The 143,184-nt window shown below is 50.0% G+C and overlaps 2 protein-coding genes across 4 annotated transcripts; one reads left to right on the forward strand and one right to left on the reverse strand.

The window, feature by feature from the left end:
* Positions 1 to 17,678: 17,678 nt before the first annotated feature.
* NECAB3 (N-terminal EF-hand calcium binding protein 3) lies at positions 17,679 to 115,847 on the forward strand. 3 transcript variants are annotated; one of them, XM_084646313.1, is made up of 13 exons: positions 17,679 to 18,051; positions 40,562 to 40,586; positions 45,865 to 45,973; positions 71,520 to 71,545; positions 72,067 to 72,164; positions 101,597 to 101,733; positions 103,557 to 103,678; positions 104,632 to 104,711; positions 105,441 to 105,494; positions 106,529 to 106,644; positions 109,878 to 109,955; positions 110,462 to 110,553; positions 113,725 to 115,847. In XM_084646313.1, the coding sequence occupies exons 1-13, from the start codon at positions 17,941 to 17,943 to the stop codon at positions 113,841 to 113,843; spliced, it is 1,167 nt and encodes a 388-aa protein (XP_084502439.1). In that variant the 5' UTR covers positions 17,679 to 17,940; the 3' UTR covers positions 113,844 to 115,847. The 3 variants fall into 3 exon arrangements, with proteins under 3 accessions (XP_084502439.1, XP_084502441.1, XP_084502440.1); XM_084646315.1 differs by having other exon boundaries at positions 113,549 to 113,823; XM_084646314.1 differs by lacking the exon at positions 109,878 to 109,955.
* Positions 89,386 to 90,504, reverse strand: ACTL10 (actin like 10; the record flags this gene model as incomplete). The annotated part of the gene is made up of 1 exon (XM_084645304.1): positions 89,386 to 90,504. One exon carries the CDS (start codon positions 90,502 to 90,504, stop codon positions 89,386 to 89,388), a length of 1,119 nt encoding a protein of 372 aa, XP_084501430.1.
* Positions 115,848 to 143,184: the final 27,337 nt, after the last annotated feature.

A 143,184-nucleotide genomic window follows, 5' to 3' on the forward strand; every position in this document is an offset into this window, starting at 1 on the left:
ATATCATAAGCATATTTCCATAAAGAATATGGAGTGTAACATTACACCTTCACTCTCCATTTCAGTGAGAATTCTGAGCTAAAAGCTAAAAGACGCTATGAATGGGTAGTCTTTGTTATACACTAAATGAGCCAGAGTCTGGTCCCAGTTTCAATGCTGTAAATCCACAATATCTTCACAGAGGTTACGCCAGTTTTAGACGAGCACATCTGAACTTGGGAGCTGAGCCAGTATATCCACAGTCATCTGAAGAGCTCATGGCAGGTCAGCATTTCTGTATCCTCTGCCTAGACACAGGCAGTGCTGTCTGTGTAAACTTTAGCATTTTTATCTGCTGGGATAGGCATAAATATTTCACATTTTGAAAATAAATGTATCTTTAAAAAATAAGTAAAGGAGGTGAAGTGCAGCATCATTTATTCATGGGAATGTCTGTAAGTGGGTGTATCATTTATTCATGTACGCTTCTGTCCTTGTCCCTTTCTCTGGATCTGGAGTGGAGAGAATGCCTGTTCTCTGGTTATAATGCAGCAGTGATAGTTGGCTGTTCTGATACAGATGTACTGGGCACTATTCATATCCCATCAGTCGGCTCCCCTACCTGGTAAGAGCGCTAAGTGTGAGTGAGAATGATCAGTGGTGTTGGTGAGACAAGGTGGGGGAGGTAATATCTTTTATTGGACCAACTTCTGTTGGTGAGCGGTCTTGACCTGAGAGTTTGGTGAGTAGTCTGCTGGGGCACGTGGTAAGGAACTTTGTTAAGTTAGGCTCTAGTAAACGTTTTATCTTTATATTTCTTGTAACCATTTTTAACTTTTATGCCTCATTACTTGCACTCACTTAAAATCTCTCTTTGTAGTTTATAAACTTGTTTTACTATTTTTTCTAATCCAGTGTGTTTAAGAAATAAGCAGGCATATTATTCCCTTAAAGGAAAATGGACTTAATATGTACAAATGTACTGTCCTGGAGAGGGCTTAATGCATGACTGGAAGATGCTCAGTTACTATGGGCAGATAAGAACCTGAATAGAATAGAATACATGCTGGTAAAGCAAATAAACTGGTCAAAGTGAGTTGGTATCTAAAGGTCCACGGAGAAGAGGAATCAGCCTAACTAGTCAGTTGGCTTGGGACTCAGTCACTGTGTTGCTGGGTCTTCTTCACAGCACTGCAGATGTTTCACTTCAGACAATGTGTCTGAGGGACAAACACTCTTGCAAAGAGGATCGCATGCTGTGGGTTTGCTGTGGCATTGCATATACACTTTGTGTGTGCGGGTGGGAGGTGGTCTTCTTAATTTCACTGGGATTCTCCCGAAAGAAAAAGGTTTTTTGTTTGTTTGCTTTTTTAGGGCGAGTGGGTTTGTGGCAAATCACAGCAGCCCTATAATATGGTCATGTACATGGCTGTTCAAAGACTCCAGGGTACAAGAGCAGGGGGTCCAGGCAAGCAGTCCCTCCCTCAGCGCGGCTCTCTATCTGAGTGCAGGCTGACTGCTGCAATGCAATGTGTGGAAAGGGCTGCTGCTCTCTGGCTAGCTGCTGGTGCACAGGTGGCCATCGCCTGAGACCTAATGGGATGTAGCTGTTTTCCAGGAGCTGTCCTGATCGTTGCTGTTTGGGCAAAGTGGGGCCTTGAACCTGCCTGTAGCTCCTGATTGCTTAATCCTCAGGAGACTTTTGTTTCCGTCAGCTGTGCAGCATGTCGCTGAACTCCTGGAATTGTCTTCATAGGGTGTGAATCCCTGTTTCGTTTGCGGTAAACACTCCCCCATCACAGGTTAGAATTATTCTCAAAACCTCACTCAGAGCTGGTCCTGCTTCCCAGCTCTTCAGTCTGCCAGGTGCTGCCTGGCAACAGCAGTGTCCAGGGCTGCGTGCTGCATCCATCAGTACATGATGGGTTACATCTGCCCTGGGTTCCATTAAGCCAAGGCTGATAGTGGGGCAAAGTCCCGCAAGATGTAAGCTTCAGCAGGGCAAGGCACTAGCAACCCCTATGGTACTGGGGTGCCTGGGAGTGACCAGCCCAGCTCCTCAACTTGTGCTGCTCATGGGGCAAGGGTTGTGAATGGCCAGAAAGCCCAGGTGATGTGCTGATTCAGCATCTGCTGGCAGAGCTGCTATGGAGTGCACCCGGCTCCTGTTTGCAGCTCCCCCTCCCCACTGGAATCCCCGCCACATTTTCAGAGAGGTCTCAACCCACGCTTCAATCTTGGCAGCGGCATGTTTGCAGGAGCAGGCAATTGGGATCAACCAGCTGTGATCCCGCACGATAGAGTTTACAGGGACCCACATGATGACGTTTCCTGCCAATGGCTCCAGTCCTGCAACTGAGGCAGGTGGCTAGAGCTGTGCAAAGTTGCACTGAAGTCAATAGGGTTCTGAGTAAGTACCTGGTACAGCCACCTGCCTGTGCCCTCGCAATTGTAGGACTGGAACCTATGTCTGTAATCCAACACGTGCATCCACAAATGAGTAAGGGTCCCAAATTGCAGAGGTTGTTGTTGAAAATGCATCCCTTAGAGTATTAATTTATAGTTCTCAAAATCTATATATGCACATGAAAATGGCCATACTGGGTCAGACCAATGGTCCATCTAGCCCAGTATCCTGTCTTCTGACAGTGGCTGATGCCAGGTGCTTCAGAGAGAATGACCAAAACAGGGCAATTATTGAGTAATCCATCCCCTGTCATCCAATCCCAGCATCCGGCAGTCAGAGGCTTAGGGACACCCAGAGCATAATGTGTCCTTGACCATCTTGGCTATTCTCTATGGACCTATCTAATTCTTTTTTGAGTCCAGTTATAGTCTTGGCCTTCACAACATCCCCTGGCAAGGAGTTCCACAGGTTGACTGTGCGTTGGACATGCAATGAAGGGGCTAAATCCAATGAAACTCTGAAAATGCACTGGAATTCAAGGGACAATGCTCCTTCCATCTGAGGCTACTCCCTCTTATAACAACACTCAGATTCACAGGTAGAAGGTCCTAGAAATGAACAGTAGAGAATGCCATGAGCCAGGGAAGTATGGTCCCCATTTTACAGCTGGGGAAGCAGAGGTACAAGGAGTTTGAGTCACACAGTGAGTCAGTGACACAGCCAGCGACGAAGCCCAGATCACCTGGTCCTTATCTGCTAGCCAGATTTTCCCTGTTTCCTCAGCTTGTGCCAGGTCACAGGCTTTTGCTGTAAACAAACAGCACTTTTGGAGAGCTGCTACAGATGGTGACTGCTCCGGAGTTCATGCTCTGCATCAAAGTTTCATTAATCAAAGCTTGTTTCTTACTCATTTGAAAGAATAATAAAAAAGCAGCCCCCCCAAAACCCCTTTCTCTTGGAAATTCCAGCACAAAACCCACTTAGAAAGGCCTGAATACCCTGCTGTGAGGTCCCTGCTCCAGCTCCCTTCGCTCCCTTGATTCCCAGAGGCTAGGGGGTCTGGTTGCTTATTCAGAAAGGTCAAGTTTTTCTTACCACATTTACCATTCTTTCTTCATTGCACACTCTAGCCCATAGATTGTTTTCAGTGCTCTCAGCTGGGTCATGTGGCTGTTTTGCTACTTGAAAAGCCTGGCTTCAGGAAGGCCCCAGCTCTGCTGGTTTCCTAGTTGCTCTCAGCTGTGTATATTTTTAGCCCTGGAGGTGAGGCCAGGGACAAGGACCCCTTTTGTGACAGAGCACTCTCGCTCTCCATTCAGCTGTGGAGGGGTGGTGGGGACAGCATGTGGGTTGCTTTGGAAGTGAGGTTATGCTCCCAGCTGGCCACATCAATGGGTCTGCAAGAGGCCCATGCCAGGTGGCGTTCAGGTAATCAAACCCCTCCTTTCAGCTGATTAAACTTCAAAACAGCCAAATAAAAATTAGACCCAAGAAAATTTACCTAAGAGCACAGCGCAGGTGGGTGGAGAGGAAGTTCTGGTCCAGTGGCTTAGGTGCTAGGTGGGAGGCTTAGAAGACTTGAATTTTGTTCCCTCTACCAAAGACTTCTCATATGACCAGGGCCAAATCACTTAATCTCGCTGTGCCTTGGTTCCCTATCTGTCCCTGCTAACAAGCATGGGATCTGTATGCAGGTGGCCACCAGTTCACTACACATGCACAACCTCTGCCTTGTATGTGCTCCTAGAAGAATGTACATGCCTGTCAGGCTCCCTGAATTTCTAATGAGGGAATCCTGTATCACTACAGCCTGTCTGTGTCCCCATCTCCTGTAGTGACCTACTGGCCTCCTGCAGGGCTGGCTGGTTATTCCAGAGTCTGCACCCAGACTAATGGGCCAGCTTCCATGGAGCTACACGGACGCATGTGGGCCTGAGCGTCCCCTATTGACACAGATGGAGCAATGCCACACTGGAGCTGCGTGATCCACGCAGCATGTTAGTGATGTTGAGTGCTAGCTGCATATCACTGAGAAACTTGTAGCCGACTGTGAGTCATTGCCAGGCAACCCAGAGATGTCCCTCTGAACTGCCACTGATGGCCTGGGGGACAGTGGGAGTTTCTAGGAACAAACCTTGTCATGCTGAATTAGCACAGTGAGAGTATGCTAGCTGATAGTCCAGCAAATGGCCTGGTAATGAAGGCTGTGATCAGCCACCTGGAGGGAATACTTCCCAGCGAAGTGACGAACTCGTACCTGGCACCCAGCACAAGTGTGCAGAAGTTTGGTGTATGGCAGGGTGGGGGGCTAGGGGGAACCACACACAATGGGGCATCAAACACAATGGCTCAAGCCCTGGCTTCTCCCAGGCAAATGAATCAGCGGGAAAACCTGTCAGCATCACTTAAAGCATCTTGCTGATGTCTGCAGCAGCTGGTCTGGATCCACCCATTCCAGGGTTTTTAAACTGCATAGCAACGCCCCTACTAGTGGGAAGTTCTCTCCAGCTCAGCGACTGATGGAGCAGGAAGTTAAATCCGCAAGGGCCAGATACCGAATCCGATGGTCCCGCAAGTGAATAAGAGGGAGATGCACAGGGAGAGGCTCCCTAAGCTCCGTGAGACACAAGGATGCTCCCGAGGGATGCTGGAGCTCCCCCTGCACTGAGATCAGGGCATGTGGGGATGGACTGCAGCTCTGCAGTGGCAGAGGGGAGTTGGCACCGCAAATCACCAGCCATCCTAGATGCAGCGTCTGGTCCAGTGGAGGTGGAGGATGGTGATGACCCCAGTTCTCTCCTGGGGACACCCAATGCCCCACATGTGAGGATGTGGTGCGGTGGGGAACACAGTGATGCCCCTTTGGGGTGAAGCGGTGTCTTTCTCTCACAGACGCACACAAGGGCTGTATATAGTTTCAGGATGGAGTCTGTGACCCCAGACAGCACTGCAGACAGCCCCTGGCAGCTGTGTGCAGCCCCAGTCTCTACTCCTGGAGAGGAGCGTGATGACGAGGCTGGCTCCTCTTTACCATCTGCTAGAAGTAGCAGCAGCAAGAGCAGGGGCCAGGTATTCTCTATCTTCCCATGCCCAGCGTGGTGCTGACGTCTCCTCCTCTGTCCCTGCAGATGCGGAGTGGCAGGGGGAATAATGGCTCCAGGCTGGGCACAGTAATTCTTGGTTTAACGTGTTAAAATCCATTGGCGAAGGCTGGAATTAGCTCCTGGCTCCTGCAGGAGGAAGGGTGCTGTATGCACGTGAGTGCCTATCACACACTGGGCCATTAGGCTCCAGTTGGCACTTATGAGGCCACTGAAGGAATGCCCTGGCCAGACCTCCTGCGCAGTGCTGAGAAGTATACTTGGGCGGACAGAGTGCGAGCTGATCTCGCTCTAGTCTGAACTCATCTTGATTTTTTCCACAGGCTTAATGCAGGGCTGGTTGCCCCCTGAGATCTTTTGAGACAGGAAATGCGAATCAGTTATCAGCCACAATGTTGTCATGCCTATGGGATCAGTCTGCAGCTGGATGATAGCTGGGTACCCAAACTCAGGCCCAAGGGATGCAAATTCCTAAGCTGCAGTCAACACCAATGATCTCACTGCAGTCACCAAAATACCTTATAATCAGTGGGGGCTGGAAATATCTGAAAGCAGATAGGCAAACTGCACACAGGGAGGTGCTCGCAGAGTTGGTTTACAGCCACAGGCTTGGTCGGAACTGTATTAATTCACAGTGGTTCTTTGAAATGGGAATTTTTCTGGCTGCTGCCAGAGCCAAAGCTTTCAAGAAACACAATTGAAAAGAAAATAAATAAATTTTAAGTCTCTAGCGCTTATGGTTACAAAAATAATCTTGAAAATTCAAAGTGAGTATAAACTGATACAGTGATATGTGCCTGAGTCTGCAGACAGTCTGAAACTCCATTTCCCGCCGTCCTGTGAGTGCGGGGTCGGGCCCGCCCTACAATCACTGGGCGGCAGGAAGTGGAGCAACCCGGCCCCAATCCGCTCCGCTGGTTTGTGCTGGGGGGCGGTTCCCCCCCTGCCCTCCAAGCCTGCTCCTGCCCCCCACAGGCCTTGGGTGCAGTCCCCCACCCCCCGCGGGGGGACTGCGTAGGGCACCACAATGTCTAGGGACGGCCATGATGTTACCCATTGCTTCTGGGGTCAGTGGGAAGGGAAAGGTGCTTGTTTGCATGTGTCTAATCAGGCATAAGCTCCCTCCTTAGCAAGGGCTGCTCAGACTCCACGCCCTTTAGCTCTGCCCTTTGGTCTAGGGCTGGGCATGCAGTGGGCCAGATTCCTTTGAAAGGAGTGTGAGGCGGATGAAAGGAGACAGGATCCAGCCAGTAGTTGGCTCTGTTGGGGTAACATGAGCACAGGCCGAAGAAACAAACCCAAGAGCCCTGACAGGTTCCTTGGGCACCAAGTGAGACCTCAGCCTGATCTGGCTGGCAGTCCTGCACCAGGCACATGCAGCCCTCAGCCAGCAAGTTGGATGCAAACATGAGACCACGCACTCGGGAGTCTAGCTTTGGGCGTGTCACATCTCTGGAGTGAAGGTGGCAATGGCAGAGCCTTTGTTGTCACCATCGTTATATTTCCTATCCACAGTTGCACCGCAGCCCCAATCATCATTCCATGGACTGAACTAAACAGTGATGGCACGAGAGCGGCTCTGCGAACGAATGGAGACTTCAGCCTCGTCCGCTTGGCTAGGCTCCAGCTGTCTCCCCAAGAGAAGAATCTACTCAGGAGAGTCAGTGGTGGTTGTGTTGTATCTCTACTGGGGTCCATGTAGCTACACCAGGGATGCATCTGCTTAGGGTGTATTGTTGGATCATATTAAAGAAGTTCTGTATTAAAATCACAAATGAGTTTGATTCCCCACAGTTTAAATTCCAGGGTATTACTAATGAAGAGGTCTCTTGGTTTTTGGTGCTGTTTCTCTCCCTCTCTGTGTGAAACTTGCAAGCTGCTAATTGCGTTAGTACATTCTAAGACTGAGTCTGTTCTCAAAGCAATTCACAGAGAGAGAGACTCAAAGCAATACTCTGTAACAACAGAAACAGAGACTCCCCGCCCTTTTGTTGTATTAACAATTGTGATTAAAATAGAGATAGAGGATGTATGTGGATGCATGCTTGGTGTGGATAATAACTGAATGATCGGGGAGGTGCCAGCCTAAGAATACAGTGTCTATCGGCTGAAGAAGGCGTCAAGTGGAAATAACCAGAGGACCCCCGGAGGGCAGACTGGAATCCACCCAACAGCCTCAAGAATGGGAGAACCAAAGAACAAGATAACATCTAGCAGCACGGAGCCGTCAGGAATGTGCCATCTGCTGATTGATTCAGCAACAGCATGATGAAGCAATTCCCATAGACTGGCACAGGAAGAAATTCCTATACAAATGGACTCTAGAAAGTGAGAACTTTGGGGTCTGATTCTGCAAACCAACTTCCAGGAGCATCAGATGAGCATTTGACAAGGTCCTGCTCCCTCCTCATGTCCAGGCCACCTGGCCAGTGGCTTGGCATGAGCAACTCTAAGGCTGGTAACTATGATAACAACCTTGTAGAACCTGTGTGCGTGTGTTTGTATGAATGAATGTGTGAATAAATATGAGATTGAATGGAATGTTATAGCTATAACTAACTGCTTACTATGATTCTTTCTGTATCCACAATAAATGTGGTATTTTGCCTTTTTCCCTTTAACAAGATCCTGCTGGTTTTTCTTTTATTGGTATAACAGTATTGTGCCTTTAAAACAAGAAGGAGATGGGGATGGGGAATTCCCCTCTGATCCCAGTGCATGCTGGGCAAAGTGTCATGGGGAGGAAAGATTTCTCTGTTCCCAGGCAGTAGATCTTGAGAGAAGGAGGTGGAAGGAACTGGAAGTCTAGGAGGCTGCAGCACAAGACGGGTATGGAATGGACCATGCTGGAGCTTTCTCCGCATTGCTCTGTGGCCTGGGGAGACCTTCCTAATGGTAAAACTGGAACAGCTGTTGTGAATCCAGCAAACCCCAGCACAGGGACGAGGAACATATTCAAGGTGGGCGTTGTTCCCTGCACATGAACATATTGAAATAGCAACATGCGCCCCCACCTAGGAGCAAGAATGGGAGAGAAACAGCAAGCCAGGCAGTACTCGGGGTCAGAGGTTGGGAAGTCCATCCCGTAAACTCAGAGAGTGCATAAAAGTGGAGAGCCAAAGAGGGAGGAATCAGGACGTGCTGGAGCCAAAGTAATTGTAGGTCAAGATATTTGCTCTCCCAAGAGCTGGTTTCAGACCTCATGCCTCTCCAATGAACATCACCTTGTGTTACAGCTGCACCTCAGCCCACCCCTGGGAAAGTTAAGTAGCTGCGTGGATTGACTCTGGCCATTCTTTCTCTGCTGTGCAGCTGCTTTCTGCTCCTTTCAGCTTAAAGCATTGGTTTTGTTATGACAACAGCAGCAGTAGCCACAACTCAGCCAGCCATGATTACATTTCCCCCCAGGAGCAATCATGCAGGTATGTCGCTGCCAATCTTCCTGATTAAAACCTTGACATTTCAGTTCAACACGCTCCTTGCTCACAGAGTAACGCGCCAGGAGAGCAGCGCTTTGCTCACTCTCTAATGGAATTGTGTACTGTACGTAAGCTGGAGACACCACACAGATAAAACGTTGTGTGAAAATCCAGATGGGGCCTGTCAAGGTTCCTTCCCCACTCTGAACTCTAGGGTACAGACGTGGGGACCTCCATGAAAGACCCCCTAAGCTTATTCTTACCAGTTTAGGTTAAAAACTTCCCCACGGTACAAACTTTGCCTTGACCTTGAACAGTATGCTGCCACCACCAAGCGTTTTAAACAAAGAACAGGGAAAGAGACCACTTGGAGATGGCTTGATAATAATTCTCACCAATTGGTACAGGTGAACACAGACCCAAACCCTTGGATCTTAAGAACAATGAAAAATCAATCAGGTTCTTAAAAGAAGAATTTTAATTAAAGAAAAGGTAAAAGAATCACCTCTGTAAAATGAGGATGGTAAATACTTTACAGGGTAATCAGATTCAAAACATAGAGAATCCCTCTAGGCAAAACCTTAAGTTACAAAAAGACACAAAAACAGGAATACACATTCCCTCCAGCACAGCTTATTTTACAAGCTATTAAACAAAAGAAAATCTCACGCATTTTCTAGCTAGATTACTTACTAACTTTACAGGAGTTGTAAGGCTTGCATTCCTGATCTGTTCCCGGCAAAATCATCGCACAGACAGCCCAAACCCTTTGTTCCCCCCCCCTCCAGATTTGAAAGAATCTTGTCCCCCCATTGGCCATTTTGGGTCAGGTGCCAGCAGGGTTACCGTAGTTTCTTAACCCTTTACAGGTGAAAGGATTTTGCCTCTGGCCAGGAGGGATTTTATAGCACTGTATACAGAAAGGTGGTTACCCTTCCCTTTATATTTATGACAGGGCCGGTGTGGATTATATAAATCTTTGCTGCTCTAATTTGGGGCATGTAACAACAAAGGTGGGGTGGCTTAGGCTAGTATTAGCTTAGACATACTTGGTCATAAACCATTGTCTAGTTTCAATGGCTTTGTACTTGAATTAAACTCTTGGGGCCGATTAAGTCCTTCCAGTGGGCTTTTACCTCTCCAGCTAAACAATTGAAAGCATGCTTGATAATAAAGCATGAAAATCCACTGGTGAGCCTGCCCCTTAACAATACAAGGAGCTCTGAGACAGAGCCTTGAATTCCTGTCTACACTCAGGGTATGTCTACACGGCACTTCAAGGTGAGATTGTAGCATGGGTAGATGCACCCAGGCTAGCATTACTCAATATAACAGTGTAGACGCAGCGGCGTGGGCTTCAGCATGGGCTAGCAACACACGTGGATAGTCAGGGGCCTGGTGTGCGTGTACAGCCCATACTGAAGCCTGTGCCGTCACAGCTACCCCGTTTCTTTCAGTAATGCTAGCGCAGGTAAAGCCAGCATGGGTGTGTCCACCCGAGCTGCACTAACGCCTTCAATTGCAGTGTAGACATACCCTTGGAGAGCAAACTATTGCTAACCGTGGGTTTCAGCCATGGGGTTCTTCTGAATTAGTATTGAAAATGTCATATGTGCTAGCTGGGAGAATGTGTGCACTGTTTGCTTAAATCTATAGCAGGAAACTAGGCGGGTAGAGGGGAGCTGGAGTTTCTAGGCAGAAACTCTGCAGTGATGGGGGGGAGAGACAGAACCCCCTTAGGGATGGCACAGCAGACTGCTTGCTTTACTCTCATAAGGTTTCTTGTTCATTTAGAAGGCCGTGGCGCTCTGATTCATGGGCATTGTTCTATGGCACTACACAACTGCAAACACTAGCCAAAGCTGAGGACCCAGGGCTGGATCTTGGTTCCCTTTCTGGTCCCTGACTCTGTCTAGGCTCCTGAAAGCTGCTAAGAGAATAATACAACCCAAGATGCCATATTAGTTCTGAGCTGTAGTGGAACCCACACATCGGTCACTAGAGTAAACTCAGCTCAGCTGTGTCTGGGTTCACAGACAAGAACAAAGCTGCTGTAGAGATAAATTTCCAGCCATACTTGACCATAGCACCTCCTAACCCACTCCATTTCCTGGCCTCTGGTGCAGGGGGTGTGGCCACGGCGTCCTTTAGCCATCAATCAACAGCTATGACCTCCTGGTCTCCTACATAGCTGATGTTATTTACAGCAGCCCTGAGGTGGCTCTGATTTATGGAGTGGACCAGCCTGGCAGACAAATAGGGTGGCTTACAGGTACATTTGCATTCCCACTCCTCAAATGTGACAAGCCCAGCTTGACTGTAGCTCAGGACCTGGGCGAGTGTAAATAAGACTAGCACCTGATATGCTAGTTAAAATAAAATCCCAAAGGCTCTCAATCTTCATGCATAAACTGACCATCATCCAGGGTCAGGAAGGAATCTCCCTCCATATTACAGTACAGAATTGTGTACAACAGACCAAGTTCACTGTGGACTGAATTCTGAGCTCATTTACACACTGTGCGACCACACAGAATTTGATTATGTCGCAACTGGGAGGAGGCAGCAGGAAGACAGTCTGTGTGCACGTGGCTTGACCACAATCTGGAAATTGTTCTCTTCAGAAGGAGCTGGTTTTATTTTTGAGCCATGGAGTCCTCTCAGGTTATTATCCAGCATGCAGTACAGAAAACAAAGGGTGGTGATTCCAGAGGAAGGAACTCAGCACTGGTATTAAGGGGCTTGTGTGAAAAACATTTGCTCTCCCAGCACGAGAGGGATCCCACTCAGGACTGCCTGTTGGGCAAAGCAGTTGTCTGTCCTCCAGGCCAATGCAAAGAGAGACCGGGGGAAGCTGACAGATTAGGGGAGAGTTCTGCATTATGCTTTTCCTTACCATTTCACCCAGTGTCCCGGAGCATTGAGTTCTGGTTTGTTTGAAACAGGCTGTCTTGTCTCGCTGCAGACGTTCACTCTGAAGAGGGGTTTCAGAGTAACAGCCGTGTTAGTCTGTATTCGCAAAAAGAAAAGGAGGACTCTGAAGAGGGGAAGTCTCTAGCGGGGGCCCAAGCTGGTAGGGACCTGCTGAAGGAGCCCCAGTGAGAAGCAGAGGCACTGAAGCCAGTGGAGTTGTGGGGCTCCCCCTTGAGCACAGTGCAGACACGGGGCGTATTGCTGAGAAGGGCACAGTCCCAGACAGACAGCTTAGCACATGCTGCGCCATTGTGATGTGGAGATAAAGCCTGAAGGGATGAAATGAACAAGCTGTGATTCGAGGGTGATGAGCCCCATTCCCTGGGAAGATATTGGAATTCAGAACCTGGAACAATGGGGCCAACCTGCCTCTGGCCTTTACGTGATGCATCAAGATGACTGTTCAATAGTAACAACAATAATGTCAGATTGAGCCCCCCAGGACCGGGGCCAGCTGGAGCAGGGAGTGGGGCTTGGACTGTGATTGTGAGGTCAGTGGACATGCAGTGATCTCATTGGTCAGCTGTTCAGAGCAGTGGGCTGATCAATGGGGTGTCACCATGCTGATGCTCTCATGTCTCCGTGGTTCTGTTGGGACCAATCCCTGCCCCTCGGGCTCAGCGTTTCAGGCTGCCCCAAGGAGAGGCTCAGACAGCAAGGACGCAGAAACAGTGATGGGGAATGGGGACCCTGGGCAAAGCACAGACCCTCCCACTGGCGAGTGCAGGCAGAGTCTCTGGACCAGACTGATAAGGGGCTATGGAGGTGACTGTCCATTCTGCGGCTCTCCTAGGTTCACTCCCTGTGTGGGGGTGTTATTGGAGATGGGGCTGAGGTGCAGAATTCAGATCTGTGTTGAGATTTCTCACACCCCAAAGGGACGGGATGGGGTTTGGCTCTCGGGTTTTGGTTCAGCTGTTTGTAGAGAGAGAAAAAGAGAGAGCTAAACCTAGACATGTTGATGAAGAAAAGCCCCAGGGGTAGAGGGGAGCTTGTTCCACTCACCCTCCCATTCAGAAGCCATTTTTCCCTTTTCAGTACCTCAGGTGTCTAAGCCCAAACTTTTCCTGTGAAGAATAATAAGATGATTCAGTGGGGAGTTCCTCAATCCACCCCATGACTTTGGCAAACTCCCAGTTGTGGAAAGAGAAGACACAGAGTGGAAATGGAAAGACAAGGCCTGAATCCAGATCAAGTTTGTTGGACTGATGAGCTCAACCTTTTGGCTTGAGGAGAGAGTTCAGCAGAAGTGCAGGAGTGTCCCTGGGCAGGAGCAGTCCTAACAGGGTGTGCAGGTGGGCATGGCAGCTCTGGGATAGCCCACTGGGGATGGCACCACCTGGCCATTGCTATCTCTCCAGTGATGAAGGGGAGACCCAGTCAATGCCTGGAGGAGCTGGACACTCTTGTTATAATTGTGTATTTTGTTTCCACAGATGGAACAGTGCCCCAGCATCCTTAGTCCATGCAGACAGAGAGTGGGAGAAGAAAGAGAGAGAGGTTGGAGCCAAGCCCAACAGAGCCCCAGTGAACAGTGCAGTGAGCGTGGTTTCTTCTTACACAATGTGGATTCGCTCCAATGGGATTTTCCTGCACATGTCTTTTGCCTTATTCACTCTGAGCTGTTTGGGGTGGGGTCATTTTGGAGTTGTGTTGTGTCAGCACACAGCACATTCACAGCACTAACCCCATCCCTGACCTGCACCCTGATTTAGTGTCATACAGACCACAAACTGTTCCCTTCCACTTGCCACGTTCCCTCCTTTCTAGGCCACAGAGAGAACAGGAAGCTGTGTTTCCCTTCAACATACTCATCACACTTGCAGCTCTGCATTAAAACAAAGACTATAATCAATCTCATGCTTCAAGGCTTCCACCAGTCACCCGCAGGGGTCAGGAAGGAAGTTTTTGCTTCCTGATGCATAGTTGGCCAGCTGTATTATGTTTTTTTTCCCCACCTTTCTCTGAAGCAGGGGTGGGCAATAATTTTCGCAGAGGGTACACTCCTTTAATTTTGGTAAGTCATCATGTGCCTCATATTTCTACTATATTAATGGAGGAGGTGTGGGGTCTGGGAGGGAGTTTGGGTGCAGGAGGGAGCTCCGGGCTGGTACAGAGTGTTGGGGTTCAAGAGAGGGTGAGGAGTGTGGGCTCTCAGAGGGAGTTTGGTGCAGGAGGTGTCTCTGGACTGAGGCAGGGGATTGGGGTGCGGGAGGGGGTGTGAGGTGCAGGCTGTGGCTGGAAGGCGCTTACCACAGGCAGCTCCCGGCCAGCAGCGCAGCAGGGCTCAGGCAGGCTGCCTGCATGCCGTGGCCCCACCCTGCTCCCGGAAGCGGCTGGCAGCCTGCTGCTGCTGGCATGTTTCTGCGCGCCCCTTCGGGGCAGGGGGACAGCAGGTCTCCATGTGCTGCCTACGCCCACAAGCACTGCCCCCATTGGCCAGTTTCCGGCCAATGGGAGCTGTGAGGAAGGTGCTGGGGGTGGGGGCAGTGCGCGGAGCCACCTCCCTCTCCCCCCTCCCCCCACCAGGGCTGCGCAGAGACATGCCAGCAGTGGCCAGCCCCTTCCGGGAGCGACTGGGGCTATGGCAGGCAGGCAGCCTGCCTGAGCTCCCCCCTGCACCGCGGGACTTTTAGCAGCCCGGAGATCACGAGGGGGCAGCCAAAGAACCTAGCAGGCCAGACAGGAATGTTAGATGTGCCGGATCAGGCCCACTGGCCGTATTTTGCCCACCCCTGCTCTGAAGCATCAGGCATTGGCCACAGCTGAAGGCAGGACACTGTAGAAGATGACCCAAAGCTCTGAGGTGGTACAGTGAATCCTCTCTTCCCAGATGCTTAGCTGGTGAGTCTTGCTCACATATTCAGGGCCAAACTGATCACCAGATTTGGGGTTGGAAAGGAATTTCCCTCCAGGTCAGATTGGCAGAGATCTTGGGTTTTTTCTCCTTTCTCTGCATCATGGAGCAGGGATCACCATTCTGGGACCATCTGTAGATCCCATCTAATCAGCTGCCTGTCAGTGCAGGGGTCTCAGGCACTGCGGGCACCACTGTCTCTCCTGTTCTCTGCCTGCCGCACACGACAGCTTATCTCCTGAGGTCTGAAACGTGGACAAAATATTTGGCTGTGGTTTGGTCAGATAAAATCTGAGGTATCTTTTGTCTTTAGTTATTTGTAACCAGGGCACGGGGAGGGAGAGTGACCCAGTGAGTCAGTGACAGAGTTGGGCATACAGCGGAGGAGCCCTGACTCTGAGAGACCTTAGGGTTAGAGCATTGTCACCAGCAGGTGCCAGTCTTTGGGATCAAGAGAGGAGAAGGCCCGTGGTGCTGGGAGCAGGCGAGAGAGAGCAGGAGGAGTCAGTGCTGTTCCAGCAGCAGAGAGAGGAGGGGGAGCGAGAGCAGCACCTTGAAAAAGAACGGGCACAAAACTCAAAGGGGGAATTCATGAGGGGGCGATCACAGCTGCAGCCCTGCTGTGAAATGGCTCCCTTGGTGCCCTGAGGAGGGAAGGACAGACACTGGTTACTGGAAATTTGGGCAACTCTGGGTATGTTACCAGTGCAGGAGGAAACGTTGGCCTTTCCTCCTGGCTAGCAACCCTCAGCGGGGAGCACTGGAGGCCTGAGCAAGGGGTCGGGGCAAAGTTTCTACACCGGTTAGAGAAGAGCTGTTACAAAGGTACTGGACATCCACTGAGGCCCATGGCAGATGTGGGTCGGGGCCAGGGATAGGAGGTCTGAGCTAGGGGTGCAGACAGGACTATCGGAGACTCAGTTTTAGAGCAGGAGAGTCATGGTCTCCTCCACAAGCAAAATGGAGGCCCAGGATCTCTCCCGAAGAAGGGGCCAGTCCCAGAAAGATTGCAACAAGGCAGGGTGGGATGCAGGGGGACCCGACAGCTGCCCAACCAGCCTGCTACAGCTGTATTCTTTCTCGGTTTCCTGCCCTGGCCAACTAACTCTTTCATTTTTTGATCCCTAGTGGTACAGCATGACCAGGAGAGACATGCATCGAATTATCCCGCTGCTCCCTGGCTAGAGCATTGCCTTGAGAGGTGGAAGATCCCTCTTCAAATCCTTTCTCACCCTCAGGCTATGGGGGAATAGAGCCTGGGTCTCCCACATCCCCAGTGAGTGTGCTGTCCACTGGGACCTGCCTGCAACTGCTGCTGTTTTGTGTGGAGTGAGGCAGGTGCCAAACTCATTGTCCCAACAAGTGACAGGTACCTGAGCTGTCTGCCTCCGGGGGGCTCCCGGCTGTGGATCACTAGCAGAGATCAGCCCCTCCCTGCAGCCCTGACTTAGGTGCCAAGCTCCAAGAGAGGAGCAGGATTTACGACTCACCCCTGGCATTGGCATCTCCCGTTTGCTAGCTGAGGTGGCCCTCTGGCTTTCATGGGTGGCATTCTAAGGTGCCGGTCCCCATTCATTGTATAGGGAGCCGTGGTGCCTAACTCAGGCTCTGTGGCTCCCAGTGATGTTCCTGTCATTTTCTAGGGGCCTGAAATGTCGGTGTTGCCATGCTCAGCATCGCAATGCCTGAGTGCCTTGTAGATCCAGGTCTCAGATACTATAGTGACGAGCGCCATAGAAAAGCCCATGCAGAAATGAATAACTCTGTCTTCAGAGCAGGGTTTGAACAGCGTGCAGTAAATAAGGCCTCAGGTTACACACTGAACAATGAAGATAGAACAGAATAGTGAGTAGCGGCTCATTCAGGGAACACTTTTCACCCCATGGACTGAGTGTGTAAGAATATAATCTGGGACCATGTAACTAAAGACTGGCTCCTCATGTATACACACACACACACAAGGGGACTTACTTAAGGTGGCACATGAAAATCTTAATTCTGGAATTTCCTACCTTTTGTGTACTTGACTTTGCAACCTTAATAACGTTCTTTTAAAGTAGTTACTTTTTGGGGGGGTGTAATAATTTACACAAGCTAGGTGGAGACTTGTGGGGCTCTGCTCTGTGAGGGGGAGGAGAAGCAGGAATGATGGGGCAAAGTTAAGACTGGGGGGGATTTCCAGGTTTCCTGAGGGTTTGCACTAACTGTTAATTTTCCCATTTGCCAATTGTTTGGCATTTTAACACCGCTCTTTGGAACGCGTTGGTTTATTTGCACCTCACATTTCTCTCAAACTTGGTTGTCTTTGGGAGCTCTACTTAGAGGCTTGGTTTAGCTGCGGAAGGGGGGGGGGGCTGGTGCAGGGGGCTCTCTGGCTGCAGGTTGGGAGCCCTTGCGCTGGGCTGGCTTTTTTCTTTGTTTCATGACGGATTCTTGGAAACAAGTCCAAGCGGTTATTTAGTGCAACACGCAAAGCTGCCAAATCCATGCCCCTTTAGCAAAAGGGCCTAGTGCCCACCTCTTAGGAGGAACTTAGGATCCTTCCAGCAAAGCGCAGAAGCTATAGGAGTTGGTTGCATTTGGCCGTAGACGTTTCAGGCCTTTAACACAAGATTTGGGGTCCTGCTGCACCGCCCCCGTCGCCCGCCCGCCCGCCGCCACTGCGCCGCTCTTGCCCAGCTGCTTGTGCTGCCCTGGTGCCGGTGTTCAGCGTGCAAACGGCTTCTCTCCTTGACCGCAGGGCGGGGGTCCAGGCCTGCCGCCCTGTCCCTTGTTTTCTGTCCCCGCACCCCCGGGGGCGCGGCGTTCAGTGCCCGTGCTAAGGCGGTGACTAGCCGGGGCCTGCTCCGTGGCTAGCCCCTCTGAGGCTGGGGCCATCCCCGCGGCACGCCGGGGAAGGGCGGGCTCCCCACCGAAGGCAGCGGTTCCGCGGAGGGGGCTGGCAGCAGCCCGCGCCCGGGGGCTCCCGGAGAGCGGCGCGCCGCGGAGCGGAGCAGCTGGCTGGCGTGACCCGATCCCCGCTCGCGGCCAATCAGGCGGGCGTGGAGGCGGGCGGGGAAAGTTGCCCGCTGGAGGCTGGCCGCGGCCGGAGCATCTGGGAGCGCCAGGGACTTGCTGAGCCCCAGCCCCAGCGCAGCAGCCCCGGGGCCGGCCGCCGGAGACTCCCGTCGCAGGCTCCAGCCCTCGCGGGACCGGCCGGGGGCGATGCTGGCCTGCGCGGAGATGCTGACTATGTGCCGGCTGCCTGCCGAGCCCACCCCCGGCGCCGGGCGGCCCCCGCAGCCCCGCGGCCAGGGGCTCTCCCTCCTCCTCGATGTAAGTCGGCGCGGGGCGCGTCCCCCCTGTGCGCGGAGCGGGGCGAGCGGGCAAGCAGCGTCACGGTCCCTCCCCGCGGCCCCCAGGTCCGGGGGGCTCAAGCCCAGGCGAGCCGGAGCCGGGAGCCGGCGGCCGGCTGCGGGCACTGGGCTGGGCTGGGAGCTGGCGGGGTCCCAGAGGGCAGGTGGAATGCCCCGCAATGGAGACTTCTGACCGGGGCTGCCCCCGGGCAGGACCCTGCGGGGGAAGATGCTGGTTTAGTTGCTGTGACGTGTGTGTGTGTGTGTGTGTGTGTCTGCCCGCACACACCCACCGTGGTGCGCACCGTCAACGACCTGGGACCAAGGGGCACCTGCAAAATCTGCCTTCAGGGGCACAAGCAGGCAGTGGGGTGGGCAGAACAGGTGTGTGAGTACAAAGGACAGAGAATTGTGTCTTTGCATCCCCACGTTTTGCGTCCATGAGCTAGGTGCCCGGGGTTGAAAATTTGTCCATAATGTGCAGTGCCATCATTTGGACTGGGAAAGAATGGGGAAATCCTTGCTTTCTCCTACGGAACAATGAGCAGTTCCTAGCATTGTTCCCTAACAATACCCACGCCTATTTCATCCCCCAACTTTGCAAAATGCTACTAACTCCTCCATCTGAGGGCAAGCTTTGCGGGGGGGGGTGTTGTTTTTCTTCATTGTCATGCAAGTAGAATAGTACGTGTTTCTTTTTCAATCGGTAGCCTGGGAGGAGGGAAGCAGATTTTGTTTTTTTGGGCTGGTCAATTTTCATGAAGCTTGAGCCCCAAACTGAATTGTGTAATTGTAACTAAACCTACAGCTGCTCCGGAGGTAAAAGTCACCAGAGCGTGGTTTAAAATCTCAGTCGGGAAATCTATGTTAACAAAGGTTTATTGTAGCTGGCAGTTACACACTTAACGTGGGTGATGAAGGGTTTTCGAGTCCAGCTCCAAAGAGGACTGCCAGCTGGGAAACATTTGAAAGTGTCTTTGCTTTTAACGTGCTGTGTTTACTGCAGAGTTGTGGGTATTGTCTGATCATTGTGTGCCCTGCCTCTCCCTCAGAAACTAAGAGTTAAAAGCAGCTTTGAAGTAATGATCTGACTTAAGGCTTCCAGGCAGCCCTCCGATGCTAGGAGCTGGCTAAGAGCAGCTGTTTGGGCTTCCTGCAGCTGTACCTGCAGTGGAGAACTTTCCGTTGATATCTTTCATCTTGACATTCAAAGCAAAGAGCCCATTGTGCGTGATGCTCTGCTCACCTGAGTGCACCGGAGAGACTTTAATGGAAACCCCTGTGGCTAATGGTACAAAAGTGAATTGTATGAAATGTTTATGAAGCCAGATGCTGGAGCTCTCTGGCTCCTTGTGAGAGGTCTCCATACCTTCACACCCAGGCTTTGCCAGTTCAGCCTCCACTGCTCACAAGAGCAAAAGACTTTAGGAACAAACAGCCAATTGGCTATTGTTCCTTTTGGCTCATGGATCTTAGTCCTCAGTCCTTTCTCTTGAATTGTGTATGCTGTGGAACTGCTTCCTACTTAGACAGTAGCTCGGAGCTGTGGAAACCACTGCTCAAGGCATTGTCTCCTCCAGAGGGTCTGACGGGTACCCCCAGAGTCAAATGTGCCCAGCTGACTCTTAGAAATGTGGCCTCCTGTGGCCCTCTGCCTGTGGCTACACGGTCACCCGCTGGGCTTTGTGCAACTGAGTCACCAACAAGAGACATCGCTCTGGAAGATGTAACTGAAGTACCAGCCCCAGTTATGGGTTTGGATTGATTTTTTCATTTTCAGACAAGCAGCATTTCAGCTCCCGGCTCTTTGCCTGGCTGTCAAAGTGCTGGTCACTCCTGTTTCAGGCAGAGGCCACCTCTCTCCTCCTCCCCTTTCCGAGCAAGTGAGGAGCCCTTCCTCGGACTGAAATCAAGCTGGTGGTGGGGTGGCCCAGTAGCTAGGGGGAGGGTTTAATGCTGACAGATGGAAATGAAATTGAAGCTTCGGCCCTTCCCTGAGGCAATTTATAGCCAAGGTAACCACCAGGGACAGAGTCCAACAGGAGGAGCATGACTTGCAGGTCTTTGGAGCACTGCTGGGTCTGGAGCACAGTTAATCAGCATGGCTCAGCCAGAACCAGTGACGTCTGACCAAATAAACTGTTCCTGTTTGCACCAGTAAATAAATCTGCAGGATTTTGCTTTGAAAACTCTAAACTGAGGATAGACAGGGCTGAGGAGGTGTTATTACACTGGGAGCAGGGTCAGTATGTCTGTTGTGACAGGAGCAGCTAAGTTTCTGGCTAAGAGTAGAGCAGACATTTGGGCTGGGATTTGCAATAGACCCTAAGAGAATTGGGTGCCCAAATCCCAGGTCAGCTGAGTGCCCGATTCCCAAGGCTGCTTTGCAAATTCCAGCCTTTGCAGTTGATTTGCAACGTTAGGTGTTTGCAGCTGCGCACATATATTTGCAGGTATCTAACTTCTCGTGTCAGGTGACCACATGTGGGAGGTTGGTGCTCAGGTACCCTTGAGATGGGCACAGTGTACAAGCCTGTATAGAATCACATGAGTTACCATATGTAAATACCTGCATGTAACTGTCCGTGCTGAACTTTGAAAATCTGGCCCTATTTCAGAGAGAAATAAAGTGGCAGAGAGCAGTAGACAGCAGTCCTGACAGTCCCAAGTGTTTAAAAATAATCATGAGTCAGACCTCCAAATATCATATATAAATAATGATAATAAATATTGGGTCATTTTTAGTTTGTATTCTGGTTTCAGATCCTTTAGGGATCATGTTTTCAAGCTTTTCTCTGCAACCATGTGGGCAGGAAACTCACTTTAAAAAGAGCTGAGATTCGCATGTAGTCACATGACTCCAGGAGCTGGGGCTTTAAGGAAAGCACCAAATAGTGTGAGACTCATGATAAAATTGTGAGAATTGTCAAGTGCAACTGTTTAAAAGTGACACCCACTAGTGCTTGTCTAATCTAGATGCTAAAATATTGACATGCTGTCTGTTTTATCCGCTGGAATTACACCCCCTATTCTAAACATGTCATGAACCAGTTGAAATCAATCCTATTTGCTCAGGTACGGGTGTCTGACAGACACCTCAAAGACCAGGTGTGGCCCAGTGACTTATACCATCCATGGCTCTCTTTAATATAGAAGTCCTCTTATGGACGTGGCAGATCCCAGCATGCAGTGCTCAATCTTGATCTCAGTAGCAAGGGTGCTCGTCTCAAGGTGGAGCATTGCATGTTGGGAAGAGTAGTCTCCGAGGGAAGTAATTTAGGTGTGCCTCTGAGACTGAAGTCTGGGTACCCTTTTGCTAGGCCAAGAGCATCTGGGCAGCTTTTAGGGTGAAATCCTCAGTTCCTGTGCAAAGCACAAGTCAACTTGGGTTGCATGGGGGATGTCATCCTCCCTCCACCCACAGGCAGGGTGCCGGATGTGGATTTAAACCCTACTGGGGGTTTGTGGCCAGTGGGTCTGTGCAGGCAGCAGCCCCACTCTCTCTGTGCCCTTCTCCTTTGGTTCCTGTCCCCCCAGCCCCCAGCTCCTGGGAGAAGAACCCCCACTGAACTCCCCATTCTTGCATGGCTGCTCCGCTTCCTGGGCTGCGCTGCCGAATGTGATCATTTCACACCATTTGGCTCGTCAGGAGTCAGAGGGGCCGGGAGCAGCGACTGCTGCCCAGCAACAGGGTGCCAATGGAGAGGCCCAGCCTGAGTACGCCTAGCTGCTCATCTCAAAGCCATCGTCACTGCAGGTTGACTTTGAATGGCAGCTTGCTGTGCCAACCATCAGCTTCGGTGGGGCTATTTGTGTAGTGAGTGGCTATGCACCCTGAGTAAGGGTGGTGGAGTCGGGCCCTACAGAGGGTTGAGATTGGGATGGGAAAATCAGGGCCGAGGCTGCACAGCTGGTAAGTGGCCCCTGACTTTACAGCTGTGAGAACCTGTGTTTGCAGTTTCTGTCCTGGGGACAGTCACAGGGAGGGGCGAGGGGAATGTCTGAGGCATAACTCAGGACCATCCCAAGGCAGTGGTGTGTTTGCAGAAGGAAGCCATAGGAGTTCCCTTCCTCTCTGCTCACTGCTCCCCAGCAGCAAGCACTCAATAGCTGCCCACCTGGGAGTGTATTTTTCAGTTCTTCATCCATTTTGCTGTGGTTTGCATTAGCACTTGCTAAATATTGGCCAGGTTGTGCCTGTGCAGGTGATGGCTTCCCCCTTGTTTCTCCCAGGCAGGGGCTGGCTGCAATTGCAGCCCTTGCACTCCCCTAAACACAGGACTGCAAAGTGTTAACTACACCAGAAAGGACAGGCAGAAGGAGGGGGTCATGGCTGTCCCCTCCCCCATTGCAGTGACTTGGAGAGGAAGGAGGTTCCAGTGCGTAGGGCTCTAGCCACGACCAAGGTTCAATTCCCAGCTCTGCCACAGACTGCCTGTGTGACCTTGAGTAAATCACTTAGTCTCTGTGCCTCAGTTTCCCCTCCATATAATAGGGATAATAGCTCTGCCTTACCTCACGGGGTGTTGTGAGGATAGAACTATTGGGGACCGTGAGGCACTCAGCTACTGCAGTAATGGGGCTTTACCTAGATAGAGTGCACAGAGCGTCCTCTTAAGGAGCAGGAGCTGCACTCCCGCAGCACAGGTGATCCAAGCACCAGTCACCTTGCTTTACAGCTTTCAACCCTCTCTGTGCCTTCCCCTTCACCTCATCTCTAAAGCAGCTGAGAGATGGGTGGGTCACCCCTGGACTCCTGCACTTTCCTTCCCTGCCTGGGCATCAGGGCAGAGCTCTGTCCTGTATGTTTGTTTCAGAACAACCTGTGTGTTCCAGAGAAGGCTGGCGTGATTAGAATCAGAGCGAGAGATCTCAGCCAGTGCTGGGGCAGTAGCTTGGCCCATTGCTTTGCACCTCGCGTACCTCCCTGCCCTATCCGACATCCGGAGTTCTTGCAGTGCGGCATTTGTAGCTGAGCTTCCTATAAGGGAAGATTGTACGGAAACCTGAGGCACTTAACTTAAGCTGGAGCCACATCTCTGACCTGGCTCTGGCTGGAGGAGCTTCCCAAGGAATAAAGGGGGAACTGAACTAAGGGAAGTGATAATGTGACAAGGAACTTCTTGTCTCTAAATCCAGCTCCTATTCAACTGGGGTGAGCATAGTAACTCGCTTTTCATGCCTCCTTAAGAGCTTAGGTGCCATGAGTTTGCAAGACAGTCCAGTTCTCAGCAGACCTGGACATTGAAACAGCAAAGATGCCCAAACTGATGCTAATTGGCAGTTTCATTGGGGAGGCTAAGGATGCATTGTGCAAAAGAAAGACCTCTCTGCCCCTAGCCCTTTCAGCTCACGGTTGTGGGGTGTGAGGCCTGTGGACCTATTCTGTCATAGGATTTCAGTCCGTAGGACTGTCGAGCCAGCGTCAATGACTGCATGAAATGTTCAGCTGGATGGAGCAGGCAGAGCCCCACTTGAAAAGAATGGTGTGGCTGGTGAATGCTGCATGCCAGTAAAAATCCTCTGGGCAGCTGCTTTATTACCAAACCAGTTCATCAGAGCACCATTAGCACAATTAACCCCCGAGGCACGAATCTTGTTACCACCAATCCTAGAAGCATCCAATGGCTGCCCTTGTTCTCATAGCTTCCCTTGGACCTTCTGTTTGGTTTCTCTGCTCATAGGTTAGTCCCAGAGTCAGGTGGGAGGATTTTAACACTTCCACTTTCAGCACTGAGTAACTGGACAGCTTCCAAACAGCTTCACTGAGCTTGGCTGTGAGCAAGAGCCTGCTTCCTTCCATGTCTCCTCCACTGCCAGCCTCACAGATCAATACATGTCTGCATCTGGAATGATAAGCAAGAGCGTGTTACACATGAGAGGTACGTGTTAATACACTGCTAGTCTAGAGCCACCTTTCACGGTGTGTCTCCAACACTTTACAAACATCAGTTAAATGAGTATCACGACCTACCCCTGGGGTAGATTGAGACACACGACGGTGCTGGGTAGCTAAGTGTAACTGTAATTATCCCTGTTTTACAGATGGGGAAAGCAATGCACAGGGATTTTAAGGGGTGTGTTTATAAAGGGTCTCTGCTTGTTTGTTCCCACATGTCTGCATGCAAGCAGATGCATGCTTTAAAAATTCTAACCTGCGTGCACATGCTTTCAGTTGGCTGATCCCTGTAGTGCAGATCCACACACCTGTGCCCTCAGAGGTCTTAGACTAGTGACTGGCAATGCACACAGGAGGTGTCTGCACCTGCCAGGTGTGGCTGCATGCACGTGCATGTGGAGAATGGCCTTTGAACATGGATCCTTAAATGACTTGCCCAAGGACACCCTGATTTGGCCCAAGACAGCCAGGAGTCATTAGCTGTCCCTGGAGTTGGACCCAGAAATCGTAGTCTCCTTCTCTCTGTGTTACAACCCCCACCACTCCAGCTGGTGCTAATTAACACCCTGTTTGCATGCAGTCTCAACAGAGGCGCCAAGGACTGAACGGGTCCATAGAGAAGGAACTGTCCTATCAGCCATAGATTAGTTCCTCCAGGTCAGGACTGAGGCCCACGGAAAGGCAGCCTGTGGAAACCTGATCCACTGTGGACTATACCAGGTTTAAACAGAGGCCATTAGTCTCTAAGGCTTCCCAGCACCTTTGAAATCAATACAGTTCTCACACACACACACACAAAATGAGGAGTCTGCCTCCCACTCACTTGCTCTTAGCCACTGGACATATCGGTCTCCGAGATTACAGAAGATTGAAAATAAAGAGCCCCCCCTTATTATCTCTGGGACTGAAAGGGCGTCACCCTCCATCCGTCCTTGAAGTGACACCCTGAGCTCCATCCTGCGTGGGTGAAAATTCTTATCGTTTCCCTGGACCAGGCGCATTGAGGCCTGGAGGGCAGGCTTAGCCCAGGTGCCGCTGAAGATAGATACACCTGATGTTCCTTCCTGTAGGCCGTGTTGGGGAAGGATGGAGGTGGAGGTCAGAGAAAGCAGAGAGGATTTCGGAAAGGCAGGCGACAGAAGGCTCCGGCTGCTTCGGCCTGCCCGGAGCCTTGGCCAGGGCTGTGTTCATGGCTCTAGCACAGTGGGGCCCTGCGAGGAACTGTTTGCCACTTCAGCAAGCGACTGCAGCCTGCAGTGTATCTGGCAGGCTCCTTTGTTGTGAGCCTGATGGTGCCCGTTAGAGAAGTGAGACCCCAGGACAGAGGGGTGGGCAGACGAGGGGGGGCAGACAGTGGATGGAGGGACGGTGGATGTAGAGTCTGCTGAAGCATCAGAGGCCTGAAAGCCACACCAGGATATTGGATTCCTTAGACAGAGAGAGAGAGAGCACAGGGCTTGTGCAGCGCGCTAGGCTGGCTCCTCTGTGCTTTCCCCTGTAAAGGTACTAGAGGGCAAGGGCGAGAGGAGAAAGGAGCGAGGAGAAGAGAGAGCAGACTTGAAAAGAGGGGTCAAAAACAGGGAGTGGAAGAGGAAGGAAGGCAAGGGATGGAGAGAGTATTTAGAGATGAGACACCCCCTACCACACCAGTCGTTATCCATCACCTGAGACATGCAGGCCGCCCAAAGCACCGAAGTAGCCTTCGCCGCTGACGTTCATCCATTGAATGGCCTTGGCAGACGTGCAGAATGCTAGGCACCAGAGCCTCCTGACAGCTTCCCGCTGCCAGCTTGCCACCCACTGCCCGCTGGCTCCCCCTACCCCCTGCTGTCTCCCCCCCATTCCCCGCTGTCTCCCCCTACCCCCTGCTGTCTCCCCGCTATCCCCCGCTGGCTCCCCCTACCCCCTGCTGGCTCCCCGCTATCCCCCGCTGGCTCCCCCTACCCCCTGCTGTCTCCTCCCCATTCCCCGCTGGCTCCCCCTACCCCCTGCTGGCTCCCCGCTATCCCCCGCTGGCTCCCCCTACCCCCTGCTGTCTCCCCCCCATTCCCCGCTGGCTCCCCCTACCCCCTGCTGTCTCCCCGCTATCCCCCACTGGCTCCCCCTACCCCCTGCTGTCTCCCCCCCATTCCCCGCTGGCTCCCCCTACCCCCTGCTGTCTCCCCGCTATCCCCCGCTGGCTCCCCCTACCCCCTGCTGTCTCCCCCCCATTCCCCGCTGGCTCCCCCTACCCCCTGCTGTCTCCCCGCTATCCCCCGCTGGCTCCCCCTACCACCTACTGTCTCCTCCCCATCCCCCACTGGCTCCCCCTACCCCCTGCTGTCTCCCCCCCATTCCCCGCTGGCTCCCCCTACCCCCTGCTGTCTCCCCGCTATCCCCTGCTGTCTCCCCCTACCCCCTGCTGTCTCCCCCCCATCCCCAGCTGGCTCACCCTACCCCCTGCTGTCTCCCCCCATCCCCCGCTGGCTCACCCACCTCCTCTGGCTCACCCCTTGACAGCTCACCCCACTGCACCCAGCTTAGATTCTTAGTGACATAAATAACAAGGGTCAGACTGGCTGCTCTGCAGGCTGTGTGCTCCTGGGTCCAGAGGCCTGGCATGGCCAGGAGGAAGCAGTCATCCTGGGAGAGCTGCCAGCAGTGCAGAGGGTCAGACTGACAGCAGGATTTATCCAGCCAGCTCAGTAACAGCCAGAGCTCATAGTTAGTGCGACCCCACTGCTGTTCTTTAACAGCACATTCCGGGGGTGCCCAGAGGTCCCACTGGGGAGCGGGGTGTCCTCCCGCCAGGCAGTTGAACAGACGTGTAGGTAGCTATAGCTTCTGCCCTGAGGGGCTTGCAGTGTAAGAAATCCTCTCCCGTTTGCTTGGTTTATTCCAGTCAGAAAGCTGCTGGAGGAAGCTGCTTGATGCCACAGGCGTCTCGGGGAGTGACATGAATCCAGGCGTCCCTGTTTGCTCCCTCCCCTGCCCCCTGCACCTAACTGAAGGGATTTTAAAAATGAGCCAGTTGCGGCCAACACAAAAGGCAACGACAAACCGTCCATGAGCTCAGCTGAGGACATGCTGGCTCGGAGCTGGCAGCGTGGTGGCTTCACGCCCCCAGGAAGCCCAGGTCATCCGTGCGTCCAGCCGGGAGTTTAAAGGCCAGCAATTCTGGGATGGGCGTGGGAGAAGAAAGCAGGCCACTCTTGGCACCGGAGAGGATGCCAGCTGCATGCTGGTAGGGGGAGCTGGCAGTAGGTGGTGCCATGCAATAGCAAGGGAGGCTGGAGAAGGTGCAGGGCTGCCAAGGGACAGGGAAATAAAGAGGGGGTTTACTGTTTAAATTGGATCTAAATGTCCATGTTTGTGGGTGGGTTGTTGGAGCTCATTCCAGTGCGGCATGCTGAGCTCGAGGTGAGGAACGCATGCCAACAGGCAGCAGGCCCGTTTAACCTGACCCTGGCAGGCCTCTCTCTGGGCTGCTAAGGCTGATGTACTCTGGGGTCCTGCGCCAGCCCATAACCCAGAGGCATTGTGCAGGCAGAGTGCACCCATGGCAGAAAGGCTGGAGTCATTCCCAAGTCTCAGAGTAACAGCCGTGTTAGTCTGTATTCGCAAAAAGAAAAGGAGTACTTGTGGCACCTTAGAGACTAACCAATTTATTTATTATTTAAAGCTCATGCTCAAATAAATTGGTTAGTCTCTAAGGTGCCACAAGTCCTCCTTTTCTTATTCCCAAGTCAGCGTGGCTAGGTTTCCATTCTGTCCCCTGGCCCCAGCAGCGTGTCTCACATAAATATGTCCTCACAACCCCCTCCTAAGGGCTGGATTCTGGCCCGTACCCTGGGAAGGGTGGACGAGGGGCTGTGCAGCGGCCGGAGCCCTCCAGAGGATCTGACTGAGCCAGCCAAGCAAGCCCCCTGCCACCATTGCAGAGAGGTTCCTCCTCTAGACCAGCCTCTGCCCTCTGGTGCAGAGAGAGGCAGAGGCAAGTCCTTTATCCTAGCCTCACCATGCCCCCTTTAGGATATGTCTGCTCTGCAGATAGGAGCGTGATTCCCAGCATGGGTAGATGGCATGTAGCCAGGAGGTCCAGGCGGGCTTGTACGCAGGCAGCTACCCCCAGCTACACTATTATTAGTGCACTAGCTTGAGCAGAGATGGCCAGTGTCTACCTGAGCTGGGAACCATGCTCCCAGGTGAGCACAGACATACCCTTAGACAGCTCTAGGATGACTAGGCAGGAGCAGGGACTGCTCTCCCCAGTGGGACTGGCCACACCCTACACTGGGGATTGAGGGAAGGGGAGTTCCTTGCATCCTATCAGATGTCACTTGGAATGGTCTCATTGTCCCCAGGAACATCTAATCCTCTTCTGAACCCTGCCGAGCTGCCCCAGTGCAAGCAGTCCAGGCTGGGCACTCCCCTCACGGGCTGGCTGGAAACCAAGATTTCCAGTTCATGGAACAGAGTGAGTTTTATTCAGAATGGTTTTATTCCACATCAGGATGAAACCGAGACCTTGTGACATTTTTTGCAAACGGAGAGCCCCTCACTGTAGAATAGCCAGTAGCCCAGTGATTAGGGTACCCAGCTGGGCTGTGGGAGACTCAGGATCAAGTCCCTGTTCTGTCTGATTAAGGCACCTAAATATCTTTGAGGATCTGGACCCAGGAGGCCTGCAGACTATCCCACGCACCACCCATCACTTGGGAGGCAGCTGATCAGTCACAGGTGGTGTCGAGCCCACCGCCCTTAAAGAGCCATCCCACCCTGTGACACTGACCTGGATAGACGTGGCTTTCACAGATCCCTGAGGTTTCCAAGACACTCAACAACCTTTACAAACCATGGGCTAGGTTTTCACAAGACCCCCGACCAGACTTGCAGGAGCTCTGCACTCAGAGTTGGAGCCAGATTTCCAAAGGAGTTCAGCCCGCCACTGCTCCACTTTTTGGAAAATCAGGGCACTAATTTGGGATCCTCTGTACGAGCTGAGCTCTTCTGTACAGGGAGGATCCCTGGCCCAGATGTGTGGCTGCACATGGTTGACGGCTCTTTGTCAATAGCCTGAACAGATCAGCCTCACATGCTGCAGGGGAGCAGAGCCGTGCAGGAACGAGCCATGTTTACAGAATCACTGTTCTTGATCATCGCTGCACCCTGAGGTCAGTCTTCAGACAGTCCTGGGATTCCCTTTGTAGATCAGAGAAATCCAAGTCTTCTCAGGAAAGAGGTGAAAGGTGGCACTGTGCTGGAGGCTCAGCTTTTGCTAATAGCCTCCGAAAGACAGAAGAAAGCCTTTCTCTCACAGCCATAGGCTTTGAAGTGTTTGGCATGTTTATGCTGAGACAGCAGAACCTTCCAGCTGGTGTGGTGGCAGAGACGCCCCACTCAAATCGTGCACAGCAATAGCAGATGGGATGTCCATACGGGACGGCCAGGGAGGTTTTTTTCTAATCTTTTCCCTGTTCCTCCTTTTCTGTAATTTTCCCAGATGACCTTTCCCTCAGCATGTTCTGCCCGTTTATCAACAGGGAGATTCATTAAGGCAGCAGCCTGTTTTCCTCACTGCTTTTGAATTCTGGTTTCTTGAATGCCCAGTGTTCTGCACAATGGGTGGGATTTTCCACAGCTCCTTAGTAGCCCCTAGAAGTGACTTTCCTAGGGCACTTTGGAAGATTGCACCCAACGTAAAGATCGTGTCCTAGCCTCATGTGAATCCTTGCCAGAAGTTTTACACCTATGAACTCCCCATAGGGGGAGGGGAGAGGATCTGTGTGCTCGCAACTCTGTTCTCTCCTTTTCTTCAAGTGTGGGGAGTTGGGAACTTCTCTTCCCCCCCGTCCCTCCACCCAAGTATGGACAGCACTGAAGCCTATGACGTACAGAGAGGTTTCAAGGATCATTTTATTTATTTTTGGAAAGCACTTTCTGATCTTTGGATAAAGGAACTGATTGAGTTTGAAGTACAGTGTTTTTATTCCAGTATATTTCCACTTCTGAACATCTCCAGTGCCTGGGAGACTTTTCTGCACTCCAGTGCTTCAGCACTAGGGACTCTGTGTGAAATCTTACCCTGTTGTGACTGCCAGCCCTGGGATCTGAGAATCCAGCCGAGTTCATGCATTGTTGTTAATGATAAAGGTTCTGCATTCAGCGCAATTCTGCTGAAAATGTGAGAGCGTGAATAGAATCCAGCTCGCTGTCCCAGGGCAAGAAGGAAACAGATGGCACTAAAAACCTCCTTTCCTCCCTAATTCATCAGGTCACTTGAGCAAGATGGTGCCAGTTTAGTCACTTTCCTGACCCTTCAGAGAAAATCATTGTAGTGCCTACCTGGTGCTCTCCCAGGCCTACTTTACAACCAGAAGACAAACTAATGAGCCCAGGCCCCATGGGGTGGGTAGAGCTGCGCTCCTCAGCCACTGTACCAAAGTTATGCCAAGGCTGCTGCTTTCCTTGAAATCCTTTCCTTGTTCTCTCCCTGCCCCTCTGTTCATTGTCCATCGGATCTAAACCTGGATTGTTAAGGCTGGCTTATCTTCCACCCACTCCGCCAGAATCGTCCCTGACCTCTCTGTTGTTATGATTAAGTCAGAGATTTTCCTTTCTGTGCTTCTCAGTCTCGCTCTCTGGCTCTTTGTCAGACTCTGGGATGTTGCCTTGCAGAAATGTGAGTTCCTCTTTTAATTCCCTGGAGGGATCCCGTCTGAGAGTCCAGGAGCTGAGGATGTTATCTTGCCCTGTGGCAGCGGAGGAGCTCCCAAGGCACTGAATAAATTCATAGGGAGCTTAACAAAGAAATGGCTGTTGCTTCAGCACTTGCTCTCTCCCCTTCAGCATCTTTAGTCTATTCAATTGACAGCTTCTCAACGCAGGGACCGGGGCTGTGGCTGGCGGTGAAAAGTACCAGAAAGCAGCTCTGGAGGGAGACTCGGCATTACCTGCTTTGAGGGAAGGCAGCAGCAAAAGCATCTAAGGGAGACTATCTCTCAAAATACATGGTCCTATTACAGGATGATGGGCCCCTTTAAGAGGGGGCAGGGGTCCAGTGCACCTGTGACTGATTACCTGCTGCTCACTTAGGCTTAAGGGAAAGCACCTGGGCCGTACAAAGAGGGAAGGAGGAAGAGCAGGCTGGGGCTCTCCCCCAAATGAATAGGGGTCACGTTGTGGATGATTGTGTGCTGTGGGTTAAACACAGGAGAATTAAAGTGTCTGGGGAGAGAGTCAATGAAGCACACAGGGAGGTCTCAAAATGGGGAGCTGCTTTGGGGATTGTAATTTTCAATCACGGGTAGGCGGGGCAAACCCCAGCACACGGATCCCAGGTGCAGGGGACTGGATGAGTTCTGGCTCCCTGTCATGGCCTCGGGGAGCTCTCACTCCCCGCTGTGGGCCCAGGGCCATGGTCGGGGCACAGAGCTTCTCCAGTCTTAGGGCCGCAGGGGCGGGGGAGAGAAAGGAGCAAACGGGTTGTGGGGGCTACAGTGGGGGAGGGGGGGTGCAATGGGGCGGACCGTGGATGGAACAGGTGGGGCCACGGGGGAATGGGAAGAATGGGGTGGGGTTGTGGGTGGGGCCACAGGCAGAAGGGGCGGAACGGGGGCAGAACTGCAGGTGGAAGGAGTTGGGAGGGGTTCCCCACTTGCTCTGGCCCAGGGCCTCACGAACCCTTAATCTGCCTCTGGCTGGGACATAACAGACTGATGATGGGAAACATTGATCCAGAGCCACTATGGTGAGCCATCGGGTTAGTACAGCCATGCGATAGGTCAGGGTGTTGGGGCTCTTCCCCTGACGCGCTGTGTGACCTTTGACATGTCACATGACCTCTTATACCCGTTCTACAGTCGGGCAAACAGCAGCCAAGTCGTGCTTCCCACCGTGTTGTGTGTCATATGTGACATTACTCAGAGTCCAGGAGCTGAGGTCATTACCAGCCCTGCAAACCAAGTGCCGCTCCCATAGCACCAGGTCTTTCACTCGGTCTCAGCTAGGGCCCAGTCCTGCAAGTCTTACTCAGGTGAGCCTCTCTCACCCATACCTGAAGTGAGGGCACCACCTTGCATGAGGAAAGGCAGCAGGATTAGGCCCCTACTGGTGAAAAAGGCTGAGTATTCAAACCAAACAATTATTTTTAAAGGGGAAAAATACACCAGCTTCAGGAATTTAATTTAAAAAAGTAACTTCCTTTAACAACCCCCGTCCCGCCCACAGCACTTAAAATAGAATCTTACAAAATGGAAAAAACGCACTTGCTAACTGCCTAGCCAGGGGCTAATTTGGGCTGCGTGTAGAGGATTGCGATTGCCATTCTCTAGGCCATTTGAAGACATCAAGACAGCACTAATTAGGGTTCCTATTATTAGTGTGCTTTGTTCTCAAGGAATCTAGCTGCGATAGGATGGCAGGTTATCATTTCACCTGTCGGATTTCATCCCTGCAGTGGCTCACAGCAAGGAAGGCCTCATGCTTCACATGGGGGGCTGGGTTTGTTTCTCACACTCTAACAGAATTATCAGCTGTCAGACAGATAACGAGGAGAGACAGCATTTGATTGTTTTTATTGACCAATACATGGGTTGAATGCCTAGCAAGCACAGGCCCCATGTAACATCCCGAGAGGCCTCGGGATGGCTGTCTCCGGAGGTTCTTAAGCTGTTGCTTGATTTTTCTTTTTGGGAAGTGGTAAAGAAGGGGAAACAGGCAAAAGAGGTTCGTCTGCCTGTTGTTGTATCATTCCCCAGGTTAGCACCGATGGATGGATTTAAAGGGAGGGGCTGTATTCGCAGCTGGTGTAGATTGGCATTGCTCCATTGACTTTAATGGAGCTGTGCCATTTTATACCCATGGAGTATATGGAGATTGGAAATAGGCACTTGCCTCTGAGCTCTGAATCCTGCTCAGGGCTCTCTAGGGACTCAGTTACTCACAGATTAGCCCTAAACTCATAGATGGTTTCTGGCGTGATGTGAATTCAAAATCTGCTGTACAAAGGAGGAGACCTGTAGCTCCACCAAAGGCAAACTCCTTCCTTCCTCCCCTAACTCCTGGCAGCTGTTCTGAGCAGGGCAGGATCATTGTAAATACAACAGCAAGACTATGGGAGAGCCTCCCTGCTTCCAAAGTGACTTTTACCCCAATGTTCAGGGTCTGCACAACGAACATGCATCACTTAGATCGCATTTCAAGGCTTCCTAGGCACAGGAGGCACTGGGGTGAGTTCCAGGGTCCGTGGTGGTGGTGATGGGAAACTGGTCTGGTTAGTGGCTGAAAGGTGAAAGAGAACTGATACATATACATATAATAAAATAGGTGCTGAGAACAGGGTTAATAAAAGAGATGGGTCTGAACCAGACAGATCAAGTCTTGCGGTGCTTGGATCCCTGGGGGAGGTTTGACTCGTTGTAGACAGAGCATTTGGATCTGGACTTGACCTTCCCCTAAGTTCAGGTGCAGTTATCTGTCTGGGGACCCTTGTATCTCCCTCGCCACAGGGTCCGAGCGCCCCACAAACATGAATGAGTTTATCATCACGGCACTCCTGTGATAGGGAAGTACATCCTTACTTTACAGAATGGGGAAACTGAGGCACAGAGCGATTAAGTGACGAGCCCAAGAACACAGAGAGGGTCAGTAGCACAACCGGGAATTGAACTAAGTTGTAGACTGGTATCCTAACCACAAGACCAGCCTTCCTGCTTAGAGCTTGTTAGGGCTCAGATCTAGCTCTAGTTAATAAGACTTTGCACATACAGCTCTTGTACACTGGGAGTGTCTCCAGGCACCCTGCAAACCTCACTGTAGCACCCTGGGAGGTGCTGTACATAGGGTTTACCAGTTGTGCTTGACAGACAGAGAAACGGAACCACAGAAAGATGAGGTGACTTGGTCCGGATCTCACAGTGAGTCAGTTGCAGAGCCCAGGAGTCCTAGCACCCAGTCCTCTCATGTAACCAGTAGGCCCCATTCCCCTTCTGGAGGACGAATCAAACCACCTGGAGAAAGGTTTCAATTTTCTATAGCTATTCTGCATCACCTTACAGAATTGAGGAGAGACATCTACCCCTGCTCTGGAATTCTATGGGGTGGTTAATGGAGACCCATGGAGAGGATTTCATTCTCTACTGAGTTCTGTAGGGTTTTAGGGCCATTTCACAGGCTTCTAGAGAAATGTCTATAGAAAGGCTTCTCTATTTGATGCCTGTTCCATTCTAAGGCTTTTTTCCCGTGAGGATCCTTCTCATATCAAAGGGCTGTAGACACAGAACAGTCTGCAGTGTGATCAGGATGCATCTCTGCAAGCCCTGGCTCTTTGCACACAGTCAGGCTCCTAGCCTAGTCTCACTCCCTGAAGGGATGCAAACCAGAAGAGAAGGCAGTTGCCAAGCCAATGTCTGTTTAATAAGAGGGCAGCAGGCTGTGAATACAAAGGACAAAGAGCAACTGGTATGGTGATGCCAGCAGTTTGCTAGGTGATGCCACCAGACTGGGTACAGTTGTCTTGGCAGTTACTCAGGTGCACCCATGGGAAAGAGGCGGAGGAGGGAGTTCAGCATTAAAAAAAATCAGCAAGAGAGAAATGAGAGGGGGAAAAACCAGTTGATGTGGGGCAGATGCTGCCAGGTTCTCATGGCAGGAAGGGCCTTTCCCAGGTAATGATAGCCAGAAGCTGTCCTGTGGCAGTGAAGGCCCGCACTTGCCGAGCAGCATCACGAGCACTGGGCCAATCACTGATTTTTGGGATTGGCGGCAGTTTTGTAAAAACCAAATTTGGTTTGGGGCGAATCCAGTTCTGAAATTTGTTTTGCATGTTCAGTGAATTGAAAGAATCCATTGCGGGTCCGTGCCAGAGCAGGGGTTTGAGCCGGAGTTTCCCACCCCCCAGGAAAGCAACCTGTGCCCAGAGCTCACGGGTTAACTCCCCTGTGAGGTGTGCACTGGACAACAGGTGAAGTAAACCACTGGACCACCACAAAGGGAGAGCTGAGCGCTTCCCTGGGGGGCGTGGAGGGCTCCCCTGGAGTCTTGTGGGAGCTCTCCCTGTAGGGGTGGAGAGCAGTGGGGGGAGGCAAGGGGCAGGTGGGGGAACAGGGCTTTTAAAGAGCCACTTTGTTCCCCTTTGTGCGGAGGAAGAGGGTTGAGGAGAGCACAAGCTGGAGGTGGCGTGGGAGAGGCAGTGGACGGGTGTAAAGCTGGATCCGGTACTGACGGTGGTTAGAGCAGTCTGAACGCCTGGCCCAGGGGTGCATCCCCATTGGGACCTGGAGGGAACAAGCAGAACGATCCCTTGGCCCACAGCAGACGAGCCTCCCTCACAGCTTCTTCCACATGATGCTGGGATTCCAGGGGCGGTCTGGGAGAGGATGGGATTTGGGGTGGGGTAGGCAGGGAGCATGCAGAGCAGCCTGGATTGCAGGATGCACTCTGGGGGAGGCCAGGATTTGGGGGCTGGGTGGGGAGCTCTGCGAGAGGCTGGGAATATGGGGGGCTGGGTCGGGAGCTCTGGGAGAGGCTGGGAATGTGGGGGGCTGGATGGGGAGCTTTGGAAGAGGCTGTCAATGTGGGGGGCTGGGTGGGGAGCTCAGGGAGAGGATGGGAATCTGGGGGGCTGGGAGAGGAGCTCAGGAAGAGCCTGGGAATGTGGGGGGCTGGGCAGGGAGCTCAGGGAGAGGCTGGGGATGTTTGGGGCTGGGTGGGGAGCTCAGGGAGAAGGTGGGAATGGGAGGGGGCTGGGAGTGCAGGAGGGTTAAATGGGGCATGGTCCATGTTCTACTGTGCCCCTGCACAGGGGTAAATTTCCCCATTCTGCTCAGTGCTGTACCAGCAGTGGCAAACCGCTGGCATCTCAACCAAGAAAGGGAGTGAGTGAGGAGCTAATGCTCAGAGAGATGCCTGGTAATGCTCGTTGATTAGCACAAATGGGTTAAGATAGCTGGCGTGGGAAGGCACAGATCCTTGCTCCTGAAATGCATGTGTAATTAAACGTGTGTGTGTGTGTGTGTGTGTGTGTGTGTGTAATAACTCCATGTGCTGAGCTCAGCAGAATGGAAGCTGCAAATGCAAGATACAGCAGTGGCTGGGTGCAGACAGCTCCCACTCTGCGGCTTTGGCATCCAGGGGAGAGTTTGCTTTGACTCCAGAGAACAGGCTTCTGTTGTGTCCTTTGTGACCGCCATAAATAAAGCCCAAACATTTACTCAGGGAGGGAAATGGGTTGTTGGCCACAAGTCCCCGCACCCCTCTTTAATCGCTGCATGTGGACAGGATCCACAGTGGCCAACGTTCCACCCCCCGGCTATGCACCTCAGAGCGGCTGAGGCCAAACCGAGAGCTCCCCAGAGCAGATGGATCAGAGGTGTTAGCCCGAAAAGAGGAGACGCTTTGAAAAGATCAAACGTGGCTGTGAAGTTTGTTCGCTGCATTTGTGCCGTCCTCTTGGTCCCCCTTCAATCCATGACTCCCAGCATTAAAAACCTCCCTTTTATTGACTCTCACGCAGCTCAGCTTCAGTAACGCAAGTCGTGCAGGGAAAGTCTCCTGTAGTTCTGGCTTTCCTAGCACACAGGAATGAGCACAGTGAACTCCGGGAGATGTGCCAAAGCTTTTTGCTCATTCCTTAATCACAGACATCGGCATGGCTGCAAAATAGCTCTGAGCTGGGGGATGGCGAGGAAAGGGCCGAGAGCGGCAGATTTAGCCATTGCTCGACCAGCTGGTCTGAATTTCTGACCTCAGCGACCCCCCCCGCGATGAGAATGTCCTGCATGCTGCCCCCAGACTCTCACATCCTCTAGATCCTGGGCCCTCCGGGGTAGGAACTGACTTAGTCCTCTGGGTGTGCAGCACCCAGCACAATGGGGCCCTGATCCCACCTGGGTATTTTGGGCTCTATCACAAGGTACATATTGACTATTACTAATAAAAAATAATTGGAAGATTCATTAAAACAGTACTATTCTTACTGCTCAGAATAGTAGCACTTTCCTTCAGACGATCTCAAAGTGCTCTGCAAAGGAGCGTAATGCCATCATTGCCATTTTATAGATTGGGAAACTGAGGCATTACAAAGGGATGTGATTTGCTCAAGGTGACCCAGCAGCAGAGCTGGGAGGAGAACCCAGCTATCCTGAGTGCAAGGCTGGTGCTCTAGCCACTAGACAACATTGCTTCCAGGTAATTCAACTCTCACCAGCCTGTACAGTGAAAGAGGCTGTACCTCATCTGCCCTCACTGCAGAGGGCACTGCAGAACACAACCAACAGCAGGTGCATCCCCACGGGCCCAGAGACCTGGAGGGAACAAGCGGAACGATCCCTCGGCCCACAGCAGTTGAGCTGGAAGCCAGTGCAGACTCCAGTGCAGACTGGAGGTGACACTTTAGTAGGCCTGGTTCCATCACATACAGCCGAGTGCTTGTGTCTGTGGCTGGAGACTAACTGGAAGGTTTGGGGGGCTGTACAAGCCGGCACTGCGGACGTTCAGAGGGTTTTTCTGTTGTATTTGGTCTTAAATGAAACTCGTTTTCAGGCTGATGCTGATCAGTTTGTAGCTTTCAGTTTGGTTTGGAGCGAGAGCTCACTTCACCTGCCCAGTGCATCTGATTTAAAATAGGAATGAATTGTTACTCACAGTTCTATGAGAGGTAAGTCCATCACCGCTCTTACACCACAGCTTCACTGGTTGTCTGGGAGACTGCACAGATGGGCGAGCTGCCACAGTTCCCCAAAACCACCCACACAACACAACCAGCACACAATACCCAAACACATCGTCCCTCATGTCACACACCCCTGATTTGCACCTGCACAAATCAGCACGAATCTCATAGCACAACACAAGACTGTGCACAAATCAACACAATCCTCCCAGCACAACACACACAGTTGCGGGCACACACCCCCAACTCACACTTACCATAAAGCCACGGAAGTCCCCAGTCCATCGCTAGTTATTTGGACTGTGGTAGCACCTCGCAGGCCCAGCCTCGACCGGGACCCCATTGTGCTAGGTCTGTGCACACACTGAATAAAAAGATGTTCCCTGCCACAAGGAACTTACAGTCTAGTTTATGCTTCTTTCTACTGGCTGCACTGAAGCTGGATTTCCATTTTCAGACTGATCGCTGTTCGGTTTGAATAATCCCTTTCACCAGTTTACCATGCTGTTTTTATACCTTGCCTCCCTGCTCTCTGTTTTGCTTGAGAGTATTTTGTGAGGCTTCAGTAACCTCCAGGACAAATCTACAGATTTTAGTCTCCCCACCTTTGACTTTCAGTTGTCTTTGACTAGCTCCAGACTAGCAGCCCCCTTGTAATGGGGTTCCATCAGATGAGGAGGGCAGGGCTAGGAGACACCCAGGGATTGTGCTGCAGGAAGTGGTGGTGGGGATGATTAGTTAGATCGCACATGGTAAACAATTCCCCCCGTGGCTGGTATTGCCCACCTGAGGGAGCTTTGTGGGTTTTACATCTTCCTCTGGAGCACCAGGAACTGACCACCGATGGACACAGAGTAGTGGATTCGATAGATCATTGGTCTGCCTTGGTGTGGCCCAAGGTGGGATAGCTGACAGAATGGGTTCTTGGTCTGGTCTGGTGTGGCACAAGGCGGGATAGCCGACAGAATGGGTCCTTGGTCTGGTCTGGTGTGGCTCAAGGTGGGCTAGCTGACGGAATGAGTCATTGATCTGTTGTGTATGTCCCAAGGTGGGCTAGCCAACGGGATGGGTTCTTGGTCTGCTCTGGTATGGCCCAACGTGGGATAGCCAATGGAATGGGTTCTTGGTCTGCTCTGGTGTAGCCCAAGGCTGGCCAGCAGATAGAATGGGCCATTGATCTGTTCTGTATAGCCCACAGTGGGCTAGCTGACAGAATGGGCCATTGATCTGTTGTGTATGGCCCAAGGTGGGCTATCACATGGAATGGATCATAGGTCTGTTCCGTTTGGGCAGGACTTCTAACACTATTTTGTTACCAAGGCGCACAGCCTCTGAAGTGACTGCCTCTCAATGTAAGGTTATTTCCCTTTTTTACATTTTCATTATAATGTGACTAAAAGTCACACAAGCTTTGATCAGATATAACCTCTCGAACACAATACAGCTCTGGGCCCTCACAGCCCGGCACATTATAACACTGCTGCAGCATCTTTGGCGTGACTTACAAATGAACAGGATACTCCTCAATTCATCTGAAGTCAGCCAAGTGTGTACTGATTACCAACCAATACCAGAGGAATGAAGCGGGGCGGGAGATCCCCTTAACAGTAGCTCAGCTCATCTGCTTTTGAGGTGTGTGGGTGGCAGGTCAAAGCAAGTGATAATTTCTTCTCCACCTCCTGCCTAGTATTATCCATTTTCTTTCATCAGCCTCCAAAGAAATCAGTACAAATTGTATCAGATGTGAAACAAAGGAACAGATTACCCCATTATCCAGAATTACTTTAGCCAGAAAACTGACTTTCTGTAGCCAGCTCTTTCATCATACCCAGGATGACTCTTACATGCATGTTGTAGTGGGCACAGAATCAGCTACTGCTCTGCCCTCACTAGAGGGGGAGGAGTTTTGCTGCTGGACGGGCTGCTGGTAAGGAAGATCATCTAGGGAAGGGAAGTCCCATTTCCTTAGTGCTGTTACTCAGGGATTTTTCTGATGGGTGAAATGCGGGAGGTGCTGCACTAAGTGCTGAATGCTGTTGTCTTTTTAAGGAAGTGTGGCCTGGTGGAGAGTGCACTGGACCAGAATGGGCCTCAATAGACCTGGGTTCTATTCCTGGCTCCACCGCTGGCTGAGTTACCATGGATGAATCACTGCTCTGTGCCCCAGTTTCCCTCTCTGTAAAATGGGCACAATGATACTGACTTCCTCTGTAAAACACTTGCAGATCAACTGGGGGAAAAACCCTCTATACGAGCTAGGTGTCATGGTAATTATTTTGTTTAAAGGAGCTGAAACATTGAAGACTTTAAGTAACAACCATGGTCACATGCTTGTTGCAGGTTGCAGGCCACATGCTGCAATCTGGTCCTTTCTAGTCTGGATCCCTCCATGCTCGCTTCTCTAGGAACAAAAAAATGCTCTGTGCACATGCTGGAGTTTGCTAAATCATAGACAGGCATCCTCAGGGCTCTGTAGATTGGAGGAGAGAAACAGCTTGAATAGTTTGCAAAGGAAAATCTCCTCTGAGCAAACCCATCCCACAGTGGTAATTAACACTCCAAGGATGTGTCTACACAGCAGCAGGGAAGCTGCTTCCCCATGTGGGCAGGCAGACACATGCTAGCCCTGCTCCAGCTGGTGTTCTAAAAATAGCAGTGTGGCTGCAGTGGCATGGCCTGTGGCTTGAGCTAGCCACCACAATCCTGGCCAGCCCCTGGCACATACTCAGGTGGCTAGCCTGAGCCACAGCCCTTGCCACTGCTGTGTAGCCGTAGCCCTAGTAATTTGGGTAGATTAGCACCTCATTAGGGGTCTGCAAATTGAGTGTCCTGATTTGCTCTGCAGCAGGGATTGGTGCTTTTCTGTCTCACTCAGGAATGAAAAGACGATATCCTCTATCCCCAATGTTGTTACAACACGTTCTATGTTTTTCTTTTCAGGTTTTTCGACGAGCCGACAAGAATGGTGAGTACTCAGGACACGGTATCCTATTCTTGTTCCCAAGCTGCCTGTAGGAAAGTAGATTTAATTCTTTCCCTATGGAGGTGTCTGCCAATAAAATGACAAAGAAAGGAAAAACAGCTCACCGGCTGTGAGGAAAAGAGCTCTGAACCTTCTCATCCTCCTTCCCCTGCTGCCTCTGGGAAAGCCTTTAGGGAGATAAAGAAATGGAGCACAAGAATTGCCTGTCCAGATTAGACCAGTGGCCCACCTGCTCCATAGATGTCTTTGACAGCTGCCCATGCAATAGCCCCTCCTCCTGGACAACAGAATAACTTGCTCCTAGGGGAAGTTTCTTCCTAGCTCTCTTATCCATGGTTGGTTTGTGCCCCAGCTGTATGAGGGTCTCTGTCTGACTGCCTTTTGTGTGGGTAGCGATGTATTTATAGAACTTCTCCAGGGCAACCGCAATTTACTAATTGTGTGAACCCAGCAAATAATCAACTGCCACCAAAAACAGCTTCCCTTCTGCAGATTTAAAATGAAATAAGGTGCTCTTGGGCTGAGAGCCCACCCGAGCAGAATTCGGCTGTCTATAATGCCCTTCATATTCCAGGTGCACACGAATGTGATCACATTTTCAGGGCACCCTGGCTCTCCTGATGTTTTGTAATTCAGGCCCTTCCAATCGCGCACAGAACTTTGTGCAATCTCTCATTAAAACTGTCCCAGCTCGTGAGCCCAGTACTATACCTAGAGCCCTAGGCGTCTGGGTTTGTTGCAACAGAGGAATAAGAGAGATGGCTAACCCCTGTCTGTAACCTGACAATCAGTGCTAACCCCTCTGCAGCACCCGTACCTGTGCTGTTTCCATTATCCATGCTGACCTCTATACCAGGCCAGGCCTTTGCTCTTTCCCTATAACCTGACGTTCATTTGATGATGCTGTTTCTGGTTTCATTTGAATTTGGCTATTGTTGCATCCTCCCTGGCCCACGCGGAAAGCAAAGCAAAAACAGACCCCCATGTAGCCCAGAGCTGGTGTCTGGCCTCCAATTGGCCAGGGCTAGAAAATGAAATCAGAGCACACTTTAACACATGCACATTATGGGCCTCATCCTCAGCTCACTTGTGCCAGATCTAGTTCCTCCCTACACCCGCCAGCACCTGTAAGACTGACGGCAGACAACAGGGGAGAAAGAAGAGTTCTGCATCCAGCAGTGCATTGACTTTGGCTGTTATGGGACTTCAGTGGGACTGGGTCCACCGTATGACTCAGCTGCTACTGGAAGAACTCCAGGATCAGAGGGGTGGCCGTGTTAGTCTGGATCTGTGAAAGCGGCAAAGAGTCCTGGGGCACCTTATAGACTAACAGACGTACTGGAGCATAAGCTTTCGTGGGTGAATACCCACTTCTTCAGATGCAAGAAGTGGGTATTCACCCACGAAAGCTTATGCTCCAGTACGTCTGTTAGTCTATAAGGTGCCACAGGACTCTTTGCCGCTGGAAGAACTCCTACATTCAGACCACAGCCACACAGCTACCTGGTTAGCCTTTTGGACCAACAGGTCCCTTTCCAGTGAAGTCCTTGTCAGTCCCACAGGGCCCAGGGTTGAGAGCTGTGCCCATCCCTCGTTTTCCCTAGTTCTAGACCCTGCAGTAAATGTGCCTGACAGAAAAAAATTGGCCTTGAAATATTGTGCTAGACCCATGGATGAAAACACAGTTTGAGAGGAGTAATCCACTCTTCTAGCAAGCCCTCCTGTACTGGCTAATAGTCATTGAGTTTAAGGCCAGAAGGAACCACTAGACCATCCAGTCTGACCTCCTGTATATCATGGATCACCAACAGTACGCAGCACCTACGCACTAAACCCAACAACCAAAATGAGACCAAAGTAAATGATACCCACAGGAGACTGGACTGTTCTGTGCCCCAGGCAGAGAACAGGAGGAGCGGAGGTGCCCCAGTGCCCGAGGCCCCTGCAGTGGCAGGGAGATGATTAAGTGAGATCTACCCAGACAATCCTGGCAAGTGACCTGCTGCAGGGAAGGTGACCCCTCCCCCCCTCAGATCATTGCTCATCTGCCCTGGGGGAAAATAGAACATGACAAGCCACATAGCCCAATGTATTACTGTTCTGCCAGCTCTACAATGCAGAAGATTTGCCCCAGAGCCAGAGAGCAGCAAGCAGCCATTCAGCAAGGAGAACCCACTGCGACTGGTTCCTCCCGGGGCACCACCTGGAACTGGGCTACCATGAAGCCCTCTGACCCACCAGCCTGGGCTCCCTTTCACACTTTGCTGCTGTGACAATTTGCAGACACGCCCCCGGTCTTATACTTCCACCAGCATTCACACAGGCAGGGACACACCCAACTGCAGTTAAATGCAGGCTCTCTGACCAGCCACTGCGTGTGAACCAAAAATAAAGAGGCTACAGCCAAAATAAACCCCAGTTTTCCAGCCTAGAACTCCAGAGTGGTACCATCCTGCCTTGGGCCAAGCCCCAAACAGTATGAATTTATTATGCAGTTCATGCCCTCGCAATGTGGAAGGAATATGCAACAGCCTCTCTGAGCTAAGATTCCCACACGCTTCACTCCAAACTCACTGGTTTAGATTAAAACATAAAATAAATTTATTAACTATAAATGATAGATTTTAAATGGTTATAAGTGATAGCAAACAGATCAAAGCAAATTATCTAGCAAATAAACAAAAACACAAAGCTTAATATACTAGATACATTGGATATGAATAGCAGATTCTCACCCTAATGGATGGTACAGGCAGACTTGTAGATTCTTAAAGCAGAAGCTGCATTAGCTTTACAGGTTGGGTTTTTCAGGTCTTCATAGACAGGCTAGAAATCCCTTTAGCCTGGGTCCAGCACTTCCCCCAGTTCAGTTTTTTTTCCCTCGGGTGTTTCTAGGAGTCTTCTTGTGTGGGGAGTGAAGAACAACAGATGATGCCACTCCCTGCCTAAAAAAGCTTTAGCATAAGGCGGGAGCCCTTTGTTTCAAAACTTGGTTCCCAGACTGGTTTGTGGAAAAATACTGACATCCCAAGATGGAGTTCAGAATCATGTGGCCTGGTCACATGTCCTTGTAGAGTCATAGCAGCCATTACTTACAGGCTGTCTGGAGAGTTCACAGGAAGGCTCACCACATGGGAGATAAGCTTCTCCTAAGGCCTATTGTTTTCCCTAATGGCTCATTGCCCTGATTAGGCCCTTTCCAACCAGCTATCTCGACTGAAAGCATCTTGTCTAGTGGGCGTTACCCAGGTGTAACTACATCTGAAGTACAGATACGTAGTCAGTATTTATGACTTTAGATACAAAAATTATACATGCATACAAATAGGATAATCATATTTAGCAATTCATAACTTTTCCAGTGACACCTCACATGACTTATCTTGTACAAAATGCATCATAATTATGTCATAATTAGATATTATAATAATATTACTATGACAAATATGGGGTGCAGCATGACACCCACTCCACCCCCAACAGCTGGAAGCTGCTGGCTATGCCAGCTGGACTCTGATGAGAATATGTCTGTATTTAAGAGATGAACCATGTAGTGTCAAGGGTCCTCCCGGGAATCACTCTGCCGAGTGGCCCTGACAAGGCAGGAAAAGGAGAGCTTGCCTTACAAATGTTTTGTAGCAACAGCAGCCAAAGGGGTCAGAGCCACATTCAAAGGAGCGCTGTGGGCTCCGATCCCCTGCATCCGCAACTGGATTCCTGGCTGTTTCCTTTCTCTGATCACTTGCCAAGCAGCATCTGATTGCTGCGTTTGCTGGCATAGAAGGGGGAGAACCGTATTTTACTCTTTTCCACTGTTATCCAGCAAGGCAGAGGATAACAGTCACTTGTGTGCCTGATGCGTCCCATGGCACTTTTTGCAAGAGTTGGGCGTTAGCCCTGGCATCCTTCTTAAACGCCAGTTTGGTTAATAATATGCTGGCTCCCTCAAGATGTGACCACTTGTAGGTAGAGCAAGGGTCTGGGGATCAGGACACCTGGGGTTCTGTTCCTAGCACTTCCACTGACTCATGGTAACTTCCATATCTCTATTTCTTCATCTGAATTGCCACTCGCTTACACCAGCGTTACATAGGTATAACCCCGCTGCCTGCTTTGGCACTGAGGTATGAGTGAGAGGGGAATCAAGGCATAGAATTCAGAGGCCAAAGGCCTGATAACTCCTCCCAGTTTCTCTTTCTGAGCTGGGTTATTCCCTTTGGTTTGGTTAGCCCCAGATTTTCAGCTGTGGCAAGTGATTTGGGGAATCTCAGTTCTTAGGAACCCACTGTGAGAAAACGGATATGCTGAGCCCTTGTCCTCTGAAAAGCAGGCCCCTTTAAGGCACCTTGCATTGGACTGCTAAAGACAGACATGCGTAATCACCAGGCCCTTTTGAAAATCTTCACTAGTTTGCTGTCAAGCTTAGTTTGAAATGCCCCCAGTGATGGGGCTTCAGCAGCTTCCTTTGGGAGACTGTCAGTAGCCCAGCAGATCTCAGTGTCAGGGATTTGATCCTTAGATTTTCCTTTCTTAAAATGGGGTTATAATACTGAACTGCAGGCATTTTGTGAGGCTTAATTAATGTGTGCTTGCAGTGTGCTTTGAGCGCCTCGCCTGGAACACGCTATAGAAGGACTAAGTGTTGTTATTATTATTATTATTTATTATTTATTATTAGAGCTATGCAAAGAACAGAAGTTCTGCTTGGTGAAGGATTCGGAGATTGCAAAATCTGACTTCATTCTGAATTGGAGAGAGAACTGGGGGCTGAATACTTTGGTCTCATTTGGGTTGGGGGGTTTAGTGTATGGTGATAACTGAACATTTTGAAACACTCCGAAGGAAAAGTTCCCCCCCCACACACAATTTTTGTTTCAGTTCACTTCAGAAGTTTTGTTGTGACACAATTCAACTTTAAAAATGTGTTTGTATTATTACATAAACAAACAGGAAATTAAAAGTTCTTTCAAAATGCAAAATCAAAATGTTTCCTTCCCTAAATGTCGTTGCGATGTTTTGACAGTGTCGGGGCCCTTTTTCCTTGCTTCTCTTCCAAAAAATACTGGGGAAATCGACTTGATTTCATCAAGTATTTGTTTTGACAGCACTGTGTCTTTTGATGGAATGTGGTTCCACTGAAATGTCTATGACCATACAGAACACTCCCAGTCAGCCCACGCTTCTTGTATAGACTTTACATGGCTGGATTCACTTCTCTTTGTAGCTGTATAATTCTTCCTCTCCTTTTATTTACACGCAGATGATGGCAAGCTGTCATTTGAAGAGTTTAAGAACTATTTTGCGGATGGGATTTTAAGCTCAGAGGAGCTGTGGGAGCTATTCAGTGGAATTGACAGGCATCATTCAGAGTAAGTACTATACTGTCCTAGGTACAAGGACATGAAGCAGGATTTAAAACTCCATTGTCTGTGGATAGGGTGACATTTGGAGATTGGTGCAAATAAACCTCTGCAATAAATATTAGGCATGAGATAAATCCACACCTTGGAATTGTCAGATATTAATATTAATTGAATACCAGATATGAATGTGGCTGCAGAGTCAGACATTTGGGGACAATCACTGTTAGATTTATGTGAATTCATTCCGAGCAACATTCATTTAAAAATCATGCTACAGCGGTTTGCAGTTTAAAAATCTGTTTCAGAAATACGCACCACTGTAAAACCACATTAGAGCTGAGATAGAAACATGCAGTGAGATCAAAACAATGACAATTCTGTGGCGTGAGTGACACATAGGACCTTAATTCTCATTTACACGAAGGCTGCTTTACCCCACCCTGTCAGCATAAAGGGGCCTTCAGATGGGACTTAGAGTGACTGAGAATTGAGGCTACTTTCGATGAAAATAGTGAGACGAATTCTGATTTCTATAGGTTGGAGATATCCTAGAGGAACAGTAGAGTTACTCCAGAATTCCACTGTTACGGAGATCAAAGCCTGCCCTAGTGTATTGTTCTACACAACGTACAGCCAGATGGCATGGAAATGTTGTATTTAATATTTGAACCAGAGTGAGGGCAAATTTCATTTTTTAAAATGATGGAGGCCAATTTTATCTTTGGCATATATCCATTTAAATGAATGGAGTTGCACCAGGGAGGAATTTGGCCCTAGGCTTTCTACACCATCTGGGAGCAGATGGACTCTCTGATCTGAGTAGATCCTTAGCACGAGCAAGCAGAGTCTCAGACTGCTGGTCAGAGAGACCAGAAAATCTGTCATCTCTTTCCAACGCTTTCAAAGTCGTGGTATCTCAATAGCTCACAAACATTAATTACTTTCCCCTGCCCTATTGAGTTAACGCAGTTTTCCCTGCAGTAAGACAGGGAACTGAGGCACAGAAAGATGAAGGCCAGATCCTCAAAGGTATGTAGGCACCTAACTCCAAGTCTGTTGCAAAGCCAGGAACTAAACCTAGGTCTCTTTTGCCTTAACTGCATTATAGACTCTAAGGTCAGAAAGGGACCATGCTGATCATCTAGTCTGACCTCCTGCACAACGCAGGCCACAGAACCTCACTCGCCCAGTTCTGTAATAGACCCCTAGCCTCTGGCTGAGTTACTGAAGTCCTCAAACCATGGTCTAAAGATTTCAAGTTACTGAGAAACTACCATTTACACTAGTTTAAACCTGCAACTGATTGTGCCCCGGGCTGCAGAGGAAGACAACCTACCCCTCCACCTCTACCCCCTGGGTTATAGTAGTAGCAAGATCAGGGCACCTGCTGTCTTTCCATTTCCACCATTCTGCAGGGTCTTCAGCATATGGACTACAGGGTTTAGCATGAGCGGTGACAGCTGTCGCCACCATGTTTGTGTTACCAGGGATTAGAGTCTGTTCAAATCTTCGCCTAGCAGCTGCACAGACTTATGAGCTCCAAGGGGGAGTCTGTTGTCAGGAGCCTGATTGCTGATTCTCTGCTCTGTCATCTCCAGCAGACTTTTCTCCCCTTAGCCAGGTTTCAGGTGGAAACGACAGCTTTTGCATTAGACCAGTTTGTCTTGGAGGTGAGACTGTGAACCTTAAAGTGAGCAACCAGCATGCAAGCTGCATCCTTGCTCAGATGCAACATGGCTGAACCACTCAGGCAGGATGACTTGTGAAATGGTTCCTGTTCTGGTGCGGATGCTTGGATCTGGAATGTGTTGAACAGTCAGAGCTCAGAGAGTAGAAATAACTACAGAGATCGAAATGGGGTCTGAGCTTATCTGGCAGGTTAGCACCCTGTGGGGCTCTGGCATTTGAATCAGTCTCTCTGACACTCCCCAGGTGTGGAATCAGCAAGTTGTCAGTGAGATCTTCAGGCGAAAGGATGGATCCCACTTATTTACCGACGTCTACCAAAGCAAACAGTAAGGGGGGTTGCACCTGCTTATGCCATCTTACACAATTGACAGGCTGCAAAGACAGTGCCCTCGGCATGCTGTGCAGCTTGCAGTCTGATTGGGTGGTGTTTGAAACCCACTTAGCACAGGTGTGAGGTGCTGCAGAGCCAGACTAGTGGATGAAGAGCGTTTAAAATGGCTGACCATAATGAAGTTTGCCACAGGAGTTTAAATGAACACTGATTTTATTGGTAAGGAATAAAAGATCAGAAGAAGAATATCTTTCTATGTTCGTTATATGCTCCCCGCCCCCAGCCATAGTAGCTGAGCACCTCACAATCTCTAATGTTGTCCTCACCCCCCCCCCCCCGTGAGGCCGTGCGTGGCTGTTATCTCCTTGGTGCAGATGGAGAACTCAAGTGCAGAGAGACTGACTGATGTGCCCAACGTCACACGGGAAGCCAATGGCAGAGCAGAGCGTCAGCCTATTAGTGATTATCTTCTATGTGGAGGACGGGTGAGGTCCCAGAGGCCTGGAGAAGGGCAAACATAGGACCTGTCTTTCAAACGGGGAAGAAAGAGGAATTATAGACCAGTCAGCCTAACTTTGATGCCTGGAAAGATACTGGAACAAATAATTAAACAATCAGTTTGTAGGCACCTAAAGGATAATTGGGTTATGAGGAATAGCCAGCATGGATTTGTCAAGGACAAATCATGCCAACCCAACCCAATTAACTTCTTTGACAGGGCGACTGGCCTAGTGGATGGGGGGAGGCAGTTGACATGATATACAGTAAAAGCTTTGTTATCTGGCATGTTGGGGGAATGGAGGGTGGCGGTAAATCAAAAATTCCGGTTAACTAAGAGGGAGGGAGATTGGGTGGCAGGGGCCCTCAGGGCTGGGGGTTGGGGCACAGGAGGGGGTGCGGGGCACAGACTCTGTGAGGGAGTTTGGGTGTAGGAGAAGGCTCAGGGAAGGGGGTTGGGGCATGGGAGGAGTTTTGGGGGGGCAGATCTGGGTGGTGCTCACTTTGGACGGATCCCCAGAAGCGGCGACATGTCCTTGCTACTCCTAGGCAGAGGTGCAGCCAGGCAGCTCTGCGCACTGCCTCCGCCCGCAGGCAGTTCCTGGCCAATGGGAGCTGCAGAGCTAGTGCTCACGGCAGAGTGGGGTGGGGTGGGGTGTGGCAGCGACGAGCCCCCATGGTCGTTCCACCATCTAGGAGCAGCAGGGACATACTGCCGCTTCCGGGGAGCCATGCGGAGCCAGGTAGGGAGCCTGCCGGCAGCACACCAACCAGACCCTACTGAAGATCAGAAATGCCGGTTTATAGAGCTTTCTGATTGGTAAAGTGCTGGATAATACAGCTTTCACTGTATCTTGATTTTAATAAAGCTTTTGACACAGTCCTATGTGACATTCTCATAAGCAGACTAGGAACATGTGGGCTACATGAAATTACTGTAAGATGGGTGCATAATTGGTTGAAAAACCGTACTCAGAGTAGTTATGAATGGTTTGCTGTCAAACTGGGAGGGTATATGTAGTGGGGTCCTGCTAGGATCTGTCTTGGGTCCCGTACTATTCAATATTTTCATTAATGATTTGGATAATGGAGTGAAAAATATGAAAGATGAAAGGGGTAGCAAGAATTTTGGAAGACAGGATTAGAATTCAAAACAAGCTTGACAAATTGGAGAATTGGTCTGAAATCAAGAAAATGAAATTCACTAAAGAGAAATGCAAAGCACTGCACTTAGAAAGGAAAAAGCACAGCCACAGAGAGTGGAATAACTAGCTAGGAATGGCAGTAGAGCTGAAAAGGATCTGGGAGCTATAGTGGATCACAAATTGAGTATAAGTCAACAATGTGATTCAGCTGCAAAAAAGGCTAATATCATTCTGAGGTGTATTAACAGGAGTGTTGTATGTAAGATACAGGGGGCAATTGTCCTGTTCTCCTTGGCACTGTTGAGAACTTTGCTGGAGTACTGCATCCAATAATGGGTGCCACACTTTAGGAAAGATATGGACAAACTGCAGAGAGTTCAAAGGAGAGCAACAAAAATGATAAAAGATTTAGAACACCTGACCGATGAGGAAAGATTAAGAAAACGGCATTTTTAGTCCTGAGAAAAGACTGCTGAGGAGGGATCTGATAACAGTCTTCAAATATGTTAAGGGCTGTTATAAAGAGGACAGTGATCAATTGTTCACTAGGTCCACTGGGGCTCAATCTGCAGCAAAGGAGAATATAGTGTGACATACCAGTGCACAATCCAGACCAGCAGGGGGCTGTATCACCCCTGCCCTGCAACCTTGAGTGCCTCACAATGCCTTGCTGTAGTAGCTTCCACCTGGGCCACTCACAAACAGCATGCAGGTCACACCCTGTGTGTAACTGCAGCCTGCCAGTTACACCTTGGCTCTCACCAGCCTGGGTTATACTGCAGGGTGACCCCAACACATCCCCAGCCCAGATCTTCCCCCAGACATGTATGTCCTGCACTGCCCAGCCCTCTCCTGGACAATACAAATATATTAAATCCATTATTCCTTTAAGGGACTAACATGCCATCTTATTATCTTAAATAGTTACCCAGACACTTCAGTTTAAACACACTCCCCAACCCTATACACTGCAGTGTTCTGTGCCCGCACCACACTGGCACCACACCTTGGGCCATCAGAAAGCTGTGGACTTGTGCTCTGTGACTTGGGCATGGTCTGTGTATGGGAGGCTGGTGCTAAACCATCCTGGTGGTCTGCTGAAGTGATGCATGATGTGGGGGTCTCCGGACATGTTTCACTGTACGTGTTTTATATGATGTGCCCCCTTCTGCGCTGCCTCGATGGGGAAGGTGAGGGCACTTGGCAGTGGGGCTGGTGGCAGGGGAAGGTGTGTCTGGGGGGAAAGGGAAAGCAGGAGTGCTTGGTGTGGCAGGGAGCAGCAGGGGATGCAGCAGCCGCTGCTTGGAAGGCAATAGAGATACAAGGAGAGAGTGGCTAGACTGAGAGGATTTGGGGAAAGTGAGTGAGAGAGGAGCAGGGGAGGGTGGAGAGTGAGGGGGTAGGAAAATCCTTGTTGTAATAAAGAACTATAGTTAAGTGGAGCGAGAAGTGACTATGGGCACGTCTACACTGCAGCTGAACACATGCAGTTGGCCCACGTCCGCTGACTTGGTTTGCAGGGCTCAGGCTAAGGGGCTGTTCAATTGCAGTGTAGATGTTCAGGTTCAGGCTGGAGCCGGGGCTCTGGGGTCCCATGAGGGGGAGGAACTTCTCCATGGTGATGAGTAGCTTAGAGACAGGCCCATCCCCAGGGATAAGAGTAGTTCAGTCAGCATGCAGTCACGCTCCTGAGACGGCCTCTTCTGATGCAGGTTTCTGGGCTGTTGTACACGTGCCTTTTAGGGTCTGGCACCAGCTCATTTCACAGTGGGCACAGAACAATCGTCAGATGGCAACAACTTTCACTCACTGCTCCTGGGCTGGATTTGGACTGGCGACCTGATGATGGAATAGTCTGTGTCCTTTACTGATCTCAGATTGGCACTGGAGGTCCAGCATGGGGCAGGATAGTGTGCTGCTGCATCTAGGATCAATTCTGGGCAACCTCTGGTCCCGCTGGAGAGATGGTCACTTTGTACCAATAATTTATCCATGTAAAATGCTCAGGGGGACTTTCAGGTAGGTGGGCCATTCATAAACAGGTGGAGGGGGGCGGTCCCGAACAGAAGTTTCACTATGTGGTTACATTAATTTTTACCAGACAAGCAAAATTCTCTTGAACAGGTACCGGCTCAGGCACAAAACCCCCTCGCCTGCTTTTCAGTGAGTGAAAATAGTGAAAAAATTAAAGATATTTTACTCACGTACCAAAGCAATTTACTGACTCTAGGCTGTGCAAGATTTTATGAGGCTGAATTATTTATCAGTTCACAAAAATATCCTGCTGACAGCCCGTCGAGCTTTGGGCAGGGTTGGTTCTGGTGTTCGCCAAACAGATTAGACTTTCCCTTGACTCGGCACTTGTGGCGACTCTAGGTCAACTGGTTTTTCAGGGGGTGCTGTAACTTGCCCTGGGATGTGCATGTGTTTCTTAAAAGCCAGATCCCGCTACCACAGAAGTGTTGACTAGCCGTTTGGTGGAGCCATCTCCCTGCTGGTGCTGCTGCTGTTCTGAGCACCCTGCTGGAATGTGCACATGTGCTTATGAACTGTGGGAGAAACGCATTGTCTGTGCAACTTGTGCAGTATAGTCCTCTTGCTGCTGCTACTTTGGAGCCCTTTCCTGGATGGGGTATGGCTCTACAGTCCACGGCAGTGACTCTTAACCTTTCCAGACCACTGTACCCCCTTCTGGACTCTGATTTGTCTTGCGTACCCCCAAGTTTCACCTCACTTAGAAACGACTTGCTTACAAAATCAGACCTAAAAATACAAAAGTGTCCCAGCGCACTGTTACTGAAAAAATGGCTGACTTTCTCATTTTTACCATATAACTATAAAATAAATCAGTTGGAATATATAAATATTGTACTTACATTTCAGTGTACAGTATATCGAGCAGTATAAACAAATCAGTGTATGAAATTTTAGTTTGTACCGACTTGGCTAGTGCTTTTAATGTAGCCTATTGTAAAATTAGGCAAATATCTAGATGAGTTGATGTACCCCCGGAAGACCTCTATGTACTCGCATCAGTACGTGTACCCCTGGTTGAGAACCACTGGTCCAGTGCACCTGCGTGTATCTAGAAGTGGTGTCCTGTGAGCTGTGAATTGCACTTAGAATTGGGATGAAGATCTGTTTATTTTACTCTGATTTTATTATTTTCTCATGTTTCTGGGTGAGCAGCGTTCTCACTCCCAAGTGCTCTCACTCCACTGCTCAGCATAAACTACTCCAGACCTGGAAAGAAATATGGGCTTTGATTATTTGAAATGGAAGACTGAACTGCAATGGGAAAGCCTCAGAAAATGGAAAGTGAGAGGGGTTGGGGGAGTAATGTGGGAAAGAGAAGTTGGAGTGAAAGTGACATGCTATGAATCAAGGGAGATGAGAGCGAGGAGGGAGCGACTCACTAATTTCAGAGGGAGGGGTGAGGTATGAAGCACATTCATCCCCATGAATCACTGACAGGGCCATTGAGCATTTGAAAAATCTTTGAAGAAGCACAAGGACACGGGAGAGTTTTGTTAAATTGTAATGTATTTGTGTATCTGCTTGATGCCGAGGGGGCAGGGTTCCTGCAACTGGCTTAACAAGCCATTGCCTTGGGAGATGGAGTACAGAGACAAACACATGCTGGAGGTGTCACATGCTGGCTTGCTGGCTTCTGAGGCTTGCCAAATGGAATAAAAGCCTTCCAGGGAAAAGGAGGTAGAGGGATTGTACCTGTGCAAGGAAGTGTATCCCACTGAGTGGACTGAGAGCAGGCAGACAGCTGATTTCCCAGGAAAAGCCAGAGGACGTGATTGCCCTTGGATAGCTTTTCCAAGAATGACTGTGAGACAAGAAGCCTGTTTCTTTGAAGACAGCTATTCTGAACTGAAACTCACAAGACTGATCAGTCATATTACTTAGGAAGAAGCAGGGCTGGTCAGATAGGGTGCAACACCCTGGTGCACAGGCCATAGATGCGCCTGGGTACGGCTGTGTGCCCAGGACTGTCTCTCACCCTTTTCATTCACAGGGCACGTGCAGAGGTTAAATGAATTCCAGAGAACATCCTCTGCTGATTTGACTTCCAAAGCATCACGTGCCCAGCCGCACTCCCTCTCTCTAATCAGCACTGCATGGGAAATAGCCAGCAGGAGTGGGGAGCGACTGGATTATTTGCATTCAGTGAGACAGCTCAATCATGGGAAACATTTTCACTGGCACCAATCACCCCTTCTGCTTCCCGTTTGACTTCCCATTGCCTAAAGCAGGCCAGGTCTCTCCAGCAGTCGGCTCAGATCCACAGCAGGCTGATGGGATATGCTGTGATGGGGATACCTCCTGAGTTCCCACTAAGGGCATGCTCTTAAGACCCATCACCTGCACTCCAGGTGGTGAGAATGGCTCATAGGTCGCTTCAGGTTCTGCCCAAAACTCTAATCAATTCATGTTTGCAAAGCATGTTTTGCTCCTCAGACGGCAGGTGATGATGTGAGTTCTGATTTTAATAAGCATGCACTTTGGGAATGCATTTTCACCTGCAAAGCAGTCAGAGCAGAATGAGGAGACACTTCTAATGATCTGTGGCAGACTGTCTTTCCAAAGTGTGATCATATCTAGGTTATTGCTGCCCTGCACTCTTCTCAGCTCCTGCTCTTACACATGGAGAGGATGTGGATATTACACCATCTCATTAGCCAAGGGAATGGTATAAATAAGATGGGGCCAAATTCTGGGCAATGTTGCTAAGGCTGAGTCAAAGGACTTTGATCTGCATGAAAATGTCTTTCCCCACCCTCCGTCTGTGCTTGGAGACTCACTTTTTAGATTGCTGCCCGGTTGGGGCCAGCTTTGATTTGCCTGAATTTGAACCCACTTGGACATTTTGGTTTTGTAAGTTTGACTTGATCAGCATTGGGTTCCCACCCCACTGGGAAAGACTGTGCAGAAAGGGAGCAGAGAGAAAATACCTAACGAAGCAACCAGATGGGAACTGGGGCAGAGAGACAGGGGAACGTGAAAACAAATCCAGAGAGACTGGGAGACAAAGAAGCAGCGAGGGGCACAGAGACTATTCAAATGAGAAGAAGAAATGCAGTTGATATGGTGTGTATAGGATCATGCTTGTGCTGGCTGAGTTTCTATCATATAGGGACTGATCCCAAACTCCTTGAAAGCTGTGGGGATCTCTCCAGTGACCTCACTGGGCTTTTTTGGATCAGGCTTGGAGAAACAGGCTGACCTACAGCAAGAAAAAAAATGTTGATTTGTAAACAGACTCATCCTTTTGGGTGGAACTGCAGGCCAAAGTCTAACCCTATCACACTGGGGCAGCACAGCAGGGTTTCATATGTGTTACAGGCACTCTGACCCTCTGGTGATGGGCACTGGCAGAGACCCAGAGGTGAGGATAGAAGTTGGCCCTAAGAGTCTAAATTAGAGGGGGGAAAGATTAAAAACAGATGAGATGAACATCTGTAAGGGATGGTCAAGGTTTACTTGGTCCTGCCTCAGTGCAAAAGGCTGGGCTTGATGACCTCTCAAGGTCTCTTTCAGCCCATTTCTATGATTCCTCAAATAAAACTAGTTCATGAACCTAAAAACTGGATCAAAAGTTTTCCCAAATCACAAACTTCCCAAGTGTGGACTTCACATCTGTCCGTAATTGAAGCCATTTGGGTCTTTAATCCACTTGGCCTCACTATCAATAGTGTTCCACTTTAAGTCCAGCATAAGAAGGTTCAGCTATAAATGTTTTTCAATCTTCCTTTATATCATGTCACTTGTCAGCACAATGGTTCGGGAGGCCTCCAATCCCAGAAGCCCTCACCATCACTCCAGAATGGAAAGTATCACTAGTATGTGGCAGTGGGAATAGGAAGACAGCTTCTCCTCCCTCTGGCTTTGGTCCAACGCATGCAGGTTACATTTTCATTGGCAGCTTGATTTCAAGGAGAGATGATGATGGAGATTTTCATACACAACACGAAAATTGGCTGGGTAATGGAATGATCCCTGCACATCTTCTGCCATACACACCTGTCTCACTGCCAGATCTCTTCTACTCCCTTAGGTAACAGGACTGACATCTGGGAAGATGAATATTTTAGATTCCTCATCCATTATTTTGCTCTTCTTCTGTGCCGCTCCCATTGTACTCTCTCTCCCCTTTGTCTTTCTCTCCCTCCTTTCTCCCTCCTTTGTAACTGGTGCTTCTGGTGATGAGAGCAACATAAGAATTTAGCTAGCTAGGGTAGAAAGATTAGATCTGAAGGAATAAAACTCATAGCATGTTCCAACTTGTCTTTTTCTGGAGACTTCACTCTGGCTCTGATAAATAGAGAGCAGGTTGGAAAATCAAAATATTTCCTATGGGAAATTTCAAATGAAAAATCTTTCAAATTTTTTGGTTGGAAAATTTCTGTTTTCCCAGAGGCCTTTCAAATGAATTCAAAATGAAAATGTTTAATTTTCACTAAAAATGTTTTTTAATAGAACTGAAGCAAAATATCATTTTAAGCTGAAACTGAATGAAAATTTGTTTCAAATCAATGTTTACTTAAAATATCATTTTGTTTAGGTTTGTTTAAACCAAAAACTCAAAATGTAATTTTAAATTGAAACAAAATGGGGAAAAAGAATTGTTTCATTTCAAAATGTTGATTCCAGACAAAAATTTGTATTTGGAAATTTCCTGCAAGAAAATCATATATATTTTTTGATCAGAATGGACATTTTCTCACTAAAAAAAGAGACTTGATTTCAGGAAAAGTCTGTGTTTTGGTGGGGAAACTTTCCACAGGAAAGTTCTGACTAGATCTATTGAAAAAGTTTCTCAGTTAAGCTGACGTGCCCAGGCTCGAAAGGATGAAGTAGTCCTGATTTTCACTGAGTTCACTCACAGCTGCTTACAGAACAATGCAAGTCTCCAGAAATCATTTAGGGCAGCACAAGATCAGAACATGGTGCTCTGGAGGGATGGCTTTGTGGGTACGTCTACACTGCAGCACCGAGTCTCAGAGCCTGGGTCAACTTGCTCGGGCTCGTGGGGCTAGAAATTTGCAGTGTAGACATTGGGGCTCAAGCTGGAGCTCAGGCTCTGACTCCCTCCCCGCTCATGGGGTTTTCGATCCTGGGTTTGAGCTCAAACATCTATGCTGCAGTTTTTAGCCTCCCAGCCTGAGCCCTATGAGCCCGAGTCAGACACCCTGGGCCAGCTGCGGTCGTGCCATGGATCTTTCATTGCAGTGTAGATGTACATTCGTTTCCACCCTGTGGTGACACTGCATTAAACACCTGTCAGGGATGGGCTAGGTAGACTTTATTCTGCCTTACCGCAGGGGGCTGGATTAGAAGACCCCTCGAGGGCCCTTCCAGGCTGACATTCATTTGATTCTGTTCATACATGATAGTTGCACAATTTCAGGTCACCAGGCAGCAGTGTGACCTCGTGCTTTGAAGATGCAGGTGGGACAGGGGCTGAAGACAGCTGGTGGCTGCATTCTCAGCAGACAGCAGGGCTCCATGTGGGCTGGAGATTAGGACTTTTCCATATTGTTCCATTGAAGGTATTGGCTCCCAAGCCCACCTTCCCAGCTGGCTCCTCGGTGAAATTCGGGCAACTCTCAGTAGCCACCAAGCTCTTTGTGATCAGCTAATTAAATAGGGGCGGGGTCATGTGAATAAAGGGGAAGGTACTAAAGGACGAATCCGCCTGACTTCTATCAAGTGCTTGATAAAACTCTACTAAGCATGCAGTGGGGCACTGTCCTGCATGGGCCCTCGGGGGTAGGTTGCGGGCTGGTTGATCTAACAGGCTGGTTGATCTGTGGAACTGAGCTTCTGGATCCTTGGAGGTTTTCCCACGCTGGCTGTTAATGCTCCAGAGATTTTTCCACAGCCTCAGTGTGTTTTGAATGAGATTATGGGTTTAGCTTCCTGGCATTCATTTCGCCAACCCCTTTGGACAGCACGTTGGTAAATTGCCTTGTTATTATTAGTTTGGTATGAGTAATGCTATCCATCCAGGCTGGTTCAATAAAGGCCACATATCTTTCTGAACTGGGCCAGGCAGGGATTTTTTAAAAATTAAGATGCATCAAATTCTCCCTTCTGCAAGAGATAGCTGGCAAGTTACTGTGACAGGACAGAAGTCAAATGTACTGCCAAGAGTTGGCTTCTTTTTCATCTTGTGAGACAGAAAATATTGAGGGAGATTAGGGAGGAGAGACTGGGACTTCTGGAGGAAACCTGGCTCTTGCACCTTTTGGAGAAATGAGGTCAGAAATCAGCTTGATTTCTTGGTTATACAGAGAGAGACAATATAGGACATTTTATCTCTCTCTCTTACATTCACGACTCGAGAAAGCAGTGAAGTCCTAGAAGATTTTTCATAAGAGATTATGGGTCTCTAATCTCAGGCAAAGGTCTCCAACTTTAAAGTTTGATGCAATTATGAAAAACTTCCCATCTGCTTTGCTGTGGCTGATTGACATTTTCTTGCCCTGGATAATTTCCAGGAGTTTTCTGACAAAATCCCAATGGTGTGATAATGACAGCTGTAGGATAATTAGGGTTAATTAGTCATTCATGGTGAAAGTACAGCCCTGTAGAAGTGTAGAGACACTTGCTAAAGAGCCCTAGGTAAGGCCCCTAGATGTGGGGCATGGATCTGTTTTCTGAGTCAGGCAAGGGGATGGGAGTGAAAGAGGAGAATCCCGAAGCCCAAGGTCTAGGTGTCAATATCCCAGGTGGTCTTCTGGAAGAACAATGAACATGGACGGGGTTCAGTGGTTAGGACATGTGCTGGTAGGCAAAGAAAGCTGTGTTTGCAGCACCCTTTTGAAAGCTCCAACATTGGACATATGATGCCTTTAAATTATTGCCTTCTGATTTGTGCTGCAGAAGTATTTTCCAAGTACCATGTAGAATCATAGTAATGTATGTCTGGAAGGGACCCCAGGAGGTCATCTAGTCCAGCCCCTCACACTGAGGCAGGACCAAGTAAATCTAGACCATCGTGCTGACAGGTGTTTGTCCAACCTACTCTCAAAAATCTCCAATGATAGGGATATCACAGCCTCTCTTGGTAACCTATTCCAGAGCTTAGCTCCCCTTGAACGTTTTTCCTAATATCTAACCTCAATTTCCCTTGCTTCAGATTAATCCCATTGCTTCTTATCCTACCTAGTGTGGACATGGAGAACAATTGATCGTCATCCCCTTTCTAACAACTTTTTGCATATTATCAGATCCCTCTCCCTCAGCCTTCTCTTCTCAGGAACTTGTCACAATATAATCCATCCCACTTGCTGAGATGTTTTTAATTCATTCCATACAATCTATAACTCTGCCATTCTAACCCTCCCTGGAACCCGGCTTTTGTGATTATATTGGAATGGTGCTGCTCCCGAACCAGAGAGCACAGATTAACTAAGCCTATTTACACAGCAGAAGTGGCAACACTGAAAAGGCAGGTACGTGCACAAGGAACTTTGGCTTGTGGTTCCTAAGGAAAGAGGGACAGGCATGGAAATCCAGGAATGCCAGATAGAAGGAGCACACTGGAATGGAAATACGCTTTCCATTTTGAAATTCTCAAAAGTGATGAGCCGTGATTTAGCAGCATGACTCTTCTCCGGGTTTGGCTAAGTGTTAAATTATTCAGTGTTTCAATTATTAATTAATGTTTGTTAAGTATTTGGAAGATGCCAGCATTATTAATAATCCTGGGCCTCTGCTGAGAAGCCAGAAAGGGGCGCTAATAAATATCAGTGGTGACCGGTGGCATTGGAGCAATTTTTGTAGTGGGGATGCTGAGAGCCCTTGAACACAACTGTAAACCCTGTGTATGATGGAAACCACTTCAAGCAGCACCCCCAGCACCCCTCGTTCCAGCACCTGTGGTGGTGACAGTGGTTGTTTGTGATGGGAACTCCCGTCCACTAGACACTGGACTCAAACCCACCAGTTCATTTCATGGGCATCCTGAAACAGCATTAGATGGCAGCGACCTTTTCTTTGTAGGAGAGGTTGCAGGACTAAAACCATTCAATGTGGTAAATCCTTGACCAGGCTTTGATTTAGGAAGGAACAATCAATTGCACAAATACAAAATGGGAACTGATGGCCTAGGAAGGAGTACTGCGGAAAGTGATCTGGGGGTTATAGTGGATCACAAGCTAAATATGAATCAACAGTGTAATACCTTTGCAAAAAAACCCAAACATCATTCTGGGATGTATTAGCTGGTGTGTTTATAAGCAGGATATGAGAGGTAAGTCTTCTACTTTACTCAGCACTGATAAGGCCACAACTGGAGCATGGCATCCAATTCTGGGCACCACACCTCGGGGTGGTTGTGGACAAACTGGAGACAGTCCAGAGAAGAGCAACAAAAATGATTAAAGTTCTAGAAAATGTGATCTCTGAGGAAAAAGTGAAAAAACTGGGGTTGTTTAGTCGAGAGAAGAGAAATCTGAGGAGGGACATGATAACCATCTTCAAGTACATAAAAGGTTGTCATAAAGAGGAGGGTGATACATTTTTCTCTTTATCCATTAAGGAGAAGACAAAAAATAATGGGCTTAAATTGCAGCAAAGAAGATTTAGGTTAGACAGTAGGAAACACTTCCTAACTGTAACGGTAATTAAACACTGGAACAAATATCCTAGGGAGGTTGTGGAATATCTGGTATTGGAAGTTTTTAAGAACAGGTTAGACAAACACCTGTCAGCGATGGTCTATATAATACTTAGTCCTTAGTACAGGGGACTGAACTAGATGACCTATCGAGGCCGTTCCAGTCCTACATTTCTATGAATTGCCTTTATTTTTTGTCCTGACCTGTCTCGGGGTGGCTTCTTGCAAATAGGCTGTCTGGAAAGGGCAGCTACTGCTCACCACACAGTGGCCCAGAACAGGCTGGTTTGGAGAGAGCCCTGGGGGCAAGCCAAGCAAGGTGCCATTGGATCTGTGCTTGTGCTTGGAACTCTCTCCCCAGGGAGTGAGAGGGCTGGGCCTGCCTGTGGGTTGGGGGGTTGTGAATTCAGACATCCCACCCCCCACTTAGCTCCCTGCACAAAGGTCTGTTTGCAGGGAGAGGTGAATTTCACCCAGAGAGTGTAAGGATCCCTAGTAGGCCTGGTGCGGAACTCCACCATAGACCACTGTGTGTAGGACAATACTGATTCACCAGCTCTGACAGGCAGGGGGACAAGAGAGGGGGAGCCATGCCCCAGAATAGCCCAGTGACTGATGCACTCCACTGGGTTGTGGCAGACTCAGGATCATATCCCTGCTCTGGAGCAGTGACTTGAACCAGGCTCTCCCACACAGTGCGTGTCCTAACCACTGGGCTGTGGAGTCCATCTCTTAATTGTTTATCCCAAGTGGAACAGCTCCAGCAGCAGAGCTGGTGGTCAGGGCACTCACCTGGGATGTGGGGACCAAGGCTCAGGTCCCTGCTCCAAATCAGGCAAGGTGGGGACTTCAGTGTTGGTATCACACATGCCAGGTGAGTGCCCTGGCCACTGGGCTATTGGTGCTCCCTGGTTTTTCACAAGAAATTTGGAAAGGTCTCAGTTTTGTTTGCAGCATAGTTGCAGCCATGTTAGTCCCAGGATATTAGAGAGTCAAGTTGGGTGAGGTAATATCTTTTATTGGGCCAGCTCCTGTTGGTGACAGAGACAAGCTTTTGAGCTTACACAGAGGTCTTCTTCAGGTCTGGGACACTACATGACACCCCAACATCATCAATTAATCAAAACTACCCCTAACCAGAGCTGAATTATCTGTACTCTCCAAGGGACTGAATTTCTGCCCCACCACAAGTCCTGATACCATGCTAATGTGCGGGGGACTAGAAGAATTTGTTTGCTGACTCTGCCCCAAAGAATTATTTCACAACAAAGTCAACCCCACCCACAGCTAGCACATCCCCACCTACAGTCATAAAAAAATCATCTGACTGGACACCCCGCAGCAGACAAAACCACACAATTCACCATTACAGTGGTTGCTTCAGAAAAAAAATCAGAGTGAAATCCTTAACAAACATTACCTCCACCACAATCTCCCCGCCGTTGAGAGGACAGCCATACAGCCCCTGAAATCCAACCACCAGACAGTGATCAAACCAGCAGACAAAAGGGGTACCATCGCAGTCCTCAGCCAGGATGACTAAATTAATGGGGCCAACCAACAACTCTCTGACACTACCTAATATAAAAAACTCAAAGAAGACCCAACACCACAATTCACCCAGGAATTTAAGGATCTCATCAAATCCTTCCCCAGAAAACTTCAAGAGAAACTCTATAACCTCCTCCCCCCACGAATCCACACCAGGGACCTTGTACATGCTTCCCAGATACACGAACAAGGGAACCCAGGCAGACCCATCATATCTGGCCCTGGCACTCTTACTGAAGGAATATTGGGACTCATAGAAACCATCCTCAAACCACTCACCACACAAAGAGCCAGCTTCCTCCAGGACACAACCAACGTCCTCCAGAAACTCTGCAACATTAACAGCCTGCCTCAGAACACCGTCCTTGCCACCATGGATGTCACCTCCCTGTACACCACCATCTATCCCAATGATGGCAGCGCTATCTGCCTCAAATATCTACAAGACAATGGATAACACTCAGATATTCATCCCAAATGCATTACCGAACTCGCCCATTTCATCCTCACCCGTGACTATTTTATATTCGTAGAATTAGAAGAGATCGCAAGGGTCATCTAGTCTAACCCCCTGCCAAGATGCAGGATTTGTTGTGTCTAAACCATCCAAGACAGATGCTCTCCAGACTCCTTTTGAGAGCCTGCAGTGAAGGCGCTTCCACAACCTCCCTAGGCTGAAAAAGAGGCTAATGCTCCAGGTGAGACTTGAACTCACAACCCCAGCATCACTCCACACCATACTGCTTTATAAGTACTGTGCACTAACCAGTTGTGCTACTGGAGCATCTAGGTTAGTTTAACCTTGGGAACAGCCATGGGTTCTAGGATGGCTCCACACTACGCCAAACGGTTCATGGGCCACCTTGAGGAAGAATTTCCCATAAAACCAGTGATATATCTTGATGATATTTTCATAGTCTAAACTCCCTCATGGATTTCCACCACAACTTCAGTCACCACCCATCACACTCTTGCTAGAACTCTCCCACACCAGCATCAACTTCCTGGACACCACAATGAGCTTCAACAGGGGAACCCTACAGACAACTATAAACCCACAGATCACCATATTAACCTTCACAGATCCAGTTACTACCCCAAACACACCAAAAAATCTGTTATCTATAGCCAGACACTCAGATACCACAGAATATGCTCTGAGGAGAAAGTTTGGGATATATACCTTAATATATTTCCTTAAAACTGCTTTCACCAAACAAGGACATTCCACCAGAAAAGTAGATCTCATCATGGAATGGGCCACCCAAATAGTCTGAGAGAACCTGCTTCAAGATGGAAAGAAAACCCTCTGATGGCATAACCCTTCTTGTCACCTACCACCCCACACTGAAACCCATATGGAGTATCACTAAACAGTTACAACCCATACTCGATGGGGACCACATCTTGAAATAAATCTTTCCTGTACCCCATCTTCTGGCCTTCAAACAACCCCCAGACTTGACAAGCTCATCATCAGAAGCAAGCTCCTTGTAGACCGGGATACACCAACTAAAAGTGGCACCAGATCTTGCCATAACAACAGATGCAAAACATTTAGACATATCTGCTATGATGATCAATACCCACCCAGAACCACTGCCCATGAGGATTCTGATTGGGGTCAATGACCAGCTCCATTGATGGGACCAACCATACTATTTAAGCCAGAAGGAGGCACAGAAAGTTGTCTTAGCAAGCTGAGAGACTTCCTGACTGGATTCTGCACTGGACCCACTTTTGCTTGATCCTTGGCCCCTGATTCTAGCTCTGACTCCCAGCTTAGTTCCTGATTGTGACTCTGACTCCTGGCTTGGATTCTGGCTCTGACCACTAGGCATGACCATCCCTGTTCTGACCACTAGGTGAGACTGCCCACATCCTAGTTCTGACAGTATGCCCTGTGCACACTGCAGACTCCGGTGATTGGACACCTATTGCATGGTTGTGCCATGCACTATTCTAACTTTTCCCCCTTGAAGTGGTTGTAGTTCAATGATGGGTGAAATTATTAAAAGACAGACTGGTAGATCACAATCATAGATACAGAGATAAACGCAAAAATATTATGTTTAAAGAACATTACTAAGGTTGCAAAGACAAGCACTCAAAACTTAGGAAATGCCAGACTTCAGGCTGCCTGTGCAATCTTAGTTCGGTCCCCTGTGTGTGTGCATTAATGATACAGCCTTCAATGACATGGCCACGTGCTATTTTCCCCACAGGGCCCCTGCATTATTCAGTGCACAGAATGGACAGCGTTCACCGAATGAGCCGCTGCTCAGGATTTTGTTTCTTCATTGTTCAATGTGAGGCCTCGTCCCTTATTTCCTGCATACTGTGCAAATCTTGCTCTGAGGACAGAAGTATTAATTTCCTCAGCGGCTTTTCTGTGGTGCTCATCATGACCGTATCGGAGTGCTTCACAAACACGAATACGTTTATTTTCACACCACCCCTGTGAGGTGCGGGGATGGTCTCCCCATTTTACAGGTGGGGATTTGAGGCACAGAGATGAAGGTCAAAAATGTTCACTAATGTTGGGTTCCTGATTTGGTATGGGTAGGATCTGGTTTTTCAGAGTCCTTTGCGTTATAGAGCATGTCATCCATTCAAAGCACAGCTCCCATTGGCGTCAGCTGCGGCTGTAAGTGCTCAGGACTTCTGCCAATCAGACCGCAGGGACTCAGGTTCAGCACCCAGAGAATGAGGAAAACACAGTTAGTGACTGCTTGTGAAAACTTGGGTTTAAGTGGTATGAATAGCACCGCACAGGAACTCGGTGGCAGAGGCAGGGATAGAATCTAGTTCTCCAGGGCAGCATTCATCTGCTTTGACCATGAGAGCTTCCTTTCTCTTCCTGTCATCCCCTGCCTCATGCACGTACATAGATTCATAGATTCATAGATATTTAGGTCAGAAGGGACCATTATGATCATCTAGTCTGACCTCCTGCACAACGCAGGCTGCAGAATTTCACCCACCACTCCTGCAAAAAACCTCACACCTATATCTGTGCTATTGAAGTCCTCAAATTGTAGTTTAAAGACTTCAAGGAGCAGAGAATCCTCCAGCAAGTGACCCGTGCCCCATGCTACAGAGGAAGGCGAAAAACCTCCAGGGCCTCTTCCAATCTGCCCTGGAGGAAAATTCTTTCCCGACCCCAAATATGGCAATTAGCTAAACCCTGAGCATATGGGCAAGATTCATCAGCTAGATACTACAGAAAATTCTTTCCTGGGTAACTCAGATCCCACCCCATCTAATATCCCATAACAGGCCATTGGGCCTATTTACCATGAATATTTAACTACCAAAACCATGTTATCCCATCATACCATCTCCTCCATAAACTTATCGAGTTTAATCTTAAAGCCAGATAGATCTTTTGCCCCCACTGCTTCCCTTGGAAGGCTATTCCAAAACTTCACTCCTCTGATGGTTAGAAACCTTCGTCTAATTTCTAGTTTAAATTTCCTGGTGGCCAGTTTATATCCATTTGTTCTTGTGTCCACATTGTTACTGAGCTTAAATAATTCCTCTCCCTCTCTGGTATTTATCCCTCTGATATATTTATAGAGCAATCATATCTCCCCTCAACCTTCTTTTAGTTAGTCTAAACAAGCCAAGCTCCTTGAGTCTCCTTTCATAAGACAAGTTTTCCATTCCTCGGATCGTCCTGGTAGCCCTTCTCTGTACCTGTTCCAGTTTGAATTCATCCTTCTTAAACATGGGAGACCAGAACTGCACACAGTATTCCAGGTGAGGTCTCACCAGTGCCTTGTATAACGGTACTAAAACCTCCTTATCCCTACTGGAAATACCTCTCCTGATGCATCCCAAGACTGCATTAGCTTTTTTCACGGCCATATCACATTGGCGGTTCATAGTCATCCTATGATCAACCAATACTCCAAGGTCCTTTTCCTCCTCCATTACTTCTAATTGATGCGTCCCTAGCTTATAACTAAAATTCTTGTTATTAATCCCTAAATGCATGACCTTACACTTCTCACTATTAAATTTCATCCTATTACTATTACTCTAGTTTACAAGGTCATCCAGATCGTCTTGTAGGATATCCCTGTCCTTCTCTAAATTGGCAATACCTCCCAGCTTTGTATCATCCGCAAACTTTATTAGCACACTCCCACTTTTTGTGCCAAGGTCAGTAATAAAAAGATTAAATAAGATTGGTCCCAAAACCAATCCTTGAGGAACTCTACTGGTAACCTCCCTCCAGCCTGACAGTTCACCTTTCAGTAGGACCCGTTGTAGTCTCCCCTTTAACCAATTCCTTATTCACCTTTCAATTTGCCTATTGATCCCCATCTTATCCAATTTAACTAATAATTCCCCATGTGGCACGGTATCAAATGCCTTACTAAAATCTAGGTAAATTAGATCCACTGCGTTTCCTTTAAAAATTTGTTACTTTCTCAAAGAAGGAGATCAGGTTGGTTTGGCACGATCTACCTTTTGTAAAACCATGTTGTATTTTGTCCCATTTACCATTGACTTCAATATTCTTAACTACCTTCTCCTTCAAAAATTTTTCCAAGACCTTGCATACTACAGATGTCAAACTAACGGGCCTATAATTACCCGGATCACTTTTTTTTCCCTTTCTTAAAGATAGGAACTATGTTAGCAATTCTCCAATCATATGGTACAACCCCTGAGTTTACAGATTCATTAAAAATTCTTGCTAATGGGCTTGCAATTTCTTTGCCAATTCCTTTAATATTCTTGGATGAAGATTATCTGGGCCCCCCGATTTAGTCCCATTAAGCTGTTTGAGTTTCGCTTCTACCTCAAATATGGTAATGTCTACCTCCATATCCTCATTCCCATTTGTCATGCTACCATTATCCCTAAGATCCTCTTTAGTCTTATTAAAGACTGAGGCAAAGTATTTGTTTAGATATTGGGCCATGCCTAGATTATCCTTGACCTCCACTCCATCCTCAGTGTTTAGCGGTCCCACTTTTTCTTTCTTTGTTTTCTTCTTATTTATATAACTACAGAACCTTTTACTATTGGTTTTAATTCCCTTTGCAAGGTCCAACTCTACTTGACTTTTAGCCTGTCTCACTTTATCCCTACATGTTCTGACCTCAATAAAGTAGCTTTCCTTGCTGATCCCTCCCTTCTTCCACTCCCTGTATGCTTTCTGCTTTTTCTTAATCACCTCTCTGAGATGCTTGCTCATCCAGCTTGGTCTACAACTCCTGCCTATGACTTTTTTCCCCTTTCTTGGGATGCAGGCTTCCGATAGCTTCTGCAACTTTGATTTAAAAAAATCCCAGATCGTCTAACTTCTGTAACTTCTGTAACAAATGAGACAGGGATGTTACAGACAACAGCTTTCTTTACTACACAACACTGATTATGTGACCATGTGATTGAAGACTGTATCATAGTGCATGTGCATAATGGGGCTCGATTAATGTTGCAAAGGAAACCTTAATTCTGGCATTTCCTACCTTTTGAGTGCTTGGGTTTACAACCTTGACAGTGTTCTTTTAACATAGCGTTTTGGGTGTAATTTCCTAAGTTTTTAAAAAAACAAACTCCCCAAAGCCCAGAAATTCCCTCATACAGCATTACATTGAATCCCACGTGGGTCATTAGCCAGGTTGGAACCTTCTGACCACCGCACAGACCTGCCAGTTGAGCTAATGGAGTAACCGATAGCAGAAGTAGGTTGTCATCCTGTGTGTGGGCCAGCTCAGGAGGCATGTGAGACACACTTAGCCAGTGGGTTTCACAGATATGAGCGGACAGCCAAGGAATGGTGAGTCTCGGGAATCAGGTGCTCCATTCCAGCCTCTGGAGGGGAGTGTGCTGTACTGCACACAGTCTCTTCTGCTCATTCCCACCAAGCGTGACCCCATCTGCCTGTCCCCTCCAGCCTGTCCCAGTCCTGTCTCTTCCCCACCCCTGGCTCTTTCGCTCACTCCCATTCTCCTCACCTAGCTAGTTCCAGTCTCCACAACTTCAGTCTTCTCATCCCAGTCTCCTTGCCCAGCCATTCCCAGTTCCCCTCACCAAACCTCCATTTCCTTGTGCTCAACCTCCTTGCTCAGTGAATCCCAGTTCCCCCTGTCCTGGATCCTCATCTGATCTGTCTCTCTCCCCCATCCCAGCCTCCATCCCCCCCACCCTCATACCCATACCCAGTGGCTCCCAGCCCTAATCTGCATCCCAGCCTCCTTATCCAACCTCAGTATCCATCCCCCTCACCTGGCTTCTTGCTGCCGTGTCCTTGCTCAGCCTGTTTCAGTTCACACTCCACACCCCAGCTCCCTATCAGATCTTTCTCCAGGCCCAGTCAGCCCCTAGTTTATCACTGGTTCTCAGTCTCCCCCTACCTACTGGCTCCTGGTCTCGACGTTTCATTCCCCAGCTCCCACTCCCAGTCTCCCTGCCCAGGCAGTTCCTAATCTCAATTTTCCTCTCCCCTGTCAATCTTCACTAACAGTTTCCACCTCAACTGACTGGCTCCATGTCACAGTATGCTCCCTCCCCCCACAAATCCAGCATCTGTCCCCTCTGCATCTAAATCAGGTGGTTTCCTCCCCCATAGAGCCTGGACCTCTCAGTGTGTCTCATTGAGGGCACAGGCGAGACAGGCTTCCTGCTCTGAGCCTGGGCCTGGACCCAGCATGGCCCACCGGACCCTAGAACTGTAGTTGCAGGGAAAGTCCTATTCAGCTTGCCCAATATGGGGATTTAGCTGCTAAAAGCAATGAAATCTCTAGGCATGTGTGAACTGCAATTTTTTTAAGGCATATACTTTGGTCATATTTGGGAATTTTTACGGACAGGGATGGCAAAAGAAATATCTCTCATACAAAGGCCATGCCCCTGTCAAATTGCAAGTCCCTGCTCCAAAGCATGGGGGCATTACATCTCCTCAAAGAAAATGTCACCAGAACTTTTTAACATGTGCAAAACAGCGTATTGTTTCCCCTTTTGACTGGAGTTTGTTAACCAAAATTCAGGATCTTGCAGGTTGTTTCCATTCAGAGGAGAAATTTATGGAATCAAGTGTTTCTTTGTGTTTAATTACAAAGAATGTACATAAAGTCCTATTTCCCTGAACACAGTGGGAATCAAGGATTCCCAGGAGACAGTTTCTTTACTCACAGTTCCAAGCCTCTCTCCAGCCAGCACTCTGCCCAAAAGATTTCTTTCTTAGCTTTTCCTCAGGGTCATGCTACAAGTCTGTCTTTGATTGTCCTCATCTTTTTTCTACCTTCTCTGTATCTTTCTGTAGTGTTTCTATACCCAGCCCCTGCATTTGCATTCAGACCCCAGGGAAAACCTCCTCAGATTGCATGATTCATCTCCTACTCCAGCCTTGCATGTGGCCTGTATTTTGGAAATAGATGCTACTGTTTCAGCCATTTATTCCATAAAGGTGCTCAGTTGCTTTTCATATTTGCCCTTAATGAAGGGCAACTGTTACATCCATTAGCTTCAACGAGGCTTTGCCCAACCCCCAGCATAGCTGCGTTTTTCCCTAGCCTTGTTCTCAGAAACGGCTGAATCATTTTAGCTGAAATTTCCCAACATAGTTCAGCCCAAATGGTTAAAATTTGGCAAAATTACATGCAGCTGAAAACTGGGCCTTATAATGGGTAGTGTTGGGCAATCTTAATAACAAGTGGTGCTACCAGCCCTGTGTATAATAGTTTGCAAAGTACTTTGGGATCCTTTGGAAAACGTCCTACACCACGAGATGAAGAAAGTAAAGTGTTATTGTTTTATTTGTTTAGCCTCACAACAGTAGCTGCTAAAAGCAATCTGATGGCAATATTACCGCCTGACTGTCTCTCTCTTTAAACAAACCACGTAAGTCAGCAATCAGCAGAGGAATTCTGACATGAAATTAATTCTCAGAAAATATAACCAACCAGTCTGTGTTTGTCTCATTATTTCCACTAATCTAATTTTTTTAATGGAGCATTTCACTCAGCTTTGCATTTCCGTTGGTTTGGTCTGGAGAGGCCTCTTAGCATAAATTTACTCTAGATTCAAAATAGGACAAAGAAGACACTTATTTATGGACAGCAGAAAAAGGAGGTGCCTTTCTTTCCCTGCAACTCAGACACAGACACACACGCATGTGCCAACACACGGGTGCACAGTACCACTTTAGAACCTTTCCCCCAGGTTCTAGATCCTCTTTGCAGTGGTTTCTCACAAACTATGGGGTCTGCCCTCCCACCCCCGCAGTGGTCTGGACAGTGCCTGGCTGGGGACAGAAGCTCTTGCCTTAGTTTTATTTATTGGCAATATTGAAAATAAGAAAATATCAGTGGTTGCCTTGGATTCCCTGCCACATTCCCCTATTCCAGCTCCAACTACTGACTCTTTCATGCATGCAGGACTGAGCAGGATTTTCCTCTGCAGTGACTCCTCCCTGTATCACTGGCACTGAGGGTAGGCAGTGGGTTGACTGTCACCTCTCTGCTCTCAGTGCTTCCCTGCTAGCGCCCCGCCAGCATGTTTCCTCTGCGGAGGACAGAGGAGAGGAGAGGAGAGGAGAGGAGGGGAAGAGATGGGAGGGAGGAGGCATTATCTGCCTGGGAGATGAAGGGGCCAGAATGGGGGGACCCAGGCTGGCCATGAGCTCCTGTCTCCCCATAGGCAAAGAGTTAAATAGCGGTAAGATTTTGTCATAAATGCTGTGTGCACCTCCATGCGCTGCGTGGTATCACCCTGCCTGCTGCACAGGGTGAAATCAAAGGGGGTGGTAATTGGGACACCAGCAGGGAATGGCAAAGAGAAGACACATGCCAAGGGCTCTTGGGGAACCAGTGGGGAAGCTGTTAATTGGGGAATACCTCCTGCCTGTCTCCAGCTAGGCTGGTGAAGTGTATGCCTCCCAGGCTGAAGACAGGGTGAAAGAGGGTACTAAAACCTGAGAGATGCTACCCTCGGCAGGAAGGGGCCGGGAGGGGCCAGCAGCGCTGCTGGAGGTGAGGCTCGGACAAGCGATGTGTACATTACATGCTAGGGCGTGATTCAAGCAGGTTTGTACTCAGCACAGCTCAGCCCTGTAACCTCTGCCTCTTCGGTGTGGGGTGCTGTCCCCCTCTAGTGGCAGCTAGGCCACCTAAAGCATGATGAGCCTGCTACAGCCCTGGCTAAGCGAGGTGTGTCTTTTAGCTCATGACGCATTAAGCTCCAGAGGTCCCAGGTTTGATTCTGGCTGCGGGCTAGAGTCTGTCAGCGTAACTACTAGTAAGAGAGCTAGTACGTGAGTGGGGGAATTGCCAGTGGGGGAATTGCCGTGGGAGACGTTAGAACCTGGCCCTTTGAACCCGCCACCTCCTGGTTACCATTCGAAATTTCACCCTGAGAACCAGAGCGATTGGCTTGCATAGAAAACCAGGACAAAGTTAACACATTGCAACCTGATCCATGGCTCCTGAGCTCCTGCTGCTGCCTTGGAGGTAGCTGGGAGCAGCAGGGGTCGAACCACTCTCAGAATCAGGCCCCTGCTGAACCCTTGTATAACTCATCTGTTTTTTAAGTAGAGCTTTTAAAAACATGCTGATGAACAGCATGTGAACTAGAGAGTTCATTAGGGCCTCGCGTCCGCAGTTCTCAGTTGGCCCGTTGCAGCAGCTGTTTCTCTTGAGACCTGACCCATCCTCTAACCAGAGTTTGTTTTTCTGTTTCTTGCAGCAACTTAGAGACAGAGAAGTTGTGTGGTAAGTAGGGCCGCCAGTTCGGTACTTCTAAATGAATTAGTCCGGGAAGATTGTTTCAGAATTGCCCAGGTTTCTTGCTTTGCAGGATCACTGGCAGAGACAGGACACTCGGGTCTGAGCCAGTCTGGCCGTTCCTATTTGTGCATCTCATCCAGTTGTGACAGGATGATGTTGCAGGAACTCTGCAAGTTGGAAAGCATGGAGTTTGCCCCTGGGTGGGACATTTTGATCCCTGGGAAGGAAAGGGTGTTTTGCTTTATTCCATGGGTGTCAATCTGGAGTCATTGCGCTGATTTCAATGCGATTAACATGAGTTAGCAGACAGCAGTTTTGATCTTGTTTCATTATGTCTGGCACTGCAAATGCCTGCTGTGTAGAAAATGATCCTCAGCTGCCATTCCAGGTGAGGGCACAGGACAAAATAACATCCCGGCAGCAGGTTTCCTAGGAAATAGCAGGATGGAGACAGGCCTTGACGGAATTGCTTTGAAATCTAATCTTGATTGTCTGTCCCACTCCAGATTATTTCTCGGAACACCTGGGAGAATACAGACATGTGCTTTCTGCTCTGGAAGTCCTGAACACTGCTGTCCTAGCTGCCATGGACAAAACCAAACTGGTAAGAATGGGGCCTTACAAAATCTAGGACCCACAGTGTGGGGAGGAGAGAACACATTGCCGCAGTGAAACCTGGGTCTTTGTAATGAGTGCTTTTGTGCCCTCAGATCCTTGCTGGGAATGTCAGCCCTCACATGAGTGTGTTAATGATAATGTAATTAACTGGCTAGTGTGTATGTGCACCACTGCCCGCTAGTGGATGGAACTGAAACTCTTCAGCTGTATGTCATAGGCCCTATACTGCTAGTAGCCCATGCGGATTCTAACTGAGCCCGAGAGGCAGGAGCTGTGTGTTTGGAGCAGAGAGCTCCGAGTTCTGTCCCTGCTGTCCCCGTGGAATTCTGAGAGGCGGTGGGGTGAGTACAACACAGGAACAAGCAGGAAGTCGGAGGTGGCTGCAGCCTTGTCACAATGTGAAAAACAGGCTATTGCTGGGCTGAACTGACCGTAGCGCACGGGCTGGATGGATGCAGCAAAGCCTGTGGGCTGCATGGTACCCTGGTAAGAAAAAACAGCGGCTTGTAAAAGTCACAGCAATGTGCCCTAGTACCTGCATGGGTCTGGAAAGCACAGAGGTGCCGGAGAGTAGACAGGGCTGGCCCTTGCGTGCGTTTAGCTAATGGAGTCTCTGGCTTGTGGCTGCTGAGGAGACTTGTTTGGATTTTTATTCTTGAGTGCTCCTGCAGCAGGGACAGGCGGTAACGTGGCCTCAGTTGTCTGTGTGTGCGTGCGTGCAGACTCGTGTATCTTTTGCGCTAGTAAGTGTCCCTTTTTATGAAACCAGGGCATGTGTGTGCCTGCTAGTGAGCACACACTAGACACTAAGCATTTCCAGCCCACTGCATCTCCTAAGAGCAGCTGTGCCTTCCCACTAACTAGCCTTGGGGTGGCCCAGGACAATGGGCAGTAATTCTTGAGCTAGGTTTGTACCCTTCCTGCAGGTATCTATGTGGGAGGGCAGAAGCTCACTGTCTAATATTATCCACAAGAGACAGGACAGAAACTAAAAATAATCCAGCACGCTGATCTGACCTAACTACTGACCCTAGTTAGGACTCCAACCTTTCCCTCTAGCCCAGCTCTGCCCCTCAGTACATGACAAGGAATCATCCCTTCATTGCCTTTCTTGATCCCGTTATATGTTCACATGCTTTCCTTGTTACTGTTTTCCCTCCATTCTCAGTGCCAATAGCCTGCCGAGCCCCACCGCGTTCCCTGGCTCTTTCCGGACAGTTACCATCACAAGTGCTCTTTGTTTGAGTTTCCTCCAGCAAAGCAGCTCCTTGCTAGTCATTACGAGGCAGAATAGTCTCCATGTCTGTAGCTTGCAGTGGCCTGAGTTGCGCTCGCGAGCTATCTAGATAGCTGTGTGTATTGCCTGGCTCTCCGGCTGGTGGGATATCACTGTGGAGTAATGGAATCCTGTAGATTCTCTAAGCATTGCAGCCAAAATACGACCCCCATATTCAACCAATGTGAGTAATAACCTCATGGTGCTGCTGCTCTGCTCTCACTCCAGTAGGAACAAGGCTGGCTTGACAGAGAGGGAACTGCACCATAGGCATGCCTGTGGCTGTCTCACTGCATGTGGAAAGGATACGTCTAGTCAAGGTATTATCCTAGGGAGGAATACCACCCAGGAATGGTCACAGGTATTTGTTCCAGTTTTAAAATTAATATGCTTCGTCCGAGTGCATGATCCTTATATGTTCGCTTTCTACAAAGAGACCAGGGGCTGATTGTTAAAGGTATTTAGGTGCCTACAGATACCTAATGGAGCATAGGTGCTTCGGAGAATCTCACCTAAGTGCCTTTCTGCATCTTTAGGCACCAAAATATCTTTAACAGGCTTCCCTAAGCAGCCAGTTTGCTGGCAGGAACGTTTAGAGAAGCAAGGAATTTTGAGTGAATAGGAGGAAAAAATGCAGAAAGAATTTCAAAGTTGTAAACGTAAATCTCCACACTTGAAATCTGACTCTGAGAGTTACCTTGTCCACTTAGGGTAGGGACAACACCATGTGACCTGAGGTCTGAGTCCATTCAAAACTAACCAACACAGCTTGAGTATTGAATATCGAATGGAATGAGGGGCAGATCCAACCCTGATTCCCAGAAAGTATCCAGAGATAGAAAATGAGTACTTGTGGCATCTTAGAGACTAACCAATTTATTTGAGCATAAGCTTTTGTGAGCTACAGCTCACTTCATCGGATGCACACAGTATGCATCCGATGAAGTGAGCTGTAGCTCACGAAAGCTTATGCTCAAATAAATTGGTTAGTCTCTAAGGTGCCACAAGTACTCCTTTTCTTTTTGCGAATACAGACTAACACGGCTGTTACTCTGAAACCTATCCAGAGATAGTGACTCTGCTTTGAGAAAATTACAAACTGCTAAGGACAATCCACAAACAGAAGAAGAGGCTAAATTCATTGGATGAATTCCTGGCTACGAGTCATTTGCTTTAGTCCAGTTGCATGTGCTTCCCCTCTTGCTGTATCTTATAAGCTCCCTTTGCATGGTTGGAAGGCAAATCTGTGACTCGTAACTAGGCCACGCAGGCCAGGCCCTGCCTGCTTGTGTGTTGTATGGCAGAGTGTCTGCAGCAGAGAGCATTCCATGCTAAATACAGCGGTGAGAAAGCCTCTGTGACTAATGGATGGGAACACTCCCTGGGAATCAGCAGCCCCGTTTTGTATCTTAAGTGTGTAAATTGGCTTGAGTCTGTGCTCAGGGGCTTATTCCATTCACAGCTGCAGGGTGAGATGGAATTCCCAGGGGTTTTTCTTTCCATTTCACATGAAGCGGTTCAGACTCAGCATGCAGCAGATTAGTGCGTGTGTGTGAGAGAGAGAGAGGCAGAGAGGAGAAGTGTGTGAGTGAGTGAGAGATGGAGAAGATGTACATGTGTGTTTCCAAGTCGTTATGCTTCATATAAGGTTTCTTCCATTGTACAAAAGTGTAGGAGCTAGGGGAGCAGGGCCACTGGCCAGCTCCACCAGCCAAGGAGGGTTGGTGTTGCCGGTGTTCGTCCCCCTCGAAAATCGGGCTCCAGAGACATTGAGTTTAATGCCCAAAATGGAGTCATCCAGATTTAGGGCACATTTTGGAAAATCAGGCCTTAAGTGACTTGCCCACTATCACACACTGACAATGCCAGGAACAGAACCCAGGAGTCCTGGCTCCCAGTCGTATGCTTTAACCACCAGACAGCTCTCCCTGCCATTAAGCAAATGGTTAACTTTAAAGTGATTGCTCAGAAATAAAAGTGATTGCTCAGATATTCAAGGCAGCACATGGCATAGCTGCACAGAATTCCAGACCTCAGTTCCATCTGCCATCTATTGCTCCCTTCAATATCCTTATTAAAAAGGAAGCAAGAGGCAGAAATATGCAAATCCCTGCATTCATAGAAGCCCTGCATACAGGATACGGCTGCGCACGAAAAGATTCTGACACCTGCTACCCACTCACTGGCATAAACAAGGCAATCAGAATCAGAAGAACATGTGAACAGCGGGCAATTACACCATGGGGCTGTCACCACAGCCATTTGCTTCAGCTCTAGGGGGAGAGAGAATCATTCACAATAGGTGTCAGTCAGACAGTCCTGAGTTTGTTTCCGTTGGGGTGGAAGAGAGGATGGCTCAATGGGTAGCAGCACCACACGCTCCCCTTCTGCACTAGCTGGGACAGAGAGACATAGCAAGTCATGGAAAAGGAGAAGAGGCTGATGAAAGTGAAGGAGGAGGACTGAGACCCACTTGTTCCTGTTGCCCTCCTATGGTGAAAAAGTACTACACCATAAAGGGACTGGGCACATTCCTTCCTGCTCCCAGCAGGCGATCAGCTTGTGCCATGAGGACACGGGGTCCTTGTAATTTTTATCCTTGGTGCTGTGACTGCAGACCCATCAATTATAGGTGGCACATGATGCAGCAATGCCTGGAGTAAATGATGCCTAATGCTTCCCATGATAAAACCCCCTTTTCAGTTGCCTATAACTTGGCCAGACTTTAACCATTCAAGCTACGTTTTCCGTGTTGGGTGTCTGCCTCAGGCTGAATTCTTTTGGAAAGTTTCAGCAAAAATGGTTGGGCAGATCCCAAGAACAAGTTCTGGGGGAAATGAATTAGTTGTTTATCAGGTAAATAGGAAAATAGGGGTTCCAATTCCCATAAGTCTCTGGTTATTTAGGTCTCCCACACAGTAAATAAAATTGGCATATTTCAGATGTCACCATCACCTCCAGTCAATATCCTCATTAAAAAGGCAGCAAAAGGCAGAAATAGGTCCCATCCTATACAGGTTGGGTTTTTTCCAGGCTAGATTCTGTTCTCAGCATGGTCTGTGCGTCAAGGTTCATTAGACACAGGTACAGGGCAAGATGAAAGTATCTCCAGACGGTGTTTTTTGTAATGAGTTAATCCTTTGAGTATTCAGGTGTCTCTACAAAGAACAGTGCAATTACCGCCTGCTTCCCAGTGTGGCCCCCACATGATCTATTCATTCATTTAACAGTCACTGGTTTAATTATGCAAAAAGAACAGAAGGACTTGTGGCACCTTGGAGACTAACCCATTTATTTGAGCATACCCATTTATTTGAGCATATTTCGTGAGCTACAGCTCACTGCATCGGATGCGTTCCGTGGAAAAGGGTTGAATTATGATAACGCTCACAGGGATGTTAAAGATGGCTGTATGGGCCTGGTCAGCAGGCACCTTGAGCCACTCGTTTTCTTAAATGGACTTGTTACTTTTCTTTATCGCCTCTTACTCAGCTCTTTCATTGCTTGAGCAAATTCTCTCCCAGCACTCTATGCAATCCACTGACATTTCTGTGGATAACAGAAGCAAGAAGGCCTGGCTGAAATGCTAGATGGAAATGTAATGCAGTTCCAGGATCAATGCTAGACGTACAATAGGAGACAATGTTGGAGAGGTTTTTTTCCCCCTAGGGAGTTGGATCAGGGAGTAGCTCAGAGCTAACTCCTGCTTGTTTTACTCATGGTAATTGTCACATTGACTCGAATGGGGCTATATATGTGAGTAAGGAGGGTCAGGTTAGGGTTTACTATCCATAGCAAAAGTAGACAGCAGGGGATGAAGTCTGGTTTCTTATTAATGTGATGTGCCCATAGGCTAAGCCATTAGAATAAATTAGTCAACACATAAATAACCAGCTCTAAAAACATCAGGGATTTTCAAAAGCAGGTAGGTGACTCAGGAGCCTAAGTACCAGTGATTTTCAGTGAGACTTAGGCTCCTAAGTCACTTAGACACTTTTGAAAATTTTTCCTGTTGCCTCTTTCCCACCTGTGTCTTAATCACAGTCCCTCTTCACTCAGGCTGGCATTATCCAAGGGGTCCAGCTCCCAGGGAAAGTAACTGGGATTATTACTTATCACAGAGCGCTGGCCAAAGTCCATCAGATTTAAGGCCCCAGAATTGTTTCCATCCAAACCTCCTGTTTTCACTCATCCATAACTTTTGAATTTTTCGATTTCTGGGCTGAAGTTTTCCAGACTTGGTCTCTGTCCCAAGGGAATTTTGGGGGATGCTGGTGGAAGTTAAGCAAAAACAGCCCAAATGTCTTGGAATTAAGGATAAAGAAGAAAATAGTTTTCATGATATTAAAAAAATGTGTGTTCATTCAGCCCCCCCCCCCCCGCCTTTTTTTGAACAGCCCTAAAGTCCAAACAGCTGGGGATTTTAAGTTCCAATTTGGCAGGGATATAGCCATCCTGCAGGAGCAGTGCAAGGCTTTGTTCTGGAGGGAATTGGGGTTGATTTGCTAGTTACCTGTGATTGAAAATCACCATACAGAGTATGGGCAGTAGATTTCTTTGCTAAGCAATTTAGTGGCACACCTAAAGAAGGCTGCATTACACTTGTGTGCAGAGCTAACTTATCTGAGCAATACACAGCTTAATCTTCTGAAGGGCCACTTTCTAACTATTTCAGAGAAACAGAAGTTCTCTTCCTGTTCCCACATTCCCCACCATGATGCTCTTCGCCTACAGGAAGGTGCTTGGAGCCAATAAATGCAGAATTCTCTCCTCCTGTCTTCCAGTGACTTTCACAATTCCTTGCACTATGGGGGGAGTCCTCCTCTCTGGTCCCTGTCCCGTAGCAGCCTGCCTGCACCCCAAACTCATCCCCAGCCCTGCCCCACCCCAGAGCCCACCCCCCAGCCAGAGCTTTCACCCCCCACCGCACCCTCAACCATCTGCCCCAGCCCTGGGCCTCTCTAACACCACAAAGCCCTCATCTCCAGGCCCAGCCAGAGCCCTCATCCCCCTGCACCCTAACCATCTGCCCCAGCCCTGGGCCTCTCCAACACCACAAACCCCTCATCTCCAGCCCCAGCAGAGCCCTCATCCCCCTGCACTCCAACCCTCTGCCCCAGCCCTGAGCCTCTCTAACCCCCCAAGCCCCCCCCACAGTCCCAGACAGAGCCCTCACCCCCCACACTCCTATTCTCACCCTGAGTCCCTCCCACACCCAAACCCCTCATTCCCAGCACCAGACAGAGCTCTCACCCCCTACAACCCTACTCTTGTCCTGAGCCCCTCCAATACTCCAAACCCCTCATCTGCAGCCTCACCCCACAGCCCTCAACCCATAGCCCTGCACCCCCTCCCGTCCCCAAACTCCCTCCCAGAACCTGCACCCTGCACCCCAGTCCCCTGCCCCAGCCTAAGGCCTGCACTCCAGACCTCCTCCCCCACCCAAACTCCCTCCCAGAGCCTTGGGCAGGTGGGGGGTGGAGTTTGGGTGGGGGTGGGTTCTGGGCACCACGAAAATTTCTACAAACCTGCCACCCCTGCTAGGGCCCAGGCTGGAGTTTCATTGGCAGGGCAGGCTGGACCTCCCTTTGCCTCCAGGAAGGTGGGGGACACTGACTCTCAGAACCTGGAGGTAAAAGAAGGCGGGAAAATGTAGTTCCCCATAGCAGCCATGACAAGGGACAAGCATGGTGGGAAAGAAAAGGACTGTGTAAAAAGCCCCTGGGGATAAAGATGCTGGTCCCCTTTTAAAGTGTTTTGAGACCGCCAGATTAAAACCTAGACATCTTTTGTTTTATTTACTGCTTTATGTTTCCCTGTTTTCAAATAATTTGTGAACACCTTTCCAGGGCCAGATCTAGAAGGAATCAGGCTGGGCCTCTGGGACTCTCCAGAGTTCTGGGCACACACATTCTCTGTTCTTTGGTTGACTCTTGCAATTGTTTCTTTGTACAAATTTTGAAGCTGCTGCCTCTGCCAAGTGTCTGTGACACTGCAGAGACTGGCTGAGTGTTCTGGACAAACCAGGATAAAGCCCAAAGCAGGGGCCATTTTCAGTTTTGTTTACAAATCCCAGAGATTTGTCTTTACTTTTTGTCCTGATCCATCTCAGGGTGGCCTCTGGCAGAGAGCCTGTCTGGCAAGGGTCACCTTGGCTGCGACTGCACACCATGCATTGGCTCAGAGCAGGCTGGTTTGGAGAGAGCCATGGGGGTAGGTCAAGTAAGGGGCCATCAGATCTGTACTTCTGCTGGGAACCCCCAGCATCTCCAGGGCATGAGAGGGCTGGGCCTGCCTGCAGGTTGAGGGGGGTGGTGAATTCAGACACCCCAATTCTCACTTAACTCCCTGCACAAAGGTCTGTTTGCAGAGAGAGGTGAATTTCACCCAGAGAGCGTAGGGCTCCCTAGTAGGCTTGGTGGGGAACTCCACCATGGACCATTGTGTGTAGGACAATACTGATTCACCAGCTCTGACAGGCAGGGGGACAAGAGAGGGGGAGCCATGCCCCAGAATAGCCCAGTGACTGATGCACTCCACTGGGTTTTGGCAGACTCAGGATCATATCCCTGCTCTGGAGCAGTGACTTGAACCAGGCTCTCCCACACAGTGCGTGTCCTAACCACTGGGCTGTGGAGTCCATCCCTTAATTATTTATCCCAAGTGGAACAGCTCCAGCAGCAGAGCTGGTGGTCAGCGCACTCACCTGGGATGTGGGGACCAAGGCTCAGGTCCCTGCTCCAAATGAGGCAAGGTGGGGACTTAAATCTGGGTCTCGCACATGCCAGATGAGTGCCCTGGCCACTGAGCTACTGGCTGCTCTGGGATGGGCACTCCCTGGTTTTTACTGAGAAATCTGGAAGGTCTCAGTTTTGTTCTGCATTGGAATAGAAACAAATGTTGAAACCTTGACATTTCCCCCTAAATATAAATCTTGTTTTCCGGCCCCCCTCCTGTCTACCTGCCATGGCAACGCAGAACTGGCAATCAGACCTGTTCACCAGCTGAAAAGCAGGCTAAGAAAGTGAAGTCTTATTATCTAGAGCCTCTGGACTGGGACTCTGGAAAGCTCAGCTATTCCTCCTCCTGCCACTGGCTTTCCGGGCAAGTCCCTTTGTGCCTCTGTGCCTCAGTTTCCCCATTTGTAAACTGGGGATAAAGATGCTGGTCCTCTTCGTAAAGTGCTTTGAGACCGCCAGATTAAAACCTAGACATCTTTTGTTTTATTTACTGCTTTCCATTGCCCTGTTTTCAAATAATTTATGAACACCTGTTTCTCCTATGCTTGCTTGTAGCGAATCACTGTAGCGGATGAATAATGGGCCCCTTGGAAAGGCTACATTGGAAGCCAACAAATTTGCATTCTGTACCTTTCCTCCTCAGCGGATCCTAGGGAGGGTCCATGGGTAATTAGTTCCAGACGGCTTTTGCAGTAAACAGAAGAGAGCGTCTGAGTTTGTGCAAATCACGCAAATACAAAAGAATGATGTTGGCAGTGATTTCAGTGCCCAAAGCTTTAGCTAGAGAGAATGAGACTGTGCACAGTTGGAGTCTATTCAGGAATCCCCAGCCCACATTCAGGTCCCCCCCAAAACCAATGCCCTGATCCCTTTGTAATAGTCTCTTTATTTGGATTTCCTTACAGCTGGGGCAAGAGATTGAAACAGCAGGGGGAGCTCTCACCATACCAGCCAAGGAGATGAGGTGGGGGAGTTGGTGGGGAACACTGCGTAGCTTTGGTTTCCTCAGAGGATGGAAAGCTGTTCCCTCCCACTTGCTGCCATCCCCGACCCCCCCACCCCTCACCCCCCTGGGCTCATAAAACCATGCCAGAGACCTTGGGGGTTGGATTCATTTGACCGGGCTGTGGACATCCCGATGGTTCAAGAGGCGCATGCAACCTCAGCCTCCATGTAGAGCAACCCCTTTGCATGAGGATAAGTGGTTTGTATCTGTCGCTGTGCTGTCTTGCTCTTGGTTTAGCCAGCCTGGGTTGAGACACTCTGCCTGATGCTCAGCTGCCTGGTGGCTGGGTGTGTACCTGGGTGTGCAGTTGCGAAACCCTGACCCGGTACTCCAAATAACACCTCACATGCTGGGGGAGCTCAGTCTGAACTGGACTCCAGCCTTCCTGCTTCTGGCCCACCTCCAGCCACGTGGGAAGTTCCTGGCTAGCCCACACTGAGCTCCCGTTACCACCTGAACGGCGTTGTGGTGAGCTGACCTACAGTGTAGACCTGCCCAGGCAGCCAAGGCCGGGGCCCGTTTAGTTGCTTCTCTAGAAGGTGCTTATTCATGGCCTGGCAGGTAAATGAGGAGATTCGTTTAAAACACAGAAGAAAGTACACCTGCAATAACGTTGCCTCTGCCAAGTGCTCTCCCAGTGGCTGAGGTGAGAAGCTATATTAACAGCTGCTGTCCCCTCCCTCTCAGGCTGGAGAGGAGAGCTGGCTCTGGCTGACACTTCTGCACATTTGAAGCCATGGGGACACTGGCTCAATTAATGGTTGTGTCCTCTGGGGTTTTTTGTCTCCTGACAGAAACGTTTCCCACTCCATGTAATCCAGGTTACTCAGCGGATTTGGGCGAGCATTCCCAATGACGCAGTTAAATCATAAACCCCTCTTCTCTTCCTTGAGACACTGTGTTCAAGCTTTGCAACAGGAGTTGCATCTGCTATCTCCTCTAGAAATGAATAACCAATTTATTTGAGCATGAGCTTTCGTGAGCTACAGCTCACTTCATCGGATGCATACCGTGGAAACTGCAGCAGGCTTTATATATACACAGAGAATATGAAACAATACCTCCTCCCACCCCACTGTCCTGCTGGTAATAGCTTATCTAAAGTGATCATCAGGTGGGCCATTTCCAGCACAAATCCAGGTTTTCTCACCCTCCACCCCCCCACACAAATTCACTCTCCTGCTGGTGATAGCCCATCCAAAGTGACAACTCTTTACACAATGTGCATGATAATCAAGTTGGGCTATTTCCTGCACAAATCCAGGTTTTCTCACATCCCCCCCACCCCCATACACACACAAACTCACTCTCCTGCTGGTAATAGCTCATCCAAACTGACCACTCTCCAAGTTTAAATCCAAGTTAAACCAGAACATCTGGGGGGGGGGGGGGTAGGAAAAAACAAGAGGAAACAGGCTACCTTGCATAATGACTTAGCCACTCCCAGTCTCTATTTAAGCCTAAACTAATAGTATCCAATTTGCAAATGAATTCCAATTCAGCAGTTTCTTGCTGGAGTCTGGATTTGAAGTTTTTTTGTTTTAAGATAGCGACCTTCATGTCTGTGATTGCGTGACCAGAGAGATTGAAGTGTTCTCCGACTGGTTTATGAATGTTATAATTCTTGACATCTGATTTGTGTCCATTTATTCTTTTACGTAGAGACTGTCCAGTTTGACCAATGTACATGGCAGAGGGGCATTGCTGGCACATGATGGCATATATCACATTGGTGGATGTGCAGGTATACGAGCCTCTGATAGTGTGGCTGATGTTATTAGGCCCTGTGATGGTGTCCCCTGAATAGATATGTGGGCACAATTGGCAACAGGCTTTGTTGCAAGGATAAGTTCCTGGGTTAGTGGTTCAAGATTTGTGAGAGACAGGCCAGTCCTTGCCTACAGACAGCCCCGCAACCTGAAGCAAATACTCACCAACAACCACATACCACACAACAGAACCACTAACCCAGGAACTTATCCTTGCAACAAAGCCCGTTGCCATCCGATGAAGTGAGCTGTAGCTCACGAAAGCTCATGCTCAAATAAATTGGTTAGTCTCTAAGGTGCCACAAGTCCTCCTTTTCTTTTTGCGAATACAGACTAACACGGCTGTTACTCTAAAACCTAGAAATGAATGTTACTGATTATTGCTGCAGACCTAGGCTTTGTGACAGTCGTATGGCACCCAAAAGTAGGGGATCTTCCTGTCATAAGAGTAATTCAGTGGTATGGGGTTCTCAGCTGGATGATGCTCATGACAGAGGAGCAGCCAGGCCAAATTGGTGTGGGCGGCGTTGCAGCCCCATGCGTGAGTGCTGTTGTATCTTGGCGCTATTGTAAGGTGGGGGCTGGGTCTTGAAGCAAAGACGCTAAGGTGGGGCATGTCGAGCTTTTCAGAATCCACCCTTGTAATAGTACAATTAGCTACATGTTAGTTAATAATCCCTACTTCTTCTATAGCATTTCTCATCGGTAGATCTCATAGCACTTCGCAGGCTGTCATGTATTTATCCTCACAACACCCCTGTGGGCGCACCTGCACTGTCTCTGGGAGTGAGCCTCCCAGCCCGGGTACACAAGGCACGTTACAAACGGCTGTATAGACATGGCTTGGGCTCTTGAGCCTGAGGGAGATGCCTGAGAGCCTGAGCTCCAGCCACTACACAGCTCTCTTTAGCACGCTAGGATGAGTCCCACCTACACAAGTCTATAGACCCAGGCTGGGAGCCTCACTCCCAGGTGCGGTGTAGACATTCCCACAGGGCCAGGGCAGTGCTGTTAATTCCATTGTGCCTCAGTTCCCCTTCTGTACAGCGAGACTGAGTGTCTTGCCCAAGTCAGACAGGAAATCTGTGGCAAAGCAGGAAATTGAATCTGGGTCTTCTCAGTTCTAAGCCGACACCCTAACAACTGGGCCGTCCTTCCTCTCCAAAGCTCTTGGGAACAATCAGAGGAGCTAAGCTCAGGACCCCAGTGAGAGCCACCTTGGGGCTCAAGGTGCTCTAAAATGGTGGGTGAGCCTTGTGCTGTTCACCCTGTATATGGAGTTTCACTAAGAGTTTATCTGGCCAAAAATCCCTTCCTTTTCACCTCAGCAAGTGATGGCAGGCACTTCCAGGGAGCACTGGTAACTACGGGGGCTCAGGAAGGCCATCTGTTCATTCCCAGTGAGGAGCAGCTGAAGCAATGGCAGGGGACTAGGTAATCATCTCTAAACCTCCCTACTGTGAGGTAACCGCAGCTTCTCATCTGCCAGAGCAGAGGAGGGGATGGAAGAGCCAGACCCTTTGGAAAGAAGAATTGTGTGCCAGCTGGAATGTGGCTGTTAGCCCAGTGGAATCCAGATATAGCAAAATGAAACATCATTGATTTTGCAACCTTTATTCACATTGTGGACATTCACTCATTTTAATTTGGGGAAACTGAGGTACAGGAAAGGGGAAGTAACTTGCCCAAGGTCTTGCAACAAGTCAGTGGCAGGGCTGAGGTTAGAACTCTATCCATTGGTCCGCACTGCCTCCTAGTCCTGGCTCCTGGACTCGAGAGACCATTGGTCTGTTGCGACATTCCTGCGCAGGCTTGTCTGACATGTGAACTGTTCACAAACATGTGAATGTGTACAAAAGCCTAGGTGTGGGTTCTCCCAAATCTACGGCCCCAATGAGCAGGACTGAACAAGCCCTCAAGCGTTAGGCTTGAGTGAGCCTGGATCCTCATTATATACAACACTCGCCCCCTTCCTCCTGCACAGACTCTTGGAAATGCCAGCATTGACAGGGTTAAATTCAAGTGCTTTCTTTCAGGGCTTACAAAATTATGGAGCCCTCAACTTCTCCATGGGTCAGAGTGAGACGCAATAGGAATGGGATACATTCAACCTTGACAATATTGTGGGAATCTGTTTTGGGGACACGCACTGTGGAGAGTAAATTCACAACACCCAGCAAGGAGAAAAGTCTGATAGGCTTCTGATATTTTTGGTGATTCATTTCTCCTCCCGTTTGAGTGACCCAGAGTTCACACTGAGTGCTAACCACTTGAAATGTGTATGTGGTGGGAATGAGATGCGCCTGCACTTCAGAGCTTGCATGTGTGCCTGTTAGTTTATTGTGTGTATCTTCTAGATTAATACATAGCCTTACTTCACCAGGGAGCTTTGCATATACACACAGATTAATGTATTGTCATAATAGATATAGATCATGCAAAATATTGTATTTTCCTAATAAAACAAGTTATTTTTTATATTTTTGAATTAGGCCTGTCGATTAATTGCAGTTAACTCAAGCAATTAACGCAAAAAATATAATTGCAATTAATGGCACTGTTAAGGAACAGAATACCAATTGTAATATATTAAATATTTTTGGATGTTTTTCTACATTTTCAAATATATTGATTTCAATTACAACACAAAATATAAAGTGTACACTACTCTCTTTATATTATTATTTTTATTATAAATATTTGCACTGTAAAAATGATAAACAAAAGAAATAGTATTTTTCAATTCACCTCAGACAAGTACTGTAGTGCAATCTCTTTATCATGAAAGTGCAACTTACAAATATAGATTTTTTTGTTACATAACTTCACTCAAAAACAAAACAATGTAAAACTTTAGAGCCTACAAGTCCACTAAGTCCTACTTCTTGTTCAGCCAGTCACTAAGACAAACAAGTTTGATTACATTTACGGAGATAATGCTGCCTGCTTCTTATTTACAATGTTACCAGAAATGTTCAGATGTTCACATGGCACTTTTGCCAGCATTGCAAGGTATTTACATACCAGATATGCTAAACATTCATATGCTCCTTCGTGCTTTGGCCGCCATTCCAGAGGACATGCTTCCATGCTGATGATGCTCATTAAAAAAAAATGTTTTTTAAATTTGTGACTGAACTCCTTGGGGGAAAATTGTATGTCTCCTGCTCTGTTTGCCCCGCATTCTGCCATATATTTCATGTTATAGCCATTTCAGATGATGACCCAGCACATGTTGTTCGTTTTAAGAACACTTTCACAGCAGATTTGACAAAACGCAAAGAAGGTACCAATGTGAGATTTCTAAAGGTAGATATAGCACTTGACCCAAGGCTTAAGAATCTGGAGTGCCTTCCAAAATCTGAGAGGGATGAGGTGTGGTGCATGCTTTCAGAAGTCTTAAAAAAGCAACACTCCAATGCAGAAACTACAGAACCTGAACCACCAAAAAAGAAAATCAACCTTCTGCTAGTGGCATCTGACTCAGACGAAGAAAATCAACATGCATCATTCTGCACTGCTTTGGATCATTATCCAGCAGAACCCATCATCAGCATGGACGCATGTCCTCTGGAATGGTGGCTGAAGCACAAAGGTACATATGAATCTTTAGCGCATCTGGCAGGTAAATATCTTGCAACGCTGACTACTACAGTGCCATGCGAATGCCTGTTCTCACTTTCAGGTGGCATTGTAAACAAGAAGCGGGCAGCATTATCTCCTGCAAGGGCCACATTGGGGTTGCAAAGCTGTATGGAGGGCCAGGTAGGGAAGGCTGTGCCTCCCCAGACAGACTGGCCCCCGCCCCCTATCCACCCCTCCCACTTCCCGCCCCCTGACTGCCCCCTCAGAACCCCCAACCCATCCAACCCCCGCCCCGCTCCTTGTCGCCTGACAGCCTCTCCCAAGACCCCCCCCAACCCTAAACGCCCCTCCCAGGACCCCAACCCCCCGGTCCCCTGACTGCCCCGACGCCTATCCACACCTCTACCCCCTGACAGGCCCCCCGGGACTCCCATGCCTATCCAACCCCTCCCTGTCCCCTGACCCCCCGCCACGAACCTCCACCCCATCCAACTGCCCCCCAGGACTCCCTGCCCCTTATCCAACCTCCCCCCCCCCAGCCCAGCCCCCTTACCATGCCGCTTAGAGCAGCATGTGTGGCTGCCGCACTGCCTGGCCAGAGCCAGCCCACCCACCGCGCTGCCCTGCAGGAGTGCGCAGCCCCACCGCCCAGAGCACTGCCCTGGCGTGGCGGTGGTGGGGGGGGACACAGCAGGGGAGGGGCTGGGGGCGAGCCTCCCCGGCCAGGAGCTCAGCACTGGGCAGGATGGTCCCGCGGGCCAGGTGTGGCCCACGGGCCGTAGTTTGCCCACCTCTGATGTAGTGTATGCATGTTGTGTTTGCAGGGTATGAGTTGTGTCTATGGTAAGTGACTGTTATGTGTGTTTTCCTCTCTTCCTTTTTGTGTTTGGTTAGCCCACTGGTCCCTCTTGCTAATGGTTGTAAGCTCCTTGGCACGGGGACTTGTCTGGTTTTTTATCCCTAAAGCACCTTGCAAACTGGCAACTAATGAAACGTAATAACAGTGAATAACCTAATGATGACACCCCAGTAACTTGGGTATGTCCTCAGTGGATACTTACAAATTTCTTCTTCTAAAACAGTGTTTGAATCACACTACCTCCTTCTCCAGATCTTTCCTCCTACCCTTGCATTGGCATTCTGATTGTCTTTCTCGAGATATAATTTCTCATGCTGGGGCTTCCTCACGGTAACAGCCACTCTTCCTTGGGAGGGAGGTCCGGGTAATTCTGCTGCCTCCCACCTCTTGGGAGATATGCCTCTGACTAATAGGCCAGTTGTAAAAGCCACCAAACTGCTATTGTGAGGTCACCAAGATGTAGTTTTGCAGTGAGTAATCAGTGACTTCAAGACTTGCCCCTGAGTGTGACTCTGAGACTTGGTCCCTGGATATGAAGAGCTGAAGGGGCCTTAAAGTCTGTAGAGGGGATACTTGTACTGGGAATAAATTTCATTCTGCAGATTTGAATTAAGTTTGAGGCCATCCCTAAACCACTTCTGAGATACACCCATTGCACTGTCCCCGCAGCAAGAAGTATCAGCAAAGAAAACTCTGCTTGCGGATTCAGTGATAGTATTTCCCTTTCTCAGAGTATTGCTAGGCAGCAGCCTCTCTAGAGCTAAAGTGGCCAACTGAGGGGCAGCCAAGAATGCTGGCATAACTCCATTAATTTCAGAGGAGCAATGCTTGCAGAGAACTGGGTCTTGAGTTTCCAGAATTGAGCCAATTATGCACCAAGTCCCTAAAATCCAAGACCAAAACTTGCCCGAGCCTCAAAACTGACAGGTTGGGTCTGGGTCTAAGGTAGAATTTTTCTGCTTGATTTGAAGTGAAATGTACAAGGAGTTCCTGAGTTATGGCATCCTAAAAATAGCAGTATTCAGAACGGAAAAGGTCTCTTAATTTTTGTCACTTTATAACAAAATGAGAGAGAAAGAGAGAGAGAGAAACTTAGCTAACTAGCCTCCCTGAGCTGAGAGCCGATGTCCACCACCATAGGTTATCTGATTTAATGTCAAAACCAGAATTATTAACTTTGTATTAGGAATCTTGCTAATGCAACATTGGGAAAGAATGCTTTCTATATATGCTATCATCTGCACCTCTACTCTCCTCCCAACCCTGCTCCATGTGGCTCTCCTGAGTTCTGCTGGAGAAGGTCCAGTCGACAAATAGGGTGTTTCTCTTCCTGACATTCATATGAACAGCTCGATTGGGGATTTCTTCTACAATCTTCAGGACAAAGATCCTTTCTAGTGAAATTCAGGGACTTTAAAAAAAAATAAGGAAATTCTCCAACAAAACTTTAAGGTGAAGTTAAAGTTGCAGCAACACATCCGTGTTGGGTGCTTTGTATCCCTGCAAGGCACAGTCTCAGAGCCTTAGTGTTGTCTATACACAAACTGGAACCAAAATAATTAAATCAGTTTTCATTCATGCCAGCGTCAGTTATTTTGGTGTAAGCCTATACGTGGCGACGCGTGTTTCAGATTAAGAGTGGCCACACACAGACTTCCATTGAAACATTCATAGGTGTGAATTAAAAGCAGTTTAATTACTTTGATTCCAGTTTGTGTGTAGATAGCCCCAGAAATAGAAACTCAGGAAATCCAGGAGTAAGGTGGTATTTCTCAGACAATGCACTCATATGCACTCAGATCATGACAACCTTAACTCTGCCCCTGGAGAGACAACAGGAAACTGGGATGCCAGATGCATTGCTTTCTTTTTTACAGAGACCTTTGCATTCCTGCCTTGGCTTTAATTGTATAGGCAGAATTATACCATTTTGGGCAGACAGATAGCCAGAACAGTGGTTATTTATTAGAAACTAATTGAACTTCTTGTGCACATATGCTGCCCCGCACTCCTGGTACTCGCCCTTTCTCATCCACATATGCCGGAAGGACTTAAGCGAGGCTGCCATGGAGCCTCCAGCCCAGACTGCCATACTCCTCTTTGGGGCAGCCAGAATTTTAATCCGGTAGCCTTTGCCATATAACAAGGCATCCAGCTCTGAGCACATCCTCTCAGGGAAACCAGGAAACATTGATGAGCCCCCTGATAACACAGTGTTACCGATAATGTCCCCCTTGCACTCGTCTGGCACCTTCTGGAGGCTTTGGAAAGCTAAAAGGTGAATGCCTGGAGAATTTTGGTCTAGCAGTTTTGGCTGGAAGAGTGGCTCTGGGCAGCAGAACCGCTCCTTATCCAGAGTTATCCAGTGCCCATCAGGGGTCTTAAAACACACTGGGAACTGGTGAGCTTTGTCTTGGAGGTCTCCTTCATAGTCCATGGACACGTAGCAGCACTGCTTCTTCAGCTGGGTCACCGTCGTCTTCTGCAAGGCATATAGCAGCTGTGGGTCATTGGAGCTCTTCAGCAGCAGGGTATGCATGTGCTTGGAAAGGAAAAACCCAGCCACGTCCAGGCGATACGTGGCTTCCCTCCAGATCTGCCCAGCGCAGATGGAAGTGACATGGGACACCCCAGCCCCAGCCTCCACAGCCAGGCCAGTGACCCTGCCACAGGAGCAGAGGGAGAGGAGGCCTGTGTTAGCCACGTGCAAGGCTGGAACAGCGAAGGCCTCAAAGAACACCTCGGCCACCTTCTCCCGATTGGTTGTGGGGCAGGAGGGAGAGTCGGTCATGAGCAGTGGGTGCTCCTCAGGGGACAGTCTCAGCCCGCAGAAGAAAAGGTGGCTCCACAGATTTTCCATGGCTTCCCAGTCAGTGATGATGCCATGCCTGAGCGGGTGGGTTTTGGGTGCCCTGGCACCCCCTGTCCCACAGCCAGTAGCAGCGAGATGGCATGGGATCTCCCGCATCACAGCTGGGCAGGTGGGAGGCATGGACGTGGTCTTCAGCACAGACTTTGGCTTGTCCTCTCCAGCAAAGCCGGCTCGAGTGAAGCAACTACCATTGTCGATGACAACCGCAACCTTTCCCATAGTGTTATCTGCACCACCAAACTGTCTGAGCTTTATCCACTTCTGACGTCAGGATGGGGAAGACGCACAGTCAGGGATTAGAGGGAAGAAGGGAATTGGAAAGCTTGCCTCATCCTGCAACAGAGCAAACGGATGATCTATAATGCAGTGTCTAGTCACGTTACCAGTTAAATACAAACCCATTGTGAATGCGGGATTACAGCTGAGAAACGCAATGATCAAGAGTCAGGACATGCCCACAAGCCGGGGGTTCCTCAGCAGCAGTGACTTGGATGTGCCGTGGAGTTGCCCCCTTCTGGAGTTGGTCTGCTTGGACACTTTTGGCCATCTCATCATGCCTTGTCACGTAAACACAATCATGCTGGTACGTCTGCTCAGCAACACATTGCATTGAAACAGGCTCCCGTCACAACAGGACAGTGCTCCAAGAGCCCAAAGGAATGATCCGGAAGAATGGCAATCCAGACTGCTGCTTTGGTGCTCCTAGGCTGTGATTTTTCAAAACTGCCTAGGGGATTTGGATGCCCTACCACATTAACTTTAAATCTTGACTCTAGTGCACTATCTACGGCCTGGGCCTGGTTTTCCTACCCCAGACGGGTCGTAGGGCATTTCTGTCTTAGCAGGGCCGCATGTACGTGGCAGCTCCCAGTGTTTGTGCCAATGTGGCTTGATAACCATCTTGCCTTGTGCGGGTACCAAGCAGAATGTGCACCACGCGTGCAGCCATGAGTACACAGAGTGAGCACGAGGCCAGAGATGCACTGATGCTTCCCCAGGGCTAGATAATCAGGTGCTACAGCCCTTTGAAAGTTATTGCCAATGTATTTGCCTAAGAATACATCACAACTCAGAGGGTCTGTGCTATGAACAGAGGGTTTGAGTGATGCTATGTATCACTTCACCCTAAAGACTTAAACAGTGCTTAGACCTTGTGCTGATTCTCCCTGAAACCTGCATTTCCCCCCTCATCAACTGATACCTGCATGCATATTGGTAAGGGCGATCTTTAATAGGTGCTAAAAATGACATCCTGTGTGTGCTCGGTGTGGCATTTTCAACTGTTCTTTCCAAATCAAAACTGTGCAAACCTGGCAAACACGCACGTTCCTCAGTGGAGGCTGTGGATCCGTTAGTGGAAGCAGTGTTCAGGCCTTTATCACTTGTCTTAGCCTATCAAATGGTCACAAAGCCTTCCCACCCCTTACCCCCCTTACACGCACCTCAGAAAGGACCAAATGGATTTTATTCAAATTAAAAAACAAAGCCCCCAGCTTTGGGCTATGGTGTGAAATTTCGCTCCCAAAGGAAATGTATAAGGAAAATTGTGAGCAGCTGAAAATTGGGGTTTGGAATGGAATGATGTTCTCCACCTTACGGTGCAACCCTCTGAGAAATGAAAGTATAACACCCTCCCTGTCCTAGGGCTGTCCATGGCACACACTGAGCTGAGGTCACTTGCTGTTGTTGGGCAACTCTCCTAAAAATGTCTGTCCCCCCACATTGGGCCATGTTAAATAGTGCAGGACTACCCAGGATAGCACAGCAAAGGCACAGCAAAGGCCATTCTGGCGATGAAGGGAGTAGAGCTGGTTGGAAAAATTGCAATGACATGTTTTTTGTCAGATTTTGCAGATTGGTAAGATCAAAGCATTTTGAGGAAACAGTTCGATTTTGATGAAATTCCTCCGGAAACCTGGCAGGATCCATCAGAAACTTGCCTACTGTCCTGTCAGCTCACCCGCCCAGCTTCTCAGCAGCCCACCAGGCAGGTGGCGGGGGTCCATGGCTCTGGAACAGCCATGCAGACAGACTACCTTGGTGTCAGGGATCCAGGGTCCTGGGCAGCACCAGGTGCACTGTTTGGGGTTACCTTATCTAACACGATCATATAGTTAAACCCAATGTTCTTCAGTCTCCTCCATGCCGTCCCCTTCTCACTTGTTTCTCCTGTTCTCTTTCCCCACCCTTCACTGCCCCCAGCTGAATGGGTTGATAGCAACAGTGACCTCAGCATGGCATTGCTGAGCGCTCCCCTGGGCAGCTTGACACTTGGCAAAGAAATGTTCATGGGTTATTAAATTCCAACCCAAATGTGCTCAGCCATGTTGACTGGCCCTAGGATCTTCCTGGAGTTCAGATTCCCCAGCTATAAAACCCTGCAGCTCAATTTTGTCACAGGGCGAGGGTGGCCATTGGATGTGTTCTAGGGCTCTGAATGGGCCTTTATGTTGCATTTAGGGCCCCCGTCCCTAAAAGAGCATCATTTCTCTGGGGGAGATGTGTTGGAAGTGCTCCCTGATTGCAGCCCCACACAAACCCAGATTCTGATACCCTCCCTGCTGAGATGGAGTCATGTATGGTACGACGCCCTCACCTGATGATGTCCATCTCCCCTCCCCTCTGACCCCTGGATCCTCTTGGAGCTGGCCTAGGACAGACATTAGGGCTCCCGGGTGCGGCCTGGAACTGCTGGTGAGGAAGGAAGGGTTCCAGTGGGGGGGACGCTGTCCTGGAAGTTCTGGAATCTTCCCCTACCCCATGTGGCTTCTGTTCCTAGAAAGGGATTGTTAGCTCCCATGACCTCACAGACCTGTGTGTACACGTGTGTGTATGTGTGTGTGCTGGAATTGCCGATGCCAGGAGAATGCATTGTAATACCAAAGCCCTGGGCATCAGACCCGTGCCACACTTTCCACAGGTAGGGATGACACGGCTGAGACCCTGGCAAGGTCCCAGCCCACTGTCTTAATTCTGTCATCTTGCTATGTGCTGCTAAACATCCAAAGGAAGGGGTGAAGTGATTCCTACACTGACAGCTTGTAAGACTCTGTAAGATCCTTTGGGATTTACATTATTTATTGACAGGAAGCATTTCATGCGCACACACTGAAATGCAGCCACCTCTGAAGTGGAATGTAGGAGCTGTTTAACAATGTATAGCAACTACACAACAGTTGAGGACAGACATGAAACTACAAGGGGAACTGGAAGGAAGCAAGATTTGCCCAACAAACTGTTTCACACCCCTACTCTTGCCTCCCTGGCTTGTTTCTATTTTGCCATGTTCTAGATTTCTTGCTAAGCATCACACGCAGCTCAGTCCCAGTAGGATAAAGCCATGAGCTGAACGGTATTGATGGTATCAATTTAGAATACTATACTGGGGAATAACTGGCTAGGTGGTAGTACTAGTGACAAGGATCTGGGGCCTGCGCCTCGCACCCTGGTGGAGTACCGGAGTCGACAGGAGAGCGCTCAGCAGTCGATTTATCGCATCTAGACTAGACTGATAACAATCTTCAAATATGTGAATATGTTATAAAGAGGACTGTGATCAATTGTTCTCCATGTTCACACAAGGTAGGACAAGAAGTGATGGGCTTAATCTGCAGCAGTGGAGATTTAGGTGAGATATTAGGGAAAACTTTCTAAGTTTAAGGGCAGTTAAGCTCTGGAACAGGCTTCCGAGGGAGGTTGTGGAATCCCCATCACTGGAGGTTTTGAAGAGCATGTTGGACAAACACCTGACAGAGATAGTCTAGATTTACTTGGTCCTGCCTCAGCACAGGGGGCTGAACTTGATGACTTCTTTAGGCCCCTTCCAGCCCTATGTTTCTATTATTCTGTGATTCTACCAGCTTCTGGGATGTGGCTTTCTTATTCACCAAAAACCTGTTTTGTGGGCCTCTCCTTCCTGATGTTAAAGATCTTTGATCCAGAGCCTAGGGAGAAAGAGGGTGGAAACAGCCAAATTTCTTTTACTCTCTGCAAAAAGCTCTTTTTTCTGTTGGAGCTGGCTCCTGGTTCACGCAGTGTGACTACACAGTTATATAACTCCACTCCAGAGTGTGACTAGCAGCACAGATTGACAAGGAGAGAGAACACAGGGTAGTTGGTTAGCAGACAGGAAAGCACTTTCTAGCCTGAGTTTCTAATAAAAGCCAATGTTAAATGGTTCAGCAACGCTTTTGTTGCTTTCCGTGAGTCACAACAGAGGGACGTTAGAGGAACACTAAGACTCCCGTCTTGCTATATACACGACTGTAACTCCTGACCGCTGGCTGATTTCCAGTCTGCTGTGTTGACCAGGTGCCAGCATTTTCTTAGCCCCAGTTTCTCTGGTTAACAATGCTCCATGGCATCTCTCGATGCAGCATGGACATCCCTGTATGTCAGTATGCCAGAGGTTTGCTCGTGGAAACAGTTGGCCCTGCACTTCCCACTCCACCAGGAAAGCCAGGAACCCCCCACACCTTCTTAGTTCTCAGCTGATAGAGTGGAGGCTCCTGCCCCCTCTTTATACAATGGGAATTTCTTCCCAGGCAATTTGCCTTTTCACCCGCCATCCTTCTCATTGGTCGATTCACCTCTCGGGAACCCCTGAAAGGCTGTGAAAGGAGCTCTGTCTCCAGGGCTAGCTTGGAAGCACTCACTTTGCAAAGCCAATTTCTTTCTCTCCTCCCGCCCCATCCCCCACCTCCTGCACTGTCTCCTGGAGGCCCTCTCTCCAGCCAAGGACTGCAGCGTGGGGTCGCTCGTGCCAGACCCTTAGTGTAAGGCTCTAATATTTCTTGTCTTCCTGTCTTCCTCCCGCGCCCCCGAACACATACTAAACACAGCCAGTCATCTGAGATGCTCGAGTTGGTTTATTTTCCCCCTTCCATGGGTTCCTTGGTTCCCGCACGCACTGTAGTGTTGTTGGAGACAGCGACGCTCCTTGGGCTGCTCACCGCCTGGGCCATCCACTCCCAGCACCTGGGTGTATGGTGTACCAGAACCTCACCTGGTTCTTGGAGCCCAGGGAATCCCCTCCCTCGGCCTTGTCAGACTCCACCAAAAAGAACAGGGTCAGGATCCTCCTCATCTTCTGGATGTCCCCATCTCCGGCTCCCAGCCGTGCTGATGAGGGGAACGGCTGTGGTGGCCGGGGAACCTCTCCCCTCCTGCTGCCCAGCTCTGATCTGCCAAAGATTTTAACTGTGCTTCCAGGAGGGAGGGTGATCAGAGAGGGGGTCTTTGGGCAGTGGGACAGCTTCCCAAGAGGAGGCAGCAGCACTGCTTTGATCTGTAGAATAAATGAAACAAACAAAGCTTTCGGTCCCATTGGCCTGGGCTGCTCCCCTGCCACTCAGGACCTCCCCTTTCAGCTCTCCAGCCTCAGCCAGGCGCTCCTGGAGAGCAGACGTGGCCAGTGACACGGCTGACGGTGCCGCAGAGTGAAGCTACTTCCCGGAAAGTGCCTTCCCTCGGCCACCGGTCTCTTCCCAGTCACCCCAGGGGCAGGGTGTTTGCCAGTTGGCTGATGGGAAATTCCACGGCTTCTTATTAGGCAAAGTAGGTATTGGTCTTTGGGGACTTTCCTGGGTTATTGATGTGTTTTAGGGGACCGTTCCCCAGTCCCCCTGCCCAGGGTTTTGGTTTCTTGTTTCCCCAAGAGCAAGAGACAATGGCTGGCCTAGGGGCTCGAATTCCAATTACTCAAGAAGGATTAAGACAAATACATTGTCAATTAGGAACTCATGATGGTTCTTGTCACCAGCATTCCTTCGCACTGTATAATGCAAACAGTATAAAAATGTACACACCTCTACTCGACCCACCAGCGTAATGTACCCCCACCCTGGGCCAGCAAAAACCTAAGGCTAGAGAAGGGCCTTAGCCCAGGGCCGGTTATTTTAGTTTTGAAACCTAGTTCTGACACAAGTCCACACGGCAGTGGCTGGTCCATGTCGCCCAGACCTCAGCCTCTGTCTGGTCGCTCTACAGGAGAGATGGAACGCGGGGATAGTGTTAGGGGGGTGGAGCCTGGCATGTGTCTGTCTGTGGCAGTTGTGCAGGGAGCCACGTGTGGAGAGCAACTGTGCATGTTGTGTGGGATGAGGGGCGTGGCCAGGTGGGGTGTGAAGCTGTTGGAGAGCATGAGTGCGGATGCCCCTGTAGCTGGGGCGAGTCACCGGCTGGCACTTACAGTGGACTTGTTCTTTTTCAGATAGATAACCAGTCGCCCTTTCTCCTTTTCCTTCTCCAGATCTGGGCACTTCTCCTTCTTCTCTTGCTTTGCTTTTTTCACCTTCTTTCTAGAGTTGTAATTGCCCATCTTGTGATTCCTTCCGAGCCAGCTGGTACTGCCCCTACTGAGCCAGTTGTGTCAGAAGTCAAGGAGCTTGTGTGATGTCAACCGTAGGCATAGATGTGACTTTACAATGGATGAGGTGTCTCTGAGGCTGCCTGGCCCATTGGGTCCCATTGTCCTGCTGCTTATCCCCAGATACCCTTCCCTGGCAGTGAGAGAAAGAGGCCAGGCTCTGTGTATGTCTTTGTGTGAACTCCTCAAGGCGTGGAGCGCTGGGAGCAGATTCCACTGGGTGGATCTGAATGATGCTAAGGAGACCCTCAAATCAGTTTGGGCCACATGCAGCTCGTTCCTTCCCTCATCCCTGCCTGATAATGAGCTGACCCAGTACTAGTCACTCATATTGTGTAATTTTGCTGAGTGGTCCCATTAAAGACAGTTCAGACGGCAGACTAAAGTATTGTTTAGTGGGCATAAGTGAAGTGGATCTGGCCTTTTATTTTAGAGGTGGGTCATATACCCAGGGATCACCTATGTGTAATGCAGCCACCACCTCTGATTGTAACACAGCAAAACACAAAGTGCCACACTGCCCAGGACTTTGGGATAGAAAGTAGAGACAAGTCCCAGATCCAGTGAAGCACATGGATGAATTTTAAGACGACAAAGTGACCAAGATGCTGGTTTAACATCCCTGCTCTTGCAAAAATTGACATGGGATCTTTAGTAACTACCAGTGATTGGGAAACCTTTTGCATCCCTAGGAGCCTGCTGCTGCCACTCTCATAATGGACTGAGAAGGCAGAGCACTCCTAGTGAACTACCAGCATCACTACTTGCAGTACCCAATGTCCCTTGCAGGTCTCCCGTCCAAGTATAGGCCATGTCCAAGTGCTACTTAGTTGTTAGGATCACAGCACCATCTGCTCTGGCTGCAGGCAAAAGGTATCCTGTCACTTCCTACTTGAGCCCTGATCTTTGGTTTTGATCTCTCAGCAGAGAAAACAATGTGATGGTGCAAAAAGGCTTATAGCTTCAGGTGGGAAATGCTGCGTTCATGCCAAAGCCCCACCAATCTGATGTTATGTAGCTGTCTACCTCAGTTGTGGCCATGTGCCAGGTAGTTAGTTAGACCCCTGCATGACAGCAGCTCAATCCACACATCTTGAGGATGCAAAACTGCCCCTGGGGCACCGGATACTCCCAAATGGTGGATGCAGAAGGGCAGGCCAGCCTTTAAACTTCTATTTCCGAATAACATTTTCTGTGACATTCCCAGAGTCATCATCTGCTTTTTAAGGAAAACAATGGTGGCTAAAAAACCCGAGAAGGAAAAAGTACCTGAAAAGGAGAGAGACATCTAGACACTGTTCTTTTAAATGGATCTAAGGATGAAAAAGAACCTTGGAGTAACCTGGACCAGTTTTAGCCATGCAACCAGAAGACAGAGAAGACTTGCTATGACACACCTAACTCATCTGCTTGGCTGACTCAGGATTGTTGCCTCCAGTATATTTAATAGCACATAGTCCAGTCTAGTTGCAAATGTCCCTGATATTTAGCCTAAATGTTGTTTGGCTTAAATGCTTCCTTTTACTTCTAGTTCTGTCCCCTTGCACCACCTCCGGAAATTCTCTTGCCTCCTCAGGAAGGCAGTACCAGTTCTTCCCCTTTGTACTGCCACGTGATTTTCCTGAGGGAGCATTTTCTAAATTCGACTGGTTATCTCCATTTTTCTCAGTGCTCCAGTCATATTCCCCTTCACTGCACCCAGTTCTCTGGGTTCTTTAATGGGAAAGTTTTATGTTTATTTCACCTTTCTGTGGTGATGTAAGCTCGTCCCAGTCATATCAGCGTCCTGCAGGAGGTGGTGACCTTAGCTCAGTGTCTATCAGAGAAGTGGTGTCTAGCAGCTAGAGTTGGTGATTGGGCATCAGGATCCCTGGGATTTCTTCCCAGCCTTGCCACTGATTTGCTGTATGACCTTCAGCAAGTCACTTTCTGTATCTCAGATCCTCCATCTGCTTATAATGGTATGTTTATCTGCAGCATATAGTTCAGCTGCTGGATGTCTCTGTGTGCTGTACAGTATTCCAGACAGGATGTGGTCTGTGGTAAACAAGAGAAAGAAAGCTGGAACTCAAGCTGGGTGAAAGCCTACTGGTCTGTGACTGTAGTTGTAGAAGTTTTGGTTAATAATTGTCTCTTGTTTAAGATAGACTGTGATACTATGACACTGTTAAGTGGGCATAGTAAATATTTGCCCATGAGACGGGCTGTTGTGAGGTGTAATACTTTGAGATTCCTGGGAAACGTGCTAGAAAAGCATGTAATATTATTAAAATGCCCATGACTTTCCAGTCAGCTTTATTCTCCACAACAAGGAGTGTTAGCTGCATGCCCCGTATACTTTGTGGCTCACCTCTGCTTATAATCTGCAAAACAACAGGCTAGCAAAGGAACATGATCCCTCCTGCTCTGCAATGCTCGGTCTTTGGCCACAGTTCAGCAAAGCACTTAAGAATATGAGCAACTTCCTTTGGACTTGACAGGATTTAAGCAAATGCCTAAAGTTAAGCGTGTGCCGGGGTGTTCTGCTGAATAGGGCTGGACCACTGAATCAGGGCACTGATCAGGAGAATTTCTGTTGTGTTATAGTTATTGGATATTTATCAGTTTCTGATTTTCACTGTTAACATTGGACACATTTTGTTTCCAGCTTCAGGAGTAAAAATGATTTTATCTGTGTTTAAAAAATATCCCTTGAATTCTCTCCTACACTGACCATCAGGATGCCCAGACTTCTGGATATTGGAGATCTCTCACCTCCTTCCACAGACAGTATCCATCACTGATAACATGATAATGGTGGGATATTTTTATATGGATTTTGTAGAAAAAGCCTATTCTCAAACTTATGCTTGTGTCACTTTGAACTGCAACTGGAAACTTTAGCTCTGATGAGGCAAGCCTTGTCCTGGATCAGAGATCTCTCACCAAGTCACCAATGGGGCTGATGAATGTTTGAATTTGGTTCACAGAGAGTCCAGCCTAGGTTAGTTCAAGCCAGAAGTGCTATGTATCTTTGAAGGCAGAGAGACATCCGGGCTCCCAGCTGCTGGCTGAGCTCAATGGTTCTCATATTCTGAGTGGTCCAGCACACAGAGGGCCATATTCTTTCCTGCTGCCTCTCCTTGGAAGTCAATGGAGTTAAACCAAGGATAAATTTGACCTACTTGCTAGTTGCATTTGTGTACTGAGTTTAACCTGAGAGGAAAGAAGCTGCTGGTCCAGTCCCTGCCTATGCAATGACAATTTCAAATGATTCTCTTTGGGGGCAGTGGGTGTGCATTCGGCGATGGGGAGAGGCACTGGATGGGCTGCCCTGGGGACTCTAGTCCAGTGGTTCTCAACCTTTCCAGACTTCTGTACCCCTTTCAAGAGTCTGAATTGTCTTGCGTACCCCCAAGTTTCACCTCACTTAGAACCTTACAAAATCAGACATAAAAATACAAACGTGTCCCAGCACACTAGTACTGAAACATGGCGGACTTTCTCATCTTTACCATATCGTTATAAAATCAATCAATTGGAATACAAATATTGTACTTACATTTCAATGCACAGTGTGCAGAGCAGTTTAAACAAATCATTGTCTATGAATTTTCGTTTGTCCTGACTTGGCTAGTGCTTTTTATGTAGCCTGTTATAAAACCGGGCGAATATCTAGATGAGCTGATGTACTGGGAATTGGTCCTGCTTTGAGCAGGGGGTTGGACTAGATGACCTTCTGGGGTCCCTTCCAACCCTGATATTCTATGATTCTATGATTCTACCCTCTGGAAGAGCTCTGAGTACCCCTGGTTGAGAACTGTCTTTTTGTTGGTCACAAAACCAGCACACCAGGATAGCAACGGGGCACGTTCTGCTGTGCTACCCCACCTGCCTCTGGGCTAGAGGAGCGTGTTTGGTCTGCCTGGCCCATTCAGTCCAACTCCTTGGCCTCTGTGAAGCTGCCAATGGGGAGGCCCGTTGATGCTCACTGTGCTGTGCTTTTTGTCCCAGGGATACCTTCTGCAGCTAGTAACTGAGTCTTGCACTGCACTAGAGAACTGCCGATTGTTGCCGAATGATTCTCTTTTCCAAAACAGTGCATTCAATATCCAGCGCTTCTGAGAGCCTGCAAATGAGAACTCCTGAAGAGGTTTGACCTGTGAAAATGCCATTAGCTTCCTTGCAGTTTGGAGCTGACTGTGCCTGACAAGTGGAGGCCAGCTGTGGTTTCCCTTTAATCTGATTTCTGTTTTAAATTGCCCACCCCCACCACACATCCCGCGATCATTTCTAGCATTTAATACACTACGGCTCAATAGGGAGCTGAAGAGCTACCAACTGTCTTGCCTATATCCAGCTCTGCTCGGCACAAGAAGCTATACAAGCGAGTGGTTAGGGCAGAGGATCGGAAGCTGAGATTCCTAAATTCTTGTCCCAGGCTCTGCCACTGATTTTCTCAGTGTCCTTGGACAAGGCATTTATTGATGTTCCCAGCACTTATCTCAAGGCTCTAAGGTCTTTACAGAAATGCAAAGCCAACCCAGTATTAAAGTCTGCAACATTTCTATATATTTATTCACCTGCTCCAAGCATGAACACGCTCCGCTCGTGCCTCAGTTTCCCCACCTGATAAGTGGGAGTGCATTAGCCTCCCTGCCTGGGGGCTTGGGAGGGGCTCTGAATGCTATTCCAGTGCCTGGAGCTCTTTGGAGGGAAGGTGCCACAGCGGCAGCACCATTATTGTGTAGAACGAACTGATCTCCCCGTATGGCTCTGGGTTGCGTATAAAATCTGGGACGGGCTCTTCAGCAGCTGCATCTGCCAAGGCCCAGTGAAGCGCTGGGTGGGAGCGAGATGGGCCTGGGACATTACAGGAGAGGAGGCTGCAGCCCAGCAGAGAGGTCTCCTGGAGTACCTGATCTGGCATCAGGTGCGACGTTCCCTCTCTCTCCTTCCCCACAGGAGTACGAGAGTTCCTCCAAGATGGAGCAGTTTGTGACCCGCTTCCTGCTGCGGGAGACCAGGACCCAGCTGCAGACCCTGCAGGCCTCGCTGGAGTGCGCCTCGGACACGATCGAAGAGCAGGCCGGCTGGGAGAGGTAAAGCCGGGGCAGCTGGCGCGGGGCAGCTGGTATCGGCCCAGATGGGAGGCAGGGAGCGTGGCCCATGGTGAGCTGTGCATTTGGGACCTACCCGTTTGTGCTTGGTTCCCAATGTGGCTTTGGCTAATGGCCTCCCAAGAGAGCCCACATTGCAGCAGGGTGTTAATGCTACGAACCCCCCCCCCCCCCCAGTGACTGCATATTAACGCAGCTGACCCGCCCTCCGAGATATTGGTGCTGGCAAAGTTCGGGGAACTCTCGTTGCCACGTGATGCTCCTCTTTGGCTTCGTTCCTGAGCCCCACCGCCCGCTTTGCCCCCTTAGTTACCAGCAAACAGAGCTGAGGAAACACCGCTCCAGCGAGGGCCAGAGGCTGGAGGCACTCCCGGACACGCTGTTACTGCGCTCTCCGGATTGCATCCCTGTTCTTCTGACACGCTCCTTTGTGTCTTGCTCTGAGGCTGTGTCTACACTGCACGTCACTGATGGTGGCGTGTAGTGTATGTGTAACTACGCACGGCAGTGAAGGGCAGGCTGAGTCCACACTGCGCTGCGCAGCTGCACGTGGCCGGGCAAGGCTCTGGCCGGGGGGAGGCCGTGGGGAAAAGCTTCCAGCAGCAGCCAGCTGCTTTCCCCATTGCCTTCTCCCTGCTACCGGAGCCTTTCCCCACCCCAGGGAGCTGCCAGAGCCTATCCCCACTGCCGGAGCCTTTGCCCAGCACAGGGAGCTGCCAGAGCCTTTCCCCACTGCCTCCTGCCCTCTTCCAGAGCCTTTCCCCACTGCCGGAGCCTTTGCCCAGCACAGGGAGCTGCCAGAGCCTTTCCCCACTGCCGGAGCCTTTGCCCAGCACAGGGAGCTGCCAGAGCCTTTCCCCACTGCCTCCTGCCCTCTTCCAGAGCCTTTCCCCACTGCAGGAGCTTTTCCCTGCGGCTGGAGCCTTTCACTGTGTCTGGGAAGGGCTCTGGCGAGGGGAGGCAGCAGGATACCAGTGTAGACGGGAGAGGCACTGCTTGGGCATGCAGAGAGCCATGTAAAGTACATAGCCAAAGGTTCTGGCATGTCTGTACTCTGCTCACCTAAGCAGTGTCCCACCATCTACACTGCTATTTATACCTGGATTAAGGGGGCGGGCAGTGTCTGCCCTCTCCAGGCTGCTGTAAGGAGCGTGCAGTGTAGCTGTACCCTGAGAGCTGTGCAGACCACTGGAAAAAAAAACCCAGGCACTGCCTGCCCCAACTGCTTCAGCTCAACTGGTCCCCAGCACAGGCTCTGCCCAGCCCGCCCGCTCTGGGCCAGCCAGTCCCTGCTAGGGGTACTGCTCAGTCTGCCTGCTCCAGTCCAGCCACTGGCTGACTTGAATGGGAGTTTGTTTGAAGAAGCACCTAGTAAGATGAGAGTGGGGCTTGAGTGCGCAGTCAGCACTGCTCCGGATCAGGTCTGAGATGCTCCTGGATGACTGAGCTGGACAACAGTAGCTGGTTTTCTGTTGTCGTTTGAGCATTCGTGTGCAGGCCCAGGAGGGGGTGCGACTGTGCCAGTCGGCCAGGTCTGAGAGTTTGGGCAGCACACGTGCCAATGGGCAGAACCTGAGCTCTTTCTGCTCGGCCACAAGGTCTTGGTTTCTTCCTTCTGGTGTCATCTAACATTCCGGGTCAGGCCTCCAATAGATCTCAGTTAGTGAAAACATGATTGTCTCTCTGGTTTCCCCACCTGTGTGCGGTGCCTGCACAACCCACTCCCACGGGGAAGCCGGGGATGGCAGACACAAGGGAGGGTGTAGCCGGCGGTCTGCGCTGAGTACATCCGTTTTTGTTTTTAGGAAAGACTTGAAGAAATCTGAAGTCTTCATTGGCCTGAGATCTGGCAGGAGATGTGGGCGCAGAGCTCAGAAGACCGTCTGCTTGTCTCCAACGGATCCCTATTCCGGGATGCTTACTACAGGTATTGGCAGGGCCAGGTGGATGAGGGAGAAGCCATTACCATTGTGCCGCCTGTCTCTTGGGACCTTGCTGCCTTTGGAGGGTGGCGGTGTGGGTTACAATGAGACGTGGGAGGGTGTGAACACCAGCTCTGAGTCCGCTTTCCCTCACGGATGTGATTTATAATGCCTGAGTTCAAGGGAGCCTCGTGTGTCTTTCTGTGATTTGGCCTAGCTTGGTGGATGGGGAAATATCTGAACCAACGTTCTGCAGGAAGTCAGATCAGGTTATTGTTCTGTACGCAGTCCCACTGCCAGGAAGGACACCAGTGCTAATGTTCCGGGGACCATCCTATCTGTACTTAGTTGGAGCGTCTCAGTTTCCTTTGGAGTAAGGATCAGAGATTGGGTCCGGTTTAGATCCAAATGTTCAGGAGTTTATCCATGTGATTCTAAGCCCTGCCCGCCCCCGCAATCCAGACCACCCCACAGCCTCCCTGCTCCCCTCCCGTCCCCATCGATCCAGCAGTCCATGGCAATAGTTCAGATCAGCACCTGCACCTCTGAACGCCTAGCTGAATCCCAACTGGTACTTTGGCATTAACATCAGTGGGACCAGGATCGGCTCATCCTAGTCGCATAAATCACAAGAAATCCAGAGGGCTCCCATCCCGCTAGCAGTGAAATTCAGACATTGCCGACATTGCCTGCAGTCTCAAGGAAGGGTGTATTATTTAGGCAGAAAGAGAGTAAAATATTGTCTGCCTTCCAGAGCCAATCAATGCCAAATAAATCTGTCCCGTAAATGCTAAAAGGCAGCAATAAAGATTCACCACTTTCTTCATCTGTTGTGCCTACTGCCAGAGGACCTAGTCTGTATAAAGAGCTGGGGCAGACAGCCAGGGTGTGGGTGAACTGAGCCATCCCTGTGTGAACCTGGCTAACAATGGCATCTCCCTGTACATTTTCCATCTAGGGGTTTGTGTCGAAGCTGACAGCCAGTGGGCAGCTCAGATTAACAGGCTACAGCAGCTCATTGACAAACTGGAATGCAAGGTGCGTGGGTAGAGGGAAGACTTGTTCCGCGTATGGTAATACAGCTCAACCCCACCCCGCAGCCCCCCTGCGAGTGTGGGCATGGACCTCTGCATCTCAGCCAGTGCAGCATCACCTCTGACTCACCTCAGTCCTGACCTGCAGCACTCCCTGCTGTTCTGGTTCTGGGCCCCCTCTCAGCTCTGCTAATGGACCCACTCCTGACCTGAGCACCCCTTGTTCTTTCAGGTCTGGGACAGCTCAGTCCTGACCCACCAGTCCCCCTCCTACTCCCCGCTGGACCTTCCCTGCAGAGCTCTGCTGAGGTGCCACCACCCTTGGTCTTCAAGTCCCCAGCCTCTCCGGAGCAGATCACTGCTCTGTCAAGTCCCAAGTTGGTTTGGCCAGTGGGTTAATGTCTAGTAGGGACTCTCTTGAAGCCCCCATGGAGGGGCACCCCTGCTCCGGAGGAGTCACCTGGCTGGTTGTCCAACTGCCCCGCTGCAGCGTGGATCCCTCCACCCTCTCCAGACGCTGCTGCTCGCCTGCCTGCCTGCCTGCCTCCTCCGTCAGCCCAGCCAGCTCTCGGCAGGTCAGGTGAGACTCAGGCAAACCCTGCTCATGGCGCCCTCTTTGGCCTGCTGCCCTGGGCTGCCCACCCAGAACCAAGGCCGGCCCTGACCCCACCCTTGTTTTCCCCTGTAATTAGATTCTCATATTAGCAATGATTTTGCTTTTTTACAAATGCAGAGCCCAAGGCTGGAGCCTCTAAAAGAAGAAGTTGCTTGCAAAGGGAGAAATGCTGTAAGTTCTAGGCCTGCTGCTTTCCATTGATTGCTAGCACCGAGACACAAAGAGATTCTCTCTCTCTGTCTCACACACACATCCACTCACGTGCAGGTGCAGACGGGTACAGGCCTCCCATCCCTGCATTGACGCACGGATGTGCACGCCTGCCTGAGCGCAGACAGACGCGCACATTCCCGGTTGAACTCACCAGAGAGAGTCCCTGGCTTCGCTCTGAAGCTGGAGTCATTGTTCCATGGTCTCGCACCCCAGATTGATAGGCAAGGGAACCAGAATGGTGGGCAGACTAGGGCATAAGTTCCATCTGCTAAATGGTTCCTCTGAGGAGAGCGTGTTTCAATCCACGGGGCTGCATGTGAAGAAAGGGCCACACCTGAATGAGTCCAAAGGAAGCCCGTGGGCTCAGAGGGAATGTTCTGCATGTGAGTCCCATGAGACACTGGGCCAACTCCATGCAGGAGCAAGCCAGTTTAAACCCGGATGGAAGGGACCCTGTGGTGGAAAGTCCCTATGACCCCCCAGGTATAGCAGCTATGTCCTCTCTTGCCCCAGGGAGAGGGCACAGGGGGCCAGTGGAGCTGACTGGAGGGGATGTGACCAGGTGGCTGCAGCGTGCACTAATTCACCACGCCCCTAGCCTTGCGGAGACCGGGAGAGGCAGTAGTGGCCCCGCTCCCTGCGGATCAGGCAGGGTATGCGTTACAGCTCCTCGCTCCCAGGGTGGCCTGTTGCAGTTCTGCACTTGCAACCTTGGCAGCAGTTCATCACTGCTCAGTTAACAGAGGAGACGGCGCCTCTCAGCACCCGCCACATGTTCATTACATGACTCGAGAGGCCCTGGCCTAATGAGCCACCGTGCAGTGTGATGGGCAGGGGAAAGCAGAGGGGACAGCGAGTCTGTAGTACAAAGGGCAGCCCCAGCGAGCTCCTGGAGCAAGAGTACTGACCCTCCCAATGTGTCGGCACCTTTGCCTCTAGCAAGGGCCTGCAGGTCTGGCCTGGAGTCCTAACTGTGCCCTCTCTCCCTGCAGCCCCACATCCTGGTGGCTCAGAGACAGCTGTCGGTGACAGAGAGCGGCTTAGAGGGATTCCACCAGGCACTCCAATCCTACACAGAGCTCACAGCCGGACAGAGCCGCTGCTTACAGTAAGTCTCCTGGGCAGCTGAGGAGTCAGACATTTGGCTGGAGGAAATATGGGTGTCGGTAATGTCGCTGATCATGGTGCTTCACACCTTACATCCAAACTGTACAAGCGTTCAGGAATCCCACAACACATGAAGGAAGTGCTCTAAATAATGACGGTTAGCACCTGTACAGCACTGCAGAGACACCAGGCAGACGTTAACTCATCCATCCTTGCAACACAGCTGAGAAGTAGGGAAATGCTACAACACTAGATCCCTATGTCATATAGGGAAGTATTACTGTTATTACTGTGAATTATTATTATTCCTCTTACAGACTGGAAATGGAGAAACTTGACCAAAATCTTACCCCACAAGTCAGTGGCAGAGCTGAAAAAGACCCAGGAGTCTTGATACCCAGTCCCCTCCTCCCAATATCGTAATTCTCTTTTTCCCTTGAAAGAAGAAATTGGGTAAATTCTTCCCTTTTGGCAAGCAACAAAGGAGGTGTCCCCCACAGCTGCTCCCGTTGGGGAATTGGGGCCAGATTTTCAAAGGGGTTTAGGTACCTAAAGATGCTGATCAGCACCGGTGGGATTAACAAAATATCTAAGGAAGGGAGGCATTGCATTCCCATTCAAGTCAATGGAAGTTAGGCACCTAAATACCTTTGCAGACCTGGGCCTAGGCATCGAAACTGCTTAAGCACCTTTGAAAATCCCGTTTAAGCACCTCAATAACTTTGAAAATCTGGCCCTTAGTGCTAGAGCTGAAAGAAGTGTCTTTTATGGAGCGTGGTATATGGCTGATGAATTCATTGACCAGACCACAGAGGTATGAATGGGGAGCTATGGGCATGATGGGTAGCATGGCCTGGTGGTCACAGCAGGGAGCTGAGAATCGGGAGACCTGGATCTGATTCTTCGCTGTCACTGGCTTGCTGCATAGGCATGTTAGTTAACCTGGTTGCCTCTCAGTGTCCTTTTCTGTAAAATAGTCACAATAATCACTCGAGAGCCTCAGCTGGCAGAGGCTGTGGAAGGATGGAGTGTTGTTATACCGTCATAACATTTTGGCCGAGGGTTTGTCTACATGGCAGTCAGAGCGGGGGCTCCGTAACGGGGGGGCCAGGGAGCCATGGCCCTCCCACTTTAAAAGTGGGGGCAGAGAGGAGCGGATGGGGGAGTGGGGCCTCGGGGGAAGAGATGGTGTGGGGGCGGGGCGTCAGTTCAGGTGCCTGTGGGCCCCCCCTCACTTTCAGGGTGCTTCCGCCGCTCCTGAGTCAGAGGTGTGACTGCCGCTCGGGTTCGCCTACCGGTGCTAGCTTTAATCTACCTCGCGTGACTCAGAACAAGTGGCAGCCAGATCCTAGCGTGGGCTAGCAATATGAGTGCGTCCCCCGGGCTCTGTGCACGCTCGTGCAGCCTGTGCCGGGGTCCACGTCACTGTCTTCACTGCTATTTTTAGCTGTGCTGGCTAGATTAAAGCTGGCACAGGAATGCCCACGCAAAGTGCAGCCACACCTCCGATTGCATTGTGTCACCCCGTCTCCCTCTAGCGGGTGCTCCCAGCACCTATAACAGCCTCGCTACTCACTCCTCGCTAAGGAGGCCTGTGGCTTTGGTGCTGAAAGTCCTGGCTCGGATCGTGGCTGCGGGGTGTGCTGTAAGTGACCGTGGCATGTTACAATGGCATAGCATGAGATGAGAGATAAAGGGAGGAAGGGTCAGGTGGGGTACATCAATCACATTTCACGATATGCATCTGAGGAAGTGAGCTGTAGCTCACGAAAGCTTATGCTCTAATAAATTGGTTAGTCTCTAAGGTGCCACAAGTCCTCCTTTTCTTATTTCAGTACTGTGTCCACCATTCCCCTTTGGTTTGAAAGGGTCAGTAGTGCTGGTGAAACGTGTCTGGTTGAGAGCCCCTGAGGCTGAAGGCCTCTCTCTGTCTAAGCCAAAGGCACGTCCCTCACCCCAGCAGTCCAAAAGAGCTGAATTCAAAAAAACAAGGCAGCAATGACCCAGAGCTGGGGGAGCTGTCTGATTCTGCCCCAGGCTCCCTGGGCTGTCTGTGGCAAGTCCCCAAATGCGGTTTAGCTGAAAGATGTCAGTTTTCCTGCAGGAAGTGTCGAACGGGTTGGGAATAGAAAATTCTCATTTTGTGTCCATTTAAAATGTCACTTCGGATTTTCTATTTAAATAAAACATATGGGATTTGCTGTGGAGGAACGTTGTAATTTCTCCTCAGAATTGTCATTTCCACATGAAAAAGATTGGTTTCAATGAAACCGTGTTTTTCTGCAGGAAGGCTGGCCACATGAAAAATGGTGAGCCGCTCTAGTTAGATTAGCCTAGAAGGAAAGTTTCTCTGATGCCTTTCACAAAGTGCCTTCCGAGGGCCCAGTGAGTCAGTAACTCTGCGAAAACAACAGCTGTGATGCACTCCAGCACAGCTCCAAGTTAATTGCATTGTCTTGGATTCTGCTGTTTGGTTTGTTCGTTTGATTGCAGTAATTGTTACCTTTGCTCCGCAGGGTGTGCGTTAGGGCAATTGGGTCTATGTTCCTTTCCTGGTCAAAAGAATTACATTAGAGTTGACTGGGAAATTCTCCTTCAGGCATTTCACAATCTGTATGTGCTGTCTCTCTTCCCCCCTCCCCCCATGGTGTGAAAATGTCAGGCACTTACCACTCTGGAAGCTGGTGTAGGTTAGAGGTATGAGTGTGGGGTGGGCAAACAGTAGGGTCTGGGGTCTCATCTTGGCTCTGCTACTCTCTTACGGTGTGACCTTGAACACCTCCCTCCAGCTTTCTGCCTCACTTTCTTCCTCTGTAAAATGGGACCAATCACTGTGAGCATGAATGAGTTAATGTGTCCATACAGTGCTTTGACCATGTAAAGAGCTATATATATGCTAAGTGTTGCTAACCCTTCCGTTCCAGTTCCCTGCACCAATGTGTTCAGCTCTTGACTGAAAACATTTTTGAAAAAAAAGTTTGTAAAGAATTGAAACGGCCCTTTTTGACATTTTCCAAACGAAAAACTCCCGGTTTCCCGTTCCAAACAACTTTTGCTTTCAAATTTTAAGCTAATTACAGTAAAAAAAAAACATTTTTAAAACAAAAAGGTCAAAAGTGAAACAAAACATTTTGAAACCGTTGGAACATTTGCGTGAACCCAAACTGGCTTTTTCCCCCCACCCCGGTTTTCAAGAAGCTGACGTACTGAGAGCATTCATTATTGCCCCTGCAGCGTGTCTTCCCGCAAGCTGACGAGCGAGGCCTGCTTCATTCTCTATGAGTTCTGGCAGGACGTGACTTCATGGAGAAGGTTTGAGGCTAATTGCAATTCATTGCTGAAGGTGTCCAGACTGAGGAAGGCTGCATCCAAGTGCAATTCTTGTGAAAGAAACAAGATAGGATTTCTATTCAGGATGCTCACCCTTTTCCACTTCTTCCTGCACCTACCAGTGGTTACCGCCTCCCTGATTTGACCTGTCTAGTTATTTACACCTATCTGCACAGGGCAGCAGGATCAAATGACCACAAGGGGGCATTGACATTTTGAATGATGTGCTAACCACTATCATGTGTGGATGAGTACATTATCAGCACATTTGAGACAGAAGGTGTTCTGCTCTGGGGAGTGCAAGGACTGCCCCCTGCCCTGGTCCTCTCGTGCATGCGCACAAGGGTGGCAAGTGTCTGCGTACACTCTTCCTCTCTTGCACACCCACACAAAAGCTCTGCCCCACCCCTGTATATCAATGTGCAGGCTGGCTCTGACACAATCATACTGGCTTTGACATTGTCCTAACTCTCCGTATTTCTTTGCAGTCACTTGCAGTCCAGCTACAGCAAGACGTTCCAGTGGGCCATCATTGACGTGCTGAAGTCTCCAGAGCTTGTGACCACCATGCTCTTCCCAGGTGGGGTACTCTTATGCCCAAACATATTGAGATGAGCTGCTAACGGGAATTGCAAACTATGGATTCCATTCTGCCGCCTTTACTCAGGAATAACGCCCAGTGACATCATTATATACTGTATACACCCATATAGTACTGTAGGAATCCATTCACCCACCACTGCAATGCAGCCAGCTCTGCGGCGGAACACAGTAACTGTTTAACAGCACAGAGCAACACTATCCAACAGTTAAGAACAGGAAGTGAGGATGTAAACTTAGCTGCAGAAGGAATTTAGGGAGACAGAATGTAACTGTTCAAATATTAATTTGGCCAGAATATTGAGGCTGAAACCCCAGCTCTTGCAAAATTTATTCTGTAAACAGTTAGGAAGCAGGCAAGAGAGAGAGAGAAAGACAAGCAGGATTAATGAATTAGTTAAGGCTTGTAAAGAGCTATGAATGTATAAAGAGCTACCACAGTGATGCAAATGATTTATTAATAGCTGTTACTATTACAAGAGGCGATAAGCATGCTACACGCTGTGATGCTGTTTGCCTTCATCTCTGGTGTATTTTTGGTCAGCTTTCTGATGGCCCTATCAGCCTTTCCTGGGTCACAGATCTCTACTCAGGTGCGAGACCCTTCTGCCAGCAACCTGGCTCTTGTCTTAAATTGCTGCATTGAACTCCCAGCCCTGCCCCTGCCCTATATTCCAAGATGTGGCCCGAATGGGTAGCTCAGGCCTCATTCCCATTTGTGGACAGAAATTGTGGTCCCATTTTCCTGCCCCAGCTCTGTGTGAGGAGCACAAGGCAGGTCGGCAGAGGGGCAAGTGCTCAGATTTGTGCCTAAATTTCATTGTAAGGCACCTTAATGCAGATTTAGCAGGGAGCCCAGGCCTCAGGCCTTCTGGAAATATGGTCTTCCTGATTGCAAGGGCACTGAGGGAGAACCTCAGACCAGGGTCGGGTTTACCATTAAACACAGGGTGCCCTGGCACAGAGCCCTCCAACAACAGGGGGCCCCAGGGCCGGACACTTGGGCAGCTCAGCACCGACGCGCCCCCCACGGGGGTGCTGCTCCATGGGGCCGGACTGCAGGGGACAGGGGAGCAGGCGGGAGGTGTGGGTGGCAGGAGCACCGCGAGCTCAGGCCAAAGAACTCAGGAGGAGCACAGGGCGGCCGCGTAGCCAGCCAGAGAGAAGCGGCGCATTGAAGGGGAAACCGCTGCTTCTCTCTGGCTGCCGGCTGCGCCGCTGCCCCTGCTCCTCCTGAGTCCTCCAGCCTGTGCTCACAGAGCTGGAGTCAGAAAGGGGGTGGGCTTTAGGGGTTGCAGCCCAGGGCCCCCTTAGCCCGGGGCCCTGGGCTGCAGCCCCTAAAGCCCCGCATTCCAGCCCTGCCTGGTGGGGGGGCAGTGGGTCCAAGAATCGCGGCCAGTGGGAGCTGCAGGGGGCCCGCGGAGCCACCTGCACTGCCCGCACCAAACCAGAGCTGTGCCAGGTAAGCACTTCTCACCCCAATCCCCTGCCTGCCCCAGCCCTGAGCCCCTCTTGCACCCTAACTCCCACCCAGACCCCTCACCCCCAGCCCTGAACCCCCTCCCACACCCTCTCACCTAGACCCCACCCCCAGCCTGCTTCTGCACCCTTACTCTCACCCAGACCCTGCACCCCAACCCGCAGCCTGCTTCCACACTGTAGCTCCCTCCCAGACTCTGCACCCCAACCCTGAGCCCCCTCCTGCACCCTAACTCCCACCCAGACCCCGCACCCCAACTTTGAGTCCCAAGAGGAGAATAGAGAAAAAAAGAATGAAAAAGGGTGGTGGGGGGGGATAAAAGAGAATGCTCCCCCTGGAGGGGGGTGGGCAAAGGGGGGCAAAAATGAAGCTGAGCACAGGGCCCCACTAACTCTAAATCTGCCACTGCCTCAGCCAGCCTTAAGCAGGGGTAGATAAAACAAAAACCAGCCCAGGTCCACCATCGCCCCAGAGCCCCACCGGGATCTGAGCTCAGCATGTGGCTAATCTGGATTATATTCTCTACCCCATTGTCATGTTCCTCCTCCTTGCTCCAGTCCTGCTGGTGCAGCCCCTGCCTCCCAGCTGTGTCCCTTGCGACTGCATTGCACAGTGCGTCCTGCTGACCTATGGGGAAGGCACAGCTGAGCAGTGATTAGGAGCTGTCCTAGCAAGAGTCAGCAGCAAAACAGGAAGCTAACGTCCAGCAGGGCCATCGCCAGAACTGACCCAGGGGAGAGGAGGGCAGCAGGTGCCCTCTGCCTGGCTCTGCTGGGGGCACCCAGTGCCACTTTGGAGGGAGAGGTTGCCTTTTGCACATCTCCTGTTCTTGGCAGGGAGGGGCTGTCGCTGAGCTAAAAGGGGCCCTGCCTGTGTATCGAGCTGACACAGCCAGGCAAAATGAACTGAAGAGCCCCCTGTGCTGGGCAGGGCTCAGAGCTGGGGCTGGATTCCGGCTCAAGGCGTTAAGTACATTTAGTCCCAGTATTTCTGCCTTGTTTAGTGGGGCGGGGGAACAACCCAGGGGGTTGGAAATGCTGCTAGGCTTGATGCTCACATCCTTGCACAGGCAAAACTCGCCGTGACTTCTGTGCCGTTTAGCCAGTGTGAAACCTCAGGGCGGACTGTGGCCTTGGTGCTGTGCCAGGGCAGGGAGGGGTATGAGAATCCCATGGCTGCGAGCCTGGGGGCAGTTCGTCCTGGGGTGAGTGAGCAGAGGGGCTCCCACCTGCCCCACAGCCGACTTACCCCGCACTGAGCGCCTGAGGCTCTCAAAGCACTTAGTGAATCAATCCCTTCAACCCCTGGATAGTAGACCCATTCTCTAGAAGGGGGACTGAGGCCCAGACAGAGTCAGCCGCCTGCCCAGGGCCACGGGGAAGTCTCTGGGGTAGAACCCAGCTCTCCCTGTCTTTTCCCTGTGCACTCGACAATATAGATGAGGGCCCCCTTTAGCTCTTCGTGGCTCATGCTCTTTCCCCGTTTGCTTTCCCAGCCTCCTGGTGGATTGTGAACAATAACTGATCCTCTGCGGCCCGCTCCGAACAGCAGCCGGCGCGCGGACGGACGAGGAATCCTCACTCCCAGACCCCTGCCTCTCCCTCCCCAGTGCATCTGCAGCCTCCCCTCTCGCGTGGCTTGTACAGTGCGGTCTTCTCCCTCCTCCTGCAGGCATTTCCCGGCTGCACCAGGCTGTCCTTCCCGGGAGTCGTTTATCCCTCTCCCCGCGCAGTGTGACTTTCCACAATGATGTCACATTGCTGCCAGCCAATCAGCCTTTCCAGCTATGACGCTCCGCCCCTGAATGTACCATCTTCGAAGAATGATGGGGAGGGGAGCACACCCGTGCCCACGCCCGTGGATAAAGAAGTGGCTACCAAGATACTTGATGTCGGGCTGGCCTGAAGTCCAGAGTCGTGTGATGACGTGCGGGGGGCAGAACTCACCTTGGCCTGGGCCGGGGGGCTGGGAGCGCTGCAGAGACGGCAGTGCTGAGCCTGATCCGGACTGGGGGGAACAGGGAATGGAGGACAAGGGACGTTTATTGTTCTCTGGCACTCACCTGGTGTTGAATTCATGGCAAGGCACTGAGGGACTCTGTATTGAGCTGTGTCCAGCCACTGCACTACGGGCCCTTTGGGGGATGGCAGTGTGGGGAAATGGGGGGATCTTCTGTGCTCTGAGCGGGATCAGTGGAGCCAGGCCATCCACAGGTCCTCTGGGGATCAGTGCGGGACGGCTGGATCCAAATCTCTGCCAAGGTCCCACAACACCTCTAGACAAGCCGTGTGCTCCACTCTCCCTGCCTAGGCACAGCAATACAGTAGTCAGGGAGAGCAGAGGGCAGGCAGAGTGTGCACCCATGCCTGCCAGCCACACCCATGAGCTCTAATTTCAGCCCTCCCGGCCCCAGCCAGGCCTCTTTAAGGCTGTGGTTGGTGGTGGACTCACCTTAGTCTTAGAGCTGTTGCACTAACCGGCGGCACTGGCCTAATTCTGTCGCGTGGAGTTGGATGGCCTCACTGCAGTTCCTATCAAGACACGTGTCTATGTCCCCAAAACAACTCCTGCGTGTAGGTACCCCCACAGCATAATGGGCACTGGTCAGCCTCCCCGTTGGCTGTCCCCGCAGAGCAGCCAACAACTGAATGGCCCTTGGCGCCTGAGCTCCCTCTCACTTCTAGCAGGGATGCCACTGGGTTGAAATCCAAGCCCATGGGCAAGGTGATGTGTTTGGCAGCTTGCACTGCCCTAGCCACATTATAACTACACATGGGGCTGGGTGGAGGATGTCAGCCTCCCAGGCTGGCAATCTATCTCTTATCACCACTGCTAGCTAGGAAATATTTTCGTGCACGTCCAATCTCATGGTCCTTTAAACGTCTGAAGATGAAACCCAGACACCTACGCTCACTCCACTGTGTGATGTCAGGTCAGAGCGATTTAAATAGACATTACCATGGCGAGAAGCCTACCAGCAGTAGAGTTATTTGATTAATCTTCTGGCAGGTCGTGTGGTGTGAATGGGAAATCTCCCTAGGTGCCAGCTCAGAACACTCTGCTCCCAGGAGGTAGAGGCATTTCACACCTCAGTGCAGTCATCCACATGTGCTGAACGTGGGTGCCAAATGCTACCAACCCAGCAGTCTCCTCTCACACCCACCAGAGGTGGCATTCTAGGCCCATGGTGCACGTGACAGCACAAAGAGAATACGTAGCCCACAGGTGAGTGTGGGTTCCAGGTTCCTCCCCAGTCATAGAGTTTAAGGCCAGAAGGGGTCCCCAAGTCATCTAGTCTGCCTGCCTGTATACCACAGGCCAGCAACACTCTATGAATTGTTTCAGAGTGGTAGCCATGTGAATTGTGAATTGTGACAGCCTCCAATTACAGAGACTTGGCTTTAAGCTCCAGCTCCTGCAGGTCCGTGGTTCAGATTCTCAGCTGGTGGCCATCACACAAAGCGGTGGGGACTCCAGCCCTAGGTGTGGCATGTCCAGCTGCTCATACACGTCATAGGCGGGAGGCCCGACTGTAAGAATAGCCCCAGCCGGGTGTTTCTGATTTAGTACAACCAAAAGAACAGCTGCTGTTGGGAGAAAGAAAAATGCCTGGTGTATCTAACCTGCCAGGGCCCCTTCGCCTGCTGTCAGCGTGTGAGTGACCCAGCCTTTGGCAAAGCACTCACGACCCTGGGCAGGTGTGAACAGAAGGTCAGCTGCTATTCCAGTCAGGGCCGGCTCTAGGATTTTTGCCTCCCCAAGCAAAAAAATGTTTGGCCTCCCCCGGTTTTTTTTGTGCCCCCCCCACCCCCAGCTCTGCCCCAACGCCGCCTCTTCCCCAAATCCCCGGCCCTGCCTCCTCCCCCGGGTGTACCGCATTCCCCCCCCCATTGCTTCCTGCAGCTCCCCCCCCACAACCCCCACCCTAGCTCACCTCCGCTCCTCCTGCTCCCCTGAACACGCCTCTGCTCTGCTTCTCCCCCCTCCCTCTCAGGCGAGGGAGAGGCAGCGCGTCCAGGGGAGCAGGCAAAGCGGAGGTGAGTGAGGGTGGGGAGGGGAGCGCAGGAAGTAACGGGTGGGGGGGGGGTAGAGGAACCGCTCCCCGCCCCAGCTCGCCTCCGCTCCACCAACGCCGCCTCCCCCGAACACGCCACCGCTCCGCTTCGCCTCCTTCCCTCCCAGGCTTGCAGCGTTTGGCGCGCGGCAAGCCTGGGAGGGAGGGGGGAGAAGCCGAGCGGCGGCGCACTCAGGGGAGCAGATGGAGGCGGAGTGGGGGCAGCGGGGGCCACGTTTCTAGGGGCGGCGTGGCCGGCGCCGGAACGCCGCCCCTAGAAATGTGCCGCCCCAAGCACCTGCTTGTTTTGCTGGTGCCTCGAGCCGGCCCTGATTCCAATGCAGCATTAATTCCCTCTTGCAGCCCATGCAGCCACCCCTGGGAGGGGGGTGCATAATATCCTATCAGGCCTGAGTCTGGCAGCCCTCTAGTGTTTTCACTGGGAGTTCTGCCTTGTTCTCATAAGGCCCAATCCAGCTCCCATTGCATTCAATGGCAAAACTATTCCTATGAAGGATGCAGGATCAGTCCCTTTGTTTCTTTCAGAAAGCACATGCCACAGGTGGCATTGGGTCATCTCCCCTATTTGTTGCTTTAATCATCTTAGCAATCTACCAGCAGAAGGTCAGACACTCCAGATCTGAGGTACGTGACCAGCTTGTGGTTACAATTGCATTTGTTGTATCTGTATCATGGAGCTGTGCCAGCCACTCTTGCACCTCCCAGTCAGCAGCAAACACCCTCTGGGCAACAGTCCTAAAAGTGACTCAGGGTAAGACCTAAACCAGCGGCCTTGTGGCCTGGCACTGCTGAGTCCCTCCATCTCGCTGGGCTAACAGGAGCCATCTGGTCACAGATAGAATTTCCTCATTCCCTATTTTATAGCAAGTGCCCCATAAAATACTCTGTTCTAGCCCAGAAGAAGCAGAGCACAGAAAGTCTGCTCCCTTTCTGAACAATGGAAGTTCCTGGGGTAAAATCCCAGTGATCCACGTCACAGACTGGAATTCTGCGTGATGCGAACAGCCATTCTCCCCTTGCTCTCAATACATGTTTAAATTTTGTGTCCATTTCAAAGGGTCAACTTCTGCACCGAACGAAGGAATCCAACCTGGGGCAGCTTAATGGAATAGGAGGGTTCCAGGTTGAGTTTACATCCTGGTGTTTTTGGGACACTGGCTGAGCATCAAAATGTAGAGTGTGCCAAAAACAGAAAGAATCTAATGCTAATAAAATGATAATATCCACAGTATGTCATCAAAGAGTCCAATGCAAATGATCCTAGGTTCAGGTTTAAAAGGGCCCCAGCAGTGCTGGCAGCCCAGGGGTCCCGCAATGTGCTCGTGCATCATGAGAACTAATAACAAACTGATTAGAGAAACAAATGCCATTGGTGAGTGTCAACTCACTGAGAAAAGCAGGGAATAAAGATCCCAAAGGCATTGCCACAGAGACAGGCACTGTGCAGAAGTGTGAACTACCTGGGGTGGTGTTATAAACGGGGGCAGAACAGTCTTCGTGGGGTTGTGCCATGCAGAGCCCAGTTCTTAGTTCATATAATGTCACTGTCGCCAGAGGGGCCTGCTTGCAGGGAGTGTCGCCCCCAGAGAATCTGGCCCGTGAGGTTTAGCCTGGTAGCATCCAGAGGCTGTTTGTACCCGTGGGGCCCTGGGAGTGTTACCCAGGGTTTTGCTGAACCCAAAGCTCTTGGTAACGTTACTTCCTGTAAGGGGGTGGCAGGAAATAAATGGAGACACGGCCAACTGGCTGATAGAGAGTTGATGCAAGCAGGCAAACAAAAATGCTTTCACTCAAAGCTTCTACTTTATTTCATCTCCAGCACTTCCACATGCCTGCAACAGGTTAGCAGAACACCCCAAATTACCCCCAGATTCATATTTACCCAGGGTCTTGAGGAGGTCTCGCGTGGATTAGTCAGCCAGTGATCAGCCTTCCGTCTGCAGGGGAAACTCGAGAGGTGGTTCAAGTGTCCACCGAGCCCAGATTTCTTCCTCTTTTTATACCCAAATTGTTAGTATGAAACAGCCCATTCACCAAAACCTGCTCAGCAGACGCTAAGTGTGGCATTTTCCTACCTTGCTTGCCCATCAGTTAACTGGCTGCATTTCACAGCGCAAAAGTTAACTATCCCCAGACTTTCCATCTTGCAAACAACATGCTTTGGCAAAAAACTCAGGTCAGGAGGGCACAGGGTCACGTTTACTCCTCATGGTCACTCCCTTCCCCCTCCCCTCCTGGTTCGTTAGCACTAAGGCTGCTACAAAGGCCTTACGGCTGTTTCCAGGTGTAAGCATAACAATTTGGATTCCAGCTGTGGGCAGTGGTTCAGGCATGTTACTGGGTTAACAAAGTTTCCTCCATACAGGAAGAAACGCTCCCCCACTGCAGCGATCCTGCCACCCTCCCTGCTCTTCCCCACCCCCTCTTGCATGTCTCCCTCCTCCCAAAGTGGGTACAGAGATGCCTGCTGGCTGGTTCAGCACTGAGATTCACACCCCTTCTGTCCTGCCCAGGCTCCTGCAGCCTTAGCATGGCCTGTTCCCAGCCCGCAGCCAGGGGAGGCCAGGCCAGGCTCCCAGGTGGGCTGAGAACAGAGGAACTCCCAGCTGTAGGTAGACCTGACACGGCAGGACTGGCTTTGGCCAGTAGTCCTGAGCTCTGCACAAACCGTCCCTTGTCTCTGCCACAGCATTCGTTAACGCTGTAAGCAAATCCTGAGCAGCTCAGGGCAAGCCCGTGGCCTAAGGTGTCACTTAGGTGAGGTTCCTTGCAAAGCAAATCCAGCTGTCCTGCAGCAGCCTCCTGTAAACCGGATGGGTGTGAACAATAGCCCCGAGTGTCTGTCATGACAGCAGGAGCACGTCTCATTCCCTTGCACTCGTTCCCTTGCATTAAGACTGAATCTGACCTGCATGACCCCGCTAGCCCCCAGGGCTGCAGAGCCAGCTTGGCCTTTGCTCATTGAGTTTGGCAAACTCCAAGTGGCAAACTCCAAACTCCTTGGCGTGACAGCTCCCTAAGCACCATTGTAAGTGCTGTTATTTCTATACCTGCCCTCTGCTTAGCTACCAGCCCTAATCGTTCCAGATGGAGTGGGCGTGGGAAAGCTAGAGTAGCCCTGGGAAGCATGAATGAGGGGCAAATGAGTAACACACATCAGCTCCCATATTGTTAAACATGGCAGAGGGGTACTAGGGCTGTTGGCAGGATTTTTGTGTCTGGCTAGTACCCGGTCCAGCCAAAGTCCCAGGTTGTTAGCATAGTCCTCCACCAACTGGAGCAGTTCTGAGCTAAATGCTGCCGGAGTCTCTTCCTCTCTCCAGGTTCTGCTTGTACTGATCCTGTGACCTCCTGAGCATGCTTGGTTCTCTGGGACGTCAAGGGGACCTGAGGGAGTGCAGCACAACCAGGATTGAGTCCGAAAGGCAAAATTCTGCTCTCGACTCCACAAGGCAGATCTTGGTTCTCATCCTCTGCCCTCTGGCTAGGCTTGGAGTTTGGAGCCTGTAAGGGAAGCAGAATAGCAGCTAGTCCTGGGGGAGCCAAGCCGACTATCAGAATGGAGTTTCTGGGAGATCAGTTTCTCAAGGGTAGGCAAACGATCAGAGCCGAGGAGCATGGGCCCCTCTGGGGAGCTGAGAGGACACAAGGCCCCCTGTGGCATGCCCCCATCAAATGATCCTGCCCTGAGTCTGCCAGCAGACTGGTGAGGATACAACTCAACAGCATGTAAAATGTAAACCCCCATGCACATCCAGCACCTTCCACTGCATATGAAAGCACTGCAGCCCCCCAGATGCCACCGGTGGGCCCCCCCCCACCCAACTGACTGAAATGGGGTGATTCCCAATTTACGCTTTGAACTAAATTGTATCATTTCTTTCAGGGGTGGTTTTTGGCCTTCAAAATTCCTTGCACTCTAAAAGCAAAATGAAATGTCCTCCCAGGGACCTGCATGGCGTTTCTGAGCTAGGAGGTGGTGTCCGTGTCTTTGCTATGCTACAGTGTGAATCTGGGGCTTTAAAACATTAAAGCAAAAAGGAAGAGCATAGTTAGAAAAAGATAAGCAAAAGTCACCTGAGCCAGAAAAACAGCCGTATCAATTATTACACAGGGCTGCTTAGTTAATTACAATTCTCTTTCTGTATATACAAGATTATAACTGTATTAAATATTCAGACTTGCACTGTAGCTGTGTATGCCAAGTCTCTTGTCTGTGAATAAACAGTTCCACGCTGCTGCCTAGTGCTGGTGCATTTCCTGGGCGTGGGTCAATTTTTGGCTGCCTCTTATGAATCATTTTTATAAGTACCTTGTTAGAATAACAGCCGCAGAAGGAATGTGTTTTACCAAATGGAACCTTTTCAATGTACTCTGAAGTCCTGCTCATTGTTCCAGTATCTTTGCCAAAGGAATGTGTTCTTACTGAGCATAAATTTGAAGCTTTTTATTGTCTTTTTAGCCAAGGACTTGGCATGTGTGTATAGGACATTGTGTGGGTAATGAACACAGAAGTCTGGGGCAGGACATTGTTAGGGAACTGACTGATTATAGCGTTGGGCATTGGGAATAGGAGTTGGCATGCTCTAGGGGTATTAGGTACAGTGGAGATGGCGTTGGCTAGGAGACACACCTCCCTCCTTCCCCCCCCCGCCAAAAAAAAAAACAAAACAACCCATGACTAGAGCAGTAAAAGGTTGCTGGATTCTGCTTTCCGGCCAGCACGGCTTTCCAGTCCCTTCTCCCAACTTTACAACACTAATGTCTCAAAGAACTAGTTCCTGGGGAGTCGCGGTGCTGGGTGTACTGCTCTCCGGAGCGAGCAAGTTGACTTCGCTGACCCAGGCAGAGCAATGAATCCTTAGCTGGAGCCAAGCCTGACGCCAAGAACGCCTTCCACCGGTGACAAGGAAATGTACCATCTGCTGTGACGTGACAGAAAAGGGGACGATGGCGCAGCCCTTGATTTCTGTAGCTGCTGCCAGCACTCGGCGTGTTAAACACTAAGTGCTGATGTACTGTCTAGCGGGCATGGGTGCTTTAGGGCAGGCTGGTTGTTGCAGTGCTGGTTCCAGGTGTCTTGGCTCCAGGCATCCTGGCTCCCGCTGCAAAGGGCTGACTGCCACACTGGCCACCCAGTGCCGCTGGAGGCAAACCCAGCCATGCTGAGCCAGGCTGCTGGGGTTAGGCCTCCCTCCTTTACAGAAGGGCACTTGGGAACTGGAGGGGCCATGGTTTAAAAACGCCTCTCTAAGCTGGCAACCCTTAAGGTGCAGGGCCCTCCTTCCCGCTGAGCTGTGCTCCGAGCAGGGATTGAGCCCTGCAGGATTGCCTACCTCAAATGTTCCAAAATCATGAGTCAGGGGCACCAAAACTCATGAGATTGGCTTTCAAATCATGAGATCCTGTAAACTGAATATGTACTTTCTATTTGCCTTCTGCTTTGGGAGCCTTTAGGGTCACATTTGAAAGTTTTCTCCACAGCCACAAGGGCTAGAAACTTACTTTTTCTTTAAGAATGAAGGCTGAAATCATCACATTTCCACTTGACTCCAGGAGCTGGGGCTTTAAGGAAAACAATAATTATCACAAGACTCACGAGCGTTGGCAACACTGGCCCAGCAGCAGCCCCTAAGCCCTCAGCCTCCTGGCCCAAAGGCAAACTAAGACGGCAAATAATCAAACAAGGCTCTGTTTCCCTAGGGACGTGGGTTTAAATCCCATTGGCCTTAGGAATGGCCCTAGGTGACGCATTAGCTCCTCCCAGAGAACAGCCTGTGGGACCAGTATCCAATATTTCATCTGTGTCCTACGTCCAGTTCTCCAAGAGCTGCTCTAACTAGGCCAGTGTCTTCTAGCGCTGCCCCGCTGCTACCCATTCACACAGCCGTTCTGCAGCCAGGCTTGATAACACAAAGCAGGGCAGTCGAATGAAGAGCTCTTGAAAAATCCCCACTTGCAGCAAGCAGTGGATCAGTGGCATTGAATTCTCCTGGGTTGCCTCAGCGGCACAAAGCCCAAGATCGATGCTGAAATCCAGGCCATGATTCTGAGAACATCCTCAGAACTTAGGGTGACCATATGTCCCATTTTGGCCCGGACAATCCCTTTTTGAAAGCCTGTCCCGGCCATCCCGGCTTTTTTGGCAAATTGGGCATTTGTCCTGTTTGCTCTCGCCAACTAGATCAGCGCCGGCAGTTCTGATTCTAGCTTTGGGGGTGTTCAGCATTCCAGACAAACCCGCCGATAGACTGTAACCCTTGGCAGGGACAGACATCCAGTTGCTCAAGAGAATTATTCTCCCACTGACTCACAAGCAATCTCTTTTCCTGATGTCTTCAGCTACCATTTACTGATTGTTTTACAGCTTGTTAGCTCCTTTGTTTACAATGAATCCAGTTCCCAATTAGTTCTCAGAAGACAATAATGGCTATTGAATCACAGTTATCTGGCAGACAGAAAAATCAATGGCTCTGTTAAACCAGTTGCCTGCCTTGTTTGATCATACTGTTAGAATGCTCTAACATCCGCAAATCATAAGCATTTTGGTATAGAAGCTGTGCAAATCCTAAAGCTTATTACTACCAAGCCAAGGCAACATTATGGACCTGGTGGGCAGGAGGATGCGTCTTTCCAGAGGGCCAGAACCTGACTGCTTGTGATAACTAAAGCTCAGATGGCACTTTACATGAGACCTGTGATCTCAGCCTCGCAGTGCTGGTCACGAGTTAAATTTGGATAATTATATTCTGCTTCCTTAAAATCGCCGTATGGTTTCACATAGACACTGTGGCCTTGTCTAATCGTACTGTGTGCCGCTGCGTTCCACCCAGAGATCGCTGCAGGAGAAGACAGCACGTGTTTCTTTTTGCAGAGCGATTCAAAAGCCACGTTTCCACGTGTGAAATCTCCACAGTAAACCCGTCGTGCTTTACAAAGTGCCGGTGACCTGGAGGCAGGGAGCAGCTGTAATTTCTGAATTTGCAACATTTCTGCTAATGGGAAAATCCGAGCGCTTCACTTACAGCGCATTCCTTCAAACTACTGCCAGGAGTCAGCCGGGCGCAGGGCCTGAGTCGCCGGTGCCTTACTGAAGAACCATGCCTTGTTCTCATTTGCACTATGGTCCCTCTCCATGGCTCTCGGTGCCGAGCTCTCCCAACTTAAGCCCAGCGCCTGAGCTGTGTACGTGAGAGTCAGGCCTGTGTGACACCACTGAAGGGAATGGGCCCGATCTGCAGCTGGGGTAAGTTGAGGCTGCTCCAGTTGACACCAATGGTGCTACAGCATGGGCCTTGCCTAGCTAAGCTCCTTAGAATCTTGCTGCTGCTGCTGTGGCCATGTCAGTGACAGCCAAAATGGAAGTGGCTAGTGGAAACAGGCCACTGCTGGCCGCGCTGTGTTGTCTAGGCCTGAGCAGGGTTAGCTAACGCAGCGGTTCCAACCAGCCAGCCGCTGATCTACACCAGTGCTCCTGCCAGGGTCAGCTGCAGGGGTGGGAAATGTTCCCCGCAGTGTGTAGCGCAGACTGAGCCCTGCGGAATGAAATCCTGCCCCGCTGAGATCCGTGGCACAGCTCCCGTTGGCACAACTTCTCTCTAGGCAGGCATGGCCGGCTGGCTCGGCCAGCAGCGCTCAGTCCCCTTAGAATGGGGCTGGAACGAGGCTCTCGGAGCGCACGGAGAGTGCGCTGGCTGGCTGGGTCTGTGTGTGACTCCCAGCTGCTGGCAGCGGGGCTGTCCTCTGGGTTTCCGAACCCCTGACACATTCTAATGACATGCCCTGCGTTTGGGCCCAATCCTGAGACGTGCTGAGCTTCTGTCGGCTTCAGTGGGAGAGCCTGCTGCCGCTGACGCCAACGGCCCCTTGATTTCAGTGGGAGCAGACTCCTGCTAGAACACCCACGGCAGCGTAATTCCCCTTTGCTGGTGGAGGCGTGTGTGTATCAGGATGGAGAAATCACTTACATACCTCCCAGCTTGCGGTGTGGCCACCCCCGCAACCAGCCATGGCAGGGCCTCCCTGCTCTCTGGCCCACCCGTGCCCCACACGAGGGTGCCCGTGAGCTCAGCCAGGGGTCTATCAATAGCATGTCCTTGTGACTGACCGCACAGCTACTCCTGGCCCCAGCAAGCGGAGCGGGCACCGCAAGGGAACACAGTCCTGCCGAGCACCTGTCACTGCTCCGGGCGTGTCACAGCTTGCAGCCAGGGTGTCAGAGTCTGGGAAGTCACACGAGCCAGGGCTGCAGGGCATCTCTGGCACGAGCGGGTGCTGCCGCGCTGTCAGAGTCCTGCTGCTGTGCCCCCCGAACAACAGAGGAAGAGCCGGGAGTGACAGCCAGCCTGAGGGCAATATGCCAGCACAGAAGCTGTGTGCAAGGCACTTGGCATGTGTAATCAGGGAGGAAATTCCCTGGGGCTGGCGGGCTCCGGGGACTCGCAGTGGGATAGTCAGTGCTACACATCTGAGCTGGGCTGGTGGGAGCCGATTGCTGCTCGGGGGCCTCTGTGAATGGAGACCAGGGTTCAGCTGCTAGTGAACTGGTGCGTGCATCCAAACCCAGCTCCAGCATGGCACCCTTGGTGACTATCTCAGCAGAGGGCAAGGACTGATGAGCAAAGGAGCAGGCCTTTGCCTCGGTGATGTGGAGCTGCAGATCACACTAGCTCCTCCTGAGCTTAAGCAGGCTCCAGCCGTGACCATGTACGAACGCAGGTGGGCCTGGACTCAAGCCACAGCCTAGCACCCCCAAACTGAAGGGCTGGTCTCTGTGCTGAGCTGGGTCTGGATCTGGACCCTATCTCTGGGATAGCTCAAACTCCCTGATCCAGACCCCCCTGAACACAGCGGGTTTGCAATCCCCACCTGTTTTCTGCCTTGAACCCACCTCTGTCTGGGAACAGGGGCTGCGACCCTGTCTCTCGGGACAGTGCAACATGCTGCTCTCAGGAGCAGATTTCACATGCTTCTGGATCTTTGCCCTGATGGGGCCAGTGGGCTGGAGGGAAGGGACCTATGGTGGGAAGGCTCTTCACAAATAAGGTGGCATCCCTCTGAGGCAACTGGAGGGCCTTCTCCCCTTTCGAGATGCTCCTCACCCATCCTGTGATCTCACCACTGACAGTGCACGCAAGGGCAATTTATGAAAGGAAGTACCAAGAAAGGCAGTACCCAGAATGCAGTGCTCTGAAGGCCAGCCTCTTCTGAGAGTGAAAAGCTGCACCAGTGGATTGATGGGCTTGGCCCAGTCTGTCACGAGATGCAGTCTGATGGCTCAGAGCTCACCTGCCTTGGAGCTCATTCTCTCTGTGGGGCCGGTGGATGGGGCATGACTGCAGGTTTTGTCGGTCACATGGAAATCACCAAGCCACCCAAGTGAAAAGCACAACAGATCACACCTGGGCGGGTTCATCACCCCTGTGACGCAATGGGGCCCCAAAATGGAGGCAGCCATATTCAGAGATTGCTCTGGAGAATGGTGACCCAGGAGTGGAGCCGGGCTCTTGTACTGCGGCCCCAAGGTGGTGCCATGTATGGGATGCTGGGCATGAGGCACGCCATGGTCAGCAACAGCAGGAGCAGGCAAAGCTCAGAGCTTGGCTCGTGAAGGTGCGATGCAGCCACCAGCCCTCAGCCCTCCAATGGCAGCAGGGCTCTTTGGCAGACACAGGGCCATCTACTCACCAGGTCCCCCCTGCCTCTCCCAGCTGTCTCAGGGAAGGGCAAGGGGTGCCCCTAGTTTTGCCCGGCTGGTGCACAGGTAGGGAGCAGGCCGGCCGGCATGCCAGGGCCAAAGGCTGTACCTGGCGAAGGGCAGTGCTGACTTTGATCCACAGACGGCAGCACTGAGCAGCCCTAGACCAGAGAGACACAATCAGCATCCTGCAGCCCTCACTCCCAGGAGTGACCCTCAGTTGCTCGGGGGTGTCACAGGCCCGGTCTCCGTCCCCATAACAAGGGGGCTGGGAGAGAGAGAGCTGGCCCCAGACCAGTCCCCTCGGTCCAGCATCCCCGTGCTTCGGAGCAGCCAAACGCTTGGACTCAGCTGCCTACATTAGCCCTGGCGCAGTGCCTTGCTGAGTTCATTTGCTTCAAGAGCAGATCGCTCCCACAGGTGCTGGAAGTAGGGGTGCCGCATCCCCTGGCTTGAAGTGCTTTCCATCCTATCCTCGGTTTACAGTTTGGTTCAAAGGCTCTCAGCACCCCCTCTGTACAAACTGTTCCAGCCCCCCTGGCTGGCACTAGCTGCCCCCCTTGTTGGCAGCCTCAGCAGAGCACAGGCCGGGGAGTGACCCCTCCCAGGGAGGGATAAGGCACACCAGCAGGGCAGCGTGAGGGACGCTGGCATGGCCACTGCCCATGCTGGGGACAGAGAGTAGCCCAGGCAGACGGGATGGCTTTGTGGTTAAGGCTGGGGCTTCTAGATTGCCCGCTTCAAGCCCTGCTTTGCCACAGCCACGCTCCACAGACAAACCATTTAATCCACCTGGTGCCTTAGCTGTGAAATGGGGACAGCACTTCCAGACCTCCCTGAGGCACTGTGAGGAGACATATCTCAGAGCTGGGGCAAGGAGCTAGCCAAGAACCCGACGCAGAAGGAGGGGGGGGTCTTTAGGCCCCAGGTCTCTCAGCACTTTATAAACCATTAACTTTGGTTTTCTCTGCTCCTGAAACCTTAGACCCTGCTCCCTGCTCAGCTGGTATCGCTGGGTTCGTGCTGGACTCCCCACTTCCACCTACCACAGCCTCCAGTCCTGCCACAATACCATGCGTTCCCCCTGCATCCATCTGCTCTTACCATTCCTGGCCGGCAGGAGTCTAGTTAGGAGAATATCCTGGACCCAGCTGCTGAGGGACTGGGCCTAGACCAGAGCGGGGTGTAATTCAGCGAGTGTCCCCATCACCAGCTAGAAGCCGGGGCCAAAGCCCCAGGATCCAAACATCCCTGGCCTTTGTGAAATTCAGATCCACAGGTCACGGTGGCTCAGCCCCCGTCTCTGGAAACAAGTTACAGACCCGGTGCCTTGAACGTAGCTGGGACTTCAGCGCCTCCTGGTGGGTCACAGCTGAGTGGGTTTAATGCCAGTGTGGTCAACAGAGATCAAAAGCTCTGCTCTTTAGAGGAGGTGCTGAGGTCAGGTGGCTTGGGTATTAGCCCAGGACTCCTGGGTTCTAAACCCCTTTGTGCCACTGATGTGTTCTGCCGCCTTGGCTGAGTCACTCCACTGCTCTGCGCCAGTTTCCTTCCCCATGCTTTGTGTGTCTCCATGGCGCTTGTGCGCTCTCTGGGGCACAGGCTGTCTCGCCCACTGTGTTTGTACAGCACCCAGCACGAGGGAGGCCTGATCTCAGATAGGGGGCACTAGCCCCTACTCAATACCGCTAGTGAATCGCAACGCTTCCTCTGCGGAGTGATGCGACTCAGAGCAAAGAGGAATTTCGGAATGACAATGCACTTTGGGAGAGAAGTGCCCAGGAACTGCATCCCCACTCGGAAAGCCAGGGCTCAGGTTTCATGCCAAGAACCACGGGCCGGAGGAGTTCCCCCCAGTGCAGCACAGCCAGTGTGGATTCTGGCACGTACATCGATGGAGCCGGTAGGGGATGAAGCCTGGACTATATCGCATCTGCAGAAAAAGAACCCAGCCACATCAGATAAACAGGTGTACGTTGCCAGTGCCCCCGTCGCTGCCAGCCCAGAGATAGCTGCCAAGGGGAACAGCTCCTTCCCCTGGCCTCTCACCTTCCCCTCGCTCTATGCTAGACTTCATGCCCATATGTTTCCTTCTCTCAGGATCAGGGCATCAGCATCCTTGGAACTTGAAAACAACCAAGTCCTCAAAGTACGCTGTTAAAACTGTCTGTCTCCAGTGTGGACTGGATCTTGTGACAGGGAGGGGCGAATAAAGGCACATTCTAGCATTAGCCCTCACGGCATCTGCATGGTCACACAAGAAACACAACAGAGATGTCATGACAGGTTCTGAGGCACCGGGTGAGTTTGGGACGCTGTGTGTGCTTGTGGAGAGGGATGTGTGTCGAAGGTACAAGCATGTGCTATGGCAGTGGGTTTTCAGGGTGTGTGTGGGAAGGTTTGTGGGGGGAGGGGTGTGCATGCATGTTGGGTATATTTGTGTCCAGGTATGTGTGTGGCGTGTGTTTCAGGGGGGGAGCTCTCTCCCCCTCCCCTCCTGTACAGGCATACGGGTTGCATTTGTGTCTCAGACACATGTGCGCGTGTTCATGAGGGCACTGGAATTGGGTAGCTATGTGCAGGTATCCAAGGACAGGGGGAGTGAGGAGGGATCATCTGGATGAAAGGGATTATCGGGAGGTTTATGGGCTGTGCCTCTACGTCAGGGCTGGGATTGGATGAGAAATGCATTTGTCTGTCTTTGGTACTGTCACTGGGTTCAGGTTCTGCTCTCCCTTCGACTCCCAGTTCAGCTAGGCATTTACCTGGGCTTCTTGTCATCAGTGCATGGTGCTGCTGAATTTGTGTAAGCCCTGGGCTGGGGTTCTCTGCTTCAAAGGGGGAGAATTAGGCCAGCACTGAAAGCTTCTGAAAATCTCTCCCAGCTACCCCGCCAATGACATTGTCACATGGCTCAGCAGTGCTGGTGTCTCCAGGCCACAGCTGGTTTGAATCCTGGCTCTCATTCCACATTTCTTCTGGTGTTTCTGACGGGATCTATTTGGAGGCCGTTATTGTTTTTACTTTATATTTATGATATTCCTCAGAATATTACTAGCCAGATTAGGCTGTTTGTGGGGAGCTGTGCACTTTAGAGAGTGCTGCATTCAGAGCAGGTACATTAAAATTTGATTAAAAGATTTGTCAGTGATGTCTGGAGAGCAAGGAGAAGAAACAGAATTATATGTCAGTTCTGACTTTCAGATCAATCATGGGGGTTCAGCCTGAGCAGAAATGGCTGGGCGGGGGTTTGACTTACAGGGGCATAATCCCCCTCGGTTATCTATCAGAAGGGCCACTAAGAAGATTTTTTTAAAATCAAGTGTCCAAACTGACCACTCGGAAGCTTGAGGCAGCATGGCCATAGCTCCCTTGGGAGCTCCTGTAACTCCGTGCTGACCACTGTGCCGGGAGCCGCGCAGGGGACAGCTGCTAGATCTGGCTCCAGCAGAGAGTCCAATGTTAGAATGGGCAGCTCACAGCAAGTCTGCCCTATGCAAGGCGAGGAGCCTGGAGGCTATGCTGCACTTCCCCAGGTGTTGCCATGCCTGCCTCCCTGTGCCACCTTGGGCTCTCAGCCAGGCAGTGCCCTGCCCTCTGGTACCACAGCGGGGCTGGAACAATTTGTACCGGGGTGGGGGGGGGACTGAGGGCCATTGAACCAAACTGTAAACCGTGGATAGGAAGGAAACCACTTCAAGCCAGGGGGTGCGGCAGCAGCCCCAGCACCCCTAGTTCTAGCACCTCTGAGGTACAGAATGTGTTGCAGGGCTGCAGTTACTGGCTGGCCTGAGTAGGGATATCTTGGCCTATGGCTCTTATTTCTCCTGCGGCAGGCTCTAGGTCTGCTGCTGCTGTCACGGGGTGGGACAAATGAGAAGGGTAAAGTCACTGGACACATGTCAAAGATTTGGGCCTTGCTTGAACCTGACACTCGCCATCTGGAAGCAGCAGTTCAGTGATTTGGGATTGACACTCCTGGGGCTCTAGGGGGAACCACTTAAGGGTCCCAAGGCTGCTGAACCAGGTGGATGTGCCCTGGGACACATTTAGCTGATGACAGCGCAACCCCCAGAAAAGTAGAGAGAGAGACGGTGACAACCCCTGGCGGGGAAATCACTGAGTATTTAGATTCAGGCAGCAAATAGTTTGGGCTGGGAAAGAATTCCCCAACTTCCCTCCTAAAAAGCACCCGGAGAGCACTCCAGCACACCCCCCTCGCACACACGGCACCAAGCGGGAATCTCGACACTGCACGTCAGCACGTACCACCTCTACGTGCGGGACAGGTGGGCTCTGCGCTAAGGCCTCAACGGAGCGAGTTTGCTGCACTTTAGGTTTCCCCAGAAACCAGTGGGGAGTTCATACCTCTTATCCATCCCACCAGTGGCTGTGGAGTGTGGACCAGCTCAGAAAGCTGCGAGGAGAGGCACCAGCGGGCTAGGGATTTGTTACCATGGATTTCATACTGCGGCAACTGAGACTGGCAGGGCTGCTGTCCATCCTAGGTACCCCCTTGAGAGGGCGGAGACAGGGCCTTCTCTTCCTACAGCTCTGGAATGCCCTCCCCCTTAAGGCCAGATAGACAGGAACGCTCAGTGTGCTAGGAGCTGAGCTCTTCTGAAAATCGGGCCCCGATCATGGGTGCCGACCCCCATATTAGCCAGGCCATGGCAGTAGCATCACAGTGCTGGGATGGTTCTTGGGTGCTCAGGGTCAGGTGCGGGAGGGTGGGGTGCCCAAGAGGTGGTGCTTGTGTGCATTTTGTCTCAGCTCCCCTGTGTATTCTGTACTCCCCTTATGATAAACTGTCTCCTAAGCTAACCTTTGTTAAGGCGTCCTACAAATTCAGATGTTTCAGAGCAGTTATTGCTGAGCGGCAAAGGCGTTAGCAATTTGAGTCTCATCTGTCAAAAAATATTCCTCACAATTGTAGGTGCTGCAGATATTTGTACCTGGCCTGACCTCTTCTGAAGGCCTGTCCTTTTGACTTAGCTGCAATACAGGCTGAATCCCTGGTTTCAGTGAGGTTAGGCAGGTGTGAATACGTGAGGATCTAAAGTTGGTTTGGGAGCAAGTCCCTTGTGATCTAGGGCAGGCTGATCAGTGCGCAGTACTCAGAAACTGTTGTTTCCTAAGGTTCTGAGCGTGGCAGGTAGCTTATTTTTGCCCTTTGCTTCTTCCAGTCAGTCAAAAAGATAGGAGATATTTTGCAAATTGTTTTGCAAAAAATGTGTTCCTTTCATTTGTTAAAATGTTGAATTTCAGACCAGCTCTATAGCTGCTTGAAAAATTATTTATATTTTGCATGCACCAAAAAAAGCGAAAAATTTATCCTGTTTTTTATATCCAAAAAAACTAAATTCAGAAAATTCTGACCCCCTCAACTGCTTTTCAATCCATACCCCTCTGTGCTCAGGTGCTCCAGCTGGGAGAAGAGCTGGACTTTGTTAAATACTGTCTGAAAGGCTGTTCCCAGGAGACTTTGAGCTCAGTTTTGCAGACTCAAGAAAGTGCTGAAGAATATTTAGACTTTAGGATTTAGCAGAACCTGAACGGTTAGGGCCAGACTTTCAGATGTGCACAGATGTACGTACAAAAATCCCAATTAATTTCTGCACCTTGTTTGCATGTGCAATTAGTGTGACTGTGAGTGAAGTCCCAGTAACAGGGCCTGAGCATCAGGCATGCATGCTAGACTGAACGAGATGCTAAGTGACTTAGCATGGTCCCGTCACAGAGAGACACAAACAGTTCAAAATGTAAATGTTCCCAAAGTGAAAATGGAAAAATAAAATTCACTCACTTCAGGGACCAGCCCTGCCAAATTCATTGTCGTTGGCTGGTTCTGCTGCCACAGGAAAGACAGGGTCAGTCTGCTGGAAACATCCACCTTTCCCTTGTAGTCTGGAGGCCCAAATGGAAAACCTGCATGAATTTGAAATTTGTAGCATCCCTCCCTCATGAAAAGGTTTAACACATTTTTATGAAGGGATTAACCCCCTGGAGTGATTTTCAGGGAGACGTGGCATTGTGCAGTGGGAACTTTGAGAACTGTGGATGCTTTCGTAAATCATGTCAAATGACCGTCACAAATGTCTTGAAAAAGTCACAGTAATGACTCTTCTTTAACGTGTGTACAATTCTACATTGATTTCATTATGGCATATTTACTTTATATGTTCTCTGCTTGTTGCTTTGTCTATATGTGCAATTTATGATCCACTCACACAATGTAATTTCTACAAAAAATAGCTTATTTCAACATCATCTTTTCCAGGTCTGAAACATGGACAAAAGTGGTTTCATTTTAGCTAGACATAATTTTACAAGATGAATAATGTACTAATGAAAATGAAAACCTATGGAAGAAGGCAGTCGTTTCGTAATAGCCAGTAACAAGCCCCTCTACAGACAGATATTATTAACTGACCAGGATTTCATTCATATAGTATCCAGAAGTGCAAAGAGTACCCTTAAACACTGTGCTTGCGATGTCTGTGTGCCACAGGACAGGCTCTGCACGGGTAGTAGCAATGCGTGTCAGGTGTGAAGCCCTGGAGAGAACGGACACAGGTATTATATTGGCTCTGCATTAAACAGCTGCTAGAGACAATATCAGACAATAATGATACAAATGAGGAAGCATTAGATGGAAAGCACACAACCCGTACCACGACAACAGTGGTCTATCGATGCAAGGCTCCCTCAATTCCAGAAGGCAGCTTTTGCACAGTGGCAGCTCAGACTCCAACAAAGAAAACAGCACTGCAAAGACAATCACTTGAAACTCCTGCAGTGTGCCAAGACATGCTGGAGTAACAATCCTCGTGGTAGACTCCCTGCACCCAATCCTGCTGTGGAAAAAGTAAAACACAACTGGTATCTGATGTTAAGGGTGGCCAACAAGCCACCAACCTGGATCTGCAATGGATAATTCTAAGCTGCTGCCCAACCACGCTATTGAAGTTGAGTTTAGAAAGGGGAATGTTCAGCATGTACCAGGAGGGATGGTTTTTAATGTGATGACTTCATCTGCCATACCAACAGTAACACCTGTTGGTTACTGTCCAGTGCTGCCTGCATCACTGACTAAACGGAGTGCAGTTTTCACTAGATGTCTAAGACACTTGACCAAAGTTACAGTGTCTGGACCTTTGATGGGGCTGTATACTGCAAGGCTAATGAGATTCAGTAGAGAGGCCCAGAGGAATTTCTGAAAACTGTCTTGAGAGTGGACGGTGTCCACATAGCAGAGACATTTCTGTCTGAAAGTGGAAAGAAGTATGAATAGAGTGGTCTGAAAGAGAGCCTCATGGAACCTCAGGTAAATGGTAACAACACAGCAAGCAAGCAACTTAAAGGCCCACAAGCTTGTAACGGAGGCTCTGTCCAAACTGTGGTGGCAGGCATTTTGTAAATGGGTACAAGACAAAGAGATTGACTGTGATGTAGGCCTCACCCAAGGCAAGCTCCAGGAATGTTTAAATTCGGTTAACAAACAATAGTACCACAAGTCTAACCATAACACTTTCCCAGCTCAGTGATGCCTTCTAGAATGTATAGGATGTCTTGCACCTCCCCTGTCCCATCCCACAGCAGTGCTTGGGCGTTCTTTCTCCGTCAGCCCCGTTTTGTCACAGTTATTTTAATAGAAGTCAGGGACAGGACAAGGGCTTCTGTGAATTTTTGTTTATTACCTGTGACCTGTCCACAACTTTCACTAAAAATAACCTGACAAAATCTTAACCTTACTCATGAGCAGTTTACGCAAGGAAATCACCCTGTGGTTCGGTCTAGAACTATTCAGCCAAGTCTGGACAGATGTGGCACCTGATCAAACAGTGAACGGTCGTAGTAAAGGAAAAGGGGGTATAGTGGGTTTCACTTTGAAACCAGGAACCTTGGCTCGATGGTTCTTCACTGCTCAGAAGCACTCAGCTATCACAACTTCCATGAAGGGCATGTGTGATCTGGTAAACTCACCTGGCAAACACAAGGAGGCTGCACCACGTCGCATGCAGCATGATGTAGGTGATATAAGTAAGGTTGCTCTCACTGTCACTGACTCCTTTGATTTGAATGCTGACTTGGTAGCAGTCAACAATATTGAACCGGTATTGTTGCACCCGCAGAGATTGCCACCAAGCCTGTTACTGCATATGACGCAGGAATCAAGCAATGAAACAGTCTGTGAAAGACAGATTAAATTCAAACACCGCTGGATTCTTTGATCCCAACTGCAACCTCAAGACATTTGCATCTCTAAGCAAGATCAAATCAAAAGTTAGCAGTGATAAGACAGTGACTGTCCCTGCAGACAGGGAGTTGTTCAGCCATCTTGTAGTGGCTGCATGAACAAGGAAGATTGATCTGAAGGAAGCTTTCACACATGAGCTTCCCATAGTTCCATATGCTCTAGCATGTTCTGATGGTATCCTGAATAAAACTGCAAAGAGTGAGCTATTGCCTTAATTAAAAAAAGAAACAGAGTCAATGCATCAGCTGCCAGCATCCAACATGCCAACAGCTTGGATCGTGGAATGCATGGCTGTTTTACAAATAGTCGGGCAAGGAGGTGCAACTAGCTTTGCAGAATTTGCTGAACTGGGCTTCAGAATAGTATGCCAGACCCTACAGAGTTATGAGAGCTGCGGAAGAGTAGATATCTGATCGATAGGTCAGAGATGCAATTAAAGCTTTTGAACATGCACAAAGGCAATCCTCACAAAGCAATGAAGTCAAAATCCATGATCCCAAAGCACCTGTCTCAACACAGAGGAGTACGTTCATTGGAAACTCCAAGAAGAAAGCACATCTGGTAACATTTTTTGTCAGATTCATGGTGCAGCATGGCAGATAATTTACTTGGCTTAAATCAGAAACAGATTCAAGAATGGCCTCAGTTGCTCACATGGTCACTTCAGATGGAGTTGTAGATCAAGATCTATTCTCATCACACAAAGAAACAGATACTTGACTTCTACTTCACGTGGCACATGCTTCACAAGAATACCCTCGGTAGCGGTGTGGGCTCTGGACACTCCCGTTGCAGCCCTCTGTGCACACTTTATTCACAAGTTGGAAACAACTTTGGTTTGAAACTTTGGTTTTCATACTGGTGTGAAAGATAAAGCCAGGTTTACACCAGGCCGCACCATAGCAGCTGACCTTGGCCAAGAACGATGCGGAATGCTGTCAGCAGCACACACATTGCCTGGGTGTGATTCAGCCAGCAGTCTGGCAAGGGTTGGCAAACTAAAGCTCGGGAAGCTTATCAGGAAGCATCCGAACACTTTTAACAGCCTTGCTAATTTTGGCATTATGGTGGATGTGGTGGCTCCTGAACAGCTGAAATCAGTAGGACTTCTGATAACCCTTCTCTATGACCCAGCCGCTGACACAGTGGATGTAAATGGTGCGTGATAGCAGCTTTTCTACCAACAGCCCCGGAGCGAGGCCCTTCCCACCAGCTTATGATAGTCTTCTGCAACATACCAACACATAAATTACTAGCCCCTTACCTGGGACCAGGCCACGGCGATGGAGCCTCATAGCCCTTCCCCATTTGGAAATGGCTGGCGCCACGACAAGGATGGACACAGATCTCCAGCACTAATGACACAGACACCTGCCCCAAAGCACTCCTGGAACCCATTACATGTGGGCGTGCAAAAGCCAAGTGCGAGCGCAGCCCTGTTGTCCATGACAGAGCATGGCGTGCACACAGACTTGCTCGTGTACTGTGCGTGAGGACTGTTACACTCCTCATACAGTTACCAGTGTGGATCCAGATGAGTCTGAGACTACAGATGGTTCAGACTTAGACCTGTAGCACATGGCAAATATACTGAAAAAGGCTAGACACATATATACTGTCGTATTGCCCATTGCTGAGAGGGAGCCCATTGGCTATTCGTGGTTTGCTAGCACCAAAGTGTGCAATAGGATACCTGGCTTCTAGTATAATGAATACATTATTTAAAAGGTGTGTCAATGAATAATGTGTGCGTTTATCAATATAAAATGCAAGGTCAGCATTCCTTAAGTAATGAGCCTTAATCATTTGTGTCAAATAAACCAGTTGCATGAGAAGAATTTGGTTTTGGCGTTTAAAATAAATTAGTGGTAATTTGTGTCAAAGAAACCTTCTGCACAGCTACAATTTGTGTCTTTTTAGACTAAATTGTTTATGGGTCATTTGTTCTTTTAAACTTGTCTTGACAACTTACGTACATGTTTGTGGTCTTTTTGCTTGCACCAAAGGTTGTTCGGACGTGGGTCCAAGAACCTATCATTGGCATACCTTGCTACCACATGACACCACCGCGTGCAGCCTGGATAAGTACCTAAGGGACACGTCTATCACGATAGCATAGCTGTTGTTTCTGTATGGGGGGGGGTGTTACATCACCAAACACTTCCATCCGGGGCCCCCAGACCATTCATTTTTGGAATGTTTACAAGAACTTTGCCCCTGCAGGTAATATTCCTTCCTGCACCCTGCTGTCTAACTGTCATAGGTGGTTCCTGATTGACAGGGACATGCTGGGTCAGCTATGCTACCCATCCACAGCAAGGAGGAAATAGCTGCACCCTACACAGGCCCTTGGCTCATCACCCTTCCCCGCGCGTAGCTCTGAAGGGTTTGCAGCCTCTCTTCCTCGAGCAGGCTGGCTCTGCTCCAGCCTTCCTTCTCCCCAGCAGGCTTTCCTTAGTGGCCACATTAAACCACGGCCCTACAGCTGGCTAGTAGCTCAGCTAGGCGGGCTCAGATTATAGCCAGGCAAAAAAGCTCTCACCCAAGTCACGCGTCAGTCCAGGGAACCCAAACGACGGCCTTGGAATAGCCGTGCAGCTGGGCTCTGCAGGGGGAACTGATTCCATAGTCAGCCCCGCTCTCTGACAGTACAGCCACAGGCAAAGGCAACACACAGTCCAGTCCCAGCTCTCTGGGAGCAGGACGGGATGGCAAGACAACTCCCTGCTCCCTCTGCTAACGCTTGGGGCCCACGGCCCTGCAATACACGATAGTAACTCGTTCTCGGGCAGGTCATCGCAGGTGTATCACGTGCACACAGAGGTGCCTGCGTCTGCCACTCACTGTGCGGTATGGCAGACCAGTGTCACATGGGGCATTGCAGCCACCTGACCCCTCCTTGATCTGGGACACTGAGGCTGAGCCCACCAGCCAGGGCAGCTGTCCCATTGCCAACGAAGACCTTGCTCAGGGCCCACTGGAAGCCGGCACTGGGCTGTGGGTGATGCTGATGGGCACAGAGCTGGTAGGAGCTCCAGGCAGGGGTGCGTTGAATGCAGCCTGTTGGGGAGGTGAGGGTAAAGGAAGGAAATGCCGTGAAACCTGGGGAGAAGTGAGTTAACCTGGAGGTTCATTTGGCTGAACATTGACAATGCAGGAGCACTGCCCCTTCTCATGGCCCAGGCTCACCCCCCTGGAGTGCTGCCCCCTGCCCAAGTACCATCCCCGTCCTCAGTGCACAGCACCCACCCATGGAGCACTGTCCCCTTGGCCCCACTCCACCCCAGAGTGCTGCCCCCTTTCCCATGCATAGCCCCTCCCTAATGTGTGGCTTCTCTCTCCCCCTTTCCTGACACATGGCTTCGCCTCCAATTGCCATCCTCTTGCCCCAGGCATGGCGTCCCCTCCCCCTGGAACCCTGCCCTTCCCCACCACCACATGGCATTCCCCCCCACCCCACAGAATATCTGTCCTCCCTGCCATGTGCAGTTCCCACCCCACCCCTTCCTGGGCATGGCGTTCGCCCCTCCACCCCTGGCACTGCCCAGGGTCCAAAGGCTGCTTGTGAGATCTCACAGGAGTACAAATCTCTGGGTCAAAAAAGCCACCGTTCCCTCGGAAGCCAGTGGGGAAAGTAGCACAAGGCACATGTTCCCTGGAGGTCTGCTGCTCTGGACTGTGAGAGACACTGTAGACAGGTGGACTAGCCAAAGCATATTGACTGAGCTTTGAGAGAGTTATCTGTATCTCCGTGGGCTAGGGATTGTGTTCTGGAGGGGAAACAAGGTTCCCTGCAGGTGGTGAAATCACTCGCGGGGTGAGAGGGTAATTGATGCAAATCCATGGGCAGGACAAGTCTGGAGAAGTCTGGCCCCCAGGGGAAATCTCACAGACTGGTTTGACCTGGTGACAGAGGCTTGGCAAACAAAGATGTGAAAACAGTATAATGCAGTGATGGGTAACCTGTGGCCCACGCCGCTTCCCGCAGCTCCCATTGGCCGGGAACAGCAAACCGCGGCCACTGGGAGCCGCGGGCAGCCGTGCAAATGTAAACAAATTGTCTGGCAGCCCGCCTGCGGATTACCGTGTTGGGCAGTATGTGGCCCATGGGCCACAGGTTGCCCACCACTGGTATAAAGTGACCAGCCTGGCGGGGAAGGGAGGAGATCATGCCCACAAAAACCGACTGACATGTGACTGTGACCTGAGGAACAGGCCCTGAAGTGCTTGGAAACCTACCAGGCTCTCAAGGTGGAGGATGGGTGACTATGGGGAAGCTGGGCATGCATATGAACTGTGCAGTGTTTTCAGGATCTGTTTTCTCTGTAGTACCTTTGTTCTGAGTAACCAATGCTCTGCTGTCTGAAGGTGGCTGGCCCCTGGTGAACCCTGTCACTGCCCTGAGAGACCAGGATGGCAGGTGCCGAACGAAAGTCAGACCTGCAGAGAGAATCAGAGTGAACTGCGGCCTAAATCCCCAGTCTAAAGCACGAGTCATGAGACCCCCGTGCCAAGGAAGGTGACAGCCAGAGGCCTGAGACCCAAGGGGGTGCCCTGGAGGAGGCCAAGAGGTCAGAGGTGCAGTAACCTTGGGAGCTGACGGGCATGTTACCCTCACTACAGCACTTCGCTCGTCTGGGAGCGCTCTGCAAAATGAGCTGCTGTAGTTGCATTTCGAACCCGCCAGGGTGAATTCGCAAAGGAGAGAATACGCTCCCGTCCCCTCCACACGGACTCAGCTCTGTGTGGCGAGACAGGACGGCCCGGGGCGCCGTTGGCAGAGGTGGCTGAGCAGTAAAAGATTCTTGATTTGCAAGCTAAGCGGCTGATTCAAATACAGCACGTTTTTGCTTGCATCTCAAAATGAACACTTAGCCTCAGCCTCCCCAGCTGGGACCACAGAACAGAAACATTCCTTGTCTTCATGTCCTCGCTAACCTATCAGTTCTGACCCTGCGTTCAGTGTCATGGTTTCTGAGCACTCGGTTGGGGTGGGTGGCTTCTTACCGGCCCAAGGAGTTTTATAATGACACAATGTAAGTCATTTGTGACATCACAGTGTAAGAGAACCCAGTGAGCTGGTTTTTACATCAGTAGCCTCTTCCCTGGGGGTTTATTTATGCAGATGTATTTAAAATGCACCTGTCCATAGCTGTGTAATTAGTCCACTTAGGCACTGGGCAATCACCACATACATAACACAAACCTGATACGAACAGAGTCATTGGTTCAGAGGGACTTAGCTCACGCTGCACCGAGCTCCCTTTGGCCAGCACTCAGACCCCCCTGCAGGAAAAGCCCTGGCCCTATTGTTGGAGCTAAATGGGGCCCCCCAAGCACACTAGCTGCCCTAGAGCAGTGCTTCTCAACCAGGGGGACATGTACCTCAACCAGGGGGGTATGCAGAGGTGTTCCAGGGGGTACATCAACTCATCTACATATTTGCCTAGTTTAACAGGCTACATAAAAAGCACTAGTGAAATCAGTACTAACTAAAATTCATACAATGACTTGTTTATACTGTTCTATGACCTATACACTGAAATGTAAGTATAGTACAATATTTATATTCCAGTTGATTTATTCTATAATTACACGGTAAAAATGAAAAAGTCAGCAATTTTTCAGTAACAATGTGCTGGGACACTTCTGTATTTTTATGTCTTATTTTGTAAGCAAGTCGTTTTTACGTGAGGTGAAACTTGCGGGCACGCAAGACAAATCAGACTCCTGAAAGGAGTACAATAGTCTGGAAAGGTTGAGAACCACTGTCGGCCGGAGCTTGCAGATCTGGGCAGTTCTGAATCTGTCCACTAGAGGGCAGAGCAGTGCTTTTTATACACAAGGTACACACACATGTACCTCTACCTATCTCTAAGTTCCTTCCCAAGTCTCAACACACACACACATCTCCAGCCTGGCCACAAGGCACTATAGGAACAGGTCCATTGGGTGACCTGCTCACAGGTATCATTTAAGGGCATAGCTTAAGCCCCATTGTTTGAAAATCAAGTATCAGAGGGGTAGCTGTGTTAGTCTGTATAAAACCCACTTCTTCAGATTCATTGTTTGAAAATGTTGTCTCTGAGAGCCAGGTTTCCCAGAGAGCACTCGGAACTAGATTTCCAGGTGATCAACACTAAACCAGGGTGGACAAACTTTGACAGACCCACATTCATCTGAAAGCTTCTTGAATTTGGGTTGATTTTTCTGGAATTTCAATTAGGATATTTTCTTAAAAGTTCTGACAACATCAAAATGTCCCAGTTTGACATTTTCAGCACAAAATGTTTCCACGGTTTTGTTTTGAAATGACTTCTCATTTTGTCTTGTTAACCATGTCGTTTATATCTAATTATATATTGTGATATAATGCAACATTTTTTAAAAGACAAAATGACGATGAAACAAAATTTTTAGATTTTGTCAAAATGAAACATTTTAAGTGATCCAAAGCAATTTCCCCTCCCTTTCCCCCTCCCTTCGCTCCCGAATTTCTCTTCACAGAGAATTTCGAAATTTTTGGTTTTCTGATTTGGAACGAAGCCATAGTTCAAAATCTCCAAACCCTTTGTGAAATGGAATCTCCACCGTCCACAATGCCTCTCAGCATTGTCTACTAGAGTCTGATTTTCAAAAGCTCTCAGTATCCAACATGCACCAGATGGGCTGAGGTCTTTTGAAAATTCTGTCTCTAAATGTTCCTTCCCTGGATGCTTTGTGTATAAGAACCGCTGGCCTTCACCTGAAATCACTAGGAACTGGTGTGTTGACACGGAGCTCTGGTTAGGTGAAGGGTTCCCAGCAGAGTCCAGACTCGCCTCTGTCCCATTTGTAACAGCTGAGAACAGGTAGTAATTGTATACAGAGTGTCCTGTGTACTAATGAGGCGGGGAAGAGTAGGGCTGAGTACAAGGGTAACTGCTTGGTGACAAGCTCATGTTGACTTCTTAACCCCCTTCCAATGTAAATACGTATGGAAGAATACGATACTTTGGAGAAATCTGTGAGCAGCAGGTGTCCCAGATACATGCAGTGTCCAAGCCAATGCTGTTATCCAAACAGGATCAGCCCTAGGTGTTTTGCTGCCCCGCTCGCCTGCCCTTAGAATCAGCCCTATACCCAGTTTCCTTGGCACTCAGGTGTGGGGGATCGCAAAGGCGAGGGACTCACCTGCCAAGATGCAAGATTCCTTGGGCAAAGCAGCTGCCACCTGACAGGAAAATGGGCCTGGAGACACAGGGATTGATCCTCAGCTTGTATCTAAGAGCTATGCAGGATCTGACGGCGGGGCAAAGGTGACTCTAGGCTCTCCTTGATGGTGGTGCTGGCCACGTGCCAGGGTAGCCGGGGTGCAGATCACAGCAGCCCCCGTGACAACAACCCCACGAGCTACTCTGCCCACCAGGAATCTCCAGAGCACAGCAGCACGGCAGCCATGCCCCGCCCCTTGGCCACACCCAGACCAAAGTGATAGAAGAAAACCTGCTGATTTGCCCTCATGTTCGTAGATTTGTATCAGACTAAGCCACAGACCCTCCAGTGTATTTAGGCTTCTAACTTCCATTGATTTCAATAGGAGTTAGGAATATAAATGCATTGGAGGATCTGGGCCTAAGAGCTTTCCTACAACTTACTGGCATCAGCACCCATGTGCGCAGGCAAGAGTCAAACCACCCGGGGTGGAAAGCTGGGCACCTCCAGCTGGAAACATAACGAGATCGCTGGAACGGATGTCCAGACTGCAAAGGAGAAAGTCAAGACACGACATGGATGGAAGGTTTCCAAGACAGAGCACACGAGGGTGTGATCCAATTCCCATTAACGTCCACACAATGACTCCCACAGACTCCAGTAGAACTGGACCAGACTCCAAGGGCATCTAGAAGATGGCGGGAAGGAGCCAGAGCAGAGCGAGCAGTTAAGGATCAGGGAAGCAGAGGTGGGAATCAAAGCAGGGATGAGGAAGTGCAAAGGGATTGCCGAAGTTTACTGGCTGCCTCTATCCCATCAGCCTGTCCAAGGGAAACCACAGAGTCAGCCAATGAAAGGAGGCTGGAGGGAGAAGAGACAGAGTGGGAGGAGAGGGCTGGCTGGCTGGTGTCCGTGCTAGACGCCACGCACAGAAGGAGACAGGGCTGCCACCAGGGCACACCAGGAATTTGAAGGGAGGGAGGAGTTGGTGCAGGGAGAATTGTGCTTCAAGTGCTGTCCCATCAACCCATCACCCCCATGGAAAGGAGCACCCAGCATTTGAGGGGCGAAGCAGTAGATACTTAGAGACGCTTGACACATTTCAACAGCACCACTTTTCCCTCTGAAAAATGGAATTTCAACAAGAAATTGTTGTGGGAAAATGTCATTTTGGGGTAGTTTTTTGATGGGATAGCTCAAAAGGTGATGAGAGAAAAATATGCAGTTTAGTTGCAGTTGTTGAAAATGGAAAAAAAATGAAACTGGGGGATTTTTGTCCCTCCCCCCCTTTTTTTCCCCCCCTTTTGGATACTGAGTGCAACAAAACGAACGATGTCATTCCTTCGGTCTGTGGCATTCATTTGCGAAAGAGGAAAAAAGGGGGAGAAAGGAAAAAAATATCACAGATTTTGAAATAAAAAACCGTTGTTTTTTGAAAAGTGGCTCACAGTGAAAATTCTGAATTGAATCAACATGAAAATTTCATTTGGAAAAATTTTCCCATGAAAGAGCGACAGATCTCACCTGGATATTTTTAGTATGAAAATGTTCATGGGGAAAAGCCAGGGGCTTCACAGACGAGCTGGTCATTATTTCCTTTGGAAGTGTGGAGGAAATGAGTGTGAGGATCTGTGCTTGTTTTAGCCAGACTGGAGTGGGAGGTGGGGAGGATGCCAGGCAGAAATGGCCCCTGGAAGGGTGCTTCACTCACCATTTCTGCATTTTCTGTCCGGTTTTGTGCTTGAAAACTGCACTAGGCATAAAGTTCCCTGAAACCAAAACCAAGTTTGGGAAACAAGACATCTTGGTTCCTTGCTCCAGCATCCCAAGGACACTGCTGCCCTTGACGTCCGATCACCGTCGCACACTAAACATTTTGTTTTCTCCTTTCCGCCATGATCCTAA

Source organism: Lepidochelys olivacea (genome assembly GCF_965140295.1).
Source record: "Lepidochelys olivacea isolate rLepOli2 genome assembly, chromosome: 13".
Classification (NCBI taxonomy): Eukaryota; Metazoa; Chordata; order Testudines; family Cheloniidae; genus Lepidochelys; species Lepidochelys olivacea.

Bases quoted from the DNA above. Each gene is read 5' to 3' on its own strand.
- NECAB3 (XM_084646313.1), top strand. From the start codon at position 17,941: ATGCTGGCCTGCGCGGAGATGCTGACTATGTGCCGGCTGCCTGCCGAG. The intron at 18,052-40,561 runs GTAAGTCGGCGC...TTTTCTTTTCAG, and splicing joins GGCTCTCCCTCCTCCTCGAT to GTTTTTCGACGAGCCGACAA. The intron at 103,679-104,631 runs GTATTGGCAGGG...TTTTCCATCTAG, and splicing joins TTCCGGGATGCTTACTACAG to GGGTTTGTGTCGAAGCTGAC.